The sequence below is a fragment of the Silurus aristotelis genome, assembly GCF_946808225.1.
Source record: "Silurus aristotelis genome assembly, chromosome: 6".
NCBI classification, from domain to species: Eukaryota; Metazoa; Chordata; class Actinopteri; order Siluriformes; family Siluridae; genus Silurus; species Silurus aristotelis.
The window spans coordinates 13015131-13117139 of record NC_139579.1 but is presented as its reverse complement, the minus strand read 5'-3'; the positions used below and the strand labels follow the sequence as shown (position 1 = coordinate 13117139).

The 102009-nt window shown below is 41.8% G+C and overlaps 1 protein-coding gene across 4 annotated transcripts; it reads left to right on the top strand.

Annotated features, from left to right (window-relative positions):
* Positions 1–26089: 26089 nt before the first annotated feature.
* Positions 26090–78658, top strand: runx1t1 (RUNX1 partner transcriptional co-repressor 1). 4 transcript variants are annotated; one of them, XM_083543298.1, is made up of 11 exons: positions 26090–26773; positions 58849–58986; positions 60485–60726; positions 62690–62779; positions 66260–66441; positions 68993–69243; positions 69541–69629; positions 70623–70839; positions 71349–71417; positions 74191–74378; positions 75918–78658. In XM_083543298.1, the coding sequence occupies exons 1-11, from the start codon at positions 26746–26748 to the stop codon at positions 76197–76199; spliced, it is 1776 nt and encodes a 591-aa protein (XP_083399424.1). In that variant the 5' UTR covers positions 26090–26745; the 3' UTR covers positions 76200–78658. The 4 variants fall into 4 exon arrangements, with proteins under 4 accessions (XP_083399424.1, XP_083399423.1, XP_083399422.1 ...); XM_083543297.1 differs by having other exon boundaries at positions 74188–74378; XM_083543296.1 differs by having other exon boundaries at positions 69541–69638.
* Positions 78659–102009: the final 23351 nt, after the last annotated feature.

Here is a 102009-nt window from a genome sequence, read left to right as displayed (position 1 = left end):
GGAAAGTCAGGTCCTGATGTAGGTGATAAGATGAGAAGGCCTGGGCTGCACTCTGTGTTCACATTCATTCCATAGCTCTATAAGATCTTCCACACACTTCAAACTATTTGAAAAATAGATCTTCATGGAGCTTTGTTCACATCGTCAAAGGACGTCCTATACAAACGCGTGGTCTCGTATTGCTTCACATACGGCTGGAAAAAAATCCAGGTGTCCAAATACTTTTGCTTTCATTCAATTTTTATTGCAATATTATTTAATATGTAAATAATATTTAAAAAATACAATGTACTTCCCAAATATTATTAAAAAATTCAATAGTATTATTTAAATATTAAATCATATTAAAATAATGTATTATATTGTTTAAATATTTAACAAGTTTTTTTTAAATAACATTTTAAATGTACTATATATCATATTATATAATACTATTTTATTATTGTTAAAATTGTCTTTCCTTTAAGAACTATATTTTCCTTTTTTTATTAATTTATTAGATACGTTTTTATCACATTAAATTAATTATTATTATTTTTTTTATTTTTTTTTTATTACATATTTTACATATTAGTATATAATGTAATGTTATGTATGTGACAAAATTTAATTTCTTTTTGGAAAAAAATTTCAAGATCTTCGCACCTGCATGTGATCGGTCGTAGCTCTGGGGTTTGTTGTGAAGAAGATGGTGGGATCATTGGTGCATGGATCCTGTAATTGATGGAGATGTTTGTGAGAATTTCTGGACCTACAGTATCAGCCGTGGCAGGCTGTTTAATTCAGCTGATATGTAGCAGAAGAGCGTATAAAAAAAAAAAAAAACGATCCGCGACACAAACAATTATCATGGATGTTGTACATGCCATCCAATGTCTGCTCCATCACAGAGTGCTTATTATTCTCCTGCTTTTGCCGGATAAGTGGCAGTTCCTCTAAAACGCTCCCTTTTTCCTTTTTTTTCTTTTTTATTCAGGACTTTCAGTCAGAGCGAACGCCTCGGTAATGCATAACAGGGGGAAAAGCATCGTCTGTTCCAGCCAGCGACGGTAAAGCCCTCATGCTTGTTGCAGAAGGGCACAATTTTGAGCAGAAAATTGCGGCCTGTCAGTTAAAAAGCGCTGCCAGGCGGTTGAGCCGTTGCATTTTCTATTAGAAGCCGCTGCATTCGAACCTTTTCAGTGTTACTAAGGAAAAAAAAAAAGATGTACTGCAATACGTTCCTACTGGAGCCTTTAAAAAAAAAATTCAGGGGACAAATACAAGTGACGGACGCTGGTACGGGTTCCTGGGCTGATTTTTGTGTCAGGATTTAAAAAAAAAAGAAAGATTTTTTCTTTTTTTTTTCTTTCTGCATTCATCCATCCATGTCTCATAATTTTGGATAATTCAATTCGTTTTTGGTCAAACGTTCAAACAATAAAAGTGTGTAAATCATTGTGTGACGCATCACCATTCTCTTGAAAAATGGTCCAAACCCTAAAACACACCCGTTCTGCCGCTCCACTGTTCCATTCTTTATCAACCTTCCTCTGATTATCCTTTTGTGGTCGCAGCTGTGTGACCTGCTCTATGAGAAGCAATGCGTAATGAAACGCTGATACACACTCTATAGACAAAGGTCCTGGGACACCTGACTTTTCCAGCCTTGAGTAGTTTTTCTCCAAACTGTTACCACACACACCTGGAGACACACGACTGTATGGTCTTTGCATGCCATTTTGACAGGATGAATGAACGTTCTCCAGGCTGGCGGTTTCATCTGTGAACGAATCATCTGTGAAATAAGGGAAGAATAGTGAGGAACCTGTTCCCACTGAGAAAACTCCTCAGCCAGACAATGCGTCGTCTTACCGATAAACACGGGTTTGTCGGTGGACATCTGAGCAAAAGATTGGTACTATTTGAACATTCCAGATTGAGTCCCCATTTGCTCCTCAATCTTTAAATCTCAGACTATGTTCCACTAGATATCAGTAGTCTGCTACAAAAGCTCAGGAACACAGTTTGCATTTATGCGTCCTTCACTGGACACCTTAACAATGATGGAACTGTAATGAATGGACATTCGGTGCCACCTAGATTAAGATTCTTCTTCATGAAGTCTCAGGGAGTTTTTTCCCAAAGGTGTTCAGGTCAAAGCAGGAGATCTTGTACTCCAACCTACGTAAAGCATATCTTCATGGAGCTGGCTTTGTGCACATTGGCACGCTGGAACAGGTTCTCCTCGTTGGAATAAAGCACCACCAAAAAAAATAATGAGTAATCAATAAACCAGGTTTTAAAGACCCTGATCTTCAACCTTCGGGGGATTTTGCTGTAACTCAGTGTATATTTAAGGCTCTCGATGCGATACGGCAGTAATGTTAAGTGATTGCTCTCGAAAGCTTTTTTTACTTTTATAACTCAGCCACTTTTCCATCCTCCATGCTCCAAATTATCCACTCCATCCTGAGTAACATTGCGGAGCGTTCTCTTCGAAATACAAGTAGCGTAGAGGAAAAAGAACAATTTTACAAAAGGAGTCAGGGCTCTTCAATACGTCAATAGGTATGATTTTAATAATAGAGAATAAATTACAGTGGTTCATGAGTTTGATGGACAAGTTAATGGTAAGAAGTGAAGCAGGGAATTAAAGAGGGAGGAGCTCGGAGATGGAAGGTCAGCTGCCGTGTGACACGTCTGATTATTTCGCCGGGGTTTTTTTTTCCTCTTCCTTCTGTCTGGTGAAATACAATGCCGAGAAAAAAATAGCGCAGTGCAAATGGTATGTTTTTTACATGAAATAATAAGGTTGTGGAACCTGTGTTTTTTTGTTCATTCTCTTGGAAAAATACTTTGCATGGCCATTAGAACACAGGGTTTTCCATCAAAACACAAACTTGGAGGAAGAAAAAATAAATAAAATGACTTTGGAAGTGGGACCATGACATTCTCCCTTCACCTGTTCCAACATGACAATGCACCCATGCACAAAGCCAGCTCCATGAAGATATGGGTTGGAGTGGAACCCATCTTCTGCTATAGAGCTATAGAACACCTTTGGGATGAATGTGAACGTTGAGTGCACCCCAGACATTCTCACCTTCTCTCCTACATCAGGACCTGATTTTACTAACTGGATCTTAACAATTCATCACAAAATCTACTGGAACATCTTCCCAGAAGACTGAAGATTATTATAATCTGTAAGAACAAATAGAGACAAAATGTGGAATGTGGATGTTCACAAAGCACATATGGAATTCCATGGTCTATATCAGGGGTCTTCAATCTTTTCCAGAAATGGCCAGTGTGGGTGCAGGTTTTTATTCCAACCAAGCAAGTCCACACCAAATTCTACCTGTTCAAATCTAATGATCTTCATTTTCAATGACTATCAGGTGTGACCATTGATTGGTTGGAATGAAAACCTGCACCCACACTGGCCCTTTCTGGAAAAGATTGGAGACCCCTAGTCTAAATATATATATATATATATATATATATATATATATATATATATATATATATATATATATATATATATATATATATATATATATATATAATATAAGGCGTTAATAGCACTACATTTTCGGGAAAAAATAAATATAAAAGAGGCGGAATTAAAACCTTCAACGAAACACACGTTTTTTTCACGGCGTCCTTCCTTTACTCACATATTTTATATATATATATATATATATATATATATATATATATATATATATATATATATATATATATATATATATATATATATACAGTGTAAATGCTAATATAGTCATGCTAAACTACAAGGACAATATGAAGCATCTCATCCATTTTCAGGAGGTACAACTAGGATGTCAGTCCATCTCAAAGTGCCATGTACTGTAGAGTACCCACTCTTATTCACACCCAGTGGAGCAATTTAATAAAGAGCCAATCCAGAATCTGGAGTCATATTTTCAGTTCAGCTCCCAAGCACCATGCTGTCCTGCGAGGTAAACAACTATCCGGAATTCGAACCAAGTCCGTGATTGGTCATCTGGTTCTCGTTTGCCGCGTAATTCCCGTCTCACTTTATGTCGGTGAATTATGAAAGCCCAAGTGCAATAAATTAGAAATAAGTGAAATCAGATTGGCTGCAATTATGACTCCTTGTTGTTTTGTCGATCTCCGAGCGCTCATCTGCGTCGATTTGGACAACTCTCTGCCATGCACATCTGGCAGAGTGCAAAAGGAGGCCAAATGTTGGAAAGAGAAACATTTTATGGTGTTCCTTCAGCAATCCCTAATAAAAACCATACTCTACTATGCACGCACGGGCCAACTACTCCGAGGGGGGGCTCTTCGTGTTATTTATTTGTTTTCCGAGGAAAACCAGCACTCGCGCTGTTACGAATGAGTCGAGGGTTTGTTTATTTGTAACGGGATCCGTGCTCTGCACTGTTTTACATGTGGCCGCAATTAAATAGCGCTTCCCTTTTTGCGATGCCTCCGAGCTCAGCTGGGAGCCGTGTTTTTGGACCCTAGCAGACTTACGACCCGGTACTCGTGCGGTAACAGTTCGCCAATTCAAACCCAGAGCGAAGGGGATTTTTTCTGCTTTGTTTTTTCATCTTAATTTAATTAGCGGTGTGTTTTCCAGATTACAAAAAATGCCTCAGAGAGAGAAAGAGAGATGAGATTCAGATCTGGGCTGAAGAAGACGAGAGCGATTTCTGCTTTTTGCCCACAGCTGCTTCCCCTCTGCTCTTGGACAGTGTTGGAAGGAAAACATCTTGATCCATTTTATCTTTCTGTTATTCATGGAACCCGTCTACTCCTTTCCCTCCTCTCGCAGTCTCACCGGGGAGGAACACAAATAAGGCTTTTCTGGCCTGAGGCCTGGAGGCTCTGTGTTTAAAACACACATGTCATGGACCTCTCGGCGGAGCGTGTGGTTCCTTTCGTGTAATTGCTGCCTTATTAGTTTCTGCCCGTTGCATCTGACAGATATGAATTGGATCGTGTCATGCAGCCTGCTGATTAATGGCGTCCAAAGTGGTGCCGTAATTGTCGGGGATGAGCGCCGAAAGAAAGCTTCGAGTCATGTGTCTCCGAACGCACACCTGTGATTAGGAAGCATGAGGTGCTCTTGTCTCGGCCTTGCCTCGTGCCTGACATAGAGGTCTGACTTACTAGCGTGGCATGGACCGGGCGACTCGATAATCTAAGAGGAAAAATATACAGTACACAATGCACGGTTTCACAAAATGCATAAGTCACATCCAAGTAGAAAAGGATTCTATTAATGCACACTCTCATCCACTTTCATACGCACACCCATAATCAACCTGGCGTTTGGCACAGCTGGCAGCCGCAGCTCCTCTGCGTAGGTGGCATGGCAGCAGCACTAAATCAGTGCCAGCTAATTGCCATGGCCCTCTGTGTTCTTCTGTGGCATCGCGTAACTATAATAAACCCCAGATAGCAGACTGAAGTCACTTTGTTTGTACTTTCGAAAAATGTTATTCCATCTTTTCCTTTATCAGGTGAAGCACAGAGCACCCTACTGTCACAGTATTTGGCATGTCATCCATAAAAGTAGGTTAAATCTTTATCGTGCATAAAACAAGGCATGTATAAACATGATCCATAAATAGTGGATTTATGGATCATAAATAGTTTAAAATATACTGAGGGAAAGTCGAAAACTGTTCTGTGTTTAAACAAATCAAAATTGTAATTCATGGACACCATATCCTCCAGACTAAAGAGGAGAAGGACTATTATCAGTGCTAAAGAGAATGCATTAATGCCTGTGAAATGAGCAGGTTGCACATTTGGAAAGGCTCCATCAATACTAAACAGTACAAACACGCTTTAGAGCAACAAATGCATTGCTGTTGGGTTTTTTTGCATATTTGAGCAAGACAATGCTAACTGCATACTGCATCTATTACAGAAGCATGACTTGATAGTAAAAGAAATTAAATTAAATTTTATAATTCAATTGATAGTCATGAAATTAAAAATGCAATAAAGAATACCCAGAACTGTTCAGCAGGTAGAATCCTGTATTAGACACATATAGGACAACATTCCCCACCCAAAACATCCGCAACTGGTTCCCTGATGATGGTCTCTCCGACATTTGGTAAACATGTCCCTGTCCCAAGAATTGCCATGGACCTCTGTGGCATCACTTACCTTAAATAAAACCCCAGATAACAGACTCACCATGAAGTCACTGTGTCTCTAACTCCAAAAATGTTGTCTCGTCTTTCCTCCAGTCACTACGCAGGTGAAGTGCGTGTGGAGAGAGATACAGCCCCCACTGTCACCATGACTCCTCAGCTTCTTGGCATGTCTGCACCACTCTGTCACATATCCCGGTGATCAATTGTATTCCCTCAGTCCGCAGACCTATCCGAGCCAGCGCCGCTTTTGCCATCAATAACACAGACGCCAGAAACTTGCTGTGAGCTCTGATTTCAGCGCACAATTACACTCCAATAAAGAAATGATATCTACCAACACCATAAAAGGAGATAGAAGTTTTTTCGAGTCGTTTCTGCTAAATCATTGCCAGTGATTTCTGTATGCTTGGCATCGATTTCTTTAGACTGAGGGTTTTTGGTTTTTTTGTTACATGCAATTGAAATTGCAGCGAAGTTCTACCGATCGCGTTCTTGTGCGTAGACTGTGAATCGAAACGTTCTGAAAAAAAAGAGGGGAAAATAATTTTTTTCTATTGAATATTGAATGACGTTTTTACAATTTGGGTGACTAAACATGAGGATGAATGGATGGATGGATGGATGGATGGATGGATGGATGGATGGATGGATGGATGGATGGATGGATGGATAAATGGATGGATGGATGGATGGATAAATGGATATGAGTGAGGAGGCCTGGGGTCCAGCCATTGTTCCAATTTATCTCAAAGGTATTCAATGAAGTTGAGATCAGAGGTTAGCAGGCCACTAAAGATCTTAACACGAATCATCGCAGAGCCAAATCACCAATCTGTCTCCCCAATCATGTACTCATCCAAAAATCAATTCTTTCATCTGTCATGTTCCTGCTGCCAGTGTTAAGTACACTGATCTAATACTGGCGAATCAGTGTACCAGGAATGGCATATGGTCTTAGGGTGCAATCCAATGAAACTCACACCAGGTTGCTCGAATCACTTATAATGACTATCGAATTAAACCGGTGTAAATATTCCGGAACGCGATCAGTCATCTGTTTGTTTTTCTTTCCCTGTGAGAGTTCCCATGAAATAAAACCTGGGTTCCTAATACCATCTTTTCATTAGTAATTAGTGATGAGCTGAGGAAATGAAAAGAAATGAAGATACACTGTATTGGGACATTCGACTTTTTCAGCCATATGAGGTTCTTCTCCAAGTTTTTATCACATAGTTGAAGGCACACAATTGTAAAATTGTAAAAAAAAATTCTTAAATGAGACAGCATGTAATTTTGCCTTTAATTGAACCAGGAGACCCAGACTTGTTCCAGGTTCGACTCTAAGACCCCAGTGGTCCTGCTATAAAGCGTTGTTCTCAATCCTTTTAAACTTTAGACTTTACTAACCGAATGAATCTCTACAAATCTACACAAAATCTAGTGGAACATCGTCCGAAAAGAGTGAGGATTATGGAAACTAAATGCAAACTAAATATGGAATTTGTTTTTCCAAAACCCATTCACATTCTAATCTTATGTTCAGGTGTCTACAAACTTTTAAAGTATTTCGAGATCTGATTTAGTTCTCAGGAGGATCTGTAGGTAGACTCCATCTCACTGTATTTCACTGTATTGAAGCAATCTCATACACTACTGGACTTTAATATTTGATGAATATCTCGCAGCAAGAAGAAAATACAAGTGGAAGAAAGGAGCAAGAAGGAGCACCAGGTGAAGCAGGATGCATCTATTTTTAATTAGGGTTTGGAAAAAGAGGCAAATCTACTGTTCATATAAGAAAAGAAAATACAAGCCAGACAAACTGCACTACACCATCGTTAGCTAAAAGTGACCTAATGAGGAACTCTGACAAATCCTTATAAGGCTTTTTTGGACAAAGACGATAGCAGATGAGTAAAACACAAATGGCTGGAGATTTACTGCATGGTCCTCAAACAGTTTTTTAAGCATAGGTCTGTTTTCCATTTAGGTGAGAATTTGAGGAGGTCAGGTTTAGACTGAATGTTCTAATTCATTCCAAAGGTCTTTAATAGGGTTGAGCTCTATAGCAGGCCAATCGAAATCTTTCACTCCAACAATAAAGCATATCTTTATGGATCTGGCTTTGTGTACCGGGGTATTGTCTTTTGTCCTATATATTTGTTTGCCTTTAAGTTTGTTGTAATGTTTTGGAGAAGAACCAGAAATGGCTGGAAAAGTCAGGTGTCCCAATATCTTACTGCTCTAATCATGCCCTAATTATCACAAATCAAAACCAGTAGGTGATAAGAAAGTGTTGGTATAGTATTTGAGGCATTTGTATTTGAAGGTGGTGAGTTCAAATCTCAGCCACACCAAGCTGCCACACCTGGGCCCCTGACCAAGGTCCTTAAACTGCTCAATTGTATGAATGAGATAAATGTATGAGGTGGTATCAAAAAGTTTTGAGACTAATGCTGTAACTGGTGCTGTTCTGACCCTCGTGCGTCACCACGTCTGCGATTTCATAACAGACAGCGAGTTAAAACAAAGAGCAAACATGAAATTATGAGTGAAACCAGGCAAATCTGCCACAGAGATGTTTTACATACAGCGAGATTGCAACGAGTCATTTAAGGTGAGTGGCTTCAAGAGCAGAAAAACAACCCCGGAAGATCAGAAACACCTTCAACCAGTTTAACCCCTTGAAAACCGTTTGCAACTTGTCCACGATGATCGTCGGAGAACGATCCACACAACCTCAGTTCCGCACCTACACTACTCGCCAGATTTGGTTCCTGTGGACTTGGAAGAAGACTTCCAGGACACAGTCCAGAAGAACACTGGACTGGCGCTGTATTCCTGTGCGAGGGGACTATTTTGGTGATAGTGTGTAAATGAAGATAAATAAATACTTTCTTGTAAAAAGAGCTGAATTCGGTCAGGATAAGGAGGTCTACCAAATGCCATGAATGTAAAGAAATCAGGACGGAAATTCAGGCCGTATTGTTCAAAACTTCTCAGACTGCCAATGTGCCGCCCCTCCCCCTCCCCCTATTCAGCACGTATCTGAAGATTTATTTTGCTTATTTTTCTACCCTCTAACATTTCTCTCATCACGGTTAGGTAGCTTGAGGAGAACATTTGCTGCTTATGAGTGCCATAAGTGATGTGAAGACAGAGCGTGGTGGTGGGGGTGGGGGGCTGCAGGGGAAATCTGCATGATCCTGTTCTCCATATGGAAGCCATTCACAACCGCGCTACGCCTGCATGCCTCAAAGCAGCTTGAGTCCATTTGCAGAAATTTGTCGAAGGAATAAAGGATCCGATCAATTCGAAGGTACGACTGAAAGAGACGCAAAAAAACCCTGTTCGATTGTGTTCGAAATCCAAGAAATCTTGAATCCGTTCAGGTTTAAGAATTTCGTGTGTGAATTTGTTTCACGATACGATACGGGTCTGAACGATGAACGTGGTGCCAAGATTCAGCCGTGATTGAAATCAAATGCGCCGTAACGTTCCTCAGAAGTTCTTCTATGACTAGCAGACCGTGTCAGCAGACGTGTTGATCGACGCAGTTGTTATTGCATTACTCGCTGTGGGTTGAAGTTTCGTTGAAGTTTTCTGCTCCCGTGGAACATATGTGCGGAACGCCTGACCCTTCCGGAGCGAGAGAGTGTATCCCTGCTGAATTGCTCTTTGAGGGACTGTTTATGTAAACCGGGGCAAATCGTTCCACCACTTACCAGGTTCTGGGGGTCAGAATGGCCTGGTCCGGGGCTTGAACAAGCTTCAAAACATCTGCTCGAGCAAAAAGGGGATGAATGCAGCTTGAAATGCACCTCGGCCAAATGGGCCGGCCCACCCGAGGACATGTTGACTTCTTGACCGATAAATAGAGGAGCCAAAAACTTGAAGGAGAAGAGACAGAACGAGAGGATGCAACTGTAGGGGTGTCAGGCAACAAGGGGAATCAAGAAGAAAAATTTTTTTAAAAGGCAAAGGAATGGAGTCTTGATATTAATTTTTGAAAACCCAGAAGATACACGTTCTTGTTTAAAAAATTCAGCAAAAGTGATGGAAGAATCACTTGGATCAAACCTTTTTCTAATAAATAACCAAGGATACTGAGAAATAAAGCAAGCACTGTCCCTTTGCAATGGACTGATTGTTTTCTTGGTTTTCTCTCCCTCCCTCTCTTTTCCTTTTCTCTTTCTCTCTCTCTCCTTCTTTGTCTCACTTGTTCTCCTTCTCGGCCCCTGTAGCTCGAGCTCAGCAACGTAAGGGGAAAATGTGAGAAACAGATGTGGAGCCTTGCCTGCAGATGTGCACATTTATAGGCCAATCTTATGACACACACACCCACACACAAACACACACACACACACATATGCAGGACGCAACCGATGCCTCGAGCGCAAGTCTTCATTTCAATAATAGATGTCGGAAATTCCAATAACGGCAAGACTGAAGTGTAATAATGAACATCGTTAAAGTATTAAAAACATTTTTTTTTTATCTCTTTCCAGGAATCTGAGGAACGAGAGGCGGAGAAACGAGTTAAAAACTCGATTCGATGACAAAACACTACTGGTCTGAAACGCATTTAAATATAAATGTGTCTGGGTTGACGGGACAAGACGTAACAATCAGACGGTGCAGAGGATCAGGGTCGAGTGACATGGCTGCAAGCGAGAGGAAAAATCCTTCGCTTGGTCTTGACTGAATCATGAATGCGAATTCAAACGGATTTGTCCTTCTCGTCGACTCGTTCAGGGCGGATTGATTAGGAGGGTGTAGTGATGCACTTAGTGAAGACAAACTGCAGTGTCACTGTGGACAAAGGAGAGAGGGAGGGGTAGTATTATTATCTAGCACCAGTCCAACCCCTCTGAGTCTCGAAATAAAAAGAAAGAAAGAAAGAAAGAAAGAAAGAAAGAAAGAAAGAAAGAAAGAAAGAAAGAAAGAAAGAAAGAAAGAAAGAAAGAAAGAAAAATGTAAGGACAGACAGAAAAATGATAGATAGATAGATAGATAGATAGATAGATAGATAGATAGATAGATAGATAGATAGATAGACAGACAGACAGACAGACAGACAGACAGACAGACAGACAGACAGACAGACAGACAGACAGATAGATAGATAGATAGATAGATAGATAGATAGATAGATAGAGAAAGGGGACAGGGGACAGGGAGGGGACAAAGAAAGGGGGAACAGGGAGGGGACAGGGTTGGAGAGACGGGGATGGAGACAGAGACAGGGAGACAGCATGCAGAGGTGATGTGTAGGACGAGCGAAGCCCTTTAGGTGATTGGATATTCACTGATTTCTGTTTAAAGGTAAAATTTATGATCAGTTATGTAAATGTAATTAATCAGATTTCGCTCCATTTGCGCTCGGCTTCGGCGCAGATCGTTAGCGGAAGCACCGATACACCGCTGCTTGGCAACATACACCACTGCTGATAGGAATCTTGGCACGCTAACGCTTCTCAATAATTCAGTGTGTGTGTGTGTGTGTGTGTGTGTGTGTGTGTGTGGGAGGGAGTTGGCTGAACGAGTGTGTTGAAAAAACACCTTGAGTTTCACAGGAGTAATATTGACAACGACTTCAGGCATCTCACAGCACAATATTCCACACGTTTCCAGAAGCTTCCTCAGCCAGAGAGACATGCGGAATTTTAATCATGACCTCTCGTCTTTTCACGTTTTCCCCTGCGTCAATATCTCCAGGCGACAGGCGTGACCATTTATTACAAATCAAGGCCACACACACACACACGTGCTCACACACACACACACACACACACACACACACACACACATACACGTGCACACACAAATACACGTGCACACACACACACACACACACACACACTGATTGTTTTGAGCTTCACAGATAAACGGATGGAAAAGAACAAAAGAAAGAAAGTGCATCAACTGTTTGCATCCCCTGCATCAACATCACTGGACCTTACAGCAGGCCGTGTGTGTGTGTGTGTGTGTGTGTGTGTGTGTGTGTGTGTGTGTGTGTGTGTGTGTGTGTGTGTGTGTGTGTGTGTGTGTATGTTAGACACTCACTGTACAATACTGTAGCAGTCACTTCCTTTCTGGAGTCATTGAGCATTTCCCTTCTCCATGAGCGCCCGGTTGAGTCTTTCTAATGATCTCGTGTCTCTTCACGTTAGTCGCGCTTTCTGCAGCTCATCTTCCACCGCTTCAGAATCAGAGCGCTCGCTTCAGCAACCTTTTCCAGCCTTCATCCTCCGGATCAGCAGAGCTCTCACCCTCTGTGCCCTGAAGCAGAGAAACCAGGTTCTATATGTTCTAAGTGATATACGTTCATTTTCACATGCTGCCCTATGTTCTGATCTCCACTGGACAGTTTCAGTGATCCTGGGAGAGAGAGAGAGAGAGAGAGAGAGAGAGAGAGAGAGAGAGAGAGAGAGAGAGAGAGAGAGAGAAAAAGAGAGAAAAAGAGAGAAAAAGAGAGAAAAAGAGAGAAAAAGAGAGAGAGCGATTTCTACTTTTTGCCCACAAGAAAGAAAGAAAGAAAGAAAGAAAGAAAGAAAGAAAGAAAGAAAGAAAGAAAGAAAGAAAGAAAGATTTTCTGGGATGCTTTTCAGCGCACTGTGGGAGTAAAAAGTGATTATGGAAGTTAGCATGATGTAAATATGAACTGATTCTTGTGAAAATCGATCCGTATGGTCCATTGTATAGCTGCGACCTGATTGGCCGATTGAATTCAGGTGTTCCTGGAAGCTCGTGCATTTAATCGGTGGCTCCTGTTTGCGTCCTGATGAAAACCAGGAAGTCACTCACTTTAGAAGAAAATGGAAAGTAAAGAAAAAGAAATTTAAATTGGTTCAAAGGTTCCTAGAATAGTAAGTAGATAAGTGCCTGGAATTGGCATAATTAGTTGAGTTTAAAATGCAGATTTAAATATGCTTATTAATTCCATTCTGCTCATTTCATATGACTGACTGCACTTAATTAAATCAGATTGATTAGACCTTTCCCAGAATCCCCCCCCCCCCCCCTACAACCACATAATTATGACAAATCGAGCGCTCACTGCAAATGGAGGCCCCTGATGACTTCGCCTCACGACACCTTTAAAAGTCCTGCCATGCTCCCACACCTCGCAGCTCGGCAGGTGGAGAACGTGCCTGGAGAATTCTTTAACACAGTCAAATATACTGCATGTGTTTCTTCTTTGGCCACTTTTTCTTCCCTGTAGCATCTCATTGGATATTGTTTTCCATGAAACTGCTTCCAGTCTACCATCCAGCTTCCCAACATTTCTTTCCAGAGCCATGGAAGTGCCGACATGTCAATAATTAACACTTTATTTAGAATTAAAAATATTTTTGGTGCAGCTTCGGGGTCCCAAATATGCATTTTCATGGTCACTAGAAGGAAGGTTTGGAGCGGGCAGATGGTATCTGAGCGGTTAAGGTATTGGATTTTGGATCCAAAAGCCATGAGATCAAATCCCAACCACACCAATCTGCCACTACTAGACCCCTGACTAAGGCCCTTAAACCCTTAACTGTTCAGTTGTGTGAATGCTAAATGCCATGAACGTAAGTGTTGAGTGGAAATACAAATTAAAACCAATGATCTAGGAAACCAGTCCATGGCAAAATTTTATTGATTTTTGTTTTCTTTTGAAAGAAAGAAAGAAAGAAAGAAAGAAAGAAAGAAAGAAAGAAAGAAAGAAAGAAAGAAAGAAAGAAAGAAAGAAAGAAAGAAAGAAATATAACTCAAGAGAAGTTCAGGTATCAGTTATAGACATTAATTTGAACCCGATGGATGGATGAATGGAAGGATGGATGGATGGATGGATGGATGGATGGATGGATGGATGGATGGATGGATGGATGGATGGATAGATGAATGGACGGATAGATGGAAGGATGGATGGATAAATGGACAGATGGACAGACGAATGGATGGATGGATGGATGGATGGATGGATGGATGGATGGATGGATGGATGGACAGATGGATGGATGAACGGATGGATGGATGGACGGATGGATGGATGGACGGATGGATGGATGGATGGATGGATGAACGGATAGATGGACGGATGGATGGACGGATGGATGGACGGATGGATGGATGGATGGATGGATGGATGGATGGATGGATGGATGGATGGATAGGAGGAAATAAATAAAGACCTCGATATTCTCTTCTCCTGTTTTAGCCTGTTTACCTCAAAACCTCAAGATCTGATATGTTCTGGGATGCTTTTCAGTGCACTTCATTTAACAACAGTCTGTAAACATCTGGGAACAGACAAAACCAGTTGCTGGAGTTGTGCGAGGGGAAATTTTGTTTCATTTTTGCGTGATATACTGTAGAATTCCAACTGCTCAACAGTCCGGGGTCTTCTTTAGCATGTTTTTTGTTTCTATATTCTGTAATGAATAAAATGTGATTATTAGATTTGTTATTCTGTCTTTATTTACATTTTTTACAATTCTAGAATTGTGGTTGGCCTTCATTCCACTGAGTATTCGCTATGAGAATCATCGCACCACGACATGTTCCCACCATGAATAAAACTTTCTTTCGGCTTCTCCCGTTAGGGGTCGCCACAGCGGATCCTCCACACGTTTGATTTGGCACATGTTTTACGCTGGATGCTCTTCCTAACGTAACCCTCCCCAATTTATCCGGGCTTGGGACCGGCACTGAGAGTGGCTGGGGATGGTTCCCTGACCGGGGATCGAACCCGGGTCGCAGCGGTGAGAGCGCTGCATCTTAACCACTAGACCACCATGGGACCTCTTTCCCTTAAAATGCTGGTTATATAGATTTGAATATACCATAAAACAAATGAAATTAAAAAAACACTCCCCAGGAGGCGATGAGTTAACACTTGATAGGGTTATTGTTGTTGAAGTGTTTCCATGGCTGTGATTGGGACTTTAAGTGGAAATTATCTCAATGGGGAGGGGGTGGGTGGTTGTCGGGTTGATGAGGAGGAGGGGGAAGGTGGTTGGTATTGTCCAACTGTGAGTACTATTCATTTAAACAGTCTCTTTCTTGCTTTGTCTGCTCCTTAAACGCCTGTAGATAACATCCTGCAGCAGCACAATGAGGTGACTTACTGCCGCACACATTCCACACCAGCTCAGTCCATAAATGCAATTCTTATCTGCCGTCTCCACGTCGTTCGCCATACAACACGGAGGGGATTAGCCTAATAAGCCTAGCGCTTCCTTTTCCGGAAATTTAGTCCTTTCGTGACCATTTATTTATTATTTATATTTACATTTACGACCTTTGGCAGACGTTTTTATCCAAAACGACTTACAATCATTCATACATCTGAGTAGCTATGAGGTGAAGGGCCTTGCTCAGCTAACCTTTATAAAGTCAGGAGTGGGAATGGATTTCCAAAAAATATAAGGACGTTGTGTAAAATTTTAATAAAAACAGAATGCAATGATTTTGTAAACCTATATTTTATTCACAATAGAACATAGAAATGAAAAACATGCCAAAGAAGACCCAGGACTGTTCCTCTCCCAAAACTCCAGCAACTGGTTTTACAGTCTGTTGTTGAATCAAGATGGGATGCTACAATGTGGTTGATATTAATATCTAACCCATATATTTACTATAGTGGTCACTCAGACTTCCAGTTGATGGAACTCGATGATATGATGTAAATTTTTCGCCCTCATCGCACCGCCACCCGTCTTCTTCGTGTTGATTTGACAATAATTGTGCGACCTCTTTAGGCAAAAAAAAAAGAAAATGGCAGTTCCGAAAGTGGCATGGCCACTTGGCAGTCACACTCATTTAATCACCGAGTGCGTTATTACAGTCAAGCACTTTTCACCTCTCTCGTGTAATCACGTAATGGCTTCTCATGCCTTGCGATGACATTTCCTTTCATGGGCAGCCATGCGGCGGAAAAATGGCCCAAAACTCCTGTTTGATGGCTCTAGTCATCTCTCTTACATCCTTGATTCTTTTCTTTTCCTGCTTTCCACACCAGCTGAGACCTATACTTGGGCATTATTCCAGAGTATAAATCGAATCTAGACGTTTTTCCGTAATCCGAGTCGTATCCAAGGCGTACATTTTTTACTGCTAAGCCTTTTATATTTATTCGCTGTACATATTTTAATACATATTTATGTATTAGATTATCATACTGCTAATGATGTGATCATTTTTTTTTTTTTGAGGTTTAAAATACTATTACTTGTTCAAATGAACTCTGAATTGACGAGTTGCCGAAGCATTAATGCATATTATTATAATTTTTTATTAAAATGGTGGATAATAATTATGATTTCAGCTATTATCGCTATGTTAAAATTACTTACGGTGTTAACGTTTAAATGAGACCCGCCCTTTCCAAAGCGTTTTTCCCTGAAGTGAAATACACACTGCTTTGACACTTATTTAGATTCATTTATTTCTATACTGAATAGAATGCTGTAGAATGCTTGCTAATAAACCATGCAGAGGCATTTTTTCTCTCTTCATCCCTCCATTCTCCATCCATTCCTCCTCACCGGTTTCCCCCTTTTTTTTCAAAATGACACGTTCTCCGTAGTAGCAATCACGGGGCATTGTCTGTGTTAAGTCAGGCGTATCAACTCCCATAGCAACCGCAGACGATGCTTTATGGCTTCTACCGGTTTTGGTTTGTTGTTATTGATCGTTCTGAATGCGCTGATGGATTGACGCACGCTCGGAGGTATTGATTGGAGTTGTTTTGTGGGGTTTTTTTTTTGTCTGTTCAACAAGATTAAAATAATACATAATCATTGATCATTTGCAGAGGTTTGTACACACCTGACCATTAGACATGATGGTTTTGAACATCCAATTCCATATGTAGTTCTCATTTGCTTCAATAAGAACCTTCACTCTTCTGGGAAGATGCTCTAGTAAAGTCAGGTACTGATGTTGGTCATATGAGGAGGCCCGAGGCGTCTTTCCAAATCAACCCAATGGTGTTAAATAGGGATTGAGCTCCACAGCAGGCCACAGAAGCTCCTCCATTCCAACCTATCTAAATTATATCTTCATGGAGAGGACTTTGTGCAAAGGGGCATTGTCCTGCTAAATCAGGTTTGGGTCTTGTAGCTCAAGTAAAGGAAACCTGCCTTATTAATTCTGTCCATCCAGCGTTGTGGAGGAACCACATATGGCTGGAAATAAATCAGTTGTCCATATAGTGCATATGATGAAATATTTCAAGAATAGGTTTGTAACACGCCAACAGATGGCAGCACAAGGCTGCACGCGCAGTCTCAGGGAGCACCGATTTTCATGAGTCAGTCTGCCAAAAGACATCGTCTTGTGTACATCAGGAGCTGTGCAACTGTTGCTATTCTGACCAGGTTTACACCCAGTCATCGAACTTCTCCCAAAACAACTTGATTTCACTTCCACACCTGTCCCACTCACCAGATTTGGCTTCTGCAAACTCTTTCTTAAGATGAAGATTCAAATCTCGCTGAAAAAAGAAGACTTACAGGACACGTTCCATTAGAATGCTGGGGGCACTGTATTGCTGTGCGAGGGGACCATTTTTTTAGGGTGATGGGGTGTAAATGTAGATAAATAAAGTACTTTCTTGTAAACAGAATGAGTGTCGAAACCACCTCGTATTAGCATAAGCGAATTAATATACAGTGACGGCAAGTTTTACACACAACCTTTTGACCAATCAGAATACATCCGAACCCGTGCTATAATATATAACAATGATTTTTCTATATACAATGGCCTTCATTTCACACGGATCCTTTATAGCTTATAATTTCAAGGGAAATGCATAGATTTGATTTTCACACCGGTTCCGCGACGGTTCAGTGCCCGAAAGCGTGCGTTTTTTTTGCGTGGAAATAATATGTGAAAGTGCAAGGCTGCCTTTTTATTATTTTCCCCCGACAGCAGTCGTGACAGTAGATGATGAAGGTCTTGTGCTGACTGATTATAAGACTTGCCCTATAAAGCCTGCCTTTATAAAGGTTAGCTAGTGATCCGTGACATAAAGAGCACTTTTCCGTGTAGTTAAAGCCTGGCGTCGGCTAATGGGAGAGACAGGGACAGGAGGAAGAGAAAGAGAGAGAAAGAGAGAAAGAGAGACGAGCAGATAACGGGAGCTGAGGCTGTCCTAGTCTCTGAAAAGCTGAATTGGGTTTTAATGTTAGCGAGCGTGTCAAGAGAAAAGAGAGCTTGAACGCCTCTGCAATTAGCCAGACCCGGCAGTTTGGCAGGGGGAAAAGCATGCCGAATTGATTTGCTTGGAATGAAACTTTGATGGCCTGCATGTATTTGAGGTCTTTTTTTTTTATGTTTTTAGTCTTTTAAAGAAGCACAGAGTTTATTCAGAGGCTATTGCCTTTTCATTCTAATGCATTTCTTTGTTACATCACATTCTTCTCCACTATGTTCCCTGTTGGAATGGCGTTTAGAAGAATACCGAATTCCTACAAAATATATCTGGTCTAATTCACATTGTTTTTAATGAATGATCTCATATCTTAATATTATTTTCTCTTTAGGCTCATTTTTTATTTTTTTTTGATGAGGAGCACATTAATGGCACCATTTCCGTATGTTCCATGAGGTGAAGAAGCACGTCTTTGTGATGCCTCGAAAACCGAATATTGACTGGAAGTAAAATATCCCATTCAGTTCTAACAAAAGTCTGGGATTCTATGCAGTCAAGCGGTCGCCATGGTTACAATAGTTATGGCAACCACTGTCTCTATCGTTCACACAACGAGGCCTTGCCAAGGTCACTGACTGATGAACCTCTTACAAACTCTCTGAATAAGAACCGTGGCTCCATCGGGTTTTTTCTATCATTTTATTTTTATTAGCTGAAATGGCTTTTTTTTTTTTTTTTATGAATCCTTTGACGTCCACACTGCAGTATTTCGATCATCTCATGAGCAATTACCAGGGATTTTATGTGGAACTCCTTCATCGCCCCTCCTGATGGGATGGAGGAAAGGGGGCGAGCGGGCGTACTGTCACAGTGACCTTTGTGTGATGCCACTTTTAGTGGCGTGACCTGACTGAGCTCATTAAAAGCAATGGAACGGATCATTCCCTGCTAATTGTTTTCCGTGACAAATTTGGTCTCCAACTTGAAACGGTCCACAGAGACTGAAGTTCTGTCTAATGACACTGTTTGCATTCTGCCTTGTGCTTGAGTTTTGTGTGTGTGAGTGTGTGTAAGTGTGTTCTCCAAACATTCAGCTCAAGTAAATTTGTAAAACTTGCCAAAGATTTTGTTCATTAGTTCCAGTTCATCCCAGAGCAGTTCAAGAGGATTTAGGTGAAGTGACTGGGCAGGTCATTCCATAATAGATAACACCCCAGATGACTGTTTGCTCTTTAAATAATGCTTACAGAGCTTGGAAGCAAGAAGCTTTTTATTGTCGTTTCAACTATATATTGCTGACGCAGTACACAGTGAAATGAAACATTTCTCCAGAACCCTGCTGCTACATAAAACAACACTGAGCAACGTCACACAACATAGAGCAACATCACACAACACAGAGCAACATCACACAACATAGAGCTACATAACAGAACACTGAGTTAAGGACTAAAGTAAGTGTCCTCGCCACTTAAAGTACAACGTGTGCAACCGAGTTCAAACAAAAGACAGTGCAGACAGACAACAAAAGACAGTGTGGGACAGATAAACAAAACACACAATTGGGCCGACTAGTAACCCACAATGTCGAGAAGCAGCAGTCGAGATGTGCAATATTCCTGTCCAAGTCATTCCATATACTGTAATTGTAGTATGTTTGGGGAAGAACAGTAATTTTTTTGTCCAAATAATATATTTCCTAAGACCCTTAGAGAGGTCTACAGAGAGCTTTAGAGTTCTTCAGAAATAAAAAAAAAGAGCAAAGCTGAACCTGAGAACGATTTCCTGCAGAATACTGATGCCAGGCTTTACCATAGTGGAATTACAGCTTTCGTCTGCAGACCTTATTTGAACTATTGAGGAAAAAAGAAGCCACATTTTGCTGCAGCGGTGAGCTGTTGAGGGTTCAGCAGCATTGGTATTCAGGAGACTCGCGTAGTATGTGAATATCCTCAATTCTCCACTCACCTCGAAACCCTGTATGCATTTATTTTCTCTCTCTTTCTCCCTCTATCAATCTTTCTCACTTCTCTCCACCTGTTCCATGGTCCAGTGGAGAGCTGGGAATGCTATCAGGGGAAAATGCCAGTCTATCACAGGTGCACTCAGGCATCGTGCCCAGCTGCCCCACACCCAAACCCTCCCCTGCATTACAGCATGACGGATGGCTTCATATCAGGTGTTTAAACCGAGGGGCCACTCTATCTGCCCAAGGATTTGGGAAGTCCGGAGCTCAGGCTCAATGAATGGTGAATCAGGGCGGCAATTGGCCTGTCTCACTCGTTTTCTCCCCCTCTCTCGCTCTCTCTATCTGCTCAGGAAGTCAGGAGTGGGAGTAGTGCACCAGCAGGCGCTCGGAAAAAATCAGATGTGTTCCGTACACGAGCTATGCGCCGGCTCCACTAGTGTGTACACCACCACCGCAGGGTGCGAAGAAGCCTGTTACCATCGCATATGTGCAGCAAATGTGCTGTTTCAACTCGAATCGCTCGAATGTCATTCAAGAAACGTTTCCAGCATTTTTACAACGCGATCGCTAACTACGCCATTCGTAGCGTATCAGCATTGACAGTCATTTCCGACTTGTGTTTCCCATTTCCTACAAACTCAAGCCAGTTGTTGAGGCCTCAGTAAACATACTTTATTGCACACTTTGATGCCTTTTTATGTCGAAGGCGTTGTGTGAATGAAGCTTTATCTATGGAACAGATCCTTTCATGAGACAGGACATCTTTTCCAGACGTTCCAGATATATTCCGTGTTTGCGCCTATAATAAGGTCCACTCAACTTTCCACAAGATTTGGAGGGGGATTTGTGCTCATTCAGCTAGCTCTGGGGAAGGTTGTGGGTTCAACCCCCGGTATTGCCACTTTTTGGCCCCTAAGCAAGGCCCTTAATCCTCTGTGCTTCAGGGGTGCTGTATCAAGGCTGACCCTGCGCTCTGACCTTAGCTTCCTAACATCAATGGGATACATGAAGAGAGAAATCTACATGACAATTATAATCCACCTTCCTTCCTTTTTCTTTCTTTCTACACCATCATTAGTGAGATTTACAACCAAAGACATAAATAAGACATGAAGTGTGTTAGAATTTAAAAATCCTGTACAGAACTCTGATCGTAACCCTACCAAACACTTTTTCTACTAGGTCTACTAGATCTTCTAGGACTTGATGTTAGGGTGTCAAGCAGTCAATCCAAAAAGTGTTTGGTAAGGTTCTACACATGGTCATCAGGTTCTTACACTATTCATGTCTCCTTCATGTCTTTACCGAGCTTTGTATGTGTATCCTCATCATGATGGAACAGTGTTAGGGCCGTTGAAGTTTCACTGAAGGGGAAAAATTGTTATGAGATAGTAAGACATTGCAGACAATTTTGGGGACGAACCACAGATGGACATGATGGTCAGGTATCTGTATACTTTTGGGTGAATGGTGCATAAACAAATACTTCTGAAGGATATGCCATCTTGTGGGGGTAACTGTTCCCAACCATATAGAATTGTATAGTGTATGTATTTATATATATTTTAGGGATGTGCATCTCCTGCATATCCATGGCCCTTTCAGAAACAAATGAAAAGATGAAATAAAACAATAAGTTCTCTTCCAGTTCTGTCTGCAGAACGACACAGCTCTACCTCTGCCATGTTAATCTGTATTCTCTGTGACTCTCAGGACACGCCTCTTAGTGTTGTGATACGTCATATTCACGTAGCAGCAGCGGTGCTAAGAGAACGCGCTCGAGAAACAGTTTAGCGAGGAGAAATCGATCTACATATCAATTATTGGTCACAACGTATTGGTCACTTTCTAAATAATAAAGGAAAAGAGCATCCACTAATAATTATATATGAATAAAAAAAATTTTACCGATGCAAATGTGTTAAAAACAACGCAATGTGAAACAAATGGCAACTCGAATCTGATGCACATAATCTTTTTAAATCGATGCATCACGTACGAATTGAGGAATTTTTCCATCCCTTATATATATGTATATATATTTACAGACAAAAGTTTGTGGAAACCAATAGTATGGAACATCCCATTCCACATTCAGTCCCCATTTGCTCTTAAAATAATCCACTTCTAATCCACACTTCTGAGAAGATGTTCTAGATTTTCTCGATACTGCTGCTCATTCGTACAGACAGTAAATTCAGAAGCTGATGTAGGAGATCATCCCAAATGTGTTCAGTAGAGTTTATAGCTCTACAGCAGAAAATCTTTCAACCCATGTCATGTAAAGCATAACTTCATGGATCTGCCTTATTGCATTACTATTCTGGAGCAGGTTTGGGTTGAAGAAAAATGCCATTCTCGAGCATCCAAAGACATTCTATGCAATTGTGTGGGGAATAATTACATTTGGTTGGAAAATTCAAGTGTATCAATACTTTTGCCTATACAGTGTAGATAGTTTTATATGGGAAACAGTCCAAGGAGAAAAGACAATATTTATTTCACAGCAGTAAGCTCTTGGAGTTTCTTACAGAATACTTAACTACCGTGTGTGTGTGTGTGTGTGTGTGTGTGTGTGTGTGTGTGTGTGTGTGTGTGTGTGTGTGTGTGTGTGTGTATGTGTGTGTGTTTCAGGGTTTGGCGTCTAATACTGTATCTGGCTTTTTAATTTGTCTGTGCTGCAGACAGCACTCTGGAAAAGTCATTCAACTGAGTGCACTTCCAGTTGCGGCAACAAGGCAATTTCATTCTGTCTCTCATCTATATGCTTAGATTTCAGTGAGCGTAATTCACAAGACAGCCTCTGTGTGTGTGTGTGTGTGTGTGTGTGTGTGTGTGTGTGTGTGTGTGTGTGTGTGTGTGTGTGTGTGTGTGTGTGTGTGTGTGTGTGTGTGGGGCTGACAAGGAAGGCGACGTTACACTTCGTGTGCCTTGTCTGTCAACTTTGAGGCATCGAGGGGGAATGGAGGCGGTGAGATGGTTTTAACATGTGCACGGTTAAATAATAAAAAAAATACGCCACAGAGAGTAAACACAACATAGGCTACGCTAGGATAGCGCTTCGATCTCTAAACCGGAGCGCTAGGGTGATATAAATCTCCCACTTTAGTCTGATCGGACTCGCTGACTCATGCCTGAAACAGTATTCCTTTAAGTTTTCTGTCCTCGGTTTCATTTTCTCCGAAGGGGCTCTGACGTGTGCGATGTTCATGGGATCGGCTCTGCTTTATCGGGCATGTTGAAGGAGTGTGGATGTTTGCGCTCTGGTTTGTCTTCCAACCTTTCAGTACCATTAGGTGCATATGACTAGTGTGAATGTACCAAATGGACCTTTGAAGAAGTAGATGCCGAATTTGCAAACATCCCGTACCATCTAGACACGTACCAGTGCCAACTGGATCCCGCTACATGTGTGGAGTTTCGACATTGGACCTCCTGGAGTGTTTAAAGGCTCTGGCATGGAGAAGCTGATGCTGGATCTGTGATGATCACAAATGTTGAGCTCAGTAGCTCCTAGTTTTATAACCATAAAGACTGTAGAAAGAACATCACTTATAATCTTATACTCCAGTGCTCATGTTAGTTCTCACTCTCCAGTGTTCTGTATTGTTGAAAGATTTATTATCAAACTCTTGATGTTAAATGAGGATGGGTTCCCCTTTTGAGTCTGGTTCCTCTCAAGGTTTCTTCCTCATAACATCTAAGGGAGTTTTTCCTTGCCACAGTCGCCACGGCTGCTCATCAGGGATAAACACACACCATTCACCTTCACTGTTGATTTCTGTAAAGCTGCTTTGAGACAATGTCTGTTGTGAAAAGCGCAATAGAAATAAAATTAACTTGACTTAAATGTGTGTGTGTGTGTGTGTGTGTGTGTGTGTGTGTGTGTGTGTGTGTGTGTGTGTGTGTGTGTGTGTGTGTGTGTGTTTGTGGCTGGGGAGTGTATGTGATGGTGTTTAAAGATTCACTGAGACTCGGCCCTGGATGGAGCAGTAAATACGATGGTTCGTCTTACAATGATGAGAGCAAGTTGCCAAAATTTTACAAATATGTGCTTTGCCCCTCCATTAGGACCACCACTCGCCCACTCATCCCAAAGCTGTAATGTCTGAGAATGAAGATCCAATGTTCTTAATAAAGAAAAGGAGGTTGTAACTGTAACAAGGCATTCATATGAAAAATTGTCAACACATTGTTCATCTGTTGTTATTATTCCACGAGTTCAACATCTTACTGTGTGTGTGTGTGTGTGTGTGTGTGTGTGTGTGTGTGTGTGTGTGTGTGTGTGTGTGTGTGTGTGTGTGTGTGTGTGTGTGTGTCTCACAGGTGGCCTAGTGGTGGCTGAGGAAGTGCAGGAAGCCTGCAATGTTCTTTGTGTGTGTTGTGTGTTTTGTGTGTGTGTGTGTGTGTGCGAGCAGGCGAGGTATCCTGTGCGTTCGTGGCCCATCACCCTGGGCGGCTTCCACTTCCAGGAAGCGCAGCGGCACAAAACAGCGCTGTGTGTTTCCTGGTATGTTCTGCTGTTATCAGCGTCCACTCGAACCCGTGTCTTTTCCCTTGCAGGTTTCCTAAAGCGCGGCGCTTTCACCTCCGGTGTCAAGATGTTGCCGTCTGATTGTCGCAGCGAGCCTTTTCTCTCGAACACACAAAAGGCAGACCGAGTGACTCGTTGTGATAACGCAGGAGAGGGCGTGAACGTGTGTGTGTGTGTGTGTGAGTGTGTGTGTGTTCTTGACGATGTTCTGACCTCAGCTTTTCTCTTTCTGTCTTCAGAAGATCTTCATCAGTTCATGCAGAAATGTTCCCAGACTTTGATTTAATCGCAAGTAGGATTGATTTTGAAATAATTCAACTCTTTGGACAGATTTTGAGGTCGGATCTCCATCTGTAGGTAATGTGGTCATTTCCCAACGCTAATGGAAATAAGCACATCGAGCACACGGGTTTGGAGTCCTTCCTTATTTGGAGACGCCAAAGCCACGTGGAAATAAATGGAAATGTTTTAAATTGGAATATAGAATTGATGGGTTGCATGAGGGTTAAGAGAGAGATTGCGAGTGCAGCCTGCGATGCATTAACTTCAATAGCATCTGTGCGAAAGAGGCTGTTATCATCAGGCTGTAAACGAAGCTTCTGCTTTCTCTGGCTCGACAGGCCAAGATGAGATCCAGATGGCGGGGGAAAAGTGTTTGCCTTGAGTTATTGCAGAGAGAGAGAGAGAGAGAGAGAGAGAGAGAGAGAGAGAGAGAGAGAGAGAGAGAGAGAGAGAGAGAGAAAAGAGAGAGAGAGAGAGAGAGAGAGAGAGAGGAAAAGAGAGAGAGAGAGAGAGGCAGAGTTTCATGGTAAATACATAGAAAAACAAATAAACAGGCAGATGGACAATAGATAGATAGATAGATAGATAGATAGATAGATAGATAGATAGATAGATAGATAGATAGATAGATAGATAGATAGATAGATAGATAGATAGATAGATAGATAGATAGATAGATAGATAGATAGATAGATAGATAGATAGATAGATAGATAGATAGATAGATAGATACCTCCGAACAAACAGTGTAGCTTGACGTGTGCGTGGGTTAGGGTTAGAGTGTTTTCTGTGTCTGTGTGTGTGTGTGTGTGTGTGTGTGTGTGTTTAAACGCCTATTCCGAGGCATCCTTAAAAAGAATAATAATTAAAAGGAAAAAAAAAAAAGCGCTCGGTCTCCTGCAGGCTCCGCCCCCACGGCACGCGTAATCCCCGCCCACCGTGCACCTGGGCCCCTCCCCCTCCTCCTCGCGAGCTCCGCCGACTAGAGGCAGAAGTGCAGAGAAGCTGCTCAGAGCGCGCGCGGCTACGCGGACCGACGGCGCGATTTTACGACTCGCACGCGAAAGAAGACGCCTTTATATTTTTGTTGGGGGTTTTTTTGTGGCCGGTTTTTCATTATTATTATTATTATTATTATTATTATCATTATTATTATTATTATTATTATTATTATTATTATTATTATTATGTGTGTGGGTGGATTCGCATTTCTAACGTGAGCCGTGCGTACGTCTCCGCGTGCCTGTTCAGCGCGCACACGACCGGACTCGTCGCGAGGACGAGGACGAGGACGAGGACACGGGGTTTTTGGAAGCGGACGAGATCTCTCTGTCTTTCCCCCGGTCCAGGCGCGCGCCTCCTCCCCCCCTTCTCCATCCCTCCATCCCAGTCATCCGCAGCGCATCTTGTCGCGCTCGCGACTTCCCGAAGGACAGACCGAAAGCGCTCGACCGCGTCATAATTTTGTTATTTTTTTCTGACGTTTTCAACCGGAAGCTCGAACTTCTCGTCTCGGACCGTACACCTTCAGGACTCACTGAGCTCCGGGGTTTCAAGGCTAACGTTTTATAAAAAAACAAACAAAAAAACAACAACAACAAAGAAACAAAAACAATAAAAACCGGGGGATTAATTTTGCCCTGGTAAAAAAAAAACAGCGTGACGCATGGTGGGAATTTCTGCCTCTTTTCAGTGTAAGTAGTTTGACATATTTGTGTTTATCGTTTATTTTGTGTGTGTGTGTGTGTGTGTGTGTGTGTGTGTGTGTGTGTGTGTGTGTGTGTGTGTGTGTGTGTGGTTCTGTTTATTTGTTTGTTTGTTTTTTTTAATTGCGGTTCATTAACCAATTTAGCCGGACGTGCGCGTGGATTTATCTTCTCTCTCTCTCTCTCTCTCTCTCTCTCTCTCTCTCTCTCTCTCTCTCTCTCTCTCTCTTTTTTTTTTGCATTCTTAATGATTACATTTGGCTTCTTTTGTTGCAATACATCAATAATATTTAGACTCCTACAGTGCTTAGTACAATAAATCAGTGCCTTACATCAAATTATTAATATTATAATATTTGATTATAATATATGTGTGTGTGTGTGTGTGTGTGTGTGTGTGTGTGTGTGTATGTATATATATATATATATATATATATATATATATATATATATATATATATATATATATATATATGGATATAAATATATAAATTTGGATATAAATAATTCAAGGCTTGCCTCGTTTCTGTTCAAGAGAACAGACAGTACGCAGGGTCTGCCGTGCCAAATGCAATCCGATCAATTGTGATTGGATATTCTCGCACGCACAACTAATCAGTAATTGGACTAATGCATCAATTGAGACGAATGGCATTCCTGTCCCCCTTCTTTTTCTTCTTCTTCTTCTTCTTCTTCTTCTTCTTCTTTCTTTTTTATACCAGGCTGATTGTTGCTCTATTAAACAAGCCATTAAGGGTTAAACACCAATTTTTTGTTTCATGTCTATATATATATATATATATATTTTTTTTTTTTTTCCTGTAACCTGTATATTGCTGTTGTTGAAATCGTACTCCACTTGGCCTGGGACAGAAAGACGAAGTAGTACAGGAAGGACTGAGTTCTACAGACATCATAGTTGTGTATTATGGAGTTCAAACATCTTGATGTGTCACCAGAGATAAAAAAAAATACCCAAGTAATCATGAAGCAGAAGTGATCAGGATGCTTATATGTGTATGGTTTGTCTCGTGGGACAAAGACGTCCATGATAAAAAAAAATATAAAAAAAAAAACAGCCCATGTGTCGCTTGGTAAATAAAACCTGACCTTTAATCCTATGAAATAAAAAAAAAATAGGAAGTGATAGATCATGGGAAAGCGTGGAGGTGCAGCGTGGAGCGTTTTCACCTTACAGTACCCATGTTCAAGATGTATCCGGGTTAGTTTGAGCACCATCTATCGTCTTAATGTCCTATATATATATACATGCAGGTTTTGCAGGATTGAACTCTCTACACACGAGCAGGAAGTGTTTTTATGTTGAACAGAACACAGGTTTAGGCCTGGACTCCCGTCACACCTGTTCCTGTTCAGAGGCACGATTCCAGCCACGAGTTTTGGCGTAACGACGGCAGGGTCACGCCGCAGTCAGAACCCATTACAGAACGCCTCGTTATTTTTCTCCGGAAAAAAGGCCACGAGGCGACGATAAAAGCGACGTCCAGCACGTCCTCGGTGCGATTTCCGCACACCTGCTACAGTAGGTGTGCGCGCGAACAGCTGGCCGCCGAGCGATTACGCAGAACCTACAGACGTTCTGGACCACAGCCAAGCACCGGGATGTGACTTGTTTAATTAGCGATGTCGCCCAAACGCCGCTCTCAAGCCTGTTCGCTCGTCAAGGAAACACCAAATGCCTGCGTTTTTGTGTGTGTGTGTGTGTGTGTGTGTGTGTGTGTGTGTGTGTGTGTGTGTGTGTGCTTTGATAGGGAGCGCCAGCTTTCCCATCGTTTGCTGTGGTCCAATATTAGAAAAAAATACAAACAATTGCATTGTGTTTTCGGGTCAAGTGGTGCAGAGAAAACGCTCATATAGCAAAAAACTCATATATTCGCTGCAGTGCATGCTGGGATACGATTCATCCTCGTTTGTATGTTGATTTTTTTTTTTTTTTTTTATTTATTTAATTTTTTTTGTTGGAGGGCAGGAGATGAATTATTAAATGGCCTCAGCATCTCCTCGAACCAGTTTCAACCCGGAATGGATGATACAGATTTATCACTAAGAGCTGGGCGTATCAGCACGAGGACTCTGGAAAAGGAAAAAACGTTTGTCTGTTTCTTTCGTTCATTCGTTCTTTCTTTCAATTTCTCTTTCTTTTTGCGAAGCGTTTGACGAATAAGCACTTTATTCACATCTGTAGCGCCGACCACAGTTGGTCAAACACTCCTAGCTCCAGCTGACAGGTGTCTGGACTTCCTGCTTTCTCTCACACACACACACACACACACACACACACACACACACACGTGCACACACGCGGGCACACACACACACACACACACAAACTGTCTTTCTCCTGCTTCTGTTAATCCAATACTCACTCGCCAATTAACGACTCCTTCTCTTCGCCTTTGTTATCCCGACATGAGCTCACACACACACACACACACACACACACACACACACACACACACACACACACACACACACACACACACACACCTTTTCGCTCGCATTCACACACACTCTCTCACCCAGTCACGCACATACAAAATACACCTCCCTGTCTTCTTCCTCCTCTCTCTCTCTCTCTCTCTCTCTCTCTCTCTCTCTCTCTCTCTCTCTCTCTCTCTCTCTATCTCTCTCTCTCTATTTATTTTCCTGGCTCCATCTGGACCAAGCTGATATTGTAATCGCCCTAATGCACATTGCCTTCCCCTCACACTTGCACACAATGTGCCATCCTGACAATTACCCCCCCCACCCCCCCCATCCTCCCCCGCCTCCTCATTCCTACCAGGACCCAACCCACCCCACCTCACCCCATCCCCCTCCACTCCATCTCTTTTTTTTTTTATTTCCAATAACGCGTGCGTTTTATACGAATACAAAACCCCGCACACACCAGCAGCATCGACTGGGTGCTTTTTTCCGGCGATGCGAAACACCTATGATGATGATGATGATGATGATGATGATGACGGTGCCAAGAGTGAAGATGTAACCCATTATCTCCTCCGTTTTATCCCCCGCCGTATTTTTTCGAATTTACATTTAAAGATTAGGCGTGGAGGAAAAAACAAACAGTGGAAACAAATTCGACGTGGCGAGGGTATTGTGTGGATGCCTATACGCGTGTGTGTGTGTGTGTGTGTGTGTGTGTGTGTGCACCATGCAGCATTTGGAGAATAAAGACGGTAAGAAAGGGCAGATAGAAATAGGGAATGAAGAGATGAATATTTTGGGGGTATAGACCCCGGCCGTGATTTGATATATATTTATTCGATAATATACATATATTATGCATTAATATGCATAAATTATCCTTCATACATTAATAGATTCTGGAGAATGTGGCACTTTGGCGTAACCCTAAAGGCTTTCCGTAAAAAGTATTTCCAGACCGGCATTGCGTTAATTTTCCGAACGCAAGCATCAAAAGCTCAGGCTCAGGTTCATCTTCATCTTCAACGCTCGACATTCGATCTTCTTCTGCTTATTAAATCTGACGCATGGATTTTTTTTAATTTTTTTTACCCCGATAAATAAAAAGTCCAGCCTTCGTGGCCCAGCATAGAGGAGTATAATTAAGATTTGTTTCGAGCCCCAGAGGTTTCAAGAGCCTGTGGATCAATACACAAAGACAGTGAGACCCTTGTAGTTTCACTTCACGTATCGACGCGTGGAGTCGATCACTGGCTCGGAACGCAGGAAAGCGAGGTAGTAAAAAAAATATGGACGGACGGATAGATAGGTTGATGGATGGATAGACTCAATGCCATTTTTTTTCTCGCTCGATCCCTATTTGAAGTAGGAACCCCTGTGTTTGAAGTAGCCCATAATATCACAAATTGAACGGTGGTGGAATAAGAGAGAGAGAGAGAGAGAGAGAGAGAGAGAGAGAGAGAGAGAGAGAGAGAGAGAGAGAGAGAGAACAAAATAGATAGAGAATAGGGAAAGGGACCGGATGGTGTAACTTGGACATAGCGTCTTCCTGCCCTCGACTGGTCCTGCTCCTGTGTATCCACGCTCCTTTCATTTCCCTCTCCATTCCACGGCACTGCCAGGGAAATTGGAATGATAGCTCGCTCTTTCGTGCGGCGTGCAGGAAAATTGTGTTGTTGCCAAACGATCAGCAGGTGCCCTGCGAGAAGAATGCCCGGTGTCAATTATTTTTTTCAGCAGAGCCAATTCGGCAAAGTGGCGGAGGCATAAAACAGCCACGGCGAAGAGAAGCTCCGAGAAAAGAGGGGACGAACCTCTCCTTTCAGCACGCTCATTTTGTTAAACGGCCGCCGTCGAACGGAGCAGGACCCCCGGCGGATCCGAAGCGCGCGCATTGAATAGGGAATTTCGGTGGAATACTCTGCATTATCTCCGCGTGACAAAGACTGTTTTAACACAACAGCAGTGGCAGACATTGTGACTCGTCGAGGATAGGGATGTGCCGGCCCTCTCCAAAGCAGATACCTTCGTTTTTTTTTTTTTTTCGCCTTTCGTTCGGCCCTTTTTAGACGAATCCTAGAAATTCAGATCACGCAGGTGAGATCCCACTCACTCAATAGTGAACCGTGATAAAGATCTCCAGCGCTTGGTCTCAGAGGTGTGGACATGAACTTTGTCAAAACCGAGACGCTGAGAACAAAGCCGGGCTCGGATCCTGTTTACTGCTGTGTGGTCGTAGCTTTTTTTAAACTCCTAGGAAGGAACCGGTTGTGCCAGGAGCCGCTGCGGAGTCGTCCAGACTTCCGGCATGAGCAGGTTGCTAAAATATGCAGATTATATATATATATAAGTAAATAAAGTTGTAGAGAATTGGCGAAAAAGAAATGCCAATGCATTCGTACGAACGGGATTGTAACCTGCGTGTCCTATTTCCAGCTGCACCTGTGCAAACACATCTGCATTGATGTGCAAAGGGGTCCTAGCGTGGACGCAGCAGGAAGTAAGAGCGTCCGTGGCTAATTAGGGTAAAGAACAGGTAACGGTCTGGGCGGAGAGAGGAGACAGCAGCGATCCGCGCGATGATAAGCGCATCACTTAGCCTTTATACGAGCGACAGGCGTCGACGAGTCATGCAGCGCTCGGTGGAGAAGATCCGAGGAGTTTATCCACACGATGGCGACTCTTTTGCTGTAAAGGCGTTAAATATTGAATTGCTGTTTAATCACGACCTATTGGATGATCTGAACGCTACTTACTATTGTACAGAAATCGCATTTTATTTACTCGCAAATCCGTGCTATTCGTCTTCGTGTGACACATGAAGCACTTTAAACCAATTTTTTTCAAGACCATTAGCTGGTTTCAAGACGCCGAATGTTTCCAGAGCACGGTTTGCTCGTAAAAAGAAAAAAAAAAAAGAAAAAAGAAAAAAACTTGCTGACCAGCGGCTTTTAGAGCCCAGAGACCGAGAAGGTAGCGTATGGATGAACTCCGAATGCCTGTGGTATGGATTTGCGGTGCCGAGTGTTATTTCATGCCCTCGCGATCCCTCTCTGATTTATTCCTTCCAAAATACAGCCCAGCGCCAGCGCTTAAATAAGTGCACATTGTGGCCGTGGCCCGAGATTAAGACCATACCCCTGAAAAAAAAAAAAAAAAAAGAGTGGAGGGGGTTCTCATGGAGCAATAAAACGGCCCCGGCGTATAAATCTGTCTCGCCTTATAAGGTCAGAAATGTTTTAAGTTGTCGCAGGGTGTTTTTACACGCGCCAGTAATCGCATTTCCATCCGTCTTTATGTCTTTTTATCAACATCTGGTTTCGTGCGCCGTACTCCAGTAACAAGTATTCTTTTATCGGACAAGCGTTTCCCAGCTCTGCTCGCGCTAGTAGCTTAGCCTTGACTACCTCTTCGAGTCCTGACCTCCACATATGTTTGCCATTTCTCCATACCGTTTACAAAACGCAACTTTTTTTTTTCATTCGCGTGGTTTTTTTTTTCTTCCTTTCTTTTGTTCTTTCTTTTCACTTTTCTTTCTACATAGCATTTATTTTTTATTCGGGCAAATAAATGAGTTGTCTCCCAAGTGATTTTTGCGAGTTTGGTCAGTTATCCCCCACAGCACTTTCTTTACTTATAGCAGAAGATGATGAAGAAGAGAGTGGGAGGAAGAGAAGGCATTGACTCTCCGACTCAGCAGCCGAGCCATTTGGCGCTTAAAAGGATGCGTCTGTTTTGAGCCGTTCCTCTCCTCCGAGGCCGATCAACAAGCGCACACGTTTGGCAGCGGTGGAAAGATATGATCGTAATCTGCTATTTCCTCTTTGGCAGAATGAAATTGTCCACATAATAATTCGCAGCTGCACCGACAGAAAGCGGAGGTAACGTCGCTCCAGCTGCACCGGTTCAATCTTTTCTTTTTTTTTCGCATTGTTATTATTCAATTCTATCCAACTCTACACACAACACGTGTCGTTTGCATTTGTCTGATCAGGTCTGACAGGTGCTAGTTTTTGAAACGATTCCTTACCAGCGATCTGAAAGCCAATATTTGACAATCCGGAGCCTCTGGCTTTGCTTTTACGCCGATAGCCGATTACGGATACACGTATTAAGATCGCTTTAACTCCCCAGACGGGGCGCGACTCTTTAAAAAGCCCCTTCGAGCCGACCGAGTGCTCGAAGCTGCAGGCACTTGTGTTTGTGTGCATGTGCAATTGTGTCTGTGATCAATTAGAGCTATAAAAGCTTTATCTAGCCTTGGCACCGTATTACATCCTCCAAAAGATGCCCCCGCCACCCCATACCTACCCCTACACCCCGAACCACGAGGAAGGTTGAGCCGAGATTGATTCAAAACAACTGTTTGGGTGTAATTAGCATATGAAAGGTCGCTTTAGAGACGGGCAAATCCGCATACACTCGTCTTCAATTATTTATCCTCGTTCGGAGCGGCGCCATGAAAAGGAAAAGAATGAGGGCCCCTGGGAACACGCGATCACACATTAGCAGATCGACAGAAGCCACCCGAGTGGATTATAGAGTACTAACAGGACCGAGAAAACCCTGATACACAAACCCAGATCATTAGCATCAGTCAGTGTTTTCGCAGATCGTACCATGGAAGGTCGGGGTGTAACATCAGTGCATTTCCACTTTCAACAGATGTCACCGGAAAATTTCAACAGCAATCAAAAAATCACCCCAAGGGGTAAAGAGGTGGAAAAGATGCATACATGTTTCGGGTAACATCCGGTTTATTTTAGGAAACTGGTAGAGAAACACCACCGGGGGATCTTCTTTATAGCCAGCACTTCACCTCCTATACATTCACTGAAAATGATACGAGGAACATCAAAACACTTCAAACAAGAACAATAAAAAAACAAATAGGTAGCTTTGAATCATAAAACAAGATAAAAGGGAAAAGAAGGATTTATCTGGGTGGGGTATCCCAATGTCCACCACCGTCATTGAATAAAGATACGGAAAAAAAGTTAATATCTGCAGGATCCAGAAAATAACCTGAACATCACAGAGGAAACCAGGGGAGGAGAAAGGAAAACATAGCGAGTAAAGAGCAGCTCTGCGGACATACGAGGCTGAGAGTTATCTAATAGACATCTATCCCGAGTGCCAGGAACCACAGAAGTATAGGAGGAGAAGAGCATCACAGACAAGGCAACAACAAAACCTAAGTCTACAGGATCCCATGAAATTTGGGTTTGTTTCATTCTTTGTCCCCGTAATGGATTTTTATTTAATTTTTTTTCTGGAAAAGAAGCAACATTTGAGGACGATTAGAAATGACCACACAATCGTGGGTCTTCCCCAAGACGTATGTGGTTCTTCTCTAAAAGTTGGAGGCACACAATTGAAATCCTTACTTGAACTTGAAGACCAAAGACAATGATGATGTCCGAATCCAACTCCATGAAGATATGGTTTGAAGTGGAAGATCTTGAGTGACCTGCTACAGAGCTGAACACCTTTGAGATGAACGTGAACACGGGTTGCACCTCAGATCTCCTCACCTACATCAGTAACTAACTGACTGAATGAATCTCCACAAATCTCCACAAGCACACTCCAAAAATCAAGTTTCCAGTGTCAGTGCTTTGTAACCAAGTAAAAGTATTCAGGACTTTTTTGGTTTCTCTGCAACCTTCAGCAAAGTCCTGCTGGTGAGGGAACAGCTGTTTCCAGCTGCTGGAGCATAAGTGACAAAAAGGAATTAAATGGGACTAAATTCATAGCTATTCCACCACAACTGTAAAAAAAAAAAGTACAAAACTACACTGAAATTTAAATAATTATAAAAGGCTCCACCCATCAGGTGGTTCCCGACGTTGTTCCTTTGAAACGGATTAGCAAGCATGCTCTAAATAGCGCATTAGCATCAAGTCACACTGGATGGGAAAACGCTAACTACGAACCCAACGGTTTTTTTTCCTTTTTTTTTCCCGGTCGTTGAGTCACTCTGGATTCGGATTCCCACGAAGCGAAAGATACCTTCACGCCGATAACTCTGGATGTCTGGAAGTCCGATTCGGCGGTGCAGGAATGCTCATGGCAGATGATGAAGATGATGCTGGAAAATTGCTATTTTTTTTTCCTCCATTTATTTTTCAGAAACGAGGCGTTCTGGATTCAGGGGCGGGGAAGAACTTCCAGGCTTTTCTTGATTTCATGTATTTAATGATGTTTGCCAATTAAAACACGCTTGGCTCGGCTCGTCCGTCTCGACGCGAACCTGCAGTGCCGAGTTGTCATGGCAACAGCGACGGCCCGGGTAGCCGGTCACCGAGGTCAGAGGAGCTTCATTTTCCTCCACACCAGCATGGATAATAACACGATATAAATATATATATGTTACGAGGTCATTTATTACAAATATCCAGCGTTCCTATTTTTTACATAAAGACTGGAGCTGGAGGTAGCAGTGCTGAAGATGCGATAGGATTATGAGGTGATCAAAGAAACCGTGTAGGGAGGACGTTTTGGAGACCATGTTGAAAAGGTTTGGTCATGTGCACAGGAGAAACACGGGAGAAGCACGGGAGAAGAATGCTGAGGATGAGGTTTATGGATGTTGTGAAGGAAGACATGCAGGTTAAGGGGTTGGTTTGGAAGAGGCAGATGTAGAGGACAGAGTGGTATGGAGACAGATGATCTAACAGAAGAAGAAAAAGGAGATCCAGCGTTCCTGTTTACACTCAGAATTTTGTAATAAACAACATTTTGATTCTTTCTCAAACTGTTCCAAACAAACATTTCAACTAGGAGACCCAAAAAGCCGTTCCAGCATGATGCACAAAACCAGCTCCATGAAGATCTGCTTTACATTCGTTGGATGTTTTGGAAGATCTCCTGCTGTAGAGCTCTAAAAGCTTTTGAAGACCTTTGTGGTGAATGTGAATGCTGAGTGCACCCCAGGCCTCCTCACCCTCTTACCTACACCAGGTCCTGGCTTTACTAACTTGTTGATCTCCACAGATCTCCACAAATATACTTCAGAATCTGGTGAAACTGAAGAGTGGATTCAATTTATAATAAAATGACATTTGCAGGACTTTTGCATGAGGTGTTGTTGTAGCATTAGCATTGTTTTTGAGTGCAGAGGGGCACTGTGGGGCATTGTGGGGCACACTGGGTTGATGTTGATGCACTGGGCAGATCTTGCGGAAGGCAGATAGAACGAAGCCTGTTCAGGACAGCAGAGGTCAAGCCCTCGGGGGCTTCCGACTTTAATTACCTGAGGATGAAAACATCTCAGGCTGGGAGGAGAGAGTGTGTGAACGGAGGGGGATATTGGGGGGCAGAGACATCCTGCCCACCCCGAGGTTCCTGACAGTGGCGCTATCTCTGCCTGGCCCGCGGTTCCTTCCATTCTCCAGGCCATTGTGTGCAGCAGGGCCGGGCCAGGAATGACTGGTTCCTGTTGGACTCGTGCTCGTTCTCTGTCCCTGGCCCTACTGACAGATTCCTCCTGTTTTGTTTTCACTGAGGTTTTTTTTTTTTTCTTTTTTTGTTATTAGCAGATTAATGAGACTTTGGTATGTTATCTACACAGCATTGCCTGCTTCGTAATTTGAGCAAAATAAAAAAGGAAATAAAGAATTTTCTGTCCTTTTCTGCGATTTAGCTGCATTTCTTCAAGCAATTCTCCATTCTTCCAAGCGTTTCTCTAAGCATTACTTCAAGCATTTCTGTATTTCTTCAAGCAGTTTTCCATTTCTCAAAGCATTTCTTCACTCCTTCAAGCATTATCTTCAAGAATTTTCTCATGCATTCAAACAGCTCTCCATTTCTTCAAAGATTTCTCCATTTCTCCTGGCATAATATTGATTTTTTTTTTCCATTTCTACGAGCTTTTCTCCATAAAAATGTGCTGAGCAGTGAAGCTCTGCACAAGCTGCAGCTTGCTAATCGAAAAATACAAGAGCCTGTCCCTGTCTGGTGACAAAGTGACTGTGTGTGTGTGTGTGTGTGTGTGTGTGAAAGAGTGTGTATGCGTTTACTCAGCAACGTGTGTACTCCTAGCGCCCCCTAGCGAACAGGAAGCTGTCGCAGGATGACTCATGTATCTCTCTTTCGTTGCGCGAATCGGTAGAACGCCGGATTCCATCTCTCGCCGGCTCGCTTTGATGAACGAGCCGTGCTGCGCTTTAGAGAGAAAGAGAGAAGGAGAGCGAGTGTGTGTTTGGCCACACAGCCCACTACGAGAACGACTTTGCTCAGGTTCAAACGAGCCGCCTGATTCGCGTCTAATGAGATAATTGGCTTTCATGAATCAGCAGAAGAAATGGGACACACTCGGTTTTTTGACGTAAAAACCGGAAGGCAGAAATAAAACCCGAAACATAACGACGGAGACGAATAGAGCTCGAGCTCGTGGGTATTTATGCTTTAATCATCATTGTGTCTCCTGCACGAGTCGCATAGGTTCTGTCATGGGGTTAGCATGGGGGCAAATGGGAAAAAAGACGGACTCAGGGCCGTGTCTAGACATTTTGGCACCCTGGGCGAGATTTCTATTGTCACCCCCCTTTTCCAGTGGCTCCGCCCTCTTTCCTCAATGCCCCACACCCACACCATACATATGATTTGCAGCACATTTCTCCAAGTATTACTCTATTCCTCCAATTCTCAAAAACATTCACAACACTGATAATCATTGCAAATTTGCCTGATTGATAAGCGAAGTGAGGTCAGTGCCCGGGTAGGGGGCGCCAGCGAGCAGGCTGCGGCCTTGGCTTCCACATAGCTAACCCTATGCCTAGAAACGGTGCTGGGACGAAGAGTCTGTATAAAGAGAGACAGACGAGTAGCAGCCCTTATCTCCAGGCTGCTCTGGGACTCAGGGTCACCAGATTGGACAGATTGTAGGGAAGCTGGAGACACACACACACACACACGCTGTCCTTGTTTTCCTTTTGCTTATTCACTCGCACAGCAAATAAGGGACCGGTTCTTTATGGATTTCGGATACAAAAAACGTATTCATGGTTTCCTAAAAAAGTTACGAAGCATCTATAATATCTGACGCTATCCGCCCTCTTCCACATACAGGAGCTCATGGATGCTGAAGATCGGCTGGTGTTACACACCGTTTCTGGCCAGAGAACGAGTGAAATTTCGCCTGCGGACGGCAACTGAACGATCTCGGAAATTTATTTTATGCTTAACGGGTCTTTAGAGGCGAAATCAAAAGTATTGGGACAGACAAGTTTTTATTTATAATAGCATTTTTGGCAGATGCTTCTATTCAAATGATTTAATTTATCCAATGGAGCGGTTGAGAGGCTGAGAGCCTTGCTCAAGGGCTTGGGATTTAAACTGAACCTTCTGAGCAGAAGTCCAACATCATAACCACTGAGCATCTTTTAAACTTCTTAAACTTCTACCTCGATCTTGAAGGCACGCCATTCTGAATGAATGAGCTAGGAGACATGAACCTGTTCCGGCATGACGATGCATCCGTGCACAATATGAAGATATGGGATGGTTCTTCAGTGGACCCGTCCTCACCTCATCTGCACTCCAAAATCTAGTGGAGCATCTTCCAAAAAAGAGAAGAGCAATTTCTCACGCCCCCTATAAGCAATCCTGTTCCTCATGTTCTCCGTCTCACCCTGTCACTCAGTCTCTTTCCTACGTCATATAGCGCTAACAGCTTCCAGCTGTGTGGAAAATCGAGCTCTTTTGGGAAAGCTGAAGCAATGATCAGGCGAAAAAAAAAAAAAGCCTCTTTAATTCGTCGCAGACCACAAAGGACGGCGTCTCCCACTGCCGAGAGGGGTCAAGCAGCCGCCGGGGGGCGAACGCGAAACCCAGGGATCGACGTCCATTCATCAGGAGCTCATTGAGCGTGTATTTTCAACCCATTCAGATTGTCAAGACAAAAAAACAGGCCGAGCCATTCAGGCTGGTAAAGGCGGCTAAAAGAGCGGCGGAGGCTCCGCCCTTTTTCCCTTCTTCTTGGCTTTGTATCGCTTGTTCAACTTGTTAATACGGTCAGTGCTTAAAGCAGGCTGGAAGCAAGCGCACTTCTCCACCCGACTCGAGGAGGACAGGAGTGAGATCATGGTGAACGAGGCCTGGTTTTTGTTGGGGTTTTTTTTTTTTTGCAGCAGCAGCAATGAGCTTCCTGACTAAATAAAGCCAGTGTTTTTTTTTGTCATGCTAAGTGGACGTTCTGCTTTAGCCGTCTGGATTTCAGTGCTGCATGATTGGTTTCGCGTTAAAACAACAGCGTTCGAGCATCCTTCCTGCTTCACGATCAAGTCTCGGTGTTGGTGCCGTTTTTTTTTTTTTTATTATTATTTTTTTTTTTCTGGATTAGTGACATGCTTAAAAAAGAAGGAGATAAGAGAAATATTAAGAAAGGAGAAAGAATGTCAAGAAAGAGAGACAATACTACTTAATGGAAGAAAAGAAAAATATTTTCCTATCCACCCATCCCTTCCACTACCACACAAACACTTACACACACATACACATATACACACACATACACGTTTCTCCACATGGAGCTCATCTGCTGTTTAAGGCGGCTGGGAGAAATGCCTTCAAGCTGACAGGGACTGAAAGCCCAGACATATGTTAATCACATGCGGCGATGGCAGTTTGGGAGGAGAGAGAGCGAGAGCGAGAGCGAGATCGAGAGAGACAGAGACAGAGAGAAAGAAGGAAAGAGAGGAGACTTGCAGGATGACGGGGGAGGAGGGGAAGAGTGCCACTCTGGAGACTTAAAACCCAGCAGCAGCAGATGAATGCCTTTGTTAGGACTCTCCAAATTGATTTTTCTTCTTTTAATGAGGCTGCTGCTCCCGACATGACGATAGACTTGTGTGTGTGTGGGTGTGGGTGTGTGTATGGGTGGGTATGATGGGAGGACGTGCTCAAGAGTTGTTTTGGAGGAAGAAATGGAGGCAGGAAAGGATGCACATCAGGTTCTAAAGCTGGAGAACGAAGCGCACGCCTTCTTTACACCAGCCTTGAAATATCGACGGCTGTCAGAGATCGCTCATAAATCCGATCCGAAAGATCGATTTCTGTAGGAGCCGTAAAAATACTCGCACGCCGCGTATGCTGGAGAAATACGCTCGATCATGATTGGTTAGAAGACGTCATGATTGATTCAGGGCTGGTTTAATATCGATATTGTGATAAATGCTGCTGTAGTCCTTTATTACAGCTTAATTTTTGTTTATTAGCGAATAGACTGATTTGATAATCATTTACTATACGAATCCTTGCAGTAAAAATATACGCTCTTAATCGGCAAGATGGTGAAGCGTTTTAAAGGAGATTCGTGCTCATTTAGGCACAAGGGCGCTAGTAAAGTCACGTAGGTGAGTTCTGGAGGCTACAGGAGTGATGGGAAGATCGGATCATTTTAGTGACTCAAATGAAAATGACTCAGTCGAAATGAACAAATCTTTTTTTGTGGAGTCATTTAGAGTTCACTTTATGGAGTCATAAAGTTCATTTAGTTCCTTCAATCCTTAAATCATAGCGTTTATGGGAGTCACATGACAAAAGGACTGATTGACTCGGACCAGAGGACTCATGCTTGGTTCTTCTGAGTCACGTTAAAGTCGCTAGGGTCCATATGGTGAAAAATTCATCCCAAAGGTGTTCAGTATAATTAAGGTCAGAGCACTATATGAGATCTTCCACTCCAACCCATATCAGTAATAGTATAACCCAAGTCCAGTTTCTAAATACTTTTGGATGTATATCACAGAAATGCCTTGTGCAGTAGTTTCTTGTCACTGAAGCCACTATACATGAATCCAGTAGCACATTTACGTCAGCGGACGAGACGAGATCATTTTTATCCTCGCAGAACTCTCTAAGAAAACTCAAAGTCCCGCCCTCTAGTTTTCTATTGGCTTACAAGATAAAGTACAAACCCACAAACAAACTTTGTTTACTATATAGTTTTTTTCTAGCATTACTGTATCTAATACTTGAACACTGAACGCAATTGTAGACGTCTGGACGTCTGTTGTAATACGTGAACGTGGAACACGAGGTGCCATTTAGCAGAAGTCATTTTGCAGAGTGAAGGTCGGTCGATACAGATAAATATATTGGACAATATTATAAACAATTAATAAAAAAAAAAAAACAGTACTGAATCATAAAATGACCTCTAATCCAGAGCGATTTACATCTGATCTCATTCATGCAGATATGAGTTTAAGGACCTTGGTCAGGGGCCCATGAGTGGCAGGTTTGTGTGGGTGGGATATGAACTCACGACCTTTGGATCCAAATATATATACTGTATAAGTCTGTGTAAGCTGAGTGTGTATAAGCAGGAGCAGATGTGTGGAAAGTATTGTTTTTTTCCTTTTTTTTTTAATCCCTTTTTTTTGAGAAGAAGAGCCTCATCATCATCATTGTCATCCCGCATCTCTCTCTTTCGCCATTTCTCTTATTTTTTATGCTCGTTAACCTTTCATGCTTCTTTCTCGGCGTTTGCCGTACGTGTGTGCGTTAATGTGTGTCTGCGTCAAGCAAGGGAGGAGGGGTGTGTGTGTGTGTGTGTGTGTGTGTGTGTGTGTGTGTGTGTGTGTGTGGGTGTCTGTGTGTGTGTGTGTGTGTGTGTGGGTGCCACAAGTGGAATGCTCGACACGGAGGAGAGGGTTTGGTGTTGTGTATCATCGTGGGTTATAGCTCTGGGATACTGAACACACACACACACACACACACACAAACACACACACACACACGTGTACACACAAACTCATCTATTAATTAATAGTTTTATTTGTAATAAAAAGAACGCAATGTTCGTGACACGTAAAGGAAGGATGAAAAGGTGTTTTCAAGATGGAGGATGAGGTCTGGAAGAGAAACAGGATTAAGAAGTAAAGTGGAACAGGCAAAAATAGAGAGAGAGAGAGAGAGAGAGAGAGAGAGAGAGAGAGAGAGAGTGTGCAGCTGGCAGCTTGTGTGTGTATGGGGGTTGAATGCTGTGTGCTCTCTGGTCTTCACAGATGGTGTTGTGAGACAGTCTCTGCTGGCGTTGCCCGCCTTGCTGCTCTCCTGTGTGCCATGGGCACTGCGGCACTGCCAACCTACCCACCCGCTACATACTCTCTCTCTCTCTCTCTCTCTCTCTCTGTATCCCTTTCTCTCTTTTTTGTTGCTGTTTATTCAGATCCGATTGTTGTATAAATGCATCTATTGTCGTTCGCATTCCGCAAGCTTTCCGAAGGCTTTCACATCTCCTTTGTTTCCGATGAAGTCTGTTATGTGTGTGTGTGTGTGTGTGTGTGTGTGTGTGTGTGTGTGTGTGTGTGTGTGTGTGTGTGTGTGTGTCTGTGCCTGCTGGAGGGGTCTGGAGGAAGCAGCTGCGCATGAGAGCGCGTGCCAGGTCAGGGACACTTGAGCAGAACTGACACCGGGCTATTTCGGACACCCATCTGCGCTGGAGCTACCGTTCCTCCAGGCCTCGCGCGACAGGCAATCTGTTCGCTCCGCTGGCGCCGTGCCAATCTCAGTGCCATCCATCTGTGGCAGGGACTGGCGTTCTCTCTTTCTCTCTCTCTCTCTCTCCCTCCCTCTTTCTTTCGCTCTCTGGTTCTCTGCTCCGCCTGCGCTTTCTGCCTCCTGCATTAGCCAGAGCCACCGCACATTCAGCTTGTCGCTCCGAGCGATGCAAATGAAGAAATATAGGATTCCTATATTTCTGTATTAATGAATATCTCCTACATATACACGGATCAGGCATAACATTATGACCACCTGCTCAATATTACAGTTCTGACGCGTCGAGCATCAACAGCATGAACTTCTTCAGCATCTGTGGATCGGACCACACGGACCAGCCTTCGCTTCTCACGTGTCTCACTGAGCCTGGAGCACTTTTCTGACCACTGCAGACGGGGAACATCCCACAAGAGCTGCAGTTTTGGAGATGCACCGACCCAGTTGTCTAGACGCCACAATTCTAATCACAAACTCCCTCGAATCCTTACGCTTACCCATTTTTCCTGCTTCGAACACATCGACTTTCATGACAAAATGTTCACCTGCTGCCTTATAAATAACTCCACCCACTAACAGGTGCCATGATAAGCCGTGCTATTTACCGCGCATAATGTTATAATGTCATAATGTTATGCCTGATCGTAGACTCACCTGGACCGGGTATGTCAATCTTGTTGAACATCTGATTCCAGAATTTAATCTTTATTTGCTTTAATATGCTCCACTCTTCTGGGAAGACGTTCCACCTGATTTTGTAGAGATTTCTTTAAAGTCATAAAAACAGTGTTAGTAAAATCAGGTGATGATGTAGGTGAAGAGGTGAGGATTGTTCACTAGGGTTGGCACTCTATAGCAGGAGATCTTCCACTCCAACCCTTGTAAAGCAGACCTTTATAGATCATATTTGTCATGTTGGAACATGTTTGGGCCTCCTAGTTCAAGTAAAGCGAAATTTTCATGCCTCTGTATCCAATTGAATTGTTTACCTCCAGGTTTTGGGGGAAAGTTTGTAGAAGAACCACATATGGCTAGAAAGCTTCCTGACTGTTATACCCTTTCCAGTCTTTAAACAAAATAACTCACCTCATCGGTTATCGAGAGTGGAGATCGACTGATTTTAGCGATAGCTGGGTCGGATCGTACTTGCCGATAATCGATTAATAAACCGTTTTTTAAAATACTGGATAAAAAAATAAAAAAACACTCCATATAAAATTCTGTACTGAATCATGAACATGGGCTAAATTACATAAACATAAATCTAATATTGAATAAATATAAAAATTAATAATAAATTGTAAGTAATAAATTTAATACGATGCTCAACGTGCAGCGCACCATCTCGCGTGTAAAAACAAACAGTGATTCACCTCTAGAGGCCGCTCTCGTTACGGCAGCGGACCGGAAACCGGAAAAACTATTGGTATGGATTTTTTGTACAATAATTAACTATCAGTGCCGATCGATCTGCCAAACTCATGAAACGGTCGACCTCTATTCCAAAGCGACTTATATTTGATCTCATTCATTCATCTGAGCAGCTATGGGTTTAAGGACCTTGGTCAGGGGCCCAGTAATGGCAGCTTGGTGCACCTAATCATTTATCGATGACGTCTCCGTGAAGTAGATGTTGCTACAGGAATAATTACCCGTTATTTGAATTACAGGCAGGAAACCATAATCAGAAAATCAGTTTGACAGCACTTCCAATTGTAGAATTTGCATTTGTAGAAGTAAATGCAGTGTAATTCAAGGGAATTGCACATTGAGACAGTATAAGACTTGTTCTTTCATGCTGCCCATAAGCCATAACACATACACACTTCTGTTGTTTAGCCAAAGGTCACAGTCAAAACATGCATAGATTACAGAAAAACAACATGGCCGCCTCATAGTGTGCAGTCTTTTATTCCTCAGTGTGTATGCAAGGGTTTTCCATGGGTTTCTCTGGTTTCATTTTAGGACAGCGAGAAATGAGTGTAAATGCTATATCTGAAAATCCAAAAATCTCAATCTTCGTTGAATCTGGTGCGCCAATGGTGTCAGTTTGACTGAAAAAAACCCTCCTTGAAAATGTTTAGTTTCCTATTCAGGTCTGTTCATCGAAGACATCCAGGTTAATACTTTACTACCGTTTTGGGGGTTTAACCGTCGGAGTAAAGTTTAATAGCACATGAACGTCACGGATGTTGCGCCAAGTTCACACCAAAAAGCCGCCTTTTAGTGGTTTAAGAGCTGCGCTGGCAGTCGGAGTGTTTAGCATGCAGCTCGTGCCTGAAGCTAAGCCTCAGTCTCTTCCACTCAAAGCCATTAGCAAGGCCACTACTCTCAATCTCTCAAACACACACACGCACACACACACAAAAGCACTCGCAGAGGAAGTGCTCTGATGTTAGGTCACATACTCCACCATCTCCTGCTTCTTCCAGTTGTGACTCAAATCGTTTCTAAGGGTCGCGTGAAGAAGGCAGGAGGAAAGAAGGAGGGAGGGAGGGATGGAGGGTGAGGGAGAGAGTTTTCCTATGCACACACTGATGAACAGCATTAGTTGCTTTCCCAAATCTGGTTCTACTTAGTAAATCTCCACCCCAGGCTGCATTTCATAAATTGTCTACATATTTTTCCAAGCAGAGGACTTAACTCGAGGTAATTTCTAACACATGGCTCCTGTCATGTGATATTTTATAAATAAAAAGCGCTCGCCGAGAGAGAGAGAGAGAGAGAGAGAGAGAGAGAGAGAGAACCGTACCGTCATCCTGCCGCCAGGTCCTGCACGTTTTTTCTTTTTTTGGTTTTGTTTGTTAGGGGGATAAGTGATCCATCACTCGAACTCGTTTTCTTTTATCTCATAGCTCATGTTTTCGGTTAGCGGAGCTGTACATTACACCGTACAACAGCATTTGCCTGACGTGAGAAACGTGAAACGCGAGCCTGTTTATTGTCAAAAATCGATTCGGCGTTTACAGCTGCCAGACGACCCGCACAGACCACGGGATTGTGGGTAATGAGAGACGATACCGTAGGCCTGCAAGTGTTAAACGCAAACTCTGCGATATACCAAACCACCATCTGTTTGTGAACACTTATGCAGGACACTTAGGTGGAGTCCAGGTGATATGATTCATACGTGAACATCTCAATCCAGGTTATAATAATCTCCACTCTTCTTGGAAGATGATCCACTAGATTTTGGAGTGTGCTTGTTTTAGATGTGGGGTGCAGTCAGCATTCCAAAGGTTTTCACAGCGAGATCTTCCTTCTCAAAAGGTTTCTAGCTCTGTTTACAAGAAAGTACTTCATTTATCTTTCACACGTTAAAGGTCTTCCTGATCTCTCGTCATCTTCCAGTGATGTTCTTCCGCTTTTGAAGCCACTCAAAACACCCTGAAAGACTCGTCGCAGCGTCACCGTGTGTCAAACGCACGTCATGTCAAACATGTCATGTCATGAATTTCACGTTCGCTCGTTGTTCTAATATGCCGTCCTTGATTAAATCGCAGACATGGTAATAAACAGCATTAATCTCGGATCTTCATCGAGCTGGCTTTGTGCACGTCGTATCATGCTGGTTTGGGTCTCCTAGTTTTAACGGAAAACGTAACGCTAGCGCATCTACTGGCATTTTATACAAGTGTGTGCATCCAGTTGTGTGCGAAAATCAGGTGTCTTTCTCGATTCCCGTTTCTGGTCCGAATCGTGCGGAGATTTGGACGGTAGTGAAGGTTTTTTCTGTATATATATATATATATATATATATATATATATATATATATATATATATATGTATATATATATATATATATATATATATATATATATATATATATATATATATAAAACCACGGGGTTGTTTTAATTCGTTGGTTCTAATACGTTTCTATAGTAACGAGTCGTCCACAAGGACTCGCATGAAGGATGCTTCACATAATTCGAAGCGGTAAGTGGAAAATGTTGTTTAACAGCGAGAAAAAACCTGTTCTGTAAAAAACAAAGGATTAATGAAGACTGGTGATGTTTAAAGGTAAAGCTACAGAGGGGTTTTTAAGTTTTAATTAACAACTTCGTTCAACCTTAAATGCAGCTAAAAACGGATAAAAAAAAGGGTTTTCTTTCTTGGTTATTCTTTCTTTCTTTCTTTCTTTCTTTCTTTCTTTCTTTTTCTATCTATCTATCTATCTATCTATCTATCTATCTATCTATCTATCTATCTATCTATCTATCTTGCTTTCTTGCTTTCTTGCTTTCTTGTTTTTCCTCGCTCTTTCTTTCATACATTTTCTTTACTCTTTATTTACTTTTTTTTGCTTATTTTTTTTACATTGCTCTTTCTTTCTTTGTTCTATCTGTTTGTCTGTTTGTCTGTCTGTCTATCTATCTATCTATCTATCTATCTATCTATCTATCTATCTATCTATCTATCTATCTATCTTGTTTTTTCTCGCTTTTTCTTTCATACGTTTTCTCTGTGCATGGCTTTAACTCCTAGTCGAAAATATTTAACGCAGAACCACAAACTGGAGAAACCGGGTGTCCCAATACTTTTGAAAGTCTCTTTTTTTTTAGGCAGAAACAGATTTTGCGTTATTAATGGGTGTTTATAGGGTCAGAAAGAATCCAAGAGTTTTTCAACCAGAGTTTTTCTCTCTCTCTCTCTTTCTCTCTCTCTCTCTCACTCTCTCTCTCACTCTCTCTCTCTCTCTCTCTCTCTCTCTCTCTCTCTCTCTCTCTCTCTCTCTCTATCTCTCTCCTCACCATCTTCAGTCAGCTGGCATCTGCCAGTGCCAGGAGGCTGAGTGAGTCATTGACTTGAGGGTTGGATGAGTTTCAGATTAGCGTTTGAAAGCACTAATCTCAGTATAAAAGCCCTTTTATTGACAAATGCTCTAATTCTGACTCTTCAGATAAGAAGTTAGTAAATAAGTATTCGCGGTTTATTCACAACATGTCAGAAATCGCGGCGCCGCAGCACCGCTGCGCAGCTTGCGGTGTAATTACGCCGTTTCCCCCAAACACGCTCGAGAGGACGAATAATACAGTGCGAGAAATCTATATTCTTACTTACGATAGCTTCGCGTGCAAGGTCTTCTGCATACAAATCTGACAAAAGCCTTTTTTTTTTGCCTAGCAACAAGCGCAATATCGCACAGAATACGAGCAGAAGAATGTTTTTTTTCTGCCTCAGTGCTACTGTACTCGGAGCCAATAAGGTCTTCACTTCAGCAGCTGTTTGAAACATCGCTGTAAATCGGTTTGGAGGAAGAAGAAGATGAGAGGTTTTTGTTCTGCATCTGTTTTTATGGGTCAGCTCCTTTTATTTTCAAACTCGGGTCATTATTTTTTGTACATCAGCTGATTTGGGGTCGGGGTTCAGCGATAGAGAGGAACAAGATCTGCAGGTTACACTGAGTTACAGAGCTGTTATAGTGATCACGGTTTTCTTCTGTCTTCTGAGCAGCACTGTGGAGGATCTGAGGGACGTAATCAGAGATCCATCTATCTATCTATCTATCTATCTATCTATCTATCTATCTATCTATCTATCTATCTATCTATCTATCTATCTTGGCTGTAGTGTAGTGTTTGGCTATAGGATGTACTGTTTGGCTGTAGTGTAGTGTTTGGCTGTAGGATGTAGTGTTTGGCTGTAGGATGTAGTATCTATCTATCTATCTATCTATCTATCTATCTATCTATCTATCTATCTATCTATCTATCTATCTATCTATCTATCTATCTATCTATCTATCTATCTATCTATCTTGGCTGTAGTGTAGTGTTTGGCTATAGGATGTACTGTTTGGCTGTAGTGTAGTGTTTGGCTGTAGGATGTAGTGTTTGGCTGTAGGATGTAGTGTTTGCCTGTAGTGTTTGGCTGTCGGATGTACTGTGTGGGTGTTGGATGTAGTGTTTGGCTGTAGGATGTAGTGTTTGCTTGTAGTGTTTGGCTGTCGAATGTACTGTGTGGGTGTTGGATGTAGTGTTTGGGTGTAGGATGTATTGTTTGGGTATAGGATGTACATTGTGGGTTTTGGATGCAGTGTTTAGGTGTAGGATGTAGTGTTTGGGTGTAGGATATAGTGTTTGGGTGTAGTGTTTGGCTGTAGGATGTAGTGTTTGGGTATAGGATGTATATTGTGGGTTTCGGATGTAGTGTTTGGCTGTAGGATATAGTGTTTGGGTGTAGTGCTTGGCTGTAGGGCGTACTGTGTGGGTGTAGGATGTAGTGTTTGCCTGTAGTGTTTGGCTGTAGGATGTTGTTTAAGGGCCTAAGAGTGGCAGCTTGGCCAAACGGGGGGACTTGAACCCCCTGACCTTCCAATCAGTAACCCAGCACTTTAACCACTGGACCACCACTGCTCTATAGTGTCTGGCTGTAGACTATAGTGTTTGGCTGTAGACTGTAGTGTTTGGCTGTAGACTGTAGTGTTTCCATTGCATCTGATGAGAATTGAGGTGAACATTGTTGGTATAAACAAGCAGTTCAGCTCTGTTCATGCATTTATTTATGTTGTGTGTTCTGGCGTTTCTGGGGTACAGTAACGGGGCTCGTCCAAAACACACAGAAAACAAACCTCTCCTGAGCTCTGCACAGACCCCTGCATACTTGCGATGCTTCACAGCTCGGCTCTGAGTGGCGCTGTGGGCTTTAACACGGAAACCAGCAGCATTAACGACAGCACCGCAGCCATTTTTCACTCCAGCTCCTCTAAAGCGAGATTTATGAAGGTTGTGATGAACACCTCAGCAGAAAGCGGCGAGGGAATTAAAGCAGGAGGGCTCTTTAAATATTAAAGCCACCAGGTTGGCTCGGTAACTCTTGAGTGAACACGGGCTTACGATGGTCTCCTCAGCACTCACGTCATCTGACGGGGATGGAATGAAACGACGGCACACCACCTGGCGCGGGCCAAGCAAAGCTCGGAAAACACGAGCGCTTGGAAAAGCGAGGGGCTCGGGGAGCGTGGAGTAAGGGGGTTGGGGGGCTTTGCTATAGGCTGAGCGAGAGCAATAAGCATTGGGATTGAGCTCCAGGATGGCGGAGGTCGTTCATACATCTTCTCTGACAAGCAAAAGGGGGTTTGATAGGCTGGTGTTCCATCTGGCAGAGATAATTGCACGGTGAGCAGACATGCACAGGTTCATAATGTATTTAGAAGAGTGGAGAGCAACACGCGCATACCAATGCAAGCCTTTTACAGCGAGCATGTGTTAGTCCAAAAATTTTAATTCCGATGACGTTCCTCAAGTGTTCCTGGGTTCTATTAGCTAGCTAATATTTGAGAGATCCGGAACCATATAGCTGGAACTCGACCAAATCTGTCCTGGCATCTGTTTTATTGGTGTATTCGTTATTTTTCGTTCGCTTTCCTCTTGCACTACCTGACAACTCTTCGGTTTCCCCGCCTCGAGCTGAACTGCAGCGATCTTGTCACCGTTAGTGTGCAGTCGACCGGCTTCCCCGCGACTGGCGCGTGTTGTGTTGTGCCTTTTGCATCAGCGAGAAGCGTGATTGTTCTGACAAACGCTCCTCCGGGGAACTTCCTGTGGAGAAGCCCTGAGTGACCCGTGTAGTTCCTGGTGACAGGCATCAGAGCATGTTCAGTCTCAGCACTGTCACGTCTGAAGCTCTCATGCAGTCCTAACACTTTCATGACTTGAACGAGTGACGGAGCTGAGGATCGATCTAGTTTCGCAACACAAAAAAATCGAAGAACCGCGTTTCTCGAACCGACGCTTGACGCTTTCATATTTTATTAATGAATTCATTTTTATTCTGCACTCGGCACTCACAGAGCACTGAGTGATGTAACAGAGATGCAACCGGTGAAGCATTCCATATCAGACCAGAGAAAAGCAGAACTTGGGGCTGAGCTTTGGATGTTCATGCTGCAGGAAGAAAATAAAAAAAAACGAGAGGTTATATAAAAAGGAGCAGATCAGCCTGGTTGGTAAAGGATGATAAAACTGAAGGCACAGGGTCTTTTTTAATGTGGCGCATGATGATTTTCTATTCAGAGCTAGTAAAATGTAGCCCAGTTCTGTATTTCGCTTTCTCAAACTCAGGTCAAAATAAAAAAAAAACTCTGGAAATGATTTTAGTTTGAAAAATCCAAGAGTCAGCGGAAAAAAGACATCTGTCTCAAATCACGCTGATGGGGTCTTCATCAATGAGCTAGCATCTGTGAAAGCTAAAACCCCCACAGTGTCGATGCTGATCTTTTTACAATGGTAGCTAGCATGTTACTATCCTGATCATACTGGAACCGATCAGCTAACAAACATTGAAAAGATCTGGAACTGTATGGCTAGCTAACATTTGAGAGATCGAGAACTGAACACCCATCTAGCTTTTAAGAAATTAAATGCTCGCTAACATCGGAGAGATCAAGAAAAATACAGCTAGCTAACATTCAAGTGATCAAGAACCATACTGTTAGCTGATTTTTGAGAGATCAGGAACACAGCTAGCTAACAATTGAGCGATCAGGAACTGTACTGCTAGCTAAAATTTGAGAGATCAGGAACCATACAGTTAGCTAACATTCTATAGATCAGGAACTATACAGCTAGCTAACATTATAGAGATCAGTAATTATACAGCTAGATAAAATTCTAGAGATCAGGAACTGTACAACTAGCTAACATCCAAAAGATCAGGAACCAAAAAGCAATTAAACATTTGAGAGATCAGGAACCGTACAGCCATGAAAGTTTCGAGAAATCAAAAACCATACAGCTAGCTAACATTTGAGAGATCAGGAACCGTACAGCTATTTAACATCTGAGAGATCAGGAACTGTACAGCTAGCTAACATCTGAGATATCAGGAACCATTCAGCTAGCTAATATCTGAGAGTTCAGGAGCTGTACAGCTAGCTAACATCTGAGAGATCAGGAACTGTACAGCTAGCTAACATCTGAGAGATCAGGAACCATACAGCTAACTAGCATTCAAGAGCTAGCTAAAATGCAGGCTATCATGTACTACACAGCAAATAGCTATACATTCAAAAGAGCAGGAATGTTGCTAAAACTAACAAATACTTCTACCTTTCAGAAGCTAGCAGAGAGTCTCTAGCTAGTTACTGCCCGTACCATGACTAGCTAATATTAAATGTTACCTAGCATGCTAGAACTCTAGCATAATTATAAAGTTATAATTATTAAGTCTAGCTGCCATTATACTGTTTTAGGAGGCATGTAACAGGTATCTATGTGTTGATTTATGTATAATATTAGGTCAGATTGTCACGTTCGTCTTTGCTAGGAATCTCCTTGATGCTGCGTCATGCTGAGAAGTCGCAAAGAAAAAGTCCTTCAACTTTATTTCCGTTTTTTTTTTTTTTCAGTTCTCCAAAACCCAGGCCGTATCCGAAGCCATATCCAATCTTGCCGCTCGAAGCCTGTTAGAATAATCATTCGGTAGCGCGCACACACACACACACACACACACACACACACACACACACACACACACACACACACACACAAGTACACATGCATGACTGCGAGACACTGATAGCAAACGCAGCTGATGTTCTGGAACATTCTTCCCCATCTTGCTGCTCCATTCTGCTGCAACTCTCTGACACTGGAGACTCATTCCAATAAAAAAAAAAAAAAAACATAAGAACTGTAAAATTCCTACAAAAAATAATTAATAATAAATTTATCTTATGAATAATTGCAGGTTTTTTTAATGGGTTCATCAGAATCAAGATCTTCATTGCCAAGTATTTTTGCAATTACAATTAATTTGTTTTGGTGACAGAAGCTTAATAAAATAAGATGAATGAAATAAAATAATTATTCATAATTTATTAAATAAGTGAAATAAAAATGAGAAAAAAAGGAAAATTAAATAATAAAAAAGATTCATGTAGATGGAGTTGTTACTATAGAAATGCTGATGGTTCCAGACCTTTTTCCAGAGCCACCATTATAGAAATAGAAATGTATTTATTTATTTATTTTTGACCAATTAGAATCGAGCATTTTATTTTTTTTTTTTAACCCTGGAACTGTAAACGAATACTCTCAATGATGCAATATTCCTGCGTTATATTTACACCTTTTTCAACACGCAGAATAATAATAAAAAGAAACGTCTCAGTAGGATTTCACAAGATCAATGTCCGCTCTGAATCTTGTTTTTGGTGTTCTGGATGCAAAGAGAAAAAAAAAAAAAAAAACTTTTTGAGAAACCTGCAGCTCTCGAACGCACCATTTACTGGCACTCACTGTTTATGACAAATGACAGGGCATGGAGCGAGGATGCGGCTGTTTGCGATTTCCGAGGCTCAGCTCGCCGCGGTGGTTAATGGCGATCTGTATTACTCCAGCGCTGTTTTGAGAAGCAATAAAAGACCCTCGGCAAGAGGAAAATGGAAAGCGCTAACAGCCTTGCTGGAAGTCGCTTCGAATTTCCTCGCCGCGTCTACGCTCATCAAACAGAAAACCTAATATCCATTCGGCATGTTTCGTTTTTTTACGCCCTGAAAGGTGACGTGACTCGAAAAAACTCAAACAGAACTGATTACCTGAGTTGGTTAATTTTGAATCAATAGTAGACGTCTGATATAATTACACAAATTCTCATATTATTGCTCATCCTATCAGTAGCCTGGGTTTTTTTTTTTTGGTCCTGACGTGCAAATTTGTATCCTTTTTTCTTCAATCTCAGAAAGGAATCGTGATCAGGGATGCCAAGTCTTGGTTAAATTGTTCCTTTGTCATGAAAATGAACAGAAAAGCCAAAATGATAAAAAAAATTTGGGGAATAGAAGCCATGTTTTCCTTTATCTGTTTGCATGAAAAGCAGGGTCACTGTGGTGCACGTGCATTTCTAATTTTCTGTATCTAAGATTTTGTATTGTACAAATATACTTGTGCTCACATTAACACTCGCTCACGTATAGCATTCCGGTTTAGTTTGATTAGGATATCCTCTGATTATTAACTTTAAAAAAACATCATGGCATCTGTGGACTGCTTGGTAACTAGCCGAAATTTTTTTATTTTTTATTTATTTATTTATTTATTTATTTTCAAAATTATCCCAATAAGAGATAAAATTGTGTTCCTGGCAACCCTGGTTGTGAGCATGTATTCAAGTTAAATGTGTTGAAAGACAAATGTTCTTTTATAAATACCATTTTCTATATTATATTTCTATTATATATTTGATATATTATTATAATATTTGTATATATTTTATATATTTCTATTATAATTTTTGGAGAAAATATTTGTATGTTTTTTATCTTTATATTATTTTTTATATATTTTGTATATTGTCTTGAAATTCTATTATATATTTTTTATTATTTTTTATAAATTTTGTGTATTATATTATACATTTCTTAATGTTATATTATTTTTATATTTTGTATAATATATTTATGTTTATGTAATGTTATATGTGTCATATACATTTTGTAATATTTTTTATATTTATTTTTGTTTTTATATATTTCTAGTTTTTTTTTTTTTTTTTTATATTGTTGCCCACATATGTTAAGATTAAGGTCTTTATTAGTATACATTTATTTATTTATTTTTATGTCTGGGTTTAGTGTGTATGTGTGTATGTGTGTATGTGTGTGTGTGTGTGTGTGTGTGTGTGTGTGTGTGTGTGTGTGTTGGTTGAATGTCTGTAGATTAAAGCCTAAACCCATTACTTTATCATCCATCTCTGTCAGACAGAGAGCAAAGACGAGCCTCGGACGCTTCGGGCTTCAACGCTGACTCGTAACATAAATCTCCGGTCAGACTTGCGGAAGCGAAATCGTCCGTTCGAGCTTTGAGAATGTAAACAGACTCCGATAACCATCTTCATCTTTATAAATCGTTCGATGAGACCATATTCAAACAGGCTGCCGGTGTTATTGATACCACGTGCTTCAGACATGTTGCTTTTATTAATCGGAGGCTTCTATGGCAGAATCGTTGTAGACATCACACCGGGGGCGCTAGTCATGTTTTAACATCTACAACACAATTGTTTGGCTACATTTAGGATTTCGATACATATCCCTCATTCGATCTGTGCCTGGTCCAGCATAGAATATTTGAGAATATTTGAGGAACCACCACCAGTGGTTATTAAAAGCGTTTTGTTTCAGCCCAGTCTGCAGATTCTTTTTAGATATCCAATCAAATTAATAACCGCACAATGGACAGATGACAGGACTGTCTTTTTTTATTATGAAATCTTTCAAAACAAGTTTTCATCTCTTTTTAGTTGAACACATTTAACACACCATGAACCCGTTAGATCAAAGGTCCCCATTAACCAGGTCAAAATCCAGTGAAAGAGTTGCTACGGGGTCACAAGGACGTTCCGGGGAAAATGTCTTAATTCGAATTTACATATGGCGCACTTTTAGTGTTTCCACTGTTCTTTTTGTGTAGGAGGTAAGAAAAGACCAAGCGATAGTGATAAAAAGGGAGAGAGAGAGAGAGAGAGAGAGAGAGAGAGAGAAAAAATCTAATAGAGAAAAAAAAAGGGGGAAAATGTGTGTGGGGATACAAACTAAGCTGGTGGATGGTGTAGGAAAGTTTGGAGACCATAAAACACTCAGTTGTCGTTGTTTTGTTTTTTTACATATTTTTATAGAATTGGGTTCAAATTTTTCCATCACTTGCTGTATTCAGTAAATATTTACCAGAGTGGAAAGCAGTCTCGATTTCACGTCTGTTTTCTGTGAGCGGAGTGCGAATGAGCGAAAGAAAGATGGGCTAGAAGATTTGCAGAACTTGTTTTTACTGCTGAAACCACATCGAAAGAGTTGGGGGGTGGGGGGGGAGCTAAAAAAAAAAAGAAAGAAACGAGGTATGGGTTCAATTAAATGTACCAACACACACGTGTGTGTAGGAAATGGTAGCCATGTGGAGTGGAAATTCCCACCTTCTCTATCTCTTCTGCTTTGGCAAAGGTCCTATAAAAGAGTGGTTTTTTGTAAAAAGAGAATGCTAATGGCCTTAGCCTTTACACATGCAAATAATATTCATAATAATAATAATAATAATTGGCTCTGCTTTTCATTAACTTTATGGGTCTTCATAAGGACTTCATAAGGAAGACACTATTCAATTTGTCTGTATTACTCGTTTGTTCACTTCACGGCATCAAGGGTGAGTTTTCTTTATAAAAAAAAAAGAAATTGAGTATTTTTTTATAATCTACAACTGGAATTTATTATCTAGGCCAGTTCTTGCTGGAATTTATGATGTCATGTGTAATTTGGACCCGTCTGGAAAGTCTACGGTCCAGATGTGCGGTGCTTCGAAGTTGCCTGATTAGGATTTCTCTTCTGGCTTGAAGGCTTCGGGTTGATCACACAGCAAAGTCGTCCGAGTCCCACAGCTACTCAGTTTGTTGCACGGTTCCGACAAGGTCTGAAAAAAAACCCGACAAGTTCTGCTGTTCTGTAACCGAACACGCTGCAGGTCAAAGCTAAGAAGGGATTGTTATAGGATTGAGGATAAAAACTCACTATTATAACTATAATATAACTATTATAAGTTATTAGTTATTAGAATAAATATTATAAGTTATTGGTAATATTATAAGCTTTTAAATGGAAAGTCTGGATTTGATTGACACTTAAATACAATGTTATATTGTTTGAAATGTACATCCTCGATTAATTTACTTCTGTAAAGCTGCTTTGTGGCAAATTTGACTGTTAAAATTGCTACAGAAATATCGAATTGAATAAAAATAATGAGGCTGAACTCAAAATGAATGAATGGATATTGCTGTGCATCCTACATAGTGCACTACATATAGAGAACTACACTTTTTGTCCCAGGAACAAAGCTGCCATTGAAGTACATTTGAATTGAATTGAATCGAATCGAATCAAATTGAATCGAATCAAATTGAATACATTTCAACATTTAGTTCAATTCAGTTTTTTTATATACCGCTCTTAACAACTTTATCACGACTTTTTTTCAGCTGAACATGTTCGCTATTTGAAGGAAACCCAATAGATCAAAGGTCCCCATGAACCAGGTTGTGGTCCAGTGGAAGAGTTGCAGGGTCGTATGAACATTGTGGGGAAAATGTCTTTAGATAAATTTGCATTTAGTGCAATTTTAGAATTCGTTTCCACACTTCTATAGTATGTTTCCTTGGTGAAGGAGGTAAGAAAAGAAGTGATTGTAATAACACAGAGAGAGAGAGAGAGAGAGAGAGAGAGAGAGAGAGAGAGCGCTTCTAATGAAAACAACAGAAAAAATGTGTGTGGAGATACAAACACACAAACGAACAAAGAAATTGATTTGAAGTCTATACCATGTGACTCACTCACCGTATGTGTCACCGTATGTAAATGGGGTTTAATCAGCCCGATTGTTATTATTATACATCTGTTTTTTTTATCACACTCTTTTATTTCAATCGTGAGAAATAATACAAAATATGATCAGTGAAGCGACGCTAATCGGCTTCTTTCGCTAGGTCTAGCTTGTGCCTTAAAATTTTAAATCTAACAGAAAAAATGATATACGGCTTCTTTATAAAGTCCTCGTTCACTCTATAACAAATGAGTCAGAATCACGTTCTTTGCCGGACCTCATCCGATGTTGCCGTTCGCCTGTTTCCAGTTGAGTTGTGTCCTGTTGGTTCTTTATCGCCGTTGTTGGTCACAAATAGGAACTGCAACCGATATCGATAAAAATCCAAACCAATTCTGACTGTTTAATAGCTGTTTGAGATCCTTTTGGACCATTCATACACCCCTGTGTTCCCACACACTGTCCTGTGGGATCTTCGAGAAGAGCCGAGCATCTGGAACATGTCGCGACCACCCCGTTTCCAGCTGTCTTACTTTTGTCCCGTTTCAGATAATAGACGAGGAGGCCTCTCTTTGCTCTCTGCCCCTCTGTCTGTTTGCTGTCACGCCTTGTACTTCCTTCTTACACAACGTCTGATATGGCCGTGCGATAACACTGTTTGCTTTTATATAGTGATGAGCCGCCTATAGCCACCATTAAGCGTAGGCCGTGATCACCATATGTGGCACAGGGCGTAGCTATCGTGTCTTTGACTTCTGATGAAAGGACATACAAATCTAGTTTACAATCAAATTTTTGGCTTCTGTATCATCTTATTTGCAGTTTCATTAAATAAATGTATAGATTTCATTTGATATTATTTGGTTACTTACAAGCAGATCTCCAAGCAGTTGAGGGTTAAGGGCCTTGCTCAGGGGCCCAGTAGTGGCAGCTTGGTGGTGCTGGGATTTGTACTCATGAGCTTCTGATCAGAAGTTAAAATATTATCCAATGAAGGAAAGCAGTTGCACCTCCTCCAGATGTTGCTCACTGAGGCTGATCGATTGAACATCTGAAAACTTTCCGTGCTCTTTGGCCTACATTGCATGAAAAAAATAGATTAGTTTTTCCGATATTATACTATTACTCTTCATTAGAGGTTGACCGAATCATCGGTTCTGCAGATCAATCGGCACCGATAGTCGATTGCGTGAACTATCAGCTATCTACAAAATCTATACAGATAGTTTTTCCGGGATACGTAATACAGTACAAGAGCGGCCTCTAGAGGTAAATCACTGACACTAGTAGCTGTTTTATTTGTTTTATTTGATTTTTTATTCATTTTGGATGGAATTGTTTTATTTCTTCAGAGTGTTCATTTTTGTTTTAGTTTGAAATCGTGTCCTTTATTTACCTCAATATGTATTAATATATTTATTTTATTTATGTTAATTTTATTTAGCACATTTTTAAGATTTTTTTGATATAGTTCCATTACTAATTGAATTATTGTTATAGTACTACTTTACGTGGAGTGTATTGTTTGTTTATTTTTTTTATCCAGTATCCATTTTAAAAAGCGAATCCGTCAATTAATCAGTTATCGGCAAGTACGATCCAACCTAACTATCGGTATCGTTTGACCTCTACACTTTATGCTCACTTGCCCGCCCAAGCAAGAAGAGTACGGTGAAGGACACCAAGCATCTGCCTGAGTACCATGCGTGTTAGTTACAGGAGCTCAGGTGTATATATCACCAGATCTGCTCCACCCACTTTCATTTCCTCACGCATCTCTTTGTGTCTCCCTGCAGATCGCACTGAGAAGCCCTCCACCATGCCCGACTCGCCCGCCGATGTGAAAGCACAGCCCAGGTTAACTCCGCCCACCATGCCTCCACCACCCGGCACACAAGGAGCCCCCAGAACCAGCTCGTTCACTCCCACGACACGTGAGTATCACACACTCACACACACACAGTATCTTATATACGTACAGCAAGATACACCCAGGAAACAGGCACAAAACAGCTGTCGAGACAGAGACAGGGACAAGGACAGGGACAATGTAATCGCTGTGATCTGAGGCATCAGCGCCTCTAAAACGCTCCTCGCTTCCTCTTCAACGCCGGATCTCTCTAAAACGAGGATCGCTCTGACTCTGCAATTAGCACTTATGCGGGAGGGGAAAAAAAGGAAGCAAGAAAAATAGACACGCAAGCTGAAGGTTTAACAAAGTGCTTTGAATCAACCCCCCCCCTCACGCACACACATACACACAAGCACGCACGCACACACACACACACACACACACACACACACACACACACACACACACACACACACACACACACACACACACACACACACCATCCCGTTGTAATTGTTAGCAGATGCAGCTGAAGTATCTCATTTCTGTGCTGCTGGAAAGAGGCCACAGCCTAATCTCATTAGCGGGACGTTGACGCCGGAGTCCGTATGGTTCCCATCATCGCTAGGCCGCATGCATTCGCCTCCGTGACCGTTTCAGACGCCCGACGTGGACACGCGTGGGGTTGTGCACTGAAAGACCACCCGAGCTAATTAGGTTCTGCGATTCACACACGATCTCCGCAGTGGTGTTAAAACGGCGACCTTTGAGCTGCGTGTGAGGAACACGATGACAAGGTGCGCATGTGGTCAGAATAGCAAACGTGGTAAAGCATTTGTTCAGAAAAGCAACAGTTGAACAGCTCCCGGTGTACACAGGAGGTGGTCTTTTGGCACACTGACTTTTGCAACACTGTAACTTGCCCTCTGTGTTTCCTCTGTGCAGCTATCTGTTGGCATGTTACAAAACTAACCTCTATACCATGTACAGTATGGCTGGAAAAGTCAGGTGTCCCAATACTTTTGTGTGTGTGTGTGTGTGTGTGTGTGTGTGTGTATATACAGGATGTTTGAATGCTGTAGCATGAAATTTTCCCTTCACTTGAACTACAAGTTCCAGCATCAAACCAGTTCCAGCATCTCAATGCCCCCGTTCACAAATCCAGTTGCATGATGATATGCTTTACATGGGTTAGAAGTGTGTGAAAGATCACCTGCTATAGTACCTGATTTTGCTAAATGAATCTTCCCAAATCTCTACACTCCAAAATCATCTTCACAAAAGAGACAAGAGTGGAGGAAGAGGAAATGGGGACTGAAGGTGGAACAGGATGTTCAAAAAGATTTACATATGCTCAGGTTGAATTGGATTGGATTTAGCTTTGTTGGATTAGCTAGCTGGGTTTGGTGTTTTAGAGAATCTGGGAAAAAAACCCAAGGATAGCTTCTCGATGACAGAAAACTAGCAAGTCATGCCGGGTGTTTACTTTCACTGATGTAGAGATTGACAATACATTTGAATATGAACTAATCTAGTAACGATTTCCCGTATGCATTTCTCTCGTGTATGATTTCCATCAGTAACGAACGGCACCAGTCACTCTCCCACCGCACTGAACGGCGCTCCCTCATCCCCGAACGGCTTCAGCAATGGTCCTTCATCCTCTTCCTCCTCTTCGCTGGCCAATCAGCAGCTCCCACCGGCGTGCGGCGCTCGGCAGCTCAGCAAGCTAAAGCGCTTCCTTACCACGCTGCAGCAATTCGGCAACGACATCTCGCCTGAAATCGGGGACCGCGTGCGCACACTCGTACTGGGTCTCGTGGTAAGTCTCCACACACACACACACACACACACACACACACACACACACACACACACACACACACACACACAAACACACACACACACACATTTCCGTTTAGTGTTTTTACTACACGCAATAAATTTACAAATGTACTTGCACAGTCGTAAACATTCAATTAAAAAATGTGAGGAAAAAAGTACATTATAAAAGCATTAAAAGAGGAATAACGTCGGAGAGCACGGACGTGGGGTTATTAAAGGTTACAAGTATCAGTTAGAGGTCATCGGCAGTGCCACTGAGGGATACCCTGAGGAAGGTTTTACAGTGGTTTCTTCTGCTTCTCTACCGTTTTCTTCACTTTTCTACAAAACCAGACAGTAAGAAGGAGTAAGTGGCAAATTAGTACAAATACACACACACACACACACACACACACACACACACACACACACAGACAGACAGGCAGGCAGACAGACAGACAGACAGACAGAGATAGATAGATAGATAGATAGATAGATAGATAGATAGATAGATAGATAGATAGATAGATAGATAGATAGATAGATAGATAGATAGATAGATAGATAGATAGATAGACATACTAATATATATATATATATATATAAAGAATACTGGCAAATCCCAAGGTTACTGTCAACTGCTCAGTTGAACAAATGAGATAATAAGTTGCTGATAAGATGGCAGTAATTCTGTGTAAATGTATCAGAATTGCAATCATAATTATTACTAATAATAATTACTCAATATCCAGTTCATTACTTTACTATAATCATAATTAAACTGATTATTCTGCATAATTGAGTGCATATAAGTGAAAAATACTAGCCAGACTTGTCTGTGTTCTATGTTTATATACAACATCCAAAGTCAAGGATTCCCAGCAACAGCAGCAGATGATCAGCGTTTCATTCGTCTTCATTACCACATTCCGTTAACGTCGCGTATCAGATCGAGACAAGCGCAGCTGCGTCGTGTAACAAAACCGAAATCGCAGGAATTACGGGCCGCGCCGCTACGTGCATGAAAGTCATTTCCGCGTAGAGTGGAAACGGTGATAAAATAACCAGGCCTGTAGCAGAGAAGGGCCGCTTTAATTAGCCACTCGGAACGCTCGGAGAAAGAGACGCGCTTTTTTTTATTCCTGGCACGCGTTTGTTTATTTTTCACAGTGTCTACACGCAGAGGGATTCTTGTGTCCCCTTGGCTTGCATCGCTCGCTTTAATACACTCCCCTCTCTGCCTTATTGAAAAGAGTGACACACTTAATTAGCGCCGGCAACGCCGGAGAAAAGCTCAGGAGGCTCTCTGGCTGTCAAAACAGGCCGCTGCAATCTGGGCGAACAGATGTAAGCCTAATGTAACAAAATTCAGGTCTGGGAAATGAGGTAGAAAGCTGCATTTTTTTTCCCCTTCGACGCAGTCCCTCTGTCTGTCTCTCTTTTTTTTTTTCTCGCTCCTTTCTTGGAAGCAACATCTTGAAAATTGAAAATAGTGTCAGCGTCCTGTCAGTCTGTTCAAACGAGACAGAGCGTCGGGAACGCGAGCGAAATTACTCGCTTTCTCTCTGCGTTTTTATCGACACCAAGCAGCTGGAATGGCTGATGTGTGCAAAGTCGGCGGAGATCAGAGAACATGCAGGACCAAAATCTTAATTAAACAGATCCAACGGCAGCTTTTCCACCTCTAATTAACGCACACACGCCAGTCACCGTACGCCGAGCGGCAGCGTAGTGTCACGGTCGACACCAGGATATTTTACAATGTGCTCCACGTCCGTCCTCACGCTTACAGTCAGGATTTGGTCTACACTGCACACAGCTGCCATGATTCCTCCCTGTACAGCCGGCTGTATCACTCCATGCTCTCTGCCTCCAATAAGCAGCACAATCACATCATATTTTCCACATGGGCTCACTTTCTGTCTCTCTCTCTTTTTTTTTCTCTCTTTTCTTTTCCCCAGAACTCCACGTTAACTATAGAAGAATTCCACTCCAAGCTGCAAGAAGCAACCAACTTCCCTCTCCGACCTTTTGTCATCCCGTTTTTGAAGGTACGGCACAAGCCAGCGATCTGGAAAGCATTTAGAGTCCAGATGTGCACATTTCATCCGGACTCTTCTCGAATCTTTCTTTCTTGTTTTTTTTTTTATATCCCTTTCTTCCTTTTTCTCTCCCTCCCTTCCCTAACTGTCTACCTCCTAATTTCCCATTTACATATAGACACATGGTTTTTGCACCACGTTTGCTAGTTCATGCACATTGTTAGCTAGTTCATATATGATGTAAGCTAATTCATGCACCTTCCCAGCTAGTTCATGCAAATTGTTAGCTAGATCATGCACCATTGTAGCGAGTTCATGCATACTATTAGTTCATGCACATTTTTAGCTAGTTCATACATGATGTGAGCTAGTTTATGCACCATGTTTGCTAGTTCATGCATGATGTTAGCTAGTTCATCTACCACTAATGCATGATTTCAGCTAGTTAATGCCTGATCATGCTAGCTTATTTTAAATTTGAAATGAAGTATTATCGAGTTACAATAGATCTCGAACTGAGTAGCATTGCAGTAAACAAGTTGTGTTATAAAAAAAAAATGTCAAGCAACCAGCGCTGTCCTTTTTACTCAGCCATCATTGTTTGGTGTTTTTTGCCAATCCGGAGTGTGCTGCTAGCTATTGATTAGCCATACTCAGTATTATGTTTTCATCTTTTCGTTCCTTATATTGTAGGAAAACCACATAGTTTTATCTCCAGCGCACAAATTCGCATTCTGTCGTGCTTTAATTTGAGAATACCAAATCCACATTTCGTGCAGCAGTCGTGCAGCAGTCGCTCTCAGTTTTTTTCAGAGTATGATTTTTCTCACGCTGTAGATCCCGAAGTCGCGTACACATCTGAAACCATTAGCGGCGTTACATGAGCTGCCATCATCCTCTGAAGAAACAGCAGCTCCGTTTCCTGCTTTCAGGTCATGAAACACTCGCGAGAAAAAAATAAACAGCGCATGGCATCAGTGATTTGCCTCTAGAGGCCGCTCTCTAATGCAACCCGGAAAAACTATCTGTATGGATTTTTGCCAATGGTTCCAGCATCGGTGGTATCTGCAAAACCGATGAATTGCTCGGCCTTTAATAATCATCCCCCAATTCACAACAGCGTCAGCGTTTCAAAGGTGTTTAATAGGATTCATAGCTCTATAGGTGGCCCTATGCACAGTTCATACACCATGTCAGCTAGTGCGTACATCATTTAAGCTAATTCATGCATGCTAGCTTGATTATGCAAGCTCTTAGCTAGATCATACACCATGTTAGCTAGTTTCTGCACAAGTTAGGTCGGTTTCGAAAAATGTCATGCATCCCAAAAAGGCCTATACAATTGTATACCTCCAAGTTTTGTTTATTTTTTTGTGGAAGAACCCCTCTCACAAGAGCACCGAAAAAAGACCTCGCAAAAAACTACCCCAGGAAGCGTGACGCACGATCCAAATATTTTAATAGAATCCTGTTCCAGGGTGGAGTTTTTTCTCCATTTTCATAAGAATTCATTTGTTATTTATTCGCTCCGAAAATGGCAGCTGTTATGCGGCATACCTGAACCCCTCCCTTTTTATGCAACCTTCATCCCCCTGCTGTCCCAAACACACACACACACACACACACACACACACACACACACACACATATGCCTTTAACAGAGATAAGCCATTAAAATAGATGGAGTTGGTGTAGTTTACTACCGAGAGCATGAGGGAATCTCCTGATCGCTCAGTGTGGCTCGTTGCACAGCGTACAAGATTCCGGGAGCCCCCAGGCGGCTTGGCGCTGCAGAAATTGGTCCCATTAGGGGTCGCTGATGGATGCGGAGAAACACTCAGGGCCACTTCCCCCTCTCCGGCTTCTTCCTCGCTCGGTGCTCCGTCTCTCCATGTTGCACCATATGGTTACTGAATCATCCGTTCAGGGCGGGGGGGGGTTCTTTTATTGAAAAAGATGCAACTTGTGTTTGTTACTCGTTCTCTCCTGTCTCGCTGTCCTCTGTCTTTCTTTCGCTCATCTAATTTTAGTGCTTTCCCTCAAAGGATCCTTTAATGACAAATACCATATGGCTGTGGAAACAGGGGCTTTTATAAGTGCACAGAAGCTCAGCTGCAACAATGTGCATTAGAGGCATTTTGTTTGGGGGGGTGGTGTTGGGGTTGTTTTTTTTTTTTTTTTTTATTAGGCTAATGTCATCTAACAACCCTCCCTTTCACAAGGAGAAGTGCTTACGGGAACGAGAGCAACATGCACCGGGGTACTGGGGGTGATGATGTCATCCGGAGCTTGCTTACAATGTCACTGTGCATCAGGGTTTAGGTTTAGTCTCGTCCATTTGCTGTTCTTAAGTAGATATTCCACTAGATTCCAAAGAGTATGCTTGTGGAGATGCCAGTTGGTATTAATAGAGTTGAGAAGGTGAGGAGGCATGGAGTGTGTTTCAGATCATCCCAAAAATCTTCAATATTGTTTAAAGCTCTATAGCAGGAGATCATCTACTCCAAATCATACCTAAACCATGAGAACCTTCTGTTTACACTTTACTAGTGTAGGCGAGGTGGCCGGGGGTGTGTTCCAATCCATCCCAAAGGTGTTTAATAGGGTTTAGAGCTTTAGAGCAGGAGATCTTCCACACGAACTTAGGTAAACATTTAGCTTTACTGGTGTAGGTGAGGTGAGGAGGCCTGGGGTGTGTTCAAATTAATCCCAAAGGTTTTTGAGGGTTTAGAGCTCTAGAGCAGGAGATCTTCCACCCCAAACAATGTCTAAACCATTGAAACCTTCTCTTTACTCTTTACTGGTGTAGGTGATGAGGCCTGGGGTGTGTTCCAATTCATCCTAAAAGTGCTTAATAGGATTGAAGAGAGAGTAGGTTATAGTATATCTAACATGGTCAGATGTTTTGCATGGATTTTCTCTGAACGCTGCTATTTGCGGTAGAAAAGAGAAAGAAAAAAGACAGCAAGTAGAAATAATGATTTTCCTGGTGAAACGCTCCTCCCGCCCTTAAAAACCGTTCTTCCGACTCACTTTGAAATGGAAAACCATCCAAAAAGGGTCATGTGGACAAAGCCAGCTAACCTCTTAGCAGTCAGCGCTGAAAGAGACAGGAAGGAAATGAGAGACGCTGTTGCTTTGATGAAGACACTTTCCATGTCGACGGCGATTTCGCATGCCCTTGTGCCAGGCGGTGGGCAGACTGAAAGCACTAATGCACCGTTTGGGTCACAAAGTACCAAAGCAGAGCGCTGTTTTTTTGTGTTTGTGTGCGTGTGTGTGTGTGTGTGTGTGTGGGTGTGTGTGTGTGTGTGTGTGTGCGTGCGTGCGTGCCTCCAAAGAGCTTCCCCACAATCACTGTAATGGGTAAACAATGCTTGTAAAAAAAAAAAAAAAAAACCCTGGAACACAGCCAATTGCATTGTGACGTTTTCAGTCTTTGTTTGACAATTGCAGCCTTTCTCTCCTAACCGCTATCTCCCCCTACAGGCCAACCTGCCGTTACTGCAGCGAGAGCTTTTGCACTGCGCACGCCTGGCCAAGCAGAACCCGGCGCAGTACCTGGCCCAGCACGAGCAGCTGCTACTCGACACCAGCATCACGTCTCCCGTCGACTCGTCCGAGCTGCTGATGGACGTCAACGAGAATGGCAAGAGGAGAACACCGGACAGGTGAGTCCCGGAGAAGACAGGATTACTCTAGAACGAAAAGAGTTTTCTGCTGCAGTTTTTGAGTCAATGAGTTAAATGATCATGTTTTCCCACCTTAAGTGATACTAATATTTATATATTATCTAGTATAGTCTAGTGGTATCTGGTATTTTCTAGTATAATCTGGGATCAGTGTACCTTTTGGTCATTTAATTTACCTTTTAGAAACATTATTTCAAATACTCCAGAACCGAACGATTAATGTTGTAATTAATTTTGTATTCAAATTTGTTATAGATATTATTTTAGTAAGTGATTTATACATGCATAAACTGCATGATAAGCAATATTTTAAAACATTCAATATATATATTTTTTGTTGTTTATTTTTTTTTGTTGTTGTTGTTTTTTTGTTTTTTTTTATGAAGAAGTAGATTGCTATAAAATCCAATAATTAAACAATATAACTATGGCTAGTGCTAACTATAACTATGGCTAGTGCTTTCCAGTCGCGGCCCATTGGGTGTGTTTTTTCTTGTTTTCAATGAGGCAGAACTTAGCGTTCTTGAAGGAGAAGCTGGAGAATATGGAAAGTTTGTGTGTATGGAGGCGTGTGTATCTATTCAGCGTCGCTCTATGACACCGTGAGCGAACCTCAAATTTTCATTTGAATCCGTAGTTTCTGAATTCTATGTGCGAGAATTGATAATACGGTAATCGCAGCTCCTCAGAACAGCACGTCCTGCTGTGTTTATTCCTTACTTAATTACAGCCTGGCTGCAAACTCCAGGAGCTCTGGATCCAAACTAAACCCAAAATCCAACAGCTGGTTGTTAAAGGGCGTGGATGAAGAACATACCACGGCTTGCGAGAAATTCGAAACGTTAGATATTAATGGTGTCGGGCTGAAGATCTAATAGAAACCTATGTAACTGACTGAGCAAACAAACAAATATTTATACATCCTCTAGATAAACATATACAGAGTATGGATAATGTACAGTTTCCCTTCACTTGAACTATGAGATCCAAATACCTGTTCCATGAAAATACCAGTTGTGGTGAAAGATCTTGAATATCCTGCTCTAGAGCTCTAACTTTAACCCTATTGAGATGAATTTGAACGCTGACTGCACCCCAGGCCTCCTCACCTTCTCACCTACATCAGCGCCTGACTTTACTAATTGGCTGATTGAGCCGTCATAGAATCTAGTGGAAGATCGTTCCAGAAGAATGGAGCAGGAGCTGATGGACTAAATATTAAACGGGCTGTTTAAGAAAAAAAGATTTACCTCTGAATCTTATGGTCAGGTGTCCACAACCTTAAGAAAAATCCAGTTCCCTGTGGTCCTTATCTGTTTTATCTTATAATATCTCCACGTTCGTGGAAGATCTAACACCCTGCGATTAGAGCCTAAGGGAGCGGCAGAGAACACATACAGATGAGGCCGAGCTCCAATCCCGCTGGCTAAGCGTTTCTGTTTCTGCTTAGCTCGGCACGCACCGCCTTGAGGGGAGCAGGAAGAGAACGTAATGAATTCGAACAGGAATCTATAATGTTCTTAATCACATACTACAAAGCAGAGTTCATTATTTATTCTGAGAAACCAGAATATGAGCTTGTATTTTCACAAAATGTTCACAAAATTAGCGGCACACAATTGTATGGGACGTCTTTGGATGTGGGAGCAGGAAATTTCCTGTTCCATCATGACCATGACCCCTGTGCACAAAGCCAGGAGTGGGTTGAAGTGGAAGATCTCTTTCTATAGAGCCATAAACCCCACGCCTCCTCACAACATCTCAAGGAACATCTTTCTAGAAGAGTGGAGGTTATTATAAGAGCAGATAAGGACTAAATGGGAATTAGATGTTCCCCATACAGTGTAGAAAGACAAACCAAGTGTCATTAAGAGAGAGTAGAATATTTTGTGAGCGTACGAAAAGGTGGTATCAAAAGGTGCTCTGTTTACACGGAAGTACTTGGTTCTCCCTGTGACTCTGCGAGCCACCTTGTGCTGCCATCTGTTGGCGTGTTACAAAACTAGTCTTAAAACCTTTTGATACCATATATCTTATATCTGAGCTTGAAGATACAATTACAAACATGCAACTGAACCACTGATGTTCCTTAAAGGTTTGACTTTAATAAAATTTATGTTACACCACACACACCTTCTCAGAAGCCTTCAAAAGATGCCCCTAGTGGAGCCCCAGCAACAAAAATCGATTCTGAATTATGTCAAAAAATCATTCCAAGAAAGCAGACCTTGAAATATAACCTGAAAATATACCAGACAGGTAAAAGAATAGCTGGAGTATTTCTAGGATGCGAAATGTACAGGTGGGTAAAACGGTTCCTCCGGAGCAGATGGACTGTGACGGATGAGCATTTGGTGCCCATAAAAGCGGCTCATTAGGAGACTGGGAATGTCAGAGTTGCCGAGGGCGGGGATACACACAAACACACGCACTCATGCATTTCTCAGAGTGACAAGAGAGAGTTTTTAGGTGACATCAGATATTTATTTTCATGTCAGCTTACTCCCGTTTCTTTCTTCACCCTTTCCAGAACCAAAGAGAACGGCTTCGAGAGGGAGCCTCCACACACTGAGCACCCGAGCAAGCGACCCTGCACCATCAGCCCAGGCCAGCGTTTTAGCCCCTCCAACGGGCTTTCGTACCAGCCCAATGGCCTTCCTCACACCGCTCCACCGCCCCCGGGGCACTACCGGCTCGACGAGATGGCTATCGGGCACCATTACAGAGACTCATACCGTCACACCAACCACCGGGAGATCCGCGAGCGCCCTCGGCCCATCGGTACGCATTCTTCCCGGCTCTGATTCTTCTTAACGTAATTGTGAGCTGTTCATGGTGCTGAAATAGTCTGAGATGTTCTAAAAATACACCACGCCATGTATGTTCTACTTGAGCTGAACCGCACATGCAGTGCTGATGAAGAACACGCATGAGAGATGGTGTGTCTAGAGCTGGAGCCGAATGAAGCGTAGCACAGAGGATGACGAACGAGTGCTCTAATCCCTCTCTCTCTCTCTCTCTCTCTCTCTCTCTCTCTCTCTCTCTCTCTCTCTCTCTCTCCACTCGTTGCTCTGGCAGGGATGCACGGTGGTACGCGGCAGGAAGAAGTCATCGATCACAGACTCACGGACCGAGAATGGGCAGAGGAGTGGAAGCACCTTGACCATGTAAGAAAAGTAATAACACTTTCTATTACTACTACAAACCTTTTATTGTGTGTGTGTGTGTGTGTGTGTGTGTGTGTGTGTGTGTGTGTGTGTGTGTGTGTGTGTGTGTGTGTGTTTCTGTTTGTGCTTTTCACAATAGTCTCAAAGAAGCTTTTTACAGAATATAAGAATTATAGAGAAACATTCACTTATATTTAAATTGATGTGTATTTATCCCAATGAGCAAGCCTGGGGCAACTAGGGCAAGGAAAAAACCCTCCTTTTAGATGGTATGTGGAAGAAACCTTGAGAGGAACCAGACTCAAATGGGGAACCTGTCCTCTGTAGGTTGACACCAAGAACCAGGGTGTGAAATTTCACGAGTGTGTGATTATGAGTAGTGTCCTTTCTACAGTCGTATACAGTAAGTTGGAGTTTTGGAACCAGAAGCTCCTGAGCAACTAATTCATTAGCTCAACATCTAAGATCATCATCGATTCAGCACCAACCCCTCAATACCAAAGTTTTGATGGAAAAAATGCAAATTTAGAAGGTCATTTCTAATAAAAGTTTGATTTAGAGGTTGTTTATCCTCAAATTCCAATGTTCAGAAAATCTTCATGAACATTTGTTTATGAAATCATCCGGAGCTGGTGCATCACTAGATGCCTCGGGAGCCTCGCAGGGTCGGCATCTTCTCTTTGAAGGTCCGAACTCATGAGGAGCTGACCAAATTCTCTGCATGCCTCAGGATCCTCTTGGGTCGACATCTCCTCTTTGAAGGTCCATAATGTTCATGAAATAGCATCCAACTGTGGCTGGAACAATCCCAAGATGCCAAGATGTAAAAAGTATTTTCACAATTTTAACTTTATTTCAGAATTTGTAGAAATTAAATCGGAATTGCGAGAAAAACAACGATGAGGCAAACTTTTTTTTTTTTTTCCCATAATGAAACTTTTTTTATTGTATGTTATTGCACACATTACTGATCATAGCTGTGTGTTCCTGCAGTTGCTCAACTGTATCATGGACATGGTAGAGAAGACGCGGCGCTCGCTCACCGTGCTCAGGCGATGTCAAGAGGCGGACCGCGAGGAGCTCAACTATTGGATCCGGCGTTACAGCGATGCAGAAGACCTGAAGAAGGGCTCCAGCAGCAGCAGCAGTAGCAGCAGCAGCAGCCAGTCGAGGCAGCAGAGCCCCGCAGGGCAGGACACCAATCCTGCAGGTAGCAGCTTCTATAGAAAACATGAACTTCTCACAAGGAGCTTCAGAAGAAGTATAATGAAGGACTGTGGGTTTTCTGTAGTTGACGAGGTGATTGTGAGAATGTTGAAAAGGTAACGAGGATGATGATGAGAATAAAGATGAAGACAGGGAGTGTGATGAGAATGATCATGGTTGAGGATATGAACGAAGAAGGGATGAGGGTGATGAAGATGATGATAACGATGAGCATGATGAGGAGGACGATAATGATAATCATGATATGGTGGAAAAGGAAGATTATGATGATAAATAGGATGACGATGATGAGGAGTAGGAGATAATAATAATGATGAAGATGATGAATACATTTTTGATAATAAAGATGATGAGGAGGAGGAGAATGATAATGATGAGGGTGAGGATCATCATCGTCAATGGAGAGGAGGTTTATCAGCTTGGTCAGGAAAAGTGGGATGAGGGTGATGATGATGAGTGCAAATTCTAACAGAATGTAATTCTGTGTGTCAGAGATTCACCGGGAGGTCCTCCACAGACCTGTATCTGGCTACGTTCCTGAGGAGATCTGGAAGAAAGCAGGTGAGCAACCCTTTGATGTCAAGATGCCAAAGTCATAGCCTCCTACGGCTGGAAATCCCATCCCAATACTTTTGTCAATACAGAATTTGTTTAATAGCCAGACCCAGATTTCCGGAACGTTCTCTTCGCGGAGACTCCGAATGGCTGTGCTTTACTTACTTCCTGTACACAATCCAGCCACAACGTCGGATCATAAAGCAAACGATCGGACAGCGTTAGTGCCCTGGAGCTTTAGAGCACTTAACTCCTGGCGCTATTAAGAGGTACACGAGATGCCCGCCAGCTCTACCTCTCTCAGAGGTACCGTTTTGTCCAAACGTCAGTTAGAAAGAAATAGATGCGCGTGATTAAAAGGCTTTGTTTAAGGTGTAGGTGATCTGGCTGATCTCAGACAGATGATGGATTCTGTAATAGAAACCTGGCCTCTGCTTATGCTTATGCTTAAAGGCATCTGTCGAAGCAGCTGATCTTTTTCACTTCAATAAAAAGCAGCCGTAAGACAGCGCTCGTCAATTCCCCAAAAAAAAGCATCAATTAGGTTTTTCAATGCGTATAAAAACATTTCTTGGCAACCTAATCATGGCCGTGGTTTAGTTTTCTTTAGAGCTTTGTAACAGTCAGGAGTTTTTCCACAATAAGACATTATTAAGGACAGTTTCTTAGTAACATTCATCCATTTGTGCTCCTTCCCCAAAATGTTGCCAGAAAATCGGAAGCACACAGTAACACGCATGTGATGTTCTCTATTAATGCTAACTTTTATGGTCGTAAGAACTAATCATTGGTCAGGAAATGACCCAGAATTTCATATTTATTGTAGATCTTTCCCTGTTCCATCATCCTGGTTCTGTTGATTGGCTTATTATCAGGCTTTTGAGGGACCAGGTGTTATAAAAGGACAAAAGCCATGGAAACCAGCACAATGTCTCAGTATGCAGTAGCATTGAATATTGTCATCGCTTGAACAAGGAAACCCAAACCTGTTCCAACATGACAATGCCCCTGTGCACAAAGCCAGCTCCATGAAGATATGGGCTGGAGTGGAAGATCTCCTGCTGTAGAACCATAGCAGTAGGCACTTCAGACAACCACATCTCGAAAAGTGGAGGATATTATAACAGGAAACAGGGACTAAATGTTGAATGGGATGTTTAAAAAGCACATAATGTCAGATGTCTACAAACGTTTGTAAAAATTCTGCCTATTCATAGAGATCAGATGATATTATGGATATGGTGTCAAGGAATCTGTGTTTTTTTGTTCTTGATGTTGAGCAGCTTCTTACAGTACGCAGTGAATATTCATATCCCTTCATATCTATTCCATGCAACTTTCTGGCGGTTTTTCATATCCTGTACAGCACGGGGCCTTGTGAGCACAACTGAAATGCATAATTTAAATATAAATTGGCTGATTTGCATACGCAATTAGACAGGCTGCGGCTGCGAAAACGTTGTAAAATAAATTTTGAAAAATTATTTTTTTTTAAAACCCAGTCCTGTCACGCAGACATGTTGAAAGTAATTAAAGGGTCAGTCTGTGTAAGGAATGTTCTTTCCCGCTTTATAAATAAATGTATGGACAATCGGACCATTACGGTTTGTCTCAGAGGCTAAAACAGCTGTTTAGATTTATTTTTTTTTCTTGATTACTTAAGATGTAGAAAACCTCTGTTCAGGTTTCTAATCAACTCCAAAATGCTTGTCTTTATTTCTGTGGATTGAATTACATATTATATACTGTATATATTGTGCACTTAGTTTTTAGAAAAAGGGACGTTTATGGGTTTGTATAACCTTCAATGAGCCACAAAACAAGAGGTGATAGTGGTGAAGAAAAAAAGACCTCATGAGGGAAGAAATCTTAAGAGGAACCCAACCTCATCCTCAACACGGGATATTAAAGCTTCAACATTAATACGTTTATCAGTTGATCAACATGTTCAATGTATGCTATATTGACAAAAGTTTGCAGACACCTGATCATGCTTTCTGAGCATCGCATTCCACATTTAGTCCCATTTTGCTCTTATGATTTCCTTCACTTTTATGAGAAGACGTTCCACTAGATTTTGGAGTGTGCTTGTGGACATGTAGGTGAGGTGAGGAGGCTGAGGGTTGAGATCCGAGCTCTGAAGCAGGCCACTCAAAAACTTATACTCCAAACAATGTAAAGCAGATCTTCATTGTGCTTTGTTCTATGCTGGAACAGGTTTGGGTTTCCAAGTCCAAGTGAACGCAAAGTTATATTATACCGCATCCAAAGACGTCCGACACAATTGTGTTCCTCCAGCTTCGTGGTAACAGTTTGGAGAAGAAACACATATGGCAGGAAAGGTCAGGTGTCCCAATACTTTTGCCAATGTAGTGTGTATATGTGTATACTGTATATATACTGTATATCTTTAGGCTGTCCATGTGGAGCAATCCTCAACAGCGGTGTGTGGTTTCCAGTTGATAAGAACTTCTTGAGGGTATAAGAATGGGTCAGGCAGGTTTGGAGATCAGAAGATCACTGGTATCTCAGTGGAGCATGACTGATAAAGTCAGAGAAAATACAATCTCGATCTTTCCCTTCTCCACCATCCTGGTTCTATTGATCACATTCTTGAAGAATCATGAACAAAAAAAGATGAAAGCCATGGATTTAGTTATAGTTTAGAAGATGTTTATACCTTCATGTTCTGTAGGTCGTGATGGTCATGATGGTGGAACAATAGATACTTTTCTCCTTGTTTTTATTTTAAGCCACGGCTTCCACTCTGTTTCAGAAGAGGCGGTGAATGAGGTGAAGAGGCAAGCCATGTCCGAACTGCAGAAAGCCGTGGCCGATGCGGAACGCAAGGCTCACGAGATGATCAGCACCGAACGCGCCAAGATGGAGCGCACGGTGGCCGAGGCGAAGAGGCAAGCTGCGGAGGACGCGCTGTCCGTTATCAACCAGCAGGAGGACTCGAGTGAGGTGAATATCCCTACAAAGACATGGTTTTGCTCATCGCTATGTTCTCAATTCTGATCTCACATAGATCATGGGTCTTCACACATTGGTAAAAACATCAAATTTATCATTTCAAAAATGTTATAATTATTACATTTAGGTTCTATTCAAATCAGGCTGAAGTTCATGTAAATATACAATAATCCACCTGATAGTAACACCTAAGGGGTCCTTGATCTGAAAAACGTTGAAGACCCCTGACTTGTAAAAGGATTCCATGTATGGAAAAGCAGCCACACTTACAGATGTTTCCCCTTGTGCCTGTACACGTTCGCCTTTGCCTCCAAGTGTGTGGTAACAGTTTGGAAAAGAACCAAATATGAGCCATATTGGAAAGTCAGGTGTCCCAATACTTTCTAAATAAACCGTATATACACACTAAATGAAACAAAAAGTATTGGGACACCTGAATTTTTTCATCCAAACGTGGTTCTTCCCCAAATTGTAACCACAAACTTAAACTAGGAGTTTAAGGAGCATGATGGAACTCCATGAAGATCTGCTTTACATGGTTTGGAGTATAAGATCACCCTCCATCAATAACTTAATTTACTCACACAAAATGTCCACAAGCACACTTCAAAATCTAGTGGAACATCTTCTCAGAAGAGTGGAAGAAATTGGAGGCAAATTGGGACTAAATGTGGAATGTGATGCTTAAAAAACACGTACCGTACTCACGACCAGGCGTCCGCAAACTTTTGGCAATATAGCGTACGTTGTTCCTGATGCGACGGGAGGCTGTTAAGCGGGATGCCGTCTCTGGGTCACAGTAGGGATTCAGCTCTTTTAATCAGTTCATGGGGGAAAAAAAAAAAAAACAGAAAAAAACGGAGCACACATCTGAGTTTAATTGCGAGAGCCCTGTTTATGTGCACGTCTCCCCGGAGAACTGTAGCTGTTTATAACTCCCGCTTCCCGTTTCTGCTTCACATTTAGAACTTTGTCCTAATTGGACAACAAAAAAAAAGGGCCTGGTTGTAACCCGAAAGGTTCTGATGTGAATCTACGGCAAATGTTATTTAAGGTTCAGACTTTTAAGCATTAATTCTTAGGCTTCTTTACATCCTGAGAGTTCAATTATTGGTTTGAAAAGATTGTTTCAGCCAATCGGGAAGCTTTGTTTGAAAGTAGGCGGTCCCTTTGCCACATAATGCAAAAGGATCCCTAATTTGAATAGGTGAAAGTTAATTATTAAAACAGTCCCCACTCGATTTTGTGGAGTTTCATTCAGCCACATCAGCAGAGTCAGCTACTGATGTAGGTGAAGATGAGGTGAGGAAGCCTGAGGTGCAGTCAGTGTGCACATCTGGTCAGAGATCTTCCACACCAACCCATGTGAAGCAGATCTTCATGGAGCAGGCTTTGTGAGGTTTGGCTTTGCTAGTTGAAGTGTGTCCGTGGTAACAGTTTGGAGAAGAACCACAAAAAATAAGGTGTCCCACTACATTTTGTGTTTGAAACGTCTAACTTTGCCTCCACTTCTCCATCCCCTCCCTCTAGAGCTGCTGGAACTGCGGACGCAAGGCAAGCGAGACGTGCAGCGGGTGCAACACGGCGCGCTACTGCGGCTCCTTCTGCCAGCACAAAGACTGGGAGAAGCACCACCACGTGTGCGGCCAGACGCTGCAGGCACAGCAGCAGGGCGAAACGCCTAGCACGGCCAGCTCCTCGGGCACTCCCAGCAGCAGCGCTGGCAGCCCCGACGATACCCCCTCGGCCGCCGCCACACCACGCTCGGACACGCCTGGCACGCCATCGGCACTAGAGCCTGCGCCGCGCTAGAGCCAAATCCGTCAAACCGCCGGGGCGACCGCCTCGCCTCGCCTCGCTTGCTTCGACATGCTAATTCGGACATGCTAACCGAGAAAAAAGCGGACTAGCAATGGACCGGCAGAGCGATCGCTCCGTATCGGGTCATATTGACCTGCTATGGCAGAGAACACAAAGATATTCTTTGTTTTTTTTTGTTTGTTTTTTTAAACAAATCCTCACCGTCCTTTAACAATGCGCCCCCTTGCTACTACAGATTATTTTTACGTGTTTCCTGTAAATATGCCTGTTGTCCGTTTCGCCGTTTTTTTTTTTTGCTACAGCGCTCCTTTTCCTCTCCGCCAGCCGGGATACGAAACTAGTCGACCTCAACGAAACGAAAGACACTTTACCAAAACCAGGGGATTTACTTCATCGCTCTTGTACACACACAAAAAAACGCGATTATGCGATTATAAGACAGACCGAGAAAGAAAGAAAACTAAAAGAACCTGAGGGGAAGCAGGAAAAAAAAGGCATCAGGGCAGGACACGGTGGAGGTGGAGTTAGAGGTGGAGCTCGTGAACTCGTGCAGCAGATTGTGAAGGAACGCAGATGTTCGCCTTTTTTTCCTCACGCGTCTGCAAGACTTTCAACGCTCTCCAGGTCAGTGGGCCGAGAAAATAAAAGTCTGGGTTTTTTTTTCGTTTTTTTTTCTCGCAGAGGAATGTAGACACCAGAGGACCTCGATGAGCATCGGCTCCCAAAAAGGAAGTGAAAAAACATCATCAGGCAACCCAAAAGCATGAGGGCTTGAAATGTTCCTCGGCTCCCGCACCCTCAATGTATTTTATTTTCTTTCTTTCGAACATTTCCATCCCATCCCGTCTCTCTGATGCTTATTTATTGTACGTGTATTGGACAAGAATTGTGATGCATAAAAAAAAAAAGGACAAAAAAGTAGGCCCATTCTTCTAGCTGGTGCAAGAAAATTGCAGATATTGAGCATATCACGAGCTGCTTTCCTGTTTGTAAGTGTTTGTGGTAGTTCCTTAGTAGATGTTTGAGACACACACACAAAAAAATCCCGTCGTCCTCTAATCGAAGGAGACAAAAGCTATCTCTCAGAGCTGCTGCTTCAATCTAACGCGATCTTTTTTTTTTTTTTTTTTTCTAAGAACTAGCATGTTCCCCGGAATGCTAACATTAATGTTGCGAACATAATCGTATTTGCACTGTCACCGCGACGTTTCCTTTCAGCATGCTTTTTTTTTTCCCGCTAGAAAACCCAGTCTCATCTCACCGACTCCGCAGTGCTTTTTGTTTTACGTGTCTGTGATTTTTTTTTTTTTTTTTTTAAAGGGGAAAAAAATACACACAAAAAAGTCCTGCTTTTGTTCATTGCTTTGTCTCGGAAAAGCAAAAAAAACTGTTTTTTTGCTTTGAATAGTGCATGCACATTACTGAATGTTGGAGTATATGTTCTTTTTGTTTCGTTTTATAAAAAAAAAACGTATAAAGAAAAAAAAATGTATTCTACGAATCAAAACTTTTCCAAATGCAAAAGGGGTAAACAGACAGCTTTAAGACTGCAAAGCACCAGGTTACACAGTATTACAAAAACAAAAAAACAAACGAAAAAAAAAAGAATTAACAATGGAAGACAGCCAAAGACCGACACAAAGGACCAAAACTCTGATTTCAAACGTAAAAAAAAAAAAAAAAAACATCCAACGCACCATCGATTTTACCCGAGAGTTCGTCAGGGGGGAAAAAAACTTTATTTTTTCTGTCAAAAAAGCCGAGACCAGCGCTGCTCAGCCTGGACGGGAGAAAAGCGACCTCACGTGTGACCCGGCGAGCAATAATCCACACGTGAATGAACAATAGCGAGAGAGGTTTCACCCAGAATTCGATGCGTTCGGACTCGACTAGCAGCACTTACACGCATCTCTGACGCGTACCATCAGCCGACAGGGTCCAGTCGAACCATGCAGTTCACGGAGGATCCATAGTGGGGCGCTATCTTTTTTTTTTTTCCCCCTGAACCCTTGGTGCTAAACATCCACCTTTGTTTCTCTCTTATTCTGACCTAGAATTTTTTTGTTTTTACATCCAGTCACTAATATGGAGGGTGTAATCAGGGCGGACCCTGGAACATCTCTTTTGGTCTGTACTTTTTTTTTTTGTTCTCCATAAAAAAAGAAGAAGAAGAAAAAAAAACCCTCACTCTACCTCTGACAGCATGTTACAAGCACCAGTCGCTGAGCAGTCACTGGTCGAGTCAAAACCAAATGGGCAACGTGAGAACAGGAATAAAAAAATACAAATAAATAAATGAATAAAATCCAAAGTAAAAAGCTCATACAGCTGCGAAACCATATCACTACTCGGTAACAATGCAGACCTCATAAAAAAAGAGAGAATTTTAACGAGTTAAAAAAGGGAAAAAAAAATTTACTTTTTTTTTTTCTCGTCTCACACATTTTTTTTTAGAAAAATAACATTTTTCCGACTCGGTGGAGCGAGGGATCGGGAGCAAACCTCATAACTCTCTCCCATTCCTCCACCCTTACACCTTTCATCCTCCCTTTTTTATATTTTTTTTTTGCTCTAAGAAGCTCTAGGCCACCTGTCGATGTTGTCTCACATCGAGACGTGCTCAAAGAAGGTTTTTTTGGGGTTTTTTTGCGCATGCACGCTAATTTCTTTTGGGACAATCCTATAAAAGGGAGATGTATGTACTTTTTTTTTTCTTTGTAAACCGAATAGACGTCGAGTCGGACCGATAAGTCGGGGGTGGGTGAAAAAGGGAGGGGGGAAAAAATGGGAAAGGGGGGTAATTGGGGGGCAAAACTTTTTCTTCACTTTGTACGGTAAAGAAAAGCTGAAATAAATGAAGGTTATTGTGCAATACTGAATAAAAACGTGAACCACAGGTTAATGGTAGACTGACACTGTTCAGTATGTTGTTGAGCTTCAGAGTCTACTATGTCACAACTGTGGGTTCTTGTTTTTGTTTTTTTTGGTGGGGGGGTGGGGTCTGTCTTTTTTTTTTTTTTTTATTAATTATGATTTTCGGGGGCTATAATCAATGGTCTGTCAGTCTGTGAATCTTTGCAGTATGATTCTGGTATTGTCGTACTCTTTACTGTGTAATAAATATGTTAATACCTGCACTCTGGATATTTGTTTCATTGCGCATACACCCGATTATTACTATTTTTATTGATAAAAATAATTTTAATCTTTTTTGAGAAACACCTGCATGTTCCTTTCGTTTCTGTGCAAAAAACTCGCAAATTTAACGAGACAAAACTGTCACCTTGGGCAATAACTGTAGATTTCGGATAACTACAGGTAGCTACAGGTAGCTATGAGAACATGCAAACTCAATATATACATATCGGTTACATGGTGAAAGCGGTGCTTAAATTGAGGGGGGATCCTAGGGCATTAGGGAGGAAATTTAGGGGGTCCCCTAGATCATTTAGTAAAAAATATAAGAATTACACAACAATTGGGGACCCCCATAAGATTGACTCAATTGGAACCGACTTCACTGTACGACAAGATGATGAAGAATACGAAGCGTACGCCCAACGATATATAGAGCGCAAACAGTCTTCTAGAGTTTTATCTGTAGATTTGTTTAGAGGAGGGACATGAGTTATTTTGGTAGGAGAATGCTGAGGATGGAGCCACCAGGAAGGAGGAAAAGAGGAAGGCCAAGGAGGAGGTTTATGGTTGTGGTGAGGGAAGACATGCAGGTAGTTGGTATGAAAGAGGCAGATGTAAAGGACAGGGGGGTGTGGAGACGGATGATCCGCTGTGGCGCCCCCTAATGGGAGCAGCCGAAAGGAAACGTATATATAAGATTTGTTTGTGAAACATCCTATTTTACATTTGCTCTTGTAACAACCTCCACTCTTCTGGGAAGATGTTCTAGATTTTGGAACGATCACGCCAGGTGTAAACGCTGCTCGCTATAACACTAGATACACAATTCCAGCTTTTTTACGGGTTCCTTATTTCGATGCTGAAGACTACAGACTACTGCCACCTGCCGGTATTGGGGGAGTAATGTTCTCTCGAGCAAGCGCAGAACGTACACGCTAGTTAGCTGTAGTCTGTCCATTGTGTTCCACTGCTACTTTTTTTGTCGTGACACGAGGCGACACACCACGGTTGACTTTCCTCAAAGCTAGTTCTGAGGTGTGCATTAAAAAGCGTCGCTCGATTCTTCGTTCTTTCATCTTCTACATGACTTGAGAAATGCTAATTCCAAAGCCTGGAGCATTGACGAGGCGTTTAGCGCAGCAATTCGGGCGCACGTGGCAGCTTCGTAGACGTCGCGTTTGGCCGCCGTCGCAATTAATGCCGATATTTCTACTCAACCTTGAGATGCCTCGAGGTCGAGTCTATACAGGAAGGGAAGAAACGGCTTTATTATGAACCCAGGTCCACTTGCACGAGTTCGAATGAGATATCGCGACCATTCACTAGCGGCTTATTTCAGGCACTTTATTTTTTTTATCAAACCGCGAGAATAGAGAAGGTCTGAAATAAGCACCAGTCTGGAGAACTGTTCCGAGCTGATAACAATACAAATGGATTTTCCTGAATGGAGCAAAACAGCTGTCTCCATTATTCAAATGCTTCATCTTCTTCTCCGCACCATTAATTGGGTCTTTGATCCCAGGCGGAGGTGCGGAGCGCCTGATAAGGAACCTGAGTTCCTAGCGAAGCAGCCCCGAGGACTGAGCTACGGCTGAGCGTGATGAGATAACGCTGTAATGCATGGGTGCGAGAGAGCGATAGAACGCTGTCCGACCCGGAGAAGAGCCGCCGCGCTCGTGATGTGACGTGATGAGAGCTAATGCGGGATAAAAATTCCGGCTCCCGGGGATGGAACGTCGGATTAAACTTTATAAAAGGGTTCAACCTCCAGACAGTTTCGGGGTCCTTTGAAATCAAAACGGAATGGAACTACATATTATGTTCTAGAACATCTCTGTAGGCCTTGAATTTTAGGAGGAGAAGAAAAAGAGACTTTATTTATAGAGTGAAGTGAAACTATGTTCTTTTTTGAAAGCGGATCAGCTTGTAGGTCTCGAACACACATGAAAGGTCAGAGCAAGAGATGAGAGTGGAGGTGGAGAAATGGTCCATTAGTGCTTAAATTGTGGAACGTGGCCTTTATGTTAAACTTCAGGTGATGTTTCTGAGGAATAGACTGCATGATGAAGGCAGTACGTCTCCTCACAGTGATGCTTGAGTGATGCATGTGAAATAATCGCTGCTCCGATATAATCCATTAGAAAGAGGAATATGAATGTAAACGTGCATCAGATCCATAAAAAAGTTTTATTACTTGCTTGTTTTCCTCTATTATTTTTCACTCATTGTCTCGTTTTTTTCCTCGTTCTCTATCATTGTCTCGATCTCTCTCTCTCTTTCTCACTTTCTGATTGTCTCATTTTCTTTCTCACTCTCGATCCCTCTCTCATCGTCTCATTTTCCCCTCTGTCTTTTTGTCACTCTCATTGTCTTGTTCCTTCACTCTCTCTGTCTCTTTCTCACTTTGACTCCCTTTCTTTATTTCTTTCACCCTCTTTCATTCTTTCTCTTCCTATCGCATTGTCTAATTTTCATTTCATTTCTCTTCCATTTGTCTCTCATTCTCTTTTTTATTCTATCTCTCATTGGCTCTTTCTTTCACTACCTTTTTCTCTTGCTCGCTCGCTCTTTCTCGCTCGTATTGTCTTGTTTTCCTCTCAATTTCCTTTTTATTTGTTCATTATTATTTTCACTCTCTCTCTCTCTCTCTCTCTCTCTCTCTCTCTCTCTCTCTCTCTCTCTCTCTCTCTCTCTTCCCTCTCTGGCAGTAAACATTTTAATATTTATCATGCTAATAAGGCAACTATTGCGAGAGCAAAAAAAAGAGCGATAGATAGAGAGAGAAAAAGAGACAGACAGACAAAAGTATTGTGTAAACGTCTGAAAGGCTAATGGCCCTGCAGCATCCTGAAGATAGAGAGGAGGAGAAAACGAGTGCATCTCTTTATCTCTCCTGACCAGCAACAGCTTAAACTGAGATTTATACTGAGAGAAAAGAGTGACTCTGCTCTCATCCCTCCATCCTCTGGGCTTTAACTCTACTGCAGCAGCAGGGACGGAAGGTAGGAAGCGATGATGTCCTCGTTTCAGAGAGGTGTATATTCATGCAAAACCAAAATTTGAAAAATTCTTGATTCTGATTGGTCAGAAAGCAAATCACAGTAACTAGTAATGTAGGAATTTATAGTGGTGTCCGGAATCTATCTGTTTTTTCATCCCTTCATTATGCAGCCACTGATATAAACCATCAATATTAAAGAGAAACGCAGTAAAACAGATGCTGCGTCAGAGACAGGAATAAATACCATAAAGAAGAAGCCTAATAAACACAATTCAACTATTTTTTTCTTTCTTTCTTTCTTTCTTTCTTTCTTTCTTTCTTTCTTTCTTTCTTTCTTTCTTTCTTTCTTTCTTTCTTTCTCTTTCTTCCCTCCCTCCTTCCTATTCCTTTCTTTCTTCCCTCCTTCCTATTCCTTTCTTCCTTCCTTCCTCCCTCCCTATTCCTTCCTTCCTCCCTCCCTATTCCTTCCTTCCTTCCTTCCTTCCTTCCTTCCTTCCTTCCTCCCTTCCTTCCTTCCTTCCTTCCTTCCTTCCTTTCTTCCTTCCTTCCTTCCTTCCCTCCTTCCTTCCTTCCTTCCTTCCTTCCTTCCTCCCTATTCCTTAATTCCCTACTTCCTTCCTTTCTTCCTTCTTTCCTACATATTTCTTTCTTTTTTCCTTCCCCCTATTCCTTCCTTCCTTCCTTCCTTCGTTCATTCTTTTCTTCATTTCTTCCTCCCTATTCCTTCCTTCCTTCCTTCCTTCCTTCCTTCCTTCCTTCCTTCCTTCCTCCCTCCCTATTCCTTCCTTCCTTCTTTTATATTCCTTCCTTCCTTCCTTTCTTCCTCCCTATTCCTTCTCTCCCTCCTTCCTTCCTTCCTTCCTTCCTTCCTTCCTTCCTTCCTTCCTTCCTTCCTTCCTCCCTCCCTATTCCTTCCTTCCTTCTTTCCATCCTCCCTATTCCTTCCTCCCTCCCTATTCCTTCCTTCCTTCCTTCCTTCCTTCCTTCCTTCCTTCCTTCCTTCCTTACTTCCTCCCTATTCCTTCATTCCTTCCTTCCTTCCTTTCTTCCTCCCTATTCCTTCATTCCTTCCTTCCTTCCTTTCTTTCTTTTTTCCTACATATTTCTTCCTTTCTTCCTTCCTCCCTATTCCTTCCTTCTTTCTTTCCTACCTTCCTTCCTTCCTTCATTCATTCATTCCTTTCTTCATTCCTTCCTCCCTATTCCTTCCTTCCTTCCTTTCTTCCTTCCTTCCTCCCTATTCCTTTCTTTCACTGGATTCACACAGGCCACATTCACCACTTTTGCATTTTGTTTTTCGTCTTTCAGCTTCTTGATTTTTCCCAACTGCCAATTTTTGTTTATTTATTCTACAATAAAAGAAAAACAACTGATTCCTTCTTTACCAAACATCGAGTTTGTAAAGAGAATAAAAAAAGCTTCACAGATGGTATGAAAATGCTCCTCGTTTCCTCCTCGGATTCTCTTCTTCTTCAGCAGCACACCAGGGAAATCACTGCTGTCTTCCAATCTGCTTCGGGATCATGTGGGTTCCCCCTGAATCTCAGGTGTGGGCTCAGGGTTCATGCTGCTCAGATGATTGATGGCTGTATTGAGGCGAGTGAGGAGCGAAGCTCATGGAACCCACTGTGTGTTTAAGGCATGATTGATGCTTTGTAGAGACCCCGCCTTGTTCACACACACACACACACACACACACACACACACACACACACACACACACACACACACACACTTGCTTTGCTGACTCAAATGTAAAGTTTGTGTTTGGGAGTTTGTGGGTAAACTTCACCGTGCTGGGAGACCCCGTGACTTTCAGGAATGAGTGTGTTTTCTGTAACTGGGATTAAGTCGTGTGTGATGATGATGATGATGATGATGATGATGATGATGATGATGATGATGATGATGATGCACCAGAGGAGGAAGACAATTATGACAATGATGAGGAGGTGGAGAAAGATGATAATGATGATACAGTAGAGAAGGAAGATGATGGTGGTGATGAAGAGGAAAAGATTAAGGAAAAGGATGATGATTAAAATGATGAGGAGCATGATCAGGATGATATGAGGATGCAGATGAGGAGGAGTAGTTGGAGGAAGATGGTGATGATGATGGTTAGAAAGATGATGATTTATATTATTATATAATTGTAGAATTAACATTATTGATAAGTACTAATTTCATTTACAATCAGTTTGTATTGTGTGTATTCTGGCAACATGATTAAAAATGTGTTTATGAATGTGCATATGTTTTTGCCCCCTTTTTCACCAGGGTGTATTTATTCTTTAATTTACCACTTTTTTTAACTGCATATACACTCCAGTTATGGTAAGCATGAACCTACATGATCAAGCTGCCCTGAGTAGGAACTCTTTATTATCTCTTGTGGTTGAGATTTTATGCAACATCTTTATCTCATTCCCCTGGCTGAGAGAAAAATCCTGAAGTCTGAGACGAATATTTTTTTGTGCACTGGCCGATATTTCGGTGCTTTTTTTCCGTGAGACCCCACGGCGCAGACGTTTATATAGCTGTCGCGTCATAGGCAGAATCAAATGATACGATATCTCGTCACCTGTTTGCTCAGGGGGAAGCTTCGGATCGTCAGGCTGCAAATCCAAATGGAAATAAATAAACAAATTAGCGAGCGACTGAAAATTCCCCTGGTGTAGAAATATCTCTTTCCCCCAAATGATGCATTGTTTTTATGAAGAGACTCGACGTTAACAGCAAACCCGAATCGTGTTTGATGAACTCAAGCCGGTTCAATCCCCATCGCTTGAGCGTGCACGAGCATGACGCTTCACTCCGAGGCCGAAGGATGAGAGGAATTTCAGCTGAACCGTCTGGAGATGCATCTCATCCCTGCGAATATATGACCCACGAGAGGTCGTAAATCAGCGGGGCTCGGCCGTACACGTCTCCGAAGCGTGAAGGAACAAGTGAATAACGGAAGCTGACAACCGGAGGACTGACAGGACACACCTGAGCACCTGTGGATGATTAATATCAGCATCCAGACGTGCCGGCGTTAAGTACCCGGAGTCCCCGTGCAATTTATAGCTTCCATTGCACGCTTTTTTTACCTCCTCCTCAACCTTCTCCTCCTCCTCCTTCATTCCCTGACATCACCCCCACCATGGTCTTTCACAGCTGTTCAACACCTGGATGTGAGCCCAGGACAGAGAAGGTGCTATTCATCTCTCCTAGGACAAAAAAAAAAACATTACTGCACCCACCAGGTGCTCTCTAAAGAGGTAGGAGAAGAAGGTGAACATTAACCTTCTGTAACATGCACATGTTATAGAATGCTCAGTGGTTAAGGCATTGGACTTTGGAATCAGAAGGTCACAGGTTCAAATTCCACCACCACCAAGCTGCCACTGATGGGCCCTTGAGCAAGGCCCTTAATACTCCCCTGCTCAGATGTAAATCGCTCTGGATAACGGCGTCTACATAAATGGAAAAAAAATCAGTTGATTAAAAAGAAATATATATATGCAGCTGTTTCCAACAAATAAATTTGTATTATTTATATTATTTTATTTTTATTATTATATTTATTCCGCTTATTTAAAGAAAAGTATATGAGTTGAAAAAAATTTATTAAAAATTATATAAGCTGGAAGATAGATAGATAGATAGATAGATAGATAGATAGATAGATAGATAGATAGACAGACAGACAGACAGACAGACAGACAGACAGACAGACAGACAGACAGACAGACAGACAGACAGACAGACAATCAGATAGATAGATAGATAGATAGATAGATAGATAGATAGATAGATAGATAGACAGACAGACAGACAGACAGACAGACAGACAGACAGACAGACAGATAGATAGATAGATAGATAGATAGATAGATAGATAGATAGATAGATAGATAGATAGATAGATAGATAGATAGATAGATAGATAGATAGATAGACAACATGACAGACAGACAGACAGACAGACAGACAGACAGACAGACAGACAGACAGACAATCAGATAGATAGATAGATAGATAGATAGATAGATAGATAGATAGATAGATAGATAGATAGATAGATAGATAGATAGATAGATAGATAGATAGACAACATGACAGACAGACAGACGGACGGACGGACGGACGGACGGACGGACGGACGGACGGACGGACGGACAGACAGACAGACAGACAGACAGACAGACAGACAATCAGATAGATAGATAGATAGATAGATAGATAGATAGATAGATAGATAGATAGATAGATAGATAGATAGATAGATAGACAGATAGATAGATAGATAGATAGATAGATAGATAGATAGATAGATAGATAGATAGACAACATGACAGACAGACAGACAGACGGACGGACGGACGGACGGACGGACGGACGGACGGACGGACGGACGGACAGACAGACAGACAGACAGACAGACAGACAGACAGACAATCAGATAGATAGATAGATAGATAGATAGATAGATAGATAGATAGATAGATAGATAGATAGATAGATAGATAGATAGACAGATAGATAGATAGATAGATAGATAGATAGATAGATAGATAGATAGATAGATAGATAGATAGATAGATAGATAGATAGATAGACAACATGACAGACAGACAGACAGACAGACAGACAGACAGACAGACAGACGGACAGACGGACGGACAGACAGACAGACAGACAGACAGACAGACAGACAGACAGACAGACAATCAGATAGATAGATAGATAGATAGATAGATAGATAGATAGATAGATAGATAGACAGATAGACAGATAGATAGATAGATAGATAGATAGATAGATAGATAGATAGATAGATAGATAGATAGATAGATAGATAGATAGATAGATAGATAGATAGATAGATTTTAAAAAACTGGGTCACAAACAAAAATGTTTCTGTATAATGATATGGAAAATATTTATCGTATCGATTCATTTGTGCTGTGAGCTTCATATATCTGATCACACGTTTAAAAATCTCAATTTCACGTGACAATGCCGTGTCCCCACAAATTCCCAGTCCTTGTGCATGCTTCGAATATGAACCAGGTGATGTTCTGGATACTGAATTGCATCTGGCAAGCTTTAAAAAAAAAAAATAAAAAATACATACATGCATACATACACATATACATACATCCATAACCACATAGTGCACCTCTGAATCAGGTCTGTATTTATATATATCATGTTTGGAACACTAATGTATTTGTATTCGTTTTCTATTCCTGCTCCGTGTAATAGTGCTTTCATGCTGTCACTCACCGTGACTTCAATGTGTGTGTTGTACTTCTATGGCTTTCGTGGGGGGAATAAATTGCCTACATTAGTCACACATGAGATATCAGATGCATATTTAATAAGAGTAATACTACTTGAAATAGGAAGCTATAGAGAATATTCCCTGACATGCAAACTCGCCATCTCTCTCTCTCTCTCTCTCTCTCTCTCTCTCTCCCTCTCTTTCTTTCTTCCTTTTTTATTATTATTATGTTTCAGATTTAAAACGCTGCCCTATCTTCTCAGCAGGATTGCACTCAGCTCTGCCAGATGCTTCAAAATCACACTGAAATATGAATCTGAGCTTTGGTACTCCCAAAGCATATTATCAAAAGAACCCTGCAGGTTTGCCTGGAGTAAGATGAGGAACACTTGTCATAGTTCCCATGGTATCTGCCAATTCACGCCCAAACCCGAACCTGCGATAGCCATCTAACACTCGAGGAGACAGTCGGATACACCGTAGTGTTCTATCTGCATCCTCATGCTGCTGGTTGGATTAAATATCGACCTTCAGGGTTTTTTTTGTGTGTGTGTGTTGGGGGTGTTTTTGTCTCATGCTGAGTAAAAGGCAGGAATTATGAGAACATGCTGACAGTTAGACCCTGAAATGAATCGGTTTCTGAAATTAATTCATTTTTCATTAAACTGAACCTAAACATGAACCTGAACATTCCTTCATCCCATCATACAAACACTCCATGAGTAAAAGTATTAGGACACCTGGCTGCGCGCACAAAGCCAGCTGGTCCGTGTGGTCCGATCAAATAGAAGCTGGGGTCAGACATGTTAAAGCACACCCTGGAACAAAAATGGTTAAGGGCCTTGCTCAAGGGCCCTAAGATTGGCAGCTTGGCAATACCAGGGCTTGAACCCCTGACCTTCTGATCAGTAACCTGAAGCCTTAAACACTGAGCTACCACTTCCTCAGTGAGATCAATATTGTCTAAAAAGGTAGAAAAATAAAGTTTCGGCTGATTCCAGCGACCGTACCATTCCATAGTTTTTTTCAGGTTGCCACAAATATGTAAATTTTTTACTAAATAAAGGAAGGAAAAACTAAGAAAAGCACGAATATGTAAAAATTGATCTGAGTCCCAGATTTGAGTTAACGATGCTTCATGTAGAGATACGCAAGAACCTACATTTGGCTACATGAACCTGATGTTAGTGGTTTAGTCTTAATTGCAAGATTATTTCAATGTGTGTTGATTTTCAAACAATTCATAAAACAACATATAGTCATTAATAGAGAATGCACGAATTATCACGTTTTTAGAAACGATAAATTCCACGTTGTCTTGTGTTGCCTCTACGTTGTTTTTTCCTCCTAGGAATCTCTGTTATTATGCACTTGTTCAGACGAGCTCCCGAAACACAGCCTAGGGAAAAACACCCATGATGCTCTTCATTATCTGTTTTTTTTTTTGTTTGTTTGGATTTCCACACTGGACTAAGCAGCTGAAATTAGTGGGTGGGTCGAGGTGGTTGACTCAAACCAGGTGCTCCAATTAGGCTGGATGAGCTCCAGCACAGAAAAGAAAAAAAAAGAAAAACACGTCGCCCTCCAATCACAGCTGCCTGGATATGCTTCCCATCAACACATCTGCTGGAGTGGACTCGCATCCCCATATGGTGCTCAATGATCTAAGTGCATTCAATACACACTTGAGATTCAATCAAGAAAATAGCAAAAACATCAGAAAGAATAGAAATTTTGCCAGCAAGGCAAAAAAAAAAAAAGCTGTGAAAGATATTAAAGTCATCAGCTGTTTTTGTGTTTTTATTAAGGACATTAAATATTGTATTTACTCACATATAATATCCACATTTAGTTCAGATTTGCTCTTATAATAACCTCCATTCTTCTGGAAAGATGTTCTACTAGATTTTGGAGTGTGAAGATATTTACTCATTCAGCCAGGTAGAAAAGTCAGGTATTGACTTCTAACAGGAGATCTTCCACTTCAACCCATGGAAAGCATATCTTCATGGAGATGGCTTGTGGATGCCTTGTCATACTTGCACATGACATACTTGATGCTCCCACATCCAAAGACCTGTACAATTTTGTGCTTCCAAATTTGTGAAAAGAACCACATATGGCTGGAAAAACCAAATATGCTTATACAGCACAATTCAGGATCTTTTGCTATTTTGTTTATTTGGTATGTTTCATTCAATTGTTCGGTATTTCTTTTTACCTAAATCATGCAGATGGGAAAAAAAATGGGATCTGAGTGACCTTGATCTCCACCAGGACACTCCAAAAAATCTAGTGAAACATTTTCCCAGAAGAGTAGAGCTTATTTTAAGAGCAAATAGGAGCTAAATTTGGACTGGGGAAAAGCACATGTTGTACCAATCTTATAATCAGGTGTCCACAAACTTTCTTTCTATTCACTTCCTATCAAACACTTCATCTAGAAATCATCAAACATACTGAGGTTTCTAGTTATTGCACAATAAACCACCAAGCTTCTCTTCATATTCCATGCAGCTAAGGATGGTTCCAGTTCGACAGCCTAAAGATCCATGAAGTTGCTGAGCAGCACAGGAACTATGAAGATGGATTTGGACTGGAATTAATATCAACAGGTGGCTACAATGGTTCAGGACCACAGGATGCCTTAACAGCGCCCATCCCTGAACAGTAGATCTCAATAAAGATGGAACTAAATCTGGTTTCACTCAAGGTTTCTTCCTCATGAAGTCTTAGGGAGGTTTTCCTTACCACAGTCGCCACTGGTTCTCTCATTAGGGATAAACTTTGATTAATAAGGAACAATCTTATAGGCACTACATTTATACACTGCAAGAACATATTAATTTCTGTAAAGCTGCTTTAAAATGTTAGAAACAGATAAAACTGTATTGAATAAATATCAAATGGATTTCAAGTATGAAGAAACCCAGAGCTTTGTCTCAGAACCAACAGGAAAATACCCAGAACAAGAAAAAGCTCATGGACTTTGAGGTGAAGACATATAATTATTCTTATTACCAGAGTGTATTAAACACACACACACACACACACACACACACACACACACACACACACACACACACACACACACACACACACACACACAAACAAACAAACACAAAGACCTGAAATGCATTTTAGCAGTTTGGGGTCATACCTCATTATTACAGGAAAAAAACCTCAGTGTTGTTTGGAGGAAGGAAACACAGGAGAAGAAGAAACTTCAAAGAACAAACATGCTTTAATCTTGTGGAAAGTTTTCCACCTTGAAAATTACCAGGGTTTTTTGTGTTCTTTTTTTTCAGGATTTTACCTTTCAAACCTGGATAGGAAGCATGATGATTTTGCGGCAGACAAAAAAAAAATAAAAAAGACAATGAATTCTTTGATGTACTTTGAAGAAAAAAAAAGATAGAAAACTCCTGAATAAATTGTTATATATATATATATATATATATATATATATATATATATATATATATATATATATATATATATATATATATATATATATTATTTTGTCTTTTTTTTCTTTTTTACATTAGAGATTCTTAGATGAGCACAAACCGAAAAGAAACCGGAAAATAGAAATGGCCATAACTGCCATCTTTGCATGTTTATTGCAAGCCTATTATGTTTGATAGGGTCACATGGTCTGTAGGGAGCATGCTCAGTGAGGAAAGCAGCTGGCACCATTACAGTCCAGGTAGCAACATCTGGACCTGTGTTTTTTTTTTTTGATTTTTTCTAGAGCACGCAGCGCCTGTGGCATTTTGCCTCGGCTGGCTCAACATCTGGCTCGTAGAGAGGGGGATGAAGAACGTCCTTGAGGAGCGTGTCCATTATTGTGGTTAATCTCTTTTTCACAAAAAGAAAAAAAGTTGAGGTTTTCAGGGTCTACACATACATGGATTAACTTATAAAAACGATAAAGAACAATCTCTCTGAATGAATTCATTAGTTCTGAAAACCCAAGCAGACATACTATGTATGTCTAAAATTATTGGGACACCAGAACTTTCCACCCACAAGTGCATCTTCTCCAAACTGTTCCTACAAAGTTGGAGGTACACTGTAGCATGAAACTTCCTTTTCACTTGAACTATGTGAAACCTGTTCCAGCATGAAAGTGCTTATGTGCACAAAGTCGGCTCCATGAAGATATGCTTTCCATGGGTTGGAAGTTGTGGAAGATCTTCTTCCATAGAGCTCTGACTTCAACCCTTTTTGGATTAATGTGAATGCTGAGTGCACACAATGCCTCCTGACCTTCTAACACACATCAGTACCTGACTTTGCTAAATGAGCAAAAAAATCTACAATAAATCTAGTGAAACATCTGTCCAGAAGAGGGTAGACTACTAAAAGAGCAAATCAGGAATAAATGTGGAATGAGATGTTAAAAAAGCACATAATCTCATAGTGTCTGCTTTATACACATGCAGCCATTCATTTCTTTAGACTTTTGGGGACTTTTTTGTATAGAAATATACTAAGGTAAAGAAAAACCACAAAATATATAGTACAGTAGGACGTTTATCCTCAGCTTTGAGTAGTTGAAGGCATTTGAGTCATTGTGACTTCAGAGCCTGTCTGAGCTCCGATGCACGGAGGCACAGTGCCTTCTATAGGCGAAAGGAAAAGGGTAAGAAACTACATTTTAAAAAATGTATCAAAAAAGCAGAGGGAAAAAGGGGATTGATTGTGCAGCCATCACGCTGACAATGCCATAGAGCCGTGCCAGCAGCTCGGCAGGAGATACTTCATTCAGCATAAGATGCAAGACAATAGATTGGCCTGATTGGAGAGTGCTCGTCTCACTTCAACAGGGCTGCTCTGTGTGATACCGAGTGGCTGTTTTTCTCCCTCTCAGACACACAGCCTTTAATCCGGCAATCAATGACACTCATTTGAATATACCCACTCCACACGGACGCAACTCGTGGAACCAAAGTTCTAGTGCAGGCACTCAGCAAGGTCTCGTTTCTGTTCGTGTCGGGAAACAAGAACTCGCTAGTTTGTTATTCAAATGTATTTTATATATTAATGCTGCAAATTTGAACTACTTCCTGTCACTATGACTTACATTATAGGAGCTATAAACATACATTCTCTTAACAGCCTCTGGTTCCTGTTTCTCTTCAAGTTCTTTTTGAAGCTTAAACTCGTGCAAAGAAAATGGAAACTTTTTCCAAAGAAATAAATGCTAAAATTGTACAGGAAACATCACCATACTGTAAATGTTTGTCACTGTTTGTTGATATGACAGAATACACACATTCATATCAATGCAGAATTATTGTCAGAGATACAGAAAAGGAAACAACACCTTCTTCGAACAATCGGGAATCAGGAATAATAAAACACTGAGCTTTAAGCATAATAAATATATTTTTTCCCCATAACCTGTTTGCACCAAATGCTGCAAAAATGCTTCCAAACATTACAAAATATTGAAAGAAATAAAAGCTGTACAAGTTCTTTCGAACATGAATGTTTTCCAACACTATCCCACAGCTCCTCTCCATTCACTGCCTTCCTGCAGCTGGACAAACTGATCCCACCATCGCTCAGGCTACCATAAAAACATGCTTCCAAACCCTTCTCTGTTCTAAAACCTAGGTGGTGCAATGACCTTCCACTTGTTGTCCTCTTGATGTCTTCAAACAACATCTAAAGATCTACAGAGCCTGTGGAAACAATTATGGTTTTTGAGAGACACACACATTGTTTCTATGCAACAAGACTCCCTTTGACCAAACATTTCCATTGAAAATTCCTCCCTTAGCATGAAGAACAGCTTTACACACTTTCAGCACCTGGACAGTTCTCCAGACATTCAGCTGAAATACTTCGCCGTGCCTCCTGTAAAACTGCAAAAATGTTCTTCACTAGTTATTTCTTTACGATCCAGTTCATCCCAGAGCAGTTCAAAAGGATTTAGGTGCAGTGACTGGGCAAGACATTTCATGAGAGATAACAATCCAAAGACTCTCTACATAATGCTTGATTATTGCTGTGGTTTATCATGAAGTCGGTTCCATTGAGACATTGTCTAGATGGAGTTTCAGGGTGTAATCGTAAATTTTTAACCATGTTGGGTCAGGATTCCTTTCACTTTCCCAGAATAAGTCTCCAACATTTGTTGCTCCAAAACAACCCCAAACCATTAAGCTTCCACCTCCATGTTTGACTGTGGGGGTCCAAATAACGTTTTACCACTAATTCACTCTCTAATTCTTGTGTATAAATTTACCAAATCCTAACAGATCATCCATCGTTGCCACACACACACACACTCAATTCAATTCGATTAATTTTTATTTGTATAGCGCTTTTAACAATAAACATTGTCTCAAAGCAGCTTTACACAGATAATGTGGCGATTAAAAGTAAATATGTTCTTTGTAAGTTCGTTTGTCCCTGATGAGCAACTGTGGCAAGGAAAAACTCCCCGAGATGGCATAAGGAAGAAACCTTGAGAGGAACCAGACTCAAGAGGGAACCCATCCTCATCTGGGTTTCACCAAATGTCCATTTGAAGCAGATATACAATGTTGCGGGGTACAGTGATAATGATCAGAAGCGAACTGTATTCCTGAGTCAGTGTAGCAGACTGTTGACATTAACTACAGTCCAATCCATCCTCAAAGCACCCGTTCTACTCCGGAATTTCATGGAACCACCCAAGGCGTTGATAAGAAACCGTCCCAAGCTGCACAGAGTGGCCTCCAGTCGAAGAAAACACTATCAGAGGCAGGCCTGGACGAAGTCGGAAGATCCACTGAGGGGAGAGGGGCAGGAACAGTGGTCACTGGAGCCTCAGGAGCATGTTTAACTCGACCGAGAGAGAGAGAGAGAGAGAGAGAGAGAGAGAGAGAGAGAGAGAGAGAGAGAGAGAGAGAGAGAGAGAGAGAGAGAGAGAGAGAGAGAAGAGGGTGACCGGAAGAGAAGGATATGGAATATTAAGTGTCCTTATTGTTGTATGAAAGTTAGTGTCACTGTGCAGTTTGGACTCCGGCAAGACTCGCTATGGCAGCATAACTAATAGGGAGAACCAGAAGGTAACACAGACATGAGGGATCTCTGGAATAAGAGACGACCCACCACACCACCGTCAACAAACCCGAGTGAACGTGTGAATGTGAGGGGACGACAGCATTCAAATATACCAGTTCACCAAACACTCTATATCCATGCTCCCTCCAGATCTGAGCCTTTACCTAAGAAAATAAATCTACTGATCAAAGGTTTGACTAAATAAATAGGTTTTCAACCTTGACTTGAACACTGAGACTGTGTCTGCGTCCCGAACACTGGTTGGAAGGCTGTTCCATAACTGTGGGGCTTTATAAGAGAAAGATCTGCCCCCTGCTGTAGTCTTTGTTATTTGAGGAACCAACAGATAGCCAGCACCTTTTGATCTAAGTAGGCGTGGAGGATCATACTGGTACAGAAGTTCACTCAGATACTGCGGTGCGAGACCGTTAAGTGCTTTATACGTCAGTAGTAGTATTTTATAATCAATGCGAGATTTAATTGGGAGCCAGTGTAGACTGATTAATACAGGGGTGATGTGGTCATATTTCCTAGATCTAGTGAGCACTCTTGCTGCTGCATTCTGAACTAACTGAAGCTTATTTATGCACTTACTTGCATACCCAGACAGTAAAGCATTACAGTAGTCTAATCTAGAAGTAACAAAAGCATGAAACAAGTTTTTCTGCATCCTGTAACGACATCATATTTCTAATTTTAGCAATATTTCTAAGGTGAAAGAAGGCGATCCTGGTGATAGTATTCACGTGAGACTCAAAGGAAAGACTCGGGTCAATAATCACACCAAGGTCTTTGACAGCCGTACACGCTGAAACAGAAACACCATCCAGAGATGCTACGTAATCGGAAAGTTTACTTTTAGCTGCATGTGGTCCTAGTAAAAGTACTTCCATCTTATCTGAGTTGAGCAGAAGAAAGTTATCAAGCATCCACTGTCTAATGTCCTTTACACACTTCTCAACATTGTTAAGCTGATCTCGCTCATCTGGCTTTGCCGAAATATACAGCTGTGTGTCATCAGCATAGCAATGGAAGCGAATCCCATGTTTATGAATAATTTCACCAAGAGGCAGCATATATAAAGAGAAAAGCAGTGGGCCTAAGACAGATCCTTGAGGAACACCAAACTTTACCTCATAAAGTGTGGAGAACTCACCATTTACATCAACACACCACACACACATTCCTTTCTATACAAATTTTAAAGAATCCAATCCGGTATGACTGTGACCCACTCCCCGAACGTCCTCGAGCCCTTTCCTAATGGATGCCATTAGCATTCATTTGTCATTTGTGTAAATTCTGGATCTAAAACCAATTTTTTTTTTCTTTTCTCAAGCGTCCTCTCGCCGAAAGCACCACGAAGCTGATAGGAGCTTAAATAGTCGAAGAGGTGTAACGAACGGCGCACTCCGAAAGATCGCCCTGAGCAGGAACCGGTGGCAACGTCACGACGGCCAAATCGAACTCTGAAAAATGAAATTCTGGTGCATTTTCACGAGTCAGAAAGACCACGAGGCTACGATCGTGTTCGCTAGTCGTAGTGGTGCAGACCTCCAGATTAAACATGAGGCGTAGCGCCGTGGTTCTTTTGTGCGCACCTCTGCCGGCGATTCCTTTACTGCCATTAAAGTCAATCAAAGCACCGATTCTTTATTCAGAAGACGGGATCGATAGCAGCTGTTGTTTTTGTAATATTCCCCGAAACACTGATGCATGAACAGAGTGTGCTGAGGATGTTTGTGTGAAATGAGGCTAGAAAAAAACAACACGGTGAGCGGCTGAGCTCTGGATTAACAACGCAGAGGAGCCACACACACACACACACACACACACACACACACACACCAGACTGAGGCCTAAGGCAGGTTTTCTGCTGCAGGGCCCAACATCTGTTCACTGGAATAATACATATTTCATACAATACGTAGAGTGAGGAGAAAGAGAGAGCGACAAAAAGAGAGAGAGAATATATCTGTCTATCTCTCTCTCCATCCATCCATCCTTCCATCTTGGTTGCAGTCACTCCGGAATACTGGGAATTATAGACGGAAGACGACCTTGAATGGATCGCCAGTGCACTTTCAGCACACACTTGCATATATTTCACACCATTTTCCCCAAAATCTGTTTTTTGGAGGAAACCTGGAGAACCCTGATGAAACCCATGACGTCGAATAAGTTTTCGATAAAACTACCGAATGCTTTCTATTAATGCATATTGTACTGATGAAAAATTCCCAAATGTAATTGTTACATGCGCCATTTTTAATCCAGCAAAATAACAAGGGAAAAAAAGTTATCCATCAAAATCCTGATTCTATTTTCTAAAATTTCTATTCCCAAGTTTGACCGTATAATTAAATAACTCGATTCCTTTTTTCGCCTCGTCCTCTCCGGTTGTCACTTCCTTTCTTTCGAGCACTCGTGCACTTCAAACCTGATTGAAACAAAATGTCACAATTACGCCCCGTAGCTGAAGCTTTAATTATTCATCAATTAGCGTTTCTTTTCTTTTTTTTCTCCCCTCCTCATTTTTTTTTGCTCAAAAAAAAAAAAAAAAAAAAAGGTTTTTCCTTCACTTTGCAGAGATGTATGGTTCCCCTGCTGTTAACCAGTCCAAAATCATTAGTTTCTGGCTCTTGCAATTAAACCTGCTGCATTATTCATCAGCGCCGACTCGGCGGATTGCGCTCGGAGCCTCGGCGGGCCTGCATGGGAAATTAACTCGGAGAAATTAAATTCTCTCAGGGTGAACCGATGAACTAAGGGTAGATATAAAGAAGCCCTCGGAAGACTCAAAAGACCAAAAACGTAAGTGCCGGCAAAAGAAGATCGATTCGGAAAAGCACGCGACCACGCTGTAACGCGGTCATAAATATCCAGACAGCGATTTCTGATTCGGTTTAATTTTTTTTCCCCACTGTGCCACAAACTTTTGGAAGCATATAGGCAGCAAAATGAAATTTATTTATGCATTTCTGTATTTAAACGTACATTTTCCATTATTATATGTGCAGAATCACATATTTCGATTTCCGGTTCCTAAAGTACTTCCGGGCGGTCTCTCTGAGAAACTGTGGGCGGATCTCGTCACGAGAGTGGGCGTGGTCAGCTCTGTAAGCAGTTAAGGTTCAGTTGGGTAAATGCCTAAAAAAAAAAAAAAAAAAAAGACAAATCACCTTTTTGCACAAGACATTTTTATTTGAATTACAAAGCGTTAAAATTAGCATGTAATTTGCATATTACAACTAAATATGCAAATTACGAACCCGCTGGCTTCGAAAGTGCCGCGTTGAGGAGCGTATATAATGATGGGTTTGATTCAGGTTAACGTCAACATAGACGATGTTGCGTTCATGGCCCAATCGCTCAAAAGTAATTGGACAAAGCGACATCGGACGTGGGACTACTGTTCAGTGCTGTCCTAATACTTATGGCCCTCATTTTTAAAGTTATAGATTTTTTTTTTGTGAGGAATGTGCTAAACGAATGCACTCGTACTGTTCTTCATAATTAGGCAAAAATTTGACAAAAAGTATTGGGACACTTGATGTTTAGTGCTGGGATTTGAACTCATGACCTTCTGATGTCCAACATCTTAACCACTTCATATTTACACCATCTGGTAAGTTTTCCTTATTCAGAGGGACTTGTATTTATCTCATTTATACAACTGAGCAGTTACGGGGTTAAGGGCCTTGTTTAGGGGTCCAGAAGTGGTGCGACTTGAAATTTAACCCACGACCTTCAGATCCAAATCCAATGCATTACCCACTACCAGCGCCATGAATTTATGAGTTGGACTGGATGATCTTGAGTGTCGTGCTATAGAGCTTTAAACCCTTTTGAACCCCTCTGGAATGATTGTGAACGCTGACTGGACCTCAGGCCTCCTCAACTGCATCAGTTCCTGACAGAGGTGACAAAAGTACACATGATAGATAGATAGATAGATAGATAGATAGATAGATAGATAGATAGATAGATAGATAGATAGATAGATAGATAGATAGATAGATAGATAGATAGATAGATAGATAGATAGATAGATGGATGGATGGATGGATGGATGGATGGATAGATGGATAGATAAATAGATGTGATAGCCTAGTGGGTTAATGACAGGGTCCTCATGAGTTTGAGAGTTTGATTCCTGGTTGCTGTGTTGGTAAAAAAAACTTCTGGAACTTGTCCACTCTGAAAACATTTCAATTCTGTGTTGAATTGATTTTCTGCTCTTTAATGAAAGATAACTCCACCAAAAAAAAAAAAAAAAAAACAAGCACTTCTGTGGTAGCTCAGTAGGTTAAGGCTTGCACTCGATGCACTTTATGTAGCTTGTTGTTGTTATGTGTAGCACCAGGGTTCCGGAGGAACGTTGTCTCATTTTTACTGTGTACTGTGTACCACTGTGTATAGTAGAAATGACAATAAAAGCCTCTTGACTTGACTTGACTTGATATTGAGGATCAGGGTTTGAATCCTGCTTTCTGCCTGCTAGTTGCGATGTAGGTTATGTTCCTGCTTATATATTTTTGTTTTTAATAGGTTGAAATGAAAGATAGACCTGCTCTAAACAAGCTTCCTAGCCTGTCAATGGGTTAACGTTGGTATCTTGCTGGTGGTGGGGATCATGGTTTGAATCCTGCTTTCTTCCTGCTGGTTACAATGTGGGTTCAACTTGTGCTACTTACATCTGTATTTGCTTTCTACATCTTTCTTTAGCGTTAAATTCTTCTGTTGATGGTTTGAAAAGAATGATAGACCTGCTCTAATCAAGCTTCCCATCCTGTTTTTTTCTGATAGCTTAGTGGGTTAAGGCTGGTACTTTGCTAATATTGGAGGTCGGTGTTCAAACCTGGCTTTCTCTCTGCTAGTCATGAGATAGATTAAATTGCTGATTCCTACATCTGCATATACTTGTTTTGATGGGTCAAAAAGAAAGATAGACCTGCTCTAAACAAGCTTTCCAGCTTGTCCTTCCTGATGGTTCAGTGGGTTAATGCTGGTGCCTCATTAATAGTGTGAATCAGGGTTCGAATCCTGCTTTGTCCCTGCTAGTCACGATATTAGCATTATATTCTTGTGTTGATGGTTTGAAAGAAAAGATAGACCTGCTCTAAACAATCGTCATAGCCGGTCTTTCCCGATGGTTCAGTGGGTTAAGACTGGTATTTCGCTGTTGGTGGGGTTCAGGGCTCGAATCCTGCTTTCTGTGTTTCTGGCTGGTCTGAATTTCTTGCTTTGAAGCATGAAACGAAGGATAAACCCCCAAAAAAAGAAGTTGTGTTGTGGGACTTGATGGCTTTGTGATAAAAGCCTTGCCTCTCAGCTCAGAGGTTGCTGGTTCGAATCTGGCTTGTCCCCACACTGTGTAAGCTGTGTGGAAAGTAGTGTGTGGTAAGCAATGGAGTGGATGACTGTAAACAAAGGTTGTGAAGACCTGCTGCTTCACAGCCTCAGAAAACATGAGGGTGATAGGTTTTTGGCAGAATTTTTCCCTATATATGCAAAACTAAGTCGATACTTTTTTGGACGTTTTTGCTTCATAATCCCCTGTTTTCAGCTTCTCAGACGCTGGGGGGGCAGATGCCCGGATATTGCCCCCCTGCTTCAGGATACACCCTCCGAAACCGTCCACATCCAACCTTCCACACAGCTATTCCTGACACCTTCCACACTCTTAACTTTGAGCCCTGGCCGGGGTTTGAACCAGCAACCTCTCAACCCAGAGGCAAAGCTCTTCCAATAGAGCCACAGGATCTCCTGCAAGGACCTTATTTTTATGACCTTTTTTGGTTCTTTTAAAAAACTTTTTAAACAATTTAAAGGAAAGCTAAGCGGTAGGAATTGAACCAGGTGAGTCAGATAGCAGAAACCGCATCAATAACCACTACACTACCACAGGGGTGGCAAACAAGCCTTTGCTTATTGGACTCTTGGCTTTTCTATAGTTAGGAGACCAGTGTTTTCTCTTAGATTATGATGGTAGAGGGTCAAAACTTCTCCTTCCTGTTCATTCTCTCAGTTACTCGAAGTCGATGAGAAGTGACTCAGGTACAAGAACGACATCTCCAACACCTGCACCACTGATATACCATGATTTACCAGCAACCAATTTTAATGATCTTTCATTGTTCTGTTATTAAAAACTTCTTATAATGTTCAATATGAAACTAGAGGTAAGAATCGAACCAGGAAAGTCTTTCATCATAGATCGCTAATGTCATTACTTCAAAACTCAAAACTTTGTTAGATGTAAATAAGCAGGAAAGACAGAGACAAAGACAAAGAGACACAGACACAGCTTTAGAAAGAGTGAGAAACAAATAGAAAAACAGCAAGAGAGAGACATATACAGTGAGACAGAGACATTTACTAAAAGAGACACAGAGACAATTAGATAGAGAAAATAGAGAGACAAAGATAGCGAGATATAGCCACTTCCTGTTGGAAGTGTTTATCCCGAGCGACTCTTAATGATCTCATTTACTAAATGAGCAGTAGTGAGTTAAGTGCTTGCTCAGGTGCCCAAAACTGGCAGCTTGGAGGTGTTAAACATGTATCATATTTACAGCATGTGATATGTATGGAAGCATATGTACAGTGATTAAATATAAAGGCTATAACAGTGCAGAGACGTGTGGACATCATTAAGAGCCTTTGCAATGTTTCCACACGGACAGTTAATGAGGTGACACCGGAGAGACTGCACCTCTTTAAGTCAAGTCAGGAATAACTCAGAAATAAAACAAAAGTTTACTGATTAAAAATATTTTTATCTGGAGTTTATTTATTTATTTTAGATCTAAGTAAAGAAAGGACGTCGTGGATAAATGTATTTTTTGCCGAAGGTTTAAATTTCGCCTTTTTTATTTAGTTATTTATTTATGTATTAAAATTTTTTATAAAAATGGTGAAACAGAAATGCGCGCTGAGTTGATAGCGCGTTAATAACATTTTGTGGCGTTTAAAATTTTTTACATTTTGACAGCCAAATATACATATACAGTGGTCCCCCGCTTATCGACCAGTTCGGACATCGAGCTTTTCGCTTAGCAAACAGTTTTTTGACCGAAATTTGCACCCGCTGAATGACCAAATGCCCGCTTATCGACCTTTTTTTACCCACGTGGAGCATTTTTTTTTTTTTTACTTTTGTAATGTTTTTAATTTATACTTTTTTACTGTATTATTGTCAGAAATCCACCTGCCACGCCCCTTCGGCGGCTGTCAAAACCTCCGCTTTCCCTGAAGACCCCCGGCTTTAACAATGCACACCTGGGGCTCAATATTCACTCATCCCCAGCTCCTATATAAAC

Coding starts and splice junctions, on each gene's coding strand:
- runx1t1 (XM_083543295.1), top strand. CDS start 26,746: ATGGTGGGAATTTCTGCCTCTTTTCAGT. Junction 62,780..66,259: donor TTGTCATCCCGTTTTTGAAG/GTACGGCACAAG, acceptor CTCCCCCTACAG/GCCAACCTGCCGTTACTGCA. Junction 69,639..70,622: donor ACCTTGACCATGTAAGAAAA/GTAATAACACTT, acceptor GTGTTCCTGCAG/TTGCTCAACTGTATCATGGA.